Source organism: Zalophus californianus, chromosome 11, assembly GCF_009762305.2.
Source record: "Zalophus californianus isolate mZalCal1 chromosome 11, mZalCal1.pri.v2, whole genome shotgun sequence".
Lineage (NCBI taxonomy): Eukaryota > Metazoa > Chordata > Mammalia > Carnivora > Otariidae > Zalophus > Zalophus californianus.
Window position 1 is genome coordinate 20379422 of NC_045605.1, and position 141360 is coordinate 20520781.

Sequence of the window (141360 nt, forward strand, 5' to 3'; positions counted from 1 at the left end):
CCCTGCTTGTGTTCCCTCTCTCACTGTGTCTTTCTCTGTCAAATAAATAAGTAAAATCTTTAAAAAAAAAAATCAAGCAGAGTAAAATATGCTAACGGTAGAAATATTACAGATGTTCACTGTATAAGCTTTCAACTTTGCTTTATATTTAATGTTTTCATGATAAAAATATTGCTACAATATAATGAGAGGATATAATAAATACTGTATGCAAAATAAATTTGACAATTTGGATGAAAAATGGATAATTTCCTCAAACATTTAACTAGTCACCTGTAGTGTTTTTAAAACGTTCCACATATTTCTTGACACTCCCTTCAAAATGTGGTGCCTAATTCCCCTCCCCTTGAATATGGGCTGGATTTCATGGTTCCCTTCTATTGAACAGGAAAAAAATATAAAGAGCCCTTGCAACATCAGAGGTGAGGTCCTGAAAAGCATTACAGTTTCCTGTTTGATCTATCTGTTGGAGCATCTGCTCTGGGAAAACCAGCTGCCATGTTGCCCCCATGGAGAGGCCCCCATGATAAGAAATGGAGGCCTCCTGCCAACACCCAATGAGACTCCAGCCAATAATCACTGGGTGCACCTGGATTTGGATCCTCCAGTCCCACCAAAGCCTTTGGTTGTCTGCAAACCCATTCAACATCTTGACTATAACTTCGTGAGAGATCTTGAGTCAGAACCACCCAGCCAAGCTGCTCTTAAATTTCTGATCTACAGACTCTTTAAGATGAACTTTATGCACCATGGCCATTCTAGAGAACAATATACTGCTTAAGATAAAGTGACTATATGCTGCCCTATGACCTAAAACTTCTAGATCCTCAGTATATATCCCAATTGAATTCTCTTGAAGGACCACAAGGGGAAAAACACATTTTCGGTGGCACAAGGAGTATAAGCAAAATGAGTGTTCATCAACAGGCAACTGAGGAGGTTAAGTAAATATATGCCTGTTCTAAGCCCTCAGTTTTAGTACAGTTTTTATGCAGCAATAGAAAACTAGTGCATTTAAGCTAATAGAAGAGAGACCAGAAAATCTGAATAGTCAAATATTTATTAAGGAAACTGAATCCATTAACTAAAACTTCCCCACAAAGAAAACCCCATGCCTAGATGGCTTCACTTATGAATTCTTGCAAATATTTAGTGAAGAGAATTGACACCGATCTTGCACAAACTTTCCCAGAGAACAAATTAAAAAGAAGTATTTTCTAATTCTTTTCATAAGGCCAGCATTACGTGCCAGAGTGCTTCCAAGAAAGGAAAACAGGATCAAGCTTGTTCTTTTTTGTAAATATAAATGTAAAATCTTTAACCAGGGCGCCTGGGTGGCTCAGATGGTTAAGCGTCTGCCTTCAGCTCAGGTCATGATCCCAGGGTCCTGGGATCGAGTCCCACATCGGGCTCCCTGCTCCTTGGGAGCCTGCTTCTCCCTCTGCTTCTCTCTCTCTCTCTGTCTCTCATGAATAAATAAATAAAATCTTTAAAAAAAAAAAAATCTTTAACCAAATTTTAACAAACTGAAACCACCGAAAAAAACAAGAATAAATGCAGAGCAAAAGAAGCCAGACACAAAAGAGGATATCCATATGATGCCGTTTCTAGAAAAGTATAAAGAAGACAACACTAACGTATGTTATTAGAAGTTAGCATAATGATTATCTTTTGGGAAACTATACTTAGGAAGGAGGACAAAGGTGGCTTCTGGGGTGTTAGCAAGGTTCTATTTCTTGATCAAAAAAAGTTTATTGAACTTTACGCTTATGATATGTGCATATCAATGTAAATTATACTCCAACAAAATGTAAAATGATTTAGGCAAAAAGAAAATACACACATACAAGCCAATAATGAACATTTGGCAAAAACACACACAGTGAAAAGATACAGAAATGAGAGTGTGGAGAGACTAACGCGGAATAGAACAGATCCTGTTCCCATGCCTGGATCATTCCACTTTGCACACAGGGCAGCTCTGAATCAGAGTTGGCCTCTAGCCTGGGGACGAAAGAGAGGCAGGCCCAGCCTGGACATTTGTGAGCTCAGGAAAAACAGTTCAAATAGAGGCCCACAGACCATATATCTAAACATTTTAAAGTTATAAATCAAGCTGTTAAATATGTTCTATCTGCCTACCTTGTCACACATAGACACACACACACATAATGATAATCATCATTCATGATCAGGAATGCCAGGTTTGAATTTAGAATCCTCAGACTTCCCAGATCCCTTCTTCCCAAACCACCTAAGTCCCACATTGCCAGAGCCTCACAGTTACATGTGTGGGCACTCCACGACTTTTAAATTCTATCCAGATCCCTACAACAAGCAATTTAAGCCCAGGAGTGCACACCAGCAGCATGATCTACCCCTTGGGAGGATGCACCTGAGGAAAAGGCCTGTACCGGCCCTGGAAGCAGGACGGGGCCACCTCAACAGGGAATTACAGTGTCCCAGGTGCTAGGAGAGTGGCCTACAGCCGGAGCATGTGCTCCCAATGGACACTTCCTCCTAGCCCCAGGGACTCTTTGCCTTGTAAGGATACAGCCAAAGGGGCCCAGTGTGAAGGCCAAGGTCAGGTCCTCTCTTGCCAAGTCTAGAGGTGGTGCTAGAGACAAGAGTGCCCTATGCCCAGTGTTTGCTCTTCCACACACCCAACTCCACCAAGTTGAAATAGAGTTGACATTTGCCCTACACTTTAGTTTACAAAGCACCCTCACATACAATACTCTTATTAATCAATCCTCACAATCTTGTAAGATTACAACATAATACCATTTGATAGATGAGAATACTGAACGAAAAGTGACTGCCTAAAGTCACGTAATAAAAAAAAAAAAAATTGAGTACTGCTGGGTCTACAGTGGGAGACTTTTTCCTCCAAATTTTAAAGGCCATGTTCTTTCCACTATTCAATACTGCCACCCATCCCCCAGCTTTCTAGAGAACTGACAGAGGCTAAAAAAAAAATTGTAAATAGATGGAAATTGTATATATGTGGCTGAAACACTGTGGGAGAAGACCAGAGGCAGGGAAGGAAATTTAACAGCAAATACAGAGTAGTTTCTGGGAAAGAACCTGGGCCCAAGGCGAAAACGATCACGGAGACAAAGAATACAATGTAGGAGCAACAATCCTAGCTAGGTCTTGGGGGCCCCACTCCCACCCTAACCACAAAATGAGGGCCTTCAACAGATTTAAGCAATGTCCACCCAAATTCCACACCAATTACATGGGGGGCCCTGGCTCCACAGCCCTCCTTCTCGCCACCACCCCACCAAAAATACTTTATTAATGAGAGGGCAGCATAAAGCCACGGGGCTCCATCTGCTCAGGGACAATCCAGAGAGAGCAGCCTGGCACCAGCCCCGGCTGACGCCCGACCCTCCTCCAGTGAGGACCCACTAAGCTATGCCTCCCTCTAATTACCAGATGCCTGGCTCAGGGCCTGGCCGGTTATTTAGAGAACCAGTGCCTGCTTCTAGCACAGATCCCTGCGAGGCTGGGGCTGCAGGCACTGTCCGCTCAAAGCCAGCTGCCTGAAGCGGCCATCTCCCCACACCACTGTCCTGGGACCCTTCCTGCCACCACCGCACCCCGAAGGTCCCTGGCACCATGTCGCTCGCGCACGCAGCTGCAGAATACATGCTGTCAGATGCTCTGCTGCCCGACCGCAGAGGCCCCCGCCTCAAAGGACTGCGCCTGGAACTTCCCCTGGACCGCATGGTCAAGTTCATAGCTGTGGGCTTCCCCTTGTTGCTGATGTCCCTGGCATTTGCCCAGGAGTTCTCCTCCGGTAAGTGGCCTCCAAGACCCAGTGTACGAGAGACCCCGCTTTGTTTCCTTCTGTGCCTGGGCTCTGAAGTGAGACAGCTCCCACATTGTCCAGCTTTTGTGACTCTGGCCTGGGCATTACCCAAAAGGCAGGCGATGTAGGGGTTAAGGGCACCAAGAGAGCAGAGGCACCGAAAATTTTGAAAGTCATTTCCCAACTTTTGTAATAAAGTTATTTAGCTTAAAGCTCGGTATTTCATATATTTTATGCATTGCAATAAAATAAACTTTTATTTTGATTTTCATATGGATGAGAGAGATTGGAGTTCCATGTTTTCAGGACACAGGACCGCTAACGGTCCTAGTCAGCCATGCTTTAGACGAGTCTCTTACCATCTCAGCCTTCTCCTTCTCTCCCCCTCCAAGGCTTCCGACTTGAGGACATATGTTAAGAGCCTGACATATCATACGTGCTAAATAAATCCATTCCTTCTTCTCCACAGACTGTGGCCACACACACAGACATGAACAAACACGTACATCTGCTGTTCTAGGCACTAGATTAACTCAGCAAATTTCCTCTGTTAAAGAAAAGGTAGACTTCCTGAGAATTGGGATTTCTGACTTTCTTTCCTGGCTATGCGATTAGCTTCCTATGTTTCCCAACGAGTTATATCAACCTTGCACTGCCTCTTCATTCACCCACAAGATGGAGAGAACCATTGGTTCCCATTTCTTTCTCGCTCTAGAGAATGACGGAAAAACAAAACTCTCCCCCGACCGAGCCCACTATCCTTTCAGCACAACCTGCTCACCCTTTCTCTTGATGTGGGCGCAGAAGCCCAGGCAATTAACCCTCTAAAGTTTAGAACCTAGAAGATGTCAGTCCTCTCAGGAAGGTCTCACCCCCAAACCCAGGAGTGTGGGGCACCCCCACTGCCTGCGTGTCTGGGAGTCCAGGGGGAGCTCCGAGAGGAAAGAACCCATGTCAAAGGCCAGTCACATGGGCAGGCCTGAGCCAAACAGACCTGTGGTGACTTGGCCATGCGGCCCCCAGAAACTGGGGCCTAGGATGGAGAAAGTGCCTGCCAGAGACAGAAATTGGCAGAGCTGTGGAGGCAACCCCTGGAAGGCTCTCAGCTGGGTGATCCCTGGGTCCCCATTCCTCCGCTCCAGCTCTGGGCTGCTTCCAAGCTGTGTTCCTATTCCAGGGCCTCCCATCCGCTGCTTCTGTCCCAGTAACTTCAGCATCCGGCAGGCCGCCTATGTGGACAGTTCCTGCTGGGACTCGCTTGTTCACCACGAACTGGATGAGCTGGGCCAGCACAAGATGAAGTCCCTGTGGCCTCACAAGGTAAGGTGGGCTGGGCTCCATCCGGCCACTGCGGGGCGGGGCGGGGCGGGGCAGGCCAGAGCCACATCATTGTCTTCTCTCTGGTCTCTTCACCACCCCGCCCCCTGCTTTTTTATTTTCATCATTGACTCTCATGTTTCTTCAAGTGTCCGGTGATCTTTGGTCGCCCACTTTTATCTGATTGGAAGCTTCGTGCCTATGGGTAAGGCTGGCTGACCAGCCTTCTGATTACAGTGAAGGCTTTGGGCCATTTCATTGGGGAAACCTCAAGTATCAGTGTGTGTAATCCTTTCTCTTAGGCCGGTCCCCAAGAAGAATCACTGGACCCTTAATCTGTGCAAAGGGGTCAGGGGGCAGTGGGTACTAAGCTCGGCTGCCAACCCTCTAGGAACTCAGCTGTGGGTCTCAGCACCTAGTGAATACTAGGTGAACTAATGCAGTTCTCAGTGCTGTTCCCCTGTCCTCAATGGAGCCAAGTGCAAAAGCTCTTTGGTTTAAGGTTTCCAAAGAGTGAACCACAAGCCTCTGCCAGGGGATGGAAAGGGCAGTCGCTTGATCAGTGCGTCATGTTACAGGGAGGATCGGTGGGTCTGTTTTTTCAATACTCCTGTTAGCAGCCCCACCTATACCCCCATTTTCAGAGGTACCTCATATCTGCAGTTCCTGGGTCTTTCCAGCTCTGTGTTGCAAAAACAGCTGGCTTGGCCTGCCTCAACTCCCATCCTGCCCACGGGCCACTGTTTCCTAGCATGCTACTGCTTTCCAGCTTGCAACATTTTATGGCTCTTGTCTCCTGTTTTCCTTGTCCTGATAGAATTAGGTCTTTTTTTATCCCCTTATTGTCATTCTTGTGGGGCTTCAAGAGGGAGAAGTCATCATGGGTGTCCAATTCACGATGTTGAATCGGAACTCACTCATGACATTTTCCAGTTATGACAGTTTACAAGGCCTCCAAAGGCCGCACAGGTCTGGGACTCAGACAAAACCAGAGACTTAATGGAAAGAGTTCATGGGGGTCTCTGTCACTGGAAGTGTTCAAGTGGGACCCAGACGGCAACAAGGTCAAGATATTGCAGATGGGATTCAAATGGCAGAAAAGAGTTAAACGGTCTGTCAGGATCGCCTGAGTGCTCTTTATACCCAGATTCCCTGGCTCCACTTCAAACCCACTGAAACAGAATCTCTGGGGGTGAAGTTTATTTTCAAGAAATGCCATTTCTTGAACAGGAATGAAAAGGTCCTGATTTTCTCGAGTGGACTGGTATAGTTGTCCTAACCTGTCTCTGGTGTTTAGTTCAGAAACACACACACACCTTTTTCTTCTCTATCTAGCTGCCACCAAATATGCATCCTCCCTCTTTTTCTTCAAACTCTCCTCTAATATAAAAAGCATCCCTGCTTCAAGAAAAGCCATAGTCAAGTAGCCTTTAAGGGAATAAGCCCCAAAATCAGACTGCCTAGTTCCCGATCCTGCTCCCCCACCCACGAGATGCGTAACCCTGGCCAGGTCACATAACCTTCTCGTGCTTCAGTCTCCTTGTCTGTAAGATAGAGATATTAATAGTGCCTGCCCGGCAGCATCCTCCTGATGATCAAAAGAAATATGCATGTGAAGTACCTAGCACAAATGTAGCTTCAAAAAGCTTATAACAAGTAGAGTTTTTACTGTGGCCAAAATAGTGGCTTATCTCAAGTAGCATATCGTCTAGTTGAGAACACAAGACTCCCACACACGTCAATGTCAGCTTGCGTACATGCATAACAGAAGTAGCCCCCAACGAATCCCAAGGCAGTCCCTGAGGGTGTCGTTTGGCATGACCACGACTGCAGAGATGAAAGGACCACTGCACAGGAGAGGAGTCAGGGAAGGCATGGAAGATGTGGGATTTGACCTCCTCCCCTCAGCAACGCTGGGGTCCCTGGCTGGGCTTTGAAAGCTAACAGACTCTGGATGCCTAGCAATAAGAACTTGGAGCAGTCAGAGAAAGAGAGGTTGATGGAGAATGAAGATTGAGGATGAAGGTCGCTCTCCCCCTAAGATGCGACGCCGTGACCACAGTTGGCCGTGATCTCTGGTTAGCGACCCAGGCTAACACTCATAGGGAATGGGGGGTGTGTTCTCATGTTCTCTCTCTGCCCCCTTCTCCCCCGCTCTCTCCTTCCTTCCCTCCCTCTGTCCTTCTCCCTCCCTTTGCCCTCCCCGGGGTCCTCCACACCTACACAGACTCCAGATCCGAGGAGTGGAGCTGGGGAGCAGAGAGATCCACCATCCCTTCTCCTCTGGGCTTCACTATATTCAGCCAAGTCGCAGAGAGCCTTAAGTCCTGGGCCTGTGGTGGCTCATTCCCCACACTGCCTCCCCTTTCTGAGGCAGGAAGCAGGGAATGAGAGCCCCTCACTCAGAGCTCTCTCTACAAGGCCCCTGCACCCTGGTCTCCCTCCTCAGCTCACTCTCGCCCCACAGGCCCTCCCCTACTCCCTGCTGGCCCTGGCTGTGGTCATGTACCTGCCCGTTCTGCTGTGGCAGTACGCGGCGGCGCCGGCCCTCAGCTCAGATCTGCTCTTCATCATCAGCGAACTGGACAAATCCTATAATCGCTCCATCCGCCTGGTGCAGCACATGTTGAAGATCCGGCAAAAGAGCTCAGACCCTCACGTTTTCTGGGATGAGCTGGAGAAGTGAGTGGCCTCTTCCACCCCTTTCTGAAGGACTCAGCTGCACGTTAACATGATATCATTGCAGGGTCATCTTTAAACTCTCCTCTGTACCACCCTTCTCAAGAATCCAAAGTGTTTAACACACCATCTCACTCACTTTCTATCATTTCTCTACAGCGAGGACAGAAAGGACTCTTCCTTAGTTGACAGATGAACACCCCAAGTCACAAAGGGACTAATGTCTCTAATGTACCACTTCCATATACCATTCCCCCCGCTCAAACCCTCTCCCCCTCCGTGCCTCCAGAAAAAGACCCAAATTCTCCCAACTATTTTTCCAAGGCCTTCTACACACTGTCACCAACTACTTTTTCACGCCTCCGACCACCAAGTGACAGAGACCTCCCACTCCACCCAGGCAGTCTCCTCCTCTGCTCCTGAATAACCCTTCATTCACTGAAGCATTCATGAATCCTTTACTGCATCCCAGGTGCTGTTCTGGGTGCTTCGGACCCATCAGTGTGTGCTGTGTGTTGGGGGCAGGGGTGGGGAGGAGACAAAGCTACCCCTACCCATAGGGGGCTCACATTCTACCTAGGGGAAACAGACAACAAATAAACAGACACGAAAGCAAATTACATGGCAGAAGATAAGTGGTATGAAGGGGAAAAAATGTAAAGCTGGGCGAGGGGGTCAGCAAAGCTGGAGGGTGGTGGAGTAGTGCAGTTTTAAGTCGGGCGGCCAGGGGACGCCCCACCAAGAGAAGCGTTGAGCTGAGGCTTGAACCGTATTCTGTCTCGTGTTTGTACACATGCTTTTTCCTCTGGAAAAAGCTCCTCTCCCATCTGTCTTTCTGAACTCCATCTACCTCTTGAAGGCCATCTCTAAGACAGTATTCTCTGTAAAGGTTTCCGAACAGTTTGGTCCATGCCATTACCTCTCTCCTAACTTTAACAACACCATGGTTTGTAGCCATCATTTTAGCCACAAATCAAGCATGATTTTTATTTCCTATTTGCACATCTTATCTGCCTCTTCCCCACAAGCCAGACCGTAAGCGTACGGACCGTAAGACCGTAACATGTGCCTGAACACGACAGGTCTCAACAAATACCTGTTAGCATGTTTATTTTTATAAAATAGGTGAATTGGCCTAAAAATCATCCACACAGTATACAGACCAAGAACCAGAATGTGGCTATCTAGACTCCCAGTCCAGTGCTAATTCAATAAGCCTATTGCTTCCTAAGGATCCCATTCTAGCTTGAAGCTTTAGTCTGCTTTGTTGGGCAGAAATCAAGTGTGACCATCGGTTATTCACTGATCAGTCACTGGGTTGACCACATTGCACCCATTAGTTGGAGAATGAAGATCTATTCACACACCTCTTTGGGGAGAGGAGTGGTTATGCTCAGGGAAGGCAGATTTCCATGTGAGCCAAGAACGCTACCTCGGATGCACAGATTCCATTACGTCCCCACATGGCTCTCTCAGGATATGGTTCTAGATGGTCTCTCCTAACCCTGCCTCCCTTCTTCCCCTGCCCAGGGCACGGAAAGAACGGTACTTCGAATTCCCCTTGCTAGAGCGGTACCTGGCATGCAAGCAGCGCTCACATTCCCTAGTGGCTACCTACCTGCTGAGGAACTCCCTCTTGCTCCTCTCCACCTCAGCCATCTACATGTACCTTGGCCACTTCCACCTGGATGTCTTCTTCCAAGAGGAATTCAGCTGTTCCATCAAGACAGGGCTGCTAAGTGGTGAGACCCACATGCCCCATCTGATCACGTGCAGGCTGACCTCTCTGTCAGTTTTGCAAATTGTCAGTCTCTCCAGTATAACAATATACACCCTGTTGGTTCCAGTGATAATATACAACCTCACACGACTATGTCAGTGGGACAAACGACTACTATCCATCTATGAGATGCTCCCAGCTTTTGATCTCCTCAGCAGAAAGATGCTGGGATGCCCCATCAATGACCTCAATGTGATCCTTCTTTTCCTCCGAGCCAACATCTCTGAGCTCATCTCTTTTAGCTGGTTGAGTGTCTTATGTGTTTTGAAGGACACAACCACCCAGAAGCACAACATTGACACAGTGGTCGATTTCATGACATTATTGGCTGGCTTAGAACCCTCAAAACCTAAACATCTCACCCACCGAATAGGTGATGAAAACCCTTAGTTAAGAAACCATGGAGCAAGAAATTTTGTGGAAAGTAAAACTCTCCCTCCTTCTTCACAAGCCTCACACACTAATGTACAAAAATACCCACTTTAGAAATGCTAAGTGTGGATTCAGCTGAATCATACATCCTGTATTATGTTTTCCTAAAGGTGAGAAGATAAAATCAACGCATGAAAACAAATCTGTAAGTTAGAGCTGAAGAGTCAAAGAACTAAAAAAATTAGGTCTAGACATCCTACGAGGATAGGGGAAAAAAACACTAAAACTAAACTAAAAGTCTAGACATTCTACAAAGAGAGAAAGTTCTAAAGGCTATTTATGGAGGCAGGTTGTTCTCTGTATATTTACTCCATGGCCCTTCTAGGATGCACACTCAGCTTAACCCAAAGAGCATGTGGGGCAATCTGCCAAGTGAATAAAAACGTGAAATCCCTGTAAACCCTGTGGTGTGGCCTGAAATCCTAGGAACTTGCCAGCTTGCTTCGTGGAAGTCACTGACCCTGCCCAGACCCTGTGGCGGCCCGCAGAGTGGGCCAGAAGATAATGATGCAGGAACTTGGGCGCCTGGGTGGCTCAGTTGGTTAAGCGACTGCCTTCAGCTCAGGTCATGATCCTGGAGCCCCAGGATCGAGTCCCGCATCGAGCTCCCTGCTCAGGAGGGAGTCTGCTTCTCCCTCTGACCCTCCCCCCTCTCATGTTCTCTCTCTCTCATTCTCTCTCTCAAATAAGTAAATAAAATCTTAAAAAAAAAAAAATGATGCAGGAACTTACCTGCTCTTGGGGTTTAGGACAGCATAGAGCAAGGCCAGGGCCATGCGTCAGCTGTGGGTGGAGCTGTGATGGTTTTCATCATAGACCAGAAATTCACTTCACCAAGGGCTGGGGGTATGGGCTGTGGACTCCTTCACGACTCCTAATGGGCCCAGGTGTGCTTCTAATCCTCCAGGGGATGCTATGCCTCCTCCACCTAGAGCCAATCACTGAATAGCAACCACTTAGAACTAAATGGGAATGACAGCAAAGTGCTGTTGAGCCCCTTCTCTCTCTTCTGACTCATTATCCCATTTTAGCTTCTAACTTCCATTTCTGTGTCTGGACCTAACAGAACCTTGGTCCGACTTCAGAGGCCCCACTCAGCCCACAATACCATGTTGTCTTTCATTGGATATTTCTTTTTAGAGCTGCATATTTCTTCAGAGAATTTTTGTATAGGCCATTTAGACCCTTCCTCATACAGGTGAGCAGAAAAATTATATTGCTCCCATGCGTCTGATGATGCTGAGCCTTTAAATGTGCTGTCCCCCCTGCCCAAGCTGCCCTCCTCCGTTCTTCACCGGCCAGCCACTAGCTCTCCTTCAGAGTCTGCCCAGCCATATTTTCTTCAACATGGCTTCCCTATCTCCTCCCCTGTTCCCTAACTATGCGCTGCCACATCATTCAATACCTACCCCTGAGATAAAAGTTATTACCCTGTATTAATACTGCCCAGGCACCCACACAGGTGCCTGTTTTTTCCTCTTAAATAAGTTTCCTACAAGTTGTGTCATAGTGGGCACTAAATAAATACTCTTCTGAATAAAATAAGTGATTGAACGTTGCTTGACAATGTTATATTGTTTGGTGCACACAGACCCAGCCCCTAAATAATCTTGTATAAAAAAAAGCTTTGTGCACAAAGATGCACTTCACAGCAACTGAAGACCAAAAACCAAACAACATGGAAGTAATCATGTAAAATTATTATGCCATAACTAGAATATTAAGGATCCGTTTGAAATTATGCTTATAAAGCAGTCATAATAACACCACAAAATGACTATAATAATGGTAAGTGGAAAAAAAGGAAACATTGTGTTATCTATCATACATAAAAATGCATGAAAGTATTAAACACACATGTTAAAAACAGCTCACCCTGTGTGGCAACATTATGGATTTTTAAAAATCTTCTTTGTACTATATTTTCTAAATATCTAAAACTTGCACACAGTGTTTTGTAAGTTGTACGGAAATGTTTCTAATGATGAAAAAATATTTTAATGCAAATTCCACTGAAATCCATTGGCCAGAGCAGCTTGGAAACTAAAGCAATGATCACACTTTCCCTCCCACTAGGTATGATACCAGCATATGAAGAGGAATAGTGAAAATAAAGTCAGATCACAAAGCCTGCAAGGACAAAATACAGCTGGACAGCAAATAAATCATGCAGTTGGCAAACAGATTTAAAAAAAGAAAAAGACAATCTCTTCCTATCACTCAATTATCTTTTCTCAGGTTCCAAGAAGCAATCTATACCAGCAAAGGTATGATTGTGGATATTTTGTAGGCTGAAAATATTCCTGGCAGTTTCCAAAAATGATTCTATTATGGCTGCCTTGAGTTATGGTTGTGAAAGCACACTGGCTCCCTGAGGAGTTGCTCTATTAAAACCCAGCCTAGTCCAACAAGGGCAGCCTTCAATATGGAGGGACATAAATGAACTTTCCTAAGACTCCTCTTTGTTAAAACCATTTTGTCAGACCCTGTCACTATTTTTTACAGTTTCCGGAAATGACATACCTGGGTCATCAATTCTAAACCTCTCTTTTTGAACTCTGATTATAAGTTACTTATACCCATTAGCGTTACATTTTTCTCCAGTAATTCACTTGTTTTAACTATGTACATAGTTTCCTTAATTTCCATATACAACTCTAGAAGTCTACTTTTTGAATATGTAACTGTAATTATATTTTAGGTCAGTAAGAGTACCTTACAACTTAGAACCCTCATTAGCCCCCGTTATTCTAAACAGTATATTCAGTTTTAAACAGGAAAAACCTATGAGGCAGAGGCTCACTCAGCTAGTTAGTGGCATTGCTGCAATAAGCAGGAATACATGCCTTTCATCTTCCAAACCTGAGCCTTTACCTATACTGCTCCGTAAACCACTGTCTTACCCTTATTTGATGATTTTAGATAAGACCTCGGTTACAAAGTTAGCACTATATAAACATACTTTTAGTTTCGTCAGGGAAACGTTTACTGAGTGCCTACTTAGTGCTAGCATGTTATTAAAATTGCGTGTTAGATCTTGTCTTCCCTATTAGATTCTAACCTGTGGAGGCAGAGGCCTTTTTTTCTACTCACTAGTGTCGTCCCGGATCCTAGTAAAACCACGGCCCAATAGGCTCTCAAGAAACCTTTCTGCGAGCTGTATACAAGAAAGCCGCAGTCCCAGCACTTGGGTTCGAGTGCGTCCCGCAATCCGGGAAGACGGGTGTTAAGAAGTGTGGAAAACTGGCGCTGAAACCCAGTGGGCTGGCGGGAGCAAGTGTGAGATTCGCGCGGGGAATACTGGGGGTGGGCGGTTAGGCGTCAGCTCCACGGACTCCAGCTAGGCACACAGCGCGGAGTCACAGAAAACCGTCTCCGGCCACCTTCAACCGGCCCCCTTCCCCGCTCGGGTCCGCCGACCCGCACAGCCGCGACCACCGTAGCCTCACCGCCCCGGAAGTTACCCGCGGCCGGCGCCGTTACGTAACTTCCGGGCAGGACTTACTTCCGAGGCAGACGCGGAAGTGAGGGGAGGCCCGGGGCTGAGGCCGGTTGCCGGACTTCTGGCCCAGCCGCCCGCCTTGGGAACGTTCCGGAAGGCTAGATTCCTAAGAGGCCGGATCCCGGCAGCCCAGACGAGACGAAGCCGGCGCTCCTCGGCCTAGGAGCCGATGCCGGCCGCGCCCTGGAGGCCCCGTAGCGGGGCCGGACCATGAGCCTGCTGGGCGGCCCGGCCTCGTCGCCGCGGGCCCCGCTGCAGTCCGGCAAGGCCAGGATGAAAAAGCTCCCGAAGAAGAGCCAGAACGAGAAGTACCGGCTTAAGTACCTGCGGCTGCGCAAAGCGGCCAAAGCCACCGTGTTTGTGAGTCTGACCGTCGCTCGGCCCTTCTCCGCCTCGACATTCATAATTCGCGACATCTTTCCCCACACCGTTCCCCTCCCAGAGTGGCAGGAACAGTAGTGTTAGCTTTTGCAGTACACGTTACTTCTCGTTAGCCTTGTGTCCTGGACAAATTAGGTAGTTTCTGTACTCTCTCTTCTCTTTCCCGACCCGTGAGAGCCAACTACCTTTCGGAGTTGTGAAGATTAAGTGAGGAAAGTGAAGTAAGTGCTTGGCACCTAAAAGAGGTGCCAGTGAGTTTCAGTCATTGTCGTTCTTACCGCAGAACTCTTGGAAAGGCGTTTGATTCTCAAGAGAATCCTAGAGTGAGGCATTGTTTTTTAAAAATGGCTACACTGAAACCCAAAGAGATGATTTGCTCAAGGGCACTGTGTCAGAGCTCTGATTCCAACTTAGACACCCTGGTCCTGGTTTACTACTTCCGCTACACAGCCTATGCCCCAGCACCCCGAATACACGCAACTGACCTCTTTCCTCAACGGGCACGTGAAGCTTTCAGTAATTTACCTCCCTTCTAATCCCTTGAGTCTCTCAAGTATTTCTGCTGTTCTTTTATTGTAGAGGCACTGAGTTTATTAAGTGAACTGGCGTGCCAGCCACAACGTGTGTTGCGGTATTCTGGCTTGCTCCAGCTTGCCTCAGTGCTGGGAAACAGGGACTGGAGTCCTCGAATGTGCTTCCATGGCTGAATCACCACCCTTGCCTCTTCTTTCTACCAAAAGCTTTGAACATCTCTCAACATTTTTGGAAGGATAAGGGAAGGTTTGAAAATTAGAACGTTCTTTCCAAAAGCCCCTCTTTAGCACTTGCTCTGTGCTCTGGAGACAAATGAAGAAAGTAGAATTAAGAGGACTTAAGGATACTTCGTTGGCCAGTCCCTTTCTTTTATCCTCTACATGTCAGAGGTACCTAAAGTCTGAACATTTAAGAGTTTGAGGTCCACTTGTGGAACGTCCAGATGAGAGTATTTCCTTTACAACTGATGCTTGGGAAACAGATTGAGTCAGAAAGATGATACTTGAGGACACATAAGTAGATTATGAAGTTTAAGAATTTTGCATACTAGAGTTGATTTTATTCTGTCCGGTTTTTCTCTTTAAGGTTCTTATTCCATGGGATGCTTCGGGTTAGGTTGGTTTTATAAGCTCCTCAAGAGTCAAGGCACTTAGGAACGGATATTTCTCATATTTGTAAGGATTAAATCTAAGCATATATGGATTTAAGCAGTATGCCCTTTTCTCTGCCAATACCCTAATTAGGGTGATCATACATCTTGGTTTGCCTAGGAGACCCTTGTCTACCATACTGTACTGGCATAATAGTTAATAACACCCCCTTTTCACTCAAATATGCCCCAGTTTCAATAAGTTATTAATTACCCTGCCCATAGTGGAACTTGACTCTACCTTTACTGTAGGTTTTTTTAATAGTTTGTCTGCAAGGTAGAGTAGCTCGTCCTTCTCACCCAGCAACACTTCTTTGGCTTGAAATACAGCTCCTCTTGGAGCGCCTGGGTGGCTCAGTCTGTTAAGCCCCTGACTCTTGATTTCAGCTCAAGTCATGATCTCAGGGTCATGAGATCGAGTCCTGTCTTGGGCTCCTCGCTGGGCATGGAGCCTGCTTAGGATTCTCTCTCTTTCCCACTCCCTCAGCCCTTTCCCCCCACCTTCCCCTCCATCTCGTTCCTGCGTGTGAGCTCTCTCTCAAAAAAAAAAAAGAAAATACAGCTCCTCTTCCCAGCGTAATACTTTGATCTTTTACTCTTTATGTGATTATATCCAAAAATTTTTCTTAAAGGAAAATGCTGCTATTTGTGATGAAATTGCTCGTCTGGAGGAAAAATTTCTTAAAGCAAAAGAAGAAAGACGGTGAGCTGCCTTCATTTTGTGTTCAGAATCACATTTTCAGTGATTGATATGGTGTTACTGTTCTGGGAATTTTTCTCCAGTGGAATTTTTGTGCATTACAACCCATTGGCTACTGATCAAGTATAGAGAAACTCACAACCTCTATCTAGTACTGGTTCCCATTTACCCAAGTTGTGTTGGACCCTGGGGATGAGACAGCTCCTCTATTCATCTTGCAAACACAGCCCTCTTGCCACATCTAATGAGCTATCTTCTTTTAACTCACCAAGGGAGAGAACGAGAAGGGATAAAAGAAACTGCCTCTCATTCCACAAATACTCAGTACGTACTACTCTATGCAAAGCACAGTGGATATATATAAACTATATACATAAACAGGTCCTGGTATGTGCCCTTTGGAAGCATAACACCTTTCATCATCAACATCTATAGATGCAAGAGAGAGAAGCTACAGTCCTTATCTTTGGCTCCTTGACGTATTGTCCCCTGGAGCTTCATTATTCCCTGGCCCCAAGAACATTATTTTTATGAGTGTAATAATCTTAGTATATAATTCTGGCTTTTCCAGTACTTGAATAAAACACCAGATTGAGATAAACCAGAAGTTCATACCTCTGCTCCCTTTCCTTCCCAACCTCAGGTATTTGCTAAAGAAGCTCCTCCAGCTTCAGGCCCTAACAGAAGGGGAGGTACAGACTGCAGCCCCCGCCCACAGCTCCAGTTTGCCCCTGACTTACGGTGTGGCCAGCTCTGTGGGAGCTATACAGGGAGCTGGGTCCATTTCTGGGCCCAGCACTGGGGCTGAGGAACCATTTGGGAAGAAATCCAAGAAGGAGAAAAAAGAAAAAGGCAAAGAGAACAACAAACTGGAAGGTACCTTGGGGAGAGGATATCACTTGCCCCTGTGGCCCAATGACTAATGGCAAAGACCTGGAACTAACTGATAGACACACACGACCACAGATATCCTTAAACCCTCCTCTGATCCTTAAATAGCCCTAATAGCCCTCGGGAAGCAAGTTTATTAGAGCCACTTTGGGTGGAGGACTTCTAGACAGACCTGGTTAAATGTGAAGGGAGCAGGCTTAGGCCTCCTCCACACACACACACACCCCCAGTTCTCCAGGTTGCCTTCAGCTCAGTCTTTCCTACAGGCAGGGAAATGGGCGAGGTAGCCTTTTGAGCACACAGGTGGCTTGGGAAATTTCTGAGCTGATAAATGAAGTAAGAGGTCTTAAAAAGTGGAAGCCTTTTAGGTCCTCGGCACTAATATTAAAATTAGCCACTGCCAGGTGGGTGGGTTAGAAAGATACTCTGGGCTTTGGGGGAAAGTCCCATGTGCCCATTCAGTGAGTATATAGAAGCAGGATGGGCTTACTGCTCTTAGCATTCATGTGTAAATTTTTCCCTTCCCCTCAGTGTTGGGAGGGGCCTAAAGTGGGTGACCCCAGATTTGCGTTTCAGTTCTGAAGAAAACATCCAAGAAAAAGAAAATGGAGGGAGGTGCTCGCAAGCTGGTTCAGCCCATTGCCCTGGATCCCTCAGGACGGCCTGTGTTCCCCATCGGACTGGGGGGTCTAACAGTATATAGCCTGGGGGAGGTGAGTGAGACCAGCGATACATAGAGAGGAGAATCAGAAATATGGGAACGGGGTTGAGCCTTCCCTCCCTGTTCCTATTAGCCGCAGCCCCTTGCTGATCCAGACCAACCCCAGAAAACCTCCAGTCCCTAGGAAACCAGGTCAGTTTTGTCTGCTGCCCAGCCTACACACTTTCTCTCTGTGATTCAAGTCACTCTTTGCAGCCCCAAAGTGGTCTTAAAGGCTACCACAGTACACTGGACTCCTGAATTCTCCAGCGACCTCAGTCGCAGATTGGGGGACTCTTTCTTATAGATCATCACCGACCGACCTGGCTTCCATGATGAGCGCGCCATCTACCCCGTGGGCTACTGCAGTACTCGGATATATGCCAGTGTCAAGTGCCCGGACCAGAAGTGTCTGTATACCTGCCAGATCAAGGATGGTGGCATGCAGCCTCAGGTACCCACTCTACGAATAACCACTCTTTTCCTTTTTTTTTTTTTTTTTTTTTTTTGAGAACCTCTGTGACAGCCACTTAATAGGTATTACCTGTTCTGACCCTTAGAGTACATACCTATAATAACCATTTGGGTAACTACAAGATGCAGAAAAGCGACTGGCCCTAAGTCAGACCTTTGTTATTAAGTGCTCAGGCTGGGATTTGAATCTGTCTGTCTGACTCTCCTGACGCCCTTTGCTTTGAACCCTGCTGCTTGTACTGTTGCTATGGTGACTGTGAGGCTGAGCAAGCCTGCTGATGTGTGACATGCAGGCCTGTATACCAGAACGATGATTTTGATACTCTGCCATTTCAAGAAGGACCCAAATGGAGGAAGCAAAGAAACTACATATTGGTTTCTGATTGCACACACTCTGAAGGACCTGGGAGACATGAACCTTAGTCTTAAGAAATACCTTTGTTCATCCTTCCCACTGCTGTGATTCGAGGCAGTTCATTTTCCCCAACCATCACCTCTGATCATTGGGAAAAAATAGACCATTTTCAAAGTTCCAGGCTTCACTGTCTGGTGATGTTACAGATCACTGGAAAGTTGGGTGGAAGGAGGTAGAGGCAAGGAAAGGAACCTTTGAGCAGAAGCTGAGAGCCTGCCTGATGCACGTGGATAATACTGCCCTGCCCCAATCCTGGTTAGAGCACTGTTAGGTACATGTGAGTGTTCAGATGACCTGACCATTGGAGGAGTTCTGTTTAGAAAGTACTCTAACAGGCTGCCCCGGCTCCTCCCTCCTCTCGAGCTTCTCCCCGGGGCAGCCACGCAGGAGGGAGGCCAAGATGGCAGATGAGATCGCCAAAGCACAGGCCGCGCGGCCTGGTGGCGACACGATCTTCGGGAAGATCATTAGCAAGGAAATCCCAGCCAAAATCATTTTTGAGGATGACCAGTGTCTTGCTTTCCATGACATTTCCCCTCAAGCACCAACTCATTTTCTGGTGGTACCCAAGAAACCTGTATCTCAGATTTCTGTAGCAGAAGATGATGATGAACGTCTTGGACCTTTAATGATTGTTGGCAAGAAATGTGCTGCTGATCTGGGCCTGAAGAAGGGTTATCAAATGGTGGTGAATGAAGGTTCAGATGGGGGACAGTCTGTCTATCATGTTCACCTCCATGTTCTTGGAGGTCGGCAGATGAATTGGCCTCCTGGTTAAGCATGTTTGAGGGATAATTTTCCCTTCTCTGGGCAATGGTCAATATTTCCCAGTTCCAGTATGTTAAACAGTATACTTACTTTTGCCTGTGTATGGAGAGATTGAGGAAATAATTTTTAAAACCCATAAATAATAAAAGACAATGTTGTATGGTTTACAGTCAAAAAAAAAAAGTACTCTAACAGAAAGACTCATTGTAGCAATATACCATATTTATAACAAATTTATAAATTCAGTGCAAATGTAATCAAAATTTAATAGGATTGTAATGGATATCGACAAGCTGATTCCTAATTTCTTTAAAGACAAACTGCTGAAATATTTCTGAAGAGTTTGTGGGGTTTTTAGTTTCCTTTTTTTTTAAAGCTTGTTAACCCCTCTGGACATTATTTCCAGGTACATTGTGAGGTTTAATTCCTTTTTTTTCCAACTAACATGAAGTGGTATCTCTAGTGTGCATATAATGCATATTATACTTGAGTATGCTTCCAGATGGTTCTTTTTCATCTCTTTGTTTATAAATGCTAATAGGACTTTTAATTACTTTAGCTTTATAGAATGTTTTATACTATATGTTAACAGAAAATATAAAGAATATTTTTATAATCTTTCAGGTGAAAGCTTTTCTTGAGCAAGGCATGAAATGTAGAAGCCATAAAGGAAAATAGTGAGATTTGACCATTAAAAATTTAATAAATGACAAAAGACCCAGTAATCCAAGTTAAAACTCAAGCAAAAAACAGGAAGAAAATATGTAACAGTGGATTAATATCCAGATAAAGTGCTCCTGTGGTCAGATATAAAAAGGAGTCAGATATACAACAGGTATTTCATAGAAACAGTGCAGATGGTTGGTAAGGACGGACCACATTAGCAATTACGGAAATGCAAATAAAAAGGTCTTACTTTGCTCATAGGCAAACAGCAGAGAGATTGATAATATTTAGTGTTGGTCAGGGTATAGGAAAACAAGTATGCATTTAGTATGAGTGAAGATTTCCAGTCTTTTGGAAGGCAACTTAGCAATATCAGCAAGTTTAATATGTGTGTCCTTTGACCCAGAATACTGCTAGGTATTTGAGTATTTCCTAGAAAAATGTGCAAATGTGAATAAAAGAGTTACATATAACAATATACATTATGGCATTGTATGCAATGGCAAGAAATTAGAAATAGCTGAAATACGCATCAGTAGGAGAATGGTTAAAAATTAAGATTTATCCACCTTGTGTAATATTATGTAGCAGTTAAAAGAATGAAGTAGAGTTATACATACAAACAAGGAAAGCTCTCCAAGACCAAAATATGAGATTTTGGCCTTTTATTTGCTCTTTGTGCAAAACAGAATAGTGTGCGTAGAATATAAAAGATTGGAATTGATATGACCCAGTACCAAATAAGAGAGCCATCCTGGAATATTTGAAGATAATTACTTGCGTTTTTTTTCATGCATGGCTAAGAAATAAATATAAACCATCAGTATCTTCAATTTGCAACATATGTCAGTGGTTGAAGTAACAAAACCACTGACTAAAACTCACAATTATTGACAAAATTGAAAGAGCTCTAAAATATGACACAGTATAATTGAAATAAAAACTGCAGAAGAGGGGGCACCTGGGTGGCTTAGTCATTAAGCATCTGCCTTCGGCTCAGGTCATGATCCCAGGGTCCTGGGATCGAGCCCCACGTCGGGCTCCCTGCTCGGCGGGAAGCCTGCTTCTCCCTCTCCCACTCCCCCTGCTTGTGTTCCCTCTCTTGCTGTCTCTCTCTCTCTCAAATAAATTAAAAAAAAAAACTGCAGAAGAAAACTTAACAGCTGAGAAACTATACTCAGTAAAGTAGATTTTGGATTCTAAAAAATGATTAATAATGCACGTGACTGTTTGAAAATATACAGAAAATAAATTAATCCTGTTTGGAATAATTTGATTAAAGTAATCATTAAAAAGCTGAATACTGGTTTTTTTGTTTTGGTTTTTGTTAAGTTTTTATTTAAATTCCAGTTAGTTAACATACAGTGTAATATTAGCTTCAGGAGAATTTGGTGATTCATCACTTACATACAGCATCCAGTGCTTATCACAAGTGCCCTCCTAATTCCCATCACCCATTAACACCCCCCCACCTACCTCCCCCCTCCAGTAAACCTGTTTATTCTCTCTAGTTAAGAGTCTGTTTTATGGTTTGCCTCTCCTTTTTTTCCGCCCCATGTTCTTCTGTTTTGTTTCTTAAATTCCACATATGAGTGAAATCATAGGATATTGTCTTTTTCTGACTGACTTATTTCACTTAGTATAATACATTCTAGCTCCATGTCATTGCAGGTGGTAAGATTTCATTCTTTTTGATGGCTGAGTAACATTCTAGTGTATGTATGTGTGTGTTTGTGTGTCTGTATGTGTGTGTATATGCCACCTCTTCTTTATCCAATCGTCAGTCAATGGACATTTGGGCTCTTTCTATAATTTGGCTATCCATGTTGATAATGCTGCTGTAAGCATCAGGGTGCATGTTTCCCTTCAGATCACTATGTTGGTATCCTCTGGGTAAATACCCAGTAGTGCAATTGCTGGATCATAGGGTAGTTCTATTTTTAACTTTTTGAGGAAACTCCATACTGTTTTCCAGAGTGGCTACACCAATTTGCATTCCCACCAACAGTGCACGAGGGTTCCCCTTTCTCTACGTCCTCACCAACACTTATTTCCTGTGTTAATTTTAGCCATTGTGACCAGTGTGAGGTGATACCTCATTGTTTATTTTTATTTGTATCTCCCTGATGATGAGTGATGCTGAGCATCTTTTCATGTGTCTGTTAGCCATCTGTGCATTGTCTTTGGAAAAATGGATACTGTTTAACTGAACTTTATAGAACACTAGTCAAGGAATTTCATTGGCTAAATAGAACTTCTTACGGAAATATTTTCTTTGCAAAAATTCACTGAACTTATAGAAAACTGGTCAAGGAATTAAGTTGGCTAGATAGTATTTGTTACAAAAATACTTTCTTGGCAAAAATTCCTCAGTATACTTTTGATTTAAGGGGTTTTTTTAATAGCTATTTTGCTTCAATATTATGGATATTATAGACATAGATAAATAGATATTATAGATATTTGCTTCAAGATATTTTGCAATTCAAAAAATAAATGAGGCTTGCAGTAAAAATGGCCTTCCTCCTAGATACTACAAAGTAAACATAAGATTATGTTATACATGATCTTATTTGATCTCATGTATTTCTAAAATACCATTTGTGGGGTGCCAGGTGGTTCAGATGGTTGAGCATCCAACTCTTGATTTTGGCTCAGGTCATGAGATCGAGCCCCGAGTCAGGCTCCCCCTCAGCAGGGAGTCTGCTTTTTCCCTCTCTCTCTCTCTCTCTCTCTCTCTCTGCCCCTCCCCCCACTGGTGCTCGTTCTAAAATAAATCGTTAAAAAATAAAAGAAAAATACCATTTGTATTTGTACTGAATAGATGTAAGTAAGTAGATAGGAAAGGTATGTAACAAATTAAGTGTTGAGCACTGGAGAGCCGTCAGGCAGGGTGTATAGAACTGAAACAGGACTTTCTGTGTTTTCTTGGACTCATTTGAATTTTTAACAGCACTCTAGGAAATTGTGCCCACCTTCTAGTGTCATACGTCGGCTTCAAGAGGTAGAGTGAAGAAGTAGTCACAGTAGGATGACTTTCTACTACTTCCTCCTTCGAGGTTGATCTCATTGCCCTTTGACCTTTCTCAGTTTGAAATTGTTCCTGAAGATGACCCCCAGAACGCCATTGTCACCTCTTCTGCAGATGCCTGTCACGCAGAACTGCTCAAGACCATAAGTGCTGCTCTGTAAGTTGAAGCTTGAAGACAGACAAGTCTAAAGAGATCCCCTTGTGGTACAGTGAGACGTTCTTGTGTTTAATGTCTGGAGAGCCCCCATCTATAGAAAGCTATCCTGCATCCTTTATATTTCTTACCAGAAATCCTTTGGATTTCTCCAGAGTATCCAAGTCAAGAAAGTGTGTTCTCTGCATTCATACCCACAGTCCATTCCTAAACCCATTCTCCTCTCCCTCTCAACTTGTAAACTACAAATCCTTCCTCGCCTATTTAGGGGGAAACTAATGCCCAACCTGCTTCCGTCTGGAGCTGACTTTTTTGGGTTTTCTCATCCAACTATTCACAACCTGATCCAGAGTTGTCCAGGAGCTCGAAAATGCGTCAGGTAAGTGTGATCAAATCCATTCCCTTGAGAGAGCACTGTGACCGGCAGTTACTGCTTCGCTCATTCTTACGCTTACTGAGCTGCCTCTGTGTGCAGAGCGTGCTTGCTCCGTAGCCAGTGTGCCTCAGTGTTAGTCCTCAGCCTCAACTGAGCAGGAGCCAGCCCCCCACTGTACTAGAATTACCAGTGTCTGTGAGTACCATGACAGCAAAAGGGTTGCGAAGTCCTGCAGACACCGATCTTCTCTTACTTTGTTAATATCATTTTTAGATATATATGGGAGAGACCTAGAGGAGAAAATACCTGCTCTCTCTGAAAGTAAAAATGGCTTATTACGGCTAACAGACACCCCTTACAATAATGCCCCTTGATCCTGCAGTTACCAGTGGGTGAAATTTGATGTGTGGAAACCCGGAGACGGGCAGCCACCCCAAGGACTGCCAGAGAATGATGCAAGTGTAAGCTTCGAAGCCTTTCAGAGACAGGCCTTTGGTGAAGATCATAGCGATCCCATTCTGCCAGGTATCTCAACTTTACCTTCTGGTTTGAAAATGGACTGTTTTTAGGCTGCCCTCTGCTCTTCATTCAGAGTTGACTACTACAAATAGCTGGGCAGCAAGGGATAGAAACTGCTGCGCCGACCAGAGAGAGCCCCGGGCGCGAGGACGGGCTGGCTGGCCTGCCGGGCTCCCCAGCAGTGCTGGTGGCAGTCACGGGGAGTGGCTGCCGTCGGGGTGAGGCGGGGCCCACGGAAAAATTAGGCTTTCTCTTTTTCTAACCTAAGTAAGACCCAGGCGGGGCTCCAGGGGAGAGTCTACCATACGGGACTAACATTTCAAATGAAGCGAAGGGGATCAGGTCATGACCTTGGTCCCGCCTGTGTTTGGTGGATTCCCCACCACGAATGGGTGGCACAATCAGGGATCTGGCCTTGGGTGATACAGGGAGAACTCTGGACTGGAAATAATAGAATTAAAATTCTCACTCTCTCCCTCTAATATACTGTATAACCCTAGGCAAATCACGTAATCTATTTTGGCCACGGTTTTCTTTGTTGTAAAAGTTAAGTTTCTGTCCTGTGTTACCAAACAAGGGCAAGATTCGGCTGACAGACATTAAGGGTGTTAGGAATTGAAAGGACACCCGTGTGTCTTGATCAGTCCCCTGAGATTCCCAGGCAGCAGTGGAACTGAAGGAATTTTCTTCTCCAGGATCCTTGGACCTTCCAGAGCTTCAGCCCACACCCTTCGTGTCTTCTTACGAGCCCGTGTTCCTGACGCACGAACCCCTGGTGGACACTCACCTACAGCACCTGAAGTCTCTGTCACAGTGTAGCCCGACTCCGTCTTCAGATTGAGCAGGAGGGGGTCGCATACCACGTCATTTAACTTAAAGTAAAACTCCAAATATGGAAGAAGACAGCAGTTCAGGAGCGAAGGACATACCAACACATTTTGTCATGGAGACTCCTGTGGTGACAGTGTTCCCTGGGAAAAACTTTAGCTGCTTTATTTTTAGCAATAAATTTCTCTTTACAAATCTGCTTATTTTCATCTTGTTGTAATCAGGATTTTTTTTGCTTAGCCCTGCCTGAGGTAAACTTAGTGTTCTGTAAGCCCGAGTGAGAAAAGGCTGCCGACTCGGGAGGGAGAGGGAGGAGTCCGAAAGCCCTGCCCCTGGATTCTGCTCCTAGCTCCAGGAATGAAGTCCTGGTCCCGGCTACCCAAGAAGCTGCTCTGTTTTCATGTCGCTAGGATCACAGCCCGGTGCTACTTGTCCCCAAGCTGGAGAGGCCAGGCTGAGGCACGCCGTTCGTCTTTTCCTTCACACTTCACATTCTTCAAGGGAATCAAAAAGTCCTCTGTAGTCCTGTCTGCCCCCTTTGCTGTTCCTTATCCAAGAATGTGCTTGTTGCTGAATACACTGAGTGCACACGATAACAGAGATACAGCGTGACCGGGGGCGGCCCCCACCCCGCGCAGCAGGCTCACCCCTCACTTCACTAGCCGGCTAATAACATGACTGTAACCTATGCAACTGAATGTGTTGGCCCTGCTTATGGCGCCGAGGGGGGAGCTTTCCTGCCTCGCCTGATCCGGACCGTAGAGCCGTGTGGGCTGCCCTCGCTGGCCGCCCAGCCAGGTACCCGGGCCGGCCGGAAGGAAGCCACGGAAGGACCCCAGAAGGGGAAAACCAGGGAAGGAGGGGTGACAGGCGTCGCTGTGCTGCAGTTCCTAGCTGCTGACTGGGGACAGCAAGACGGGGGATCTTGTTTCCCGGGAGTAGATGCGCTGGCGGAGGGAGGGTCGGACAGCCACGCTGCGAGCACAGCGCAGTGGCCACGGAAGTATCCGAAACTAAAGTCACCGCTGTTAACTTTATGACTCTTAACTGTAGTCTTTTCATAAGTCTCTGTAGCTTTTACAGTACAAAAAAATAAAATCGGGATAACAGCAAGCCAGGGGCTTAAAGGGGATGACTCAGAGCTGTTAATGCTCTCTCATGTTTTCCTTTTCTCGCCGCCTAAGTTGGCTGGACACGCGCACTTGCACAGACGTGCCAGCCGCTTTCACACAGAGCCAGTGTCTTCCCCTTGTAGCACGGTCCGAGTGGAACACACCAAAATGAGCTTCATTTTAAGAAAGACGTTTTTTAAATAAGTTATCGTGCAGTTTGCTTTAATAAGAGTATTTACTTTGTAGCCTTCCTGGAGGACTGGTTTTCAAACTACAGATCTCTACCCATGGGTTGTTCCTAAACTTAGGGAGACAAGACCTCTATTTTTTAAATTAAACAATTACAACTGAAATTTGGGTTTCAACTATAGTGTGTATATATGTATTTATGTAAAAATTACATGCATACACATGAAAGGGGTATGTGGAATAAATATAAAATGTTTTTACTGCAGATCATTTTTAAAAAACTTGAACCACCCCCTGCCAGTATACTTAAGACATCTTTTCATCTATTGGATTGTTAAAGATTTAAATTTGACAATATCCAGTGTCGGTGGGAGTGAGGCTAAATGCTGTATCTTGGTGGGCACTTTACCTTGGTGGGACTGTAGACCGTTGGGCCCTTCAGGAGAGTTAATCTGTAGGTATCAAAATTTTAAACATACTTTCCTTAAAACTGTTATTCCACATTAAGGATCCTAAGGAGGTAAGTGCGCTATGATGTCTGCATGTAACATTCATCACAGTATTCGTTATAACGGAAAAATCAGAACAAACCTCTATGTCCACTAATGGAAAATTGGTTAAATAAAGTAGAGGGGTCCCACAAACTAAAACACTTACGCCATATTCAATTTACACAGGAAAATTATTTTACTAGAGTAAGTCAAAAACAGATTTAAAATAATATGACGTGTAGTGTGTAAAATACAGCCCAAGCAAATCAAGCACATGTTTACCAAAATAGTAAATGTGTTTTGCCAAATGATGAATTCTGGGGTGATTCTTACTTGTTTATTCTTTTTGTTAAGTGTCCAAATCTACAATAATTACAAATGTCATTTTTCAAATACTAAAAAGTTATTTTCATTTGGAAAATAAACTGAATTCCTGCAGAATGTTTTAAATTATTCAGCCATTAAAAATGAAGTTTCACAGGATTTCTCATTAATTTATCTACTACCTGAAGCTATTTCTCCCCCCATGCTGCACTTGGTTACTGGGGGAGGAAGGAGCCTGGGCATAGGGTTCCTGCCCATGTCCAGCCGCCTGCAAATTAGAACAGCCCCTGTGTGCACGTATGTTGGCAGAGGGGAGGGTAGATTTACTTTTTCTCAGGAGTCTGTTCCTAGGTTCGTGGTTCCCCTTAGGTCAGGTGCATATGAGGTCAAAGTATGGGTGTTGGGAGTTAATTGTACACTAGGAAGTCCTCAGAGGAGCCAAAGCTCCTTGCAGACTGCATAGCTGTGTTGGTTTTCTACGAAGTAAATCCTGGCACTGACCGTTCCGGATGCTCAGAGCTATACCGGGGCCCACTGGGGTCAGGTGCTTCTTGTTTTAGTTCTTTTTCCCATTAAGGGAGTGGAAGCTACTCATGCTTCAAAGGACAATTTACAAACCTGTTCCTAATGCAGTTTTGATGGGCTCTAAATGTATACATGCCACTAATGATTATACTTTTATTTCCAAATTCCAATAGCTGACACAATTATCAAGTGCTGTTAGCTGTTTTTAATCAACCAATAAACAGCATTGTGATTCTTAACAGTCCACCCAGAGCGCACTTTCACAATTGTCCCATCTGGATTCTTTTTCTAAATGCTTATCGTGGAGCTTTTTTTCAGCCTCTTTTTTCTTCCAGCTGGGTTATCCTTTTTATAAGTAAACCTCTTACCTTAAAAAGCCTGAGATTTATATTGAACCTGTTTGCTTCTCAGTGACCTCTGTTGCCATGTTGTCCGGAGCCTGACTCCCCCACCCGTCCCTGGCTGCCCTCGCACCTTCCTGGGCCGCTCCAGACGCCCCCATCTCCTCCTCCCTCAGGCAGCCCCTTCGCGCCTCCCCACATGCCCGCAAACGGGGCTGGTTGGTTTCGAACACTGACATTATTATTTCGACCGAAGGGACAGAACCGTCTTGGGCTTGCGAGAGAACACAAAGAGGGCGAGAAAGAGTTAAGTTCCACATAAGGAAAAACTGTTGGGAAGTTTAGAAACTTTATGCAGAGATTCAGTTAACCACCCGCCAGATTCTGTAAAGAACACACAAATATGGGCCTTGAAATCTCTTCCAGCCATGAGTTTCCAAACGCTGGACGTAAGGTGACAAAAGTGTGACACTTCACACTCTCCACAAGGGAAGTGAATGACACTGAGGCTTCATTTGTTTGTGGCAGGAATTAGTCCAGTAAGACACTAGGCTGACGAGGGGACAAAAGGCAAGCATCTCGTTCGCCTCTCAGCACTGGCTCATCTCCTGTTCAGAATTTAGAAACAGCCATGTGTTGGCTGGGAGCCGGCCAGGGCGGCTTTTCTACCAGTCGCCTTTAAAAGCAATAGTTGTCGTCATCACTTCAACACTGAAATGCCCACATCTAAAGGACCCACACTGACCCACCTGGTCCAGGAGAAGGACCGTAAGGCCACTACGTCATTCAGCAAGCCTGCGGTGAGCCCCCGGCCTCAGGTCTGTCAGGAAAGCCACGAAGGGAGGAGCCGGGAGGGCGCTGCCAGGGTGGTACAGGGGGCACTGCTTATATTCACAAGGCCACGTGGCCCAGGCGTAGCGCAGGGCGGCCGGGGTGCCACGGCAAGAACGGACGTTCAGGGCCAGGCTCTGGGCCGAGACCGTGTCCAGGGGAGCTGGCAGCCACTTGCACTGATGGTCACTGCAACATGAGATCTAATAAGAGAATCATAACATCAGAACGGTGAGGCCAGTCAGGCCAGGCCAAGCCAAGAGACTGGGAGCTGCTCATTAGACGAGGGAGAGGAGGAGCCACGCTTAGCCCAGGATCCACTGCCTACGATAACCAGAACAAACCTGAGTCCACGCTGGGTTTGGTCAACACAGCCAAAGTGTGACGAGAAATGTCCAGGTGATAAAATCAATCATCAATTGGTAAACGAACCGCTCGATGACTGAGGGAGACAAGGAGGCAAAATCACATAGAGCCTTTAGAGAAGGCTCCCCTGAATGTCCTTGCTGTGATCCTTCCGACCAGATGGCAAAGCACGCGGGACCTGAGCCAGTGGGGCGGTCGGGCTGCTGTGAGCACTCTGTGGAGCGGTCCGGCTGCTGTGAGCACTCTGTGGAGCGGTCCGGCTGCTGTGAGCACTCTGGCCTCCCCGCGGAGCCACGGAACAAGGAAGGGGCACAAAGGGACCTTGGATAATAAGCCTTTCTCCAACCAGAAAGCAATCCAAGGAAGGGGACATAAATTATCCAGCGCCCACAGGTGAAATTCTGTCCTGCTCCCAACTATGGTTCCGGGTCCAGATGACAGGCAGACTGCCAGCAACTGACTACAGGGGAGAACCGAACTCAGCATGGAGACTTCTGGGGAGCTAGAATTACCTCAGACCCACTGTCCAAAGAAGCTCAGGGGCGTAAGTGCTGCCCAAGCCCCTGAGGCCAGTGGATGTGATAGTCGGGGCTCCAGAGGAGGGGCAGCCCTAGGTATAAACTCGGGTGTAATTCAGGTGTGTCTTTCATGTTCTTTCGTTCCCTCCAGTGCCCTCTTCTCATACCCCACCCACCCCATCCAGCCTCATGGCCTCCTGGTTCCCAGAGACACTCATCGGCATGTTGCAAGAGGAATGCCTCCCCCCGCACCCCCAATTGTGGAAGACCCCTACATAAGCTCTTTCATTATTAGCCCTAGTTCCACAGTGGAATGATCGTCACTAGGTACTAGAAGAAAGTAGTTTCATTACATTAATTCACACTGAGTTACAAATCCCCAAGCTAAGCCCCTCAAAGGAGACACTAAACTCAAAAGAATATCAGAATTTGGGATAGTGTGACATAAAAAGACATCCAATGATGAGGGAAATACTCGGGAGTAAGGAATCTTTCAATAGGGAACCTATACATTAATTGCGGGCCCTCGCCAGAGCAAAGATGGTTGCTCTGGGAGTGAAAATACAAAAGAAGTATTTTAATTGTGAATTCCTTTCCTTGACTGTCCTATCAAAATTGCCACTAAGTGAAAGAATTAATAGCTACTCAGCCACCCTTCTGAGATAAACTCTGCCCTACTAAAAACCAAGCTCTGGGGGCGCCTGGGTGGCTCAGTCGTTAAGCGTCTGCCTTCGGCTCAGGTCATGATCCCAGGGTCCTGGGATCGAGCACCACGTCGGCCTCCCTGCTCCATGGGAAGCCTGCTTCTCCCTCTCGCACTCCCCCTGCTTGGTTCCCTCTCTCGCTGTGTCTCTCTTTCTGTCAAATAAATAAAAATCTTTAAAACATAAAAAAATAAAATAAAATAAAAACCAAGTTCTGCCTCACAGAAATGTTACAATTAAAGAGATGGGCCTCAGTGTGGAGAAAATCCTGACTCCCCACACAGGATGAATGCCTACTGTTTCAACTATTCTTCTCACCTCAAATATATTGTGCTGCCTCTGCACCTGGATTTCCAGCGAATATGTGAGGTTGAGCAGCCCCTTGTCAGCCAAGAGTTCCATGTTCTCAGGCAGTGGTCCCTGAAAGATCAACTTCTCACCATAAGCCACAGCCCGGGCCCCCAAGTGCAGCCTGTAGGCCACCGTCTGTTTGTCTCGAGGGTGGATGCTACAGGACAAAGAACAAGTAGAGAACTTTGGGTTTGAGCTCATCAGTAACCACACTTTAAAAAAAAGGGGGGGGTTATACAAAGCACCTTTTAGGAAGGTAAGAATAAAATTGACTGAATCTAATAGCCAGTGATCAGTGGCTCATCAGTTTAGGAGACATGGTGAATGGTGACCATAAATGGGGCTCTGGGCCTTCCATGGGTTAGAAACCTTGAAAAAGCAGATGACTCCGAAGGAAGGAATAAAGGTCCCTGCAGGAGGGAGGAAAGGCACTGGAGGAGAGCTAAACTCAAAATTACTTGAGCCACTGAAAGCACTCTGTTTCATCTGAATCCATTGTTCATTACTGGGTCCCCTCCAGGTTTTATTCATTCAATCAATCAATCTTCATTTGTTCAAAAATAAGTATCTGTTCAAGTTCCTACTATAAACCAGACACTACGTGTCGGGCCCCATTTCATTGCCAATCCCACTCGCATCCCACAGCTAGTGTGCGGTGGTCACTGGGGCGATTCAGAGAGCCCATTCCTCCCTGAGCTCAGGGAAGGGTCCCATTTCCTGCTCACACTGAAGCCCCGCAGAGCCCTATGACCTGTTGTGGCCAATGCAATGTGAGCAGAAGTTACTTCCATCACCAGGGGGAGACGTGAAGGTGAGGGAAGCACGGATCAACGTGGACTCTCCGTCACTCCAGATCTGTGAATGACTCTAATGAGCAAAGCCTCTCCGATGAACTCTGTGGACCTTCTTTGGACATGTGGGGTGAACAAGAAATAATATGTTGCTGCATCAAGCACTGAGACGTTGAGGGTTTTAGTTACTGCAGGACATGCCAGTGTAAATGATTAAGAGACACTGCCCCGAAGGTCCAGTCCTTAGAGCACCCACTCTCTGCCCCTCACAAGTGAACATCAGAGTGAAGGCTACGGACAAAGAACAGATAGTATTGTTCAAGCAAAGCCCAAGAAGCACCCATACCTGCCAAAAGGTGACTTCCTATCACAGAGATCCATTGCTACCGCCATGAAAGTGCTGGGCATCCTTGCGTTGGGGACATAGCCAAAGTCTGCTGTTTGATGCCAACGGATCTGGGGAAATGTGTCATCTGAGGTTGCAGACAGATATGAAGACAACTGGAAAGTAGAGAATGTTGCATCAGAATCCTATCCTGGAGTCTTCTTCAGAAGCAGATTCTGCTTCCGCTTCTTTCATTCATTCAAATGCCCATTTGACAAGTACTCAGTGAGCTTCTTACTGTTGTGGCTGAACACCCCTCACCCCACATGCCAGTGTGTCTGTGCCACCCCTCTCGTCAAGAGGTGGAGTCTATTTCTCCTCCCACTGAATCTGGGCTAAGCCTGTGATGTTCTCTGACCAGCAAAATGCAGTAGAAGTGATGTGTGGCTTCTGAGCCATTGCCCCAAGTGCCCCTGCCTTCGGATTTCATTCTCTTGGAACCTGGAGATGGCCAGGTAAAAACAGTCCAGCTACCCTGCTGGAGAACTTACCTGGAGACGGGGGCCTTGGACATTGAAAGATCCTTAGGAGAGAGAGGGGCTAATGTCCCCGTGGGCTCAGCCGAGGGGCCAGTCACATGAACACTCAAGCCTTTAGTTCAAATTGCAGCCACGTGAGCAAGCCAGGCTGATGTCACACGGAGCAGAGCTGAGCCATCCCAGTTGAGCCCTGCCTGGCTGACCCATGGCATCATGAACAAATACAACGGCTGACATTTTAAAGCCACTAAGTTTTGGGGTTGTTTGTTACAAAGCAACAGGTAACTGATACATCTATCTATAACATGTTTAAGTACTATAGGGAAGTTGAGAGAAATCTGCCCATGAGCATGTGGCAAACTGCATCAAAGACCCCAATTCTTCACCCCTTCCTTCATCCACACTTTCCTGCCGTCTGGCTTTGTGGTTTCTCCCAGGAGGAGAAAGAGTGTATTTCCCCACCACTTTCTAAGGTGGTTTGTTTTGGTCAAAAACCTGAAACAGAAGTTACGGCACATCAGTTCCTAGCCTCGGCCTCCAAAGACCTGTGTGGTTCCACTTGCTCTTTCACATTTCTGCTGTCAGGAGAATGGCATGCCAGGGCTAGCCCACAGCTCTCTGCAGAAGGATGGGCGCTGTGGGACGGAGCTTCCTCATCTAACCTACTCCAGCCAAGCCCAAGTGAGAGCCCCCACCTGCCTCTGACCCACAGAGATATGAAAGAGTTCAGTGAGCTCAGCCAAGATCAACCAGCCCCCAGCTACCCACACATGTGAGCTATGATAAATGTTATGTTAAGCCACGGAGTTTTGAGGCAATCTGTTACATAGCGGCAGCGAACTGGTACAAGTACTTCACGGCTTTGTTGAGGGGACAGACCTGTACACAAGAAATGTTAAGAAACAGTAATATAAAATAGCATGGATTAAGTGCTACGTCAGAGGCACAGACAGCAAGTACTCTGCATTAGAACAACGTTTATTATTATAAGACAACAGGGCCTCAGAATATGTAAAAAATAAATAAATAAATAAATAAATAAATAAATAAATAAATAAATAAATAAATGGGATGGGCCCAGAAAATACAAGCAGTCACTACAAACAGGATATGTTAGACTCTTGTAATATGCAAAGGTAAGAAAGAGAAAGGCAATTGTGAAAGCGAGAGAGAGAGCAGTCGAGCTGAACTGGAGGGTTTATGTAGGAAAGACAATGTTGTTAAGACAGTGAGGCAATGTTCAGAGTTCATACTTTACCCGCAAGCAACAGGGAATCACTAGAGAGGATGGCTGCAGGACACTGTGACGGACTAATGCCACCGAACCGAATGCTTTAAAATGGTTAATTTTATGTGAATTTAAGCTCAATTTAGAAATTAGAGAGCCACCGAAATTGACATGATCGAAGGATTAATCTAGTGATCATGCAAATGATTCTGTGAAGAGCCCGACAGCAGAAAGGCTGATCGGTTCAACAGCTATGAGAACATTCTAGACCAATAAGAGAAAAGCCTGACACAGGAGAGCAGCAGGAATGTGATGGGCAGGAATAAGATCACCTAAAAGACAAAAGGACAGAAGCAGGTCGGCACCTGGATAGGGGATGGAAGTCAGGGAAGAATTATAAGAGGGTAGAGACGTCAGAGGCTCTCTCCTGCTGGCCTTCAGGAAGTCAGCTGCCCTGAGTTCTAGAGTTTCAAGGAAACGAATTCCACCAACAGCCACCTGGGCTTGGAAGATAACCCCAAGCCTCAGCTGAGACCCCAGCTCTGTCCAACACCTTCACTGCAGCCCCGAGTGGAAGACTCAGCTAAGCCGGGCATGCCAGACTCGTCACCCACACAAACCATGAGATAAGAAATGTGTGTAGCATTGTTTTAAGCTGCTCAATATGCAGTAATTTTTTATGCAGCAACAGAAAACTAATACACCAGGGAAAGAACTTTCCAGGCAGAAGGAAAGGAAAATGGCCGGCCGTAGGGCAGAGTATGCCCGGTGTGTAAGTAAGACCGTAAGGCAGCCAGCAGAGCTGACGTGGAGCGAGCGAGGCAGAGTTAGGACAGGAGGTCAGATGGGCCCTGGCGGCAGGGGCAGACCACGTGTCACTTTGCTGACCTCGCTCATGTGGAGGAACCCCTGGAGCCTTCTGATGTGGCTTGCACTTCAAAGGATCACTTTAACTGCAATGCTGAGACTATCCTAAAGGGGAGAAAAGGTAGAAGCAGGAAGACCAGTAAGGAGGCAACACTTCAAGGGAAAGAAGATGGTGCCTCAGAGCAGTGCAGGAGCGGCAAAGATGGTAGGAGGCTGTCTGACTCTGCAACATCCTCAGTAAACACTTCCATCTAGACTTAAAATCGACAGACTCCTACTCCTGCAGAGGAGAGGCTCCCAGGAAAACTCTTTAATGTTACTCTGACGCATGTGGCCCCACTCTTTCCTCCTTCCTTCTCTGGTATTTATATCACCCCGTTCTCTGATTTAGACTACACATCATTCTTAGCCCCAGTCCAGCCAATGAGAGGCATCAACCCATTATCCCTCTTTCACAGCCATGATCTAACAGTAAGCCAGGCCACAAGCTGGGAAACAGTCCGGACGAGCAACCACACTGTCTTTGGACGCCATTTGAAAATTTCTGTCCCCATGAGAGGAGCTACATCGTGAAGAGGCTGCTCCCCGCAGCCTTCTCACCGCCCCCGAGCCAGTAAATACCTGGGATCATCCCGACAAATGTGGCCAAATGAAGCTTTGAGCACAGGAAGTTTTCTGCTTCTTGACCTGTTCCAGAAAGACTAGAAAATCCTCAGGAAAAACTGGAGAGGTTGCAGTGGTAGTAAAAAGGACGTGATCTGGAACTAAGGGGACTTTTCCAGTTCTCTTATTAAAACCTCTTAGGCAAATCTGCTGGAACATATGAAATGATAAAAGGTGCTGAAGCTTCACAAAGGAACTTCGTGAAAGGACCCAGTGAGTGACCCTACTTCTTCCCACACAACACCCGGAAGACTGAGAGCGGAACACTGGTCACCAGCCAGTGTCATGATGAGGATCACAGCAACGAAGCTACCAGACAGAGTCTAGGGTAAGTACTAGCCTGAAGCACAAGCGGGAGAAATGCTAAATACAGTCACTCCAGCCAAGGAAGTTGTTCCAAAATGGCAGAGTGGGGAGAAGTCCTGCAGCAATTGGCCGGTTTCATTGCTTGCACTACTCCAGAGCGGCCACACGGAGGCGCCAGCATACCCCATACCCAAATGAAATTCTTGTTTTCCCTGATCTGAGATCTGCTAGGGTGCTGTTCAGCCTCCCACAGTGATTAGTAGAAATACTGCTCCTAATGAAGGTATATGATTGCCACAGAATATAAAAATGGCCACACTCAGAGGACTTTACAATAGCATACTGCACTTCGCAGTCCGCTCCACTGTTCCTCCAGACCCTTTGTACAAAATGCATACTCCTAGGGACTCCCTAGCCTCTTCTTCTTCCTTCCCTCCCACGCTCCAGGTCACCTCCCTACTAATAACCCTCGGATACTTGTGTCTAACTCCGCTGAGCTCAGTCCTACATGTCTAGCTGTGTGCTCTAGCGATTGCAACCATCATTTCAAACTCAACACCACCTCTATAAATTCATCTTTCCTTGCAGACCAAATGTGCCTCCAGATTTTCTGACTTCTCACATTGACAGTAATTAATACTAACATTACCTGGCATGTGCCAGGCTTTATATGGATCAACTCACGTAATACTTAAAATAACAAAGGTATAAAAATAATACTTCAAATAATAATCCCCCTATTCAATATCTGGTTCAAAATCACATAGCTAGGGGCGCCTGGGTGGCTCAGCCAGTTAAACATCTGCCTTCGGCTCAAGTCATGATCCCGGGGTCCTGGGACTGAGTCCCGCATCACGCTCCTTGCTCAGCAGGGAGCCTGCTTCTCCCTCACCCGCTCCCCCTGCTTCTGCTCTGTCTCTGTCAAATAAATAAATAAAATATTTTTTTCAAAAATCACATAGCTAGAGAAGAGTCAGAGCTGGATTTGAATCCAGGCAGATTAGCTCCAGATCCATGTGCTGAACCGTTATTTTGTCATATTTGATATTTCCCTTTGAAGGTATATGTTTGCATTCCCAGTTTTCCACAAGCAACCAACAGCTTTTTGTCGATGATGACCAGCTAAAGCCGTGAGACTAAGGGACTTAGTCTCACTAAATGGAAAGGCGTAAGTGCAAAGACCAGGTCTCTCTGATTCATGCTCTATTTCTAGCACCTCACACAATTCATGGCATATAAGCATACAGCACATGGTTGGAATTGGCTGAAGTCACATTCAAATCACCATCTACACAGCAAAGACAAAAAAAGAACCTCAAAAGTCCAAATGGGGTTTCCACCAACAGAAACACAGAACTGATGACAGGGCTTGCTATTTTGATAATAGTAGAATCATCTTGTTTCCAAGTCAAAACAAATGTGAGAAAGGAGAAAGAACATGGTTGTAAAGTAATTGTAAGTGGAGAAAAGGTCTATAAAAATCTTTATCCAAAACAAGGTATGGTGAACTAAGACAGGGTGGGGGAGATGTGAGGACAGTGAGCGGGAGGCACCTGTGGACCATGCAGAGCCAGACAGCTGGACGCATGTGGTCCCATTCAAGTATTAAAGCCGATTCCGTTATTATGCTGGGAGTCGGGCCCCGGTTTTCTAACACCTTACTTGTTTTATTTCCTATATTCCAGGCAAGTCAGAACGACCACCCTTCTAGGATGTCTAGGTCTTGGAGGGGCCATAGGAACAGGTAAGGCAACACCATTATGAATTTGGTTAAATGCATTTATTCCTTTTCAGCAAGGAGGAGAGCAGAATCTTCCCGACTAGTTGCCGCTAATTAAAAGTATGATTTCTCTTGATATTTTTTTTCATTCATGTGTTAGGCCATATTTAACGACTGCCACGCAGTTAGGTACTGGGATGTAAATGTGATCCAGAAAAATGTGGTCATGTGCGCAACCGACACGCAAGTAACATGGGGAAGGAGAGGGTGCTAAGAAATCATCTGTCTGGGGAAAGGAGGTACCTACCCCAGATGTTGAATACTCACAGAAGGCTTCCTAACCTGATAGCCAGGCTGAGGTCTAAAGGGTGAAGTTGGCTAGGAAAGTGTGGGAGAGTAAGGTTGCTCCAGGCAAAGAACGCATGCAGTGGGGCAGGCACTAAGAGAACAAAGCTTCGCTGTAGAGGGGCAGAAGGGGCAGCACTGAGTTAGGGAAGGTGTGGGGAAGTGGACATTCTCACACATAGCTGCTGAGTATACAATTAATCCAAATTAATACATTTCTACAGAGAAACTTGAGGACATGTTCAACACCTTAAAAAGCGTTCCATTTGACCTAGCAATTTCATTTCTGGGAATTTATCTTAGGGAAAGAATCAAGCACGTATGCAATGACTTAGCCACAAGGAAAATAAACATGCTGCTACTTATAAAAGCAAGATGTTTAAAGCAACCTAAGGGCCCATTTACTGAGAACTAGTTAAATAAATTAGAATACAACCAGATTTCAAAGTGCCCTGCAATCGTTATGAGTTGTGCTCAAGATTAATATTTATTGGCATGAAAAACTGTTCACAATATGACATTAAGAGCAGAAACAAGCTATGGTACAGTATTATGGTATGGATCTCATTGCAGAAACACATAAGCAGAAGAGGTCAGCTTATGTGAGGATTGGGGAATTAGAAATGTTTCAGCTTCTTTTGCTTATCTTTTAAATATCTTTACTGAACATGTATTCTTTTTTTAATAAGAAGTATTAGTCACTTATTAACCTTTTTTTGCAGATGTACTTGTCCCATCAGTGAACTGAGATGAATTAAGTCTGACACTCAGTTCTCGACCAGCAGACTATGAGGGCACAAAAAGGAATATGGATTCCACGAAAAAGACCTCCACAGCACACCCCCACACCAATGCCCCAAACCTTCTTCCTCCCAACACATACCTGGACAAATCCAAACGGGAAGAAACGCTCTGTCTGCCCCTGGGAGCCACGGTGGAAGGTCTGGCGCCAGTCTTCAATGAGCGCAGGGAACGTGCAATTATACAGGTCCCTGTTAAAATTCACGTTGGACTCCCCTAAAAACAGTCCAGATTGTGAGAGGGGCTTGGGGTCGATGCAAACATGGCCGCACATTGCTCCCCAACCGCCATCCATGCCCTTAGGGAGTGGGCCTTCCTGCAGTCTCTCTAGACTGGCCTTGTGACCTGCTCTGGCCAAAGGGGCCTCAGCAAACGGTATGCAAGCAGAGGCTTCAAAAGTGCTTCAGCTTTGGGCTTCACTCAGACACTGATGAGTGAATGCTATGAGACTGAGACTAACACTGCTATGTCAATGACAAAGAAGTCTGAACTAATTTGCTCAAGGCTGAGAGGCCACTTGAGACCATGGTGCCCCAGCAGTCAACAGACAGGAGGGAGAGGCCATCCTAGGTCATCCAGCCACCAGACACCTGCCAAGTGGCCAAAGACACATCAGAGATCCCAAGAGAAATTAACCAAAGCAGTCTATACAGGAAAACTACCTAATAACCCACCGAATGGTGAGCCAAATAAAATTATTATTGTTTTAAGTCACTCGGTTCTGGGGTGGTTTGTTATGTAGCAAAAGCTAACTGATACAAAAGAGAAATAGCAAAATGAGCACTCACCCTGGTACCAGATCACCCCTTTCAGAGTCATGTTATGCAGTGGATGGATCATGGCATTCCAGAGAACAGAGTACTTACTGGGACCAGTCACAAAATCAGACTGAATCAACCTGCAATTGATAAGATTCACAAGTGTCACGAGAGAGCTAGTGACCAATCACAGGATGATCCCGAAACTGGGTGTCTATCCAGCTTTCACTTGGGGTAAACTTCTGATGAAAGCAACACAGAATCAAACTGAACCACTCTGTTTCACATGAAAACATTTGAACAGCCTACAACTTTCATATCTGTCCAGGTTCTTCCTGGGATAAGGGTATCAGTCAGCTTTCTATGAGTCCAGAGGGGGCCATCCCAGTTTCCAGATAAGGTCACTAAAACCAGAGGGAAGGAGTGTTTTATTATGAGTATCTCATGCAGACAATTTATTTAACTAGTACTCAGTGGATGGATACTTGGATTTTTTTTTAAGCTTTCTGCTTATCTTCCTTATACCTAAAATCACTGCATATATGCTTAATTATGTCCTTAAGATAAATTCCCAGAAATGAAACTGCTGGGTCAAAGGGCATATTTTTTCAAGGCTTTGAACACATTCCTAAAGTTCTCTGTAAAATGCATATATGAGTTTATACTCATGACAGCTCTATATGAGAATGCCCACTTCCCCACACACTCGGTGGCGTCCCTTCCTGTCCCCAGAGATCTGGGAAGTCTGGCTTTACATCCCTCCCACTCTACCCAGGCCATTCTCTTAGTTCCAAAGCTGAACATCTCCCCTTCCCTACAGGCATGTCTTTACCTGAGCTATACCAAGAGCTCAAGTCCATCCTCTCCCCAGGGGCCTTCCCAGATTGAATGAAACAATGTCTGTGAAAGCAGTTCACATACTGTTAATCTCTGTGTTAATATTAGTGTCACGATTTTATTAACTACTCCTTTCTCCCCCACTCCACATATTCTTCCAGATCCAGCTTTTCCTGATTGTGCCTTCATAATCAGAATTTCATAATCAAATAAATTTCTTTGATTACATGTATATTTGTTCTTCCTGTTAGACTGTTTATTCTTATGGGCAATACAGCACAGTGGTTGAGAGCACAGACATTGAAGCCAGACTTTGCCCCTTACCAGTTTACCCATGAGCGAGTTACTAAACCACTCTGAGACTTAGCAGCTTTATCCACATATTATTTGTGTTAATAGTATCTACACTTCTAGAGGTTGTTGGGAGTACTAAGTGAATTAATAAATATAAAGTGATTACAACAGTATCCAACATAGAGAAAGCTTTCAGTAAGTATTAGCTATTACTATTATTAAGGAAAAGGATCATAATTGCTTCTTGACATATTCTCAGATGAGCATGGTGCTGATGACAGTGAAAATAACACGTTACATGTTCGTGCAATAATACGTACGTTCAATACCTATTTGGACATTCAACAAATATTTGACTCCCCAGAGAAAACCACGATCCTTCTCTCTTACAAAATTTCCTGGATCCTTCTCCCAGACTTCAGGATACTTTCTCACCCTCGCGTCATAACACCACAGGCTCTCAGCGACCTTCCAGATGACCAGGCTTCAATGGGTGTCCCAGCCCACGAGGAGGAGATCAGCCCGATGGGGTACTGCAGAGTGTCATACAGGTAACGCCCAAAGAGCCAGCACACTGCTGACATGTACGTGAAAATTCCATGGCCTAAGTTCTCTGTTGAGGAAAAGTTAAACAAAAGAAGTCAGAAACACGGTAGTTCTACTGCATGTAAGTCACTGGCTCGGCACTTTGACCCAAACTCAATACATTTCCAGCACTCAAAAAGTTGACAGTGTAATACTGGGAATTCCAATCAATTTCGAATGAGATAAAACTGACTAGCACCTTCTAGGTGCCAGGCCCTTCTAGATAGTTGGGATACAGTAAACAAAGAGATATGGAGGCTGTCCTCATAGCTCTTATATTCTGCAGAATAAGCCAAACATTCAGCTGAATAAAATATACAGCAAAATATGGTTAAGTGCCTCAAGAGGTACAAACAAGTGCTAAGGGGTTTCAACAGCAAGAGAAAGAAGAGCAAATGAAAGGCACATCACAAAAAGCCTAATAAGACCTACCCCTCTCCCCTGTGCTTCCATAATACTCTATGCATAGTGTTTCCCTTACCCTTGGAGTATTAGCTTCTCCAAGGCAGGAACCTTATCTTCTTCCCTTCTGGATCCCCAATGTCTAGTACCTAACAGAGAGTCAGTAAATGTTCATTGGCTGGTGTCTGGTGGCTGTGGGTAGCTGGTATAAAGGCAGATCCACCGATGGGCAGGGAGAAGGAAAAGGTAAATGAGGGGGAGGGGGAGAGAGGTGGGGGATGAAGAGCTGGTATTCTGGGCAGAAGAAACAATATGTAAAAAGGCACACAGAGTAGGAAAACTGTTGAAAGGATTTGATTAGAGCCTAGACCATAAAAGGAGAATAGTGGAAGATAAGACAGGAGAGGAATCACATCTTGGAAGAAAGAAAGCAGAAAGCCACAAAGCCACTTGAAAATGCTTGGGGACGAGAATGTGTGGAAGGCAGAACAACCCTCCAAAGATGCCCACACTCCAAGGCCTGCAGTCTGCGGCTGTGTTACCTTATGTGGTTATGGCGCTTTGTAGGTGTGACTGGGGTTGAGGACCTTGAGACAGGGAGACTGCCCTGAATTATCCGGGTGGCTCCCATCTAATCATGAGTCCTTAGTATCAGAGAACCTTCCCAGCTGCAGTCAGAGAGATGTGACAACAGTAGGAGAGGTGGCAGAAATTTGGAATGTAAGAGCAGCCTGACCTACTGTGCTCTTCCCCAGTACCTGCACTGCCTCTCCTTTCTCTGTTGGGACCTCCATGGCTGCTCTCCACTAGAAACCACAACCCCATCCCAGCCCCAACAGTCCTACTGCACCCCCTTCCCTGATGTATTTCATTTATGTGTCTTTGTCTCATTAGTTTGCTCACCATCTACCCTATCCCTTCATACCCAAAAATGTATTTGGTCTCCAAGTTTAGAGTGAAAAGTCTGCTGATAGCAAGGTAAAATATATTATCCAAATCTAACTGATTCCTGAGTTTTGGATAACACATAGGGAAAGTTCATAGACCAAAAGATTTATCCAAAAATTTACCCAAATCGATTCAGTTCCTGAGTTCTCATAGGGAGAATTCAGATAGTGTGATACTGAGTAGTATCAGACACTGTATATAATGTACTGATTTTATTATTCATTTGCTATAATCCCCCACGCTAGCATGCAAGCTCCATGAGATCAGGTGTTCTTGCCTGTCTTATCCACTGCCATCCCCGAAGCACTGAGAACAGTGCTTAGCACACAGCAGGTTCTCAAATATTTGTTGAATGAATTAACACTTGAAAATGTGGGAGCACACAGGAAATGACAGATGTTGACAAGGATGCAGAGAAAGGGGAACCCTCCTACACTGTTGGTGGGAATGCAAACTGATGTAGCGACTCTGGAAAACAGTATGGAGGTTCCTCAAAAAGTTGAAAATAGAGCTACCCTATGACCCAGCAATTGCACTACTAGGGATTTACCCCAAAGATACAGATGTAGTGATCTGAAGGGGCACCTGCACCCTAATGTTTATAGCAGCAATGTCCACAATAGCCAAATAATGGAAAGAGCCCAGATGTCCAATGACTGATGAATGGATAAAGAAGTGTGGTGTATACACACACACACACACACACACACACACACACACACACACACACACACACACAATGGACTGTTACTCAGCCATCAAAAAAAAATGAAATCTTGCCATCTGCAACAATGCAGACAGAACTAGAGGGTATTATTCTAAGTGAAGTAAGTCAATTAGAGAAAGACAATTACCATATGATCTCACTCATATGTGGAATTAAAGAAACAAAACAGAGGCGCATAGGGGAAGGGAGTGAAAAATAAAACAAGAGGAAACCAGAGAGGGAAACAAACCATAAGAGACTCTTAATCACAGGAAACAAACTGAGGGTGGTTGGAAGGGAGGGGGGAGGGGGGATGGGGTGGCTGAGGGATGGACACTAAGGAGGGCACGGGATGTCATGAGCACTGCGTGTTGTGCGCAATTGATGAATCTCTGAACTCTACCTCTGCAACTAATGATACACTATATGTTAATTAATTGAATTTAAAAAAAAAAGAAAATGTGGGAGCAGAGGTTAGCAAAGTAAAGCAGGTATGACAAAAAAAGAAAAGGGACGAGAAAAAGCATGAGGGACCACATTTGGAGGGAGAGAGAGAAGAAAGCAAAGGGAAAGACGGAGAAGCCAGAGGAGGAAAACTAGGGAGACGGGATACCATGCAAGTGAAGAGGAGTGTGCAGTTTCTTTTTTTTTTTTTTTAAGATTTATTTATTTTAGAGAAAGAAAAAGAGAGCAAGAGAGTAGGAGGAGGGGCAAAGGGAGAGGGAGAGTCCCAAGCAGACTCCCCACTAAGCACAGAGCTCAACAAGGGGCTCAATTCCAGGACCCTGAGATCATGACCTGAGCCAAAATCAGGAGTCGGATGTTCAACTGACTGAGCCACCCAGGCGCCCCTGGAACATGCAGTTCCTAAAAGCTGCAGTCAGCAGTGTCAAATGCTAGAGTGTCTGGAATGCGTAACTGGAAGAACAGCAGTAGCCTTGAGGTGAGCGAGTTGTTGAGGCGGAAGCGGAAGCCAAATTACAAAGAATGAACACATGGAAAGGCAGTGAAAAGAATGAGAAAAAAAGATGTCCTAGAAAAGCTTAAGAAAGCAAAGGAGAGAGGTGAGGCATCATGAGAAGGGTGTTTATTATGTACGGTTTTCCTTTGTTTTGTCAGAATAAAAGGAAGGCGAAATCTGAGAGCAGGGCCTGTGTCTGCACTGCTCACTGCTGTATCTTTGGGGCCCAGCACAAAGCCTAACAGAGAATAGGCAGGAAATAAGGATTCTGTGCTGAATGGACAAGGGCATGAAAGACCAGAGCTCAAGGGGTAAAAGAAGACCATGGAGGGGGTGAGCACCCGCATCAGAGGCAGCCCTGAAAGGACCCCAGTCCGTTGTGTTCAGACACAGAAACAAAGGAAGGGAGAGAAAAGGAGAAGAGCATTGAGGCAGTGGGGAGAGATGCCAGCAGAGCTCATGCTGAAGGGCCTCAGTGTGTTCAGCGAAGCTCAAGGAAGCATCATCTGCTCAGAGCAACAGAGCGGGGAGAGTCACTGGGGGAATCTTGGGAGGAAACATGAAATGGCTACCATCAGAAATCAGGTGGAAAGTCAACAAGAAATGAGTAAAGGGATGGTTAAATCATAATAAATAGATCAGAAGCAAACCCAGGATTACAGATTCCACCTAGGGCTCTGACCCATAATGTAGGTCCTGGCACGTGTTCCAGCGATCCCTTACCTGAGGTGGGCTTAGCCCACTGCAAGTCAACCTGAGCAAGGTCCTCCAGCTCCTGCTCTGCCTGAATGAGTGACACGGAGAAGATGCGGACAGACTGATAGGCCGCGGTGTTAGCCAGCTCTTTTGTGGCATTGAATACCTAGGAAAGAAACAGGAATGTCATTTCTTACACCCACCTAGTGGGTGGTCAACCATCCTACTACCTCTTAGTAAACACTGCCACTCTTCCAAGCTCCTTCTGAGCCTTCATATACCAAGACTGATCAAATAAATAACCAAAACCAGTGATGGGCTGGTCTGAGTCACCTTGATGCATCTTGATGAACTGAAACCATGAGGAATCATGTCCCCAAAGAAAGGAGAACACAGTGAAATTTGAGATCTCAAAGAGTAAGTCTGAATTAGATGAGGTTTAGGCTCAAGAAGATCAACTATCAGTTAGACCACTGTAATACCTTAAAACTAAAATACTTTTATTCAGAAAAGGTATCTCATAACATAAAACCATAGCATTAAATTCTTTTCAAAATGGAACCCAAAAGGCCAGGAGGAGGTAGATTTTGTGTAATCCACAGCCCATAAGAGAGGTGTCTTCAAAAGGAACACACCTGAGAAATGACTGTAGAAGTACTGAAACATACTGAAATGTCTCACATGCTTAAATTCTCATCTCATCCTGGCAAATCACCCAAGAAAAGCATGGGAGGCATGGCAGTTTGAAAGGTGGCATTCGGCGTGAGTGCTGAGAGCAGTCCCAAGGAACCAGACAAAGAAAAGTGTCCCCTCCAAAGACATCGTTTTTTCCCCAAATGCCTTTACGAAACCTCATCAGTTGCCAAGAGTATGACAGGAATGGCTTGGAGCTTTTCTGGATGAGAACGAGTTCTACTGAGTAGCTTCGTTGTTAGTCATTCCTCTGTGAGCTTGCACAAAAGTGCTATTTCCTTCCATCCTGATTTTCCAGTTAGGTTTTTTGTTTTTTGTTTTTTACAAAGAACGTATTGTAAATATACTGTTTTGGTTTGTCATGTGTAGTGTGTTTGTTTTTTCTTGTCTTCTCTCTCTCCCCCCTGGACTGGTCTGGTTTTCCCCAAACAAAGGGCCAGCAGGAGCATCAGGAAGCCCAGTGATCACTGGCCTCAGGGAACGCGAGCCCCAGCTGACAGGACCGCCCCAGCGAGAGGCACAGGCGGCTGGAGACTTTCCACTGGCCGCAGGCCACAGAGCGTGCAGCTGGCCCCCTCTCCCTCCCACCCAGCACGGGGAACACAGCTGGTCCTCCAGCCCCCAGTGCGAGAGAAACCGCCGCCGAGCAGCCGACTGCCCCCACGGGGCATTTCGCTGAAACAGGGCTGCCCCTCCAATCGCCTTCCGACTGGCCACGGAGCCTGCTGTGGCCAAGAAGACGGCCAGCCGCAAACGAAATGTGCCTCGGGGTCTCCCGGGGAAGCCACGGCCGGAAGTGCCCCCTGCGTAACAGCCGCTCTAGCCGGTCAGGGCCACCGGTCTCCCCGCTAGCGGGACAGACGTGACAGCCGGTCTCGGGAAAATTCCATAGGAAATCCAGACCTGTTTGTTCAGTCTTGCCTGGCAAGCGTACTGTAAAATAAACAGTAAAGAGTACAAACAGGCTCAAGCGCTCACAGTCTAATCTGGCAGGAAAACTATTTTTCAGCAGCAAGTACCTGTAAAAAGTCACCTCCCTTGAAATCCGCTCTGCTCTCAGCGCCGCGGATCTTACGTTGCTGCCATGGAAACGGGGGTGAAACTGCCTCTCGCCTCTCCACCCACACCGGCTTCCGCACTGACTGCGAACTCAAGTGCCTCCTCGCAGTGAGCTGCCGGCGTGGGGAGGCGGTAGGGGCGAACCAGCTACTTGTGGTGTAGACGGCTGCTAGCCCTGCAGAGCGGCGCACGGCCGCCAGGGTCGGGGGGCCGGCATCCTCCCACACTACAGCAAGTTGGGGAACTGGATCCCCAACCCTGGCTGGGAAAAACTTCCATTCTCAAACTCACATTTGTGTACTATATCAAGCCAAAAACTCGAAAGCCACAGCAAGTGTTAAAAATGGGGCTGGGGGTGGGTGGGGAGGGGGGAATTCTGGCTCTACCTGATGACAATTACTTCTGAAATTGGTACCCTTTCCCAATATCACCAAGCCTTCTTGATGGAAGCATTTCCTCAGGGATATTGGCAGCAAATTTAGGAATAAAGAGATTTCAGGAAGATTTTCATTTAAATGACACTTGGTTTCCCTGCTGATGAAAGGGGAAGGCTTCCTCCATCTGCTAAGATCAAATTTCATCTCATCAAACACCTCAGTGTAATTATTTTTCTACCAAGTATTTAAATGAGGATGTAAATGAATACCAAGGTATTTGAAGTCATTAAGGCTGCGGAGGCTGAGAGGGAGAACCACTGGCTCTCAAGGGACCCGCAGTTCACCATCAAAGCAGCTGCTCCCCAGTGTTCATTTTGTAACCTTTATGCCACATTCTTGAATTAATGAAGAAACGTCAAGAATCTATTTCCTCAGAGAATCTTGGCATGGGGTCTGCATGAGGGAGCAAGGCACGTGTGTGAGAGAGAGAGAGAGAGAGAGAGAGAGAGAGAGAGAGAGAGAGAGAGAGTGTGTGTGTGTGTGTGTGTGTGTGTGTGTGTGTGTGTGTGTGTGCAGGGGAAATGGGGGAATTTTACTTAAAAGAATTTGGACTCTGTAAGTTATAGTCCCTTCTACCACAGTATAATAGAACAGTTTTGAAGTTGAGGGAATAACTATAAATAAGCCGGCCATCATAACTCCCATGAATCTTTTATTGTTATATGGTACCAGCCCTTTTCTTCTGGATTTTGACTTCTCTACGTGTAAAGTAGGAATGTGGGGATTGCCAAGATATTGAAAACTGGGTTTCCTGTCTAACAGTGGCCAACTTCTTCTGAGCCTAACTAGAAATATCCAAGTCTTAAGACCTACCCTGCCTTAGAAGGCGACAGATGAACATTGAGACTTTTCTCCATTTATACACATCTCACTCAGCGTTATAAATAACACTCAATCTTAAAATTCCACTTTACCCTAACAACAAGATGGGCATACAATCTGCCATTCCCTTCATTTGAATGTGAAGAATGGTAGGTTATAGTAGAAATCTTACCTCCTCAGAAAAGTCACGTGGAGGGGGGCAAGGAGAAGAGACAGACACCGTGTGTGTACATGTGTGTACATATGTGTACGTGTGTATGTGTGTGCTGTGTGTCTTGCTGGGAGTCTTTAGAGGAAAAGGAGCAAAAGGGATAAAGGACAAGTCATATAAAGCATCCTTGTGATCAAAAAATAAAGTTCTGCAGAGTGTTAGGAGACTGGAAAACTAGGCTTTGGATACTGTCAGCACCTAAAATGTTGTCTTGCAAACTAAGTGCATGATTTAAAACAAAAAAAGTTTTTTAAATTAACACTTAGCTGTGTCAGAGGGAATCTTTTTTCCATCCTATATCTCAGAGCTTGTAGCCTTAGTCTAATACAGAAGATGCGTAAGAGTAAATTCTAGGCAGAGAGAATGTGTTCACCCTTAACAATATCAAAATCTGATTCAGCTTGACAGAAAACGGGATGAGATCCCCTGGCATAGACAGCTATTGAGAACCTGACTGTATAGATACAAACACATCTGGTCCATGGCTTTCTGTGCAAACAGGGAACTACAATTAAAACATTAAGGAAAGTACTATTTTCCTTAGTGAGTTAGCAGCAATCCCACTTCTATACAAAACCATGCTTTCTCTCAAGATATAAAACTTCAATTTTGCTTCCACTCACTGGTGCTAAAAGGGAGCCCCATTAAAGTTCACCTTAATAAACATTTAAATTCAAAGTTGTCCATATATTTAAGCAGGGCAGGAAGCAAGAGTAAATAAGATATCGGTTATGAAGACATAAATGCAAGAATTTAGATTCTGAATTATAAAACTAATAAAAAAATGAAGTAGATATGTCCAGAGTAGGATCTTCTTAGTAGCATTATCTACTAACTGGTCAACAAACGAAAAAGGAAAAAAAGCAATCAGGGGTAGAAGCAATAGAAGCAAAACAAGAAATCATAAGGTATACGAAAGGACTCAATTTTACAATTTTCTTTTAAGATAAATGAATTGATATCACAATGTCATCATAGAGATTTTTAAATCTCAAATTTAAGTATTTCTCAAAAATGGGTAAGTAAATAATGAGTGAACAGCAGGAAAATAAAAATCAACTTGAGAAGAAATTAAGTTTTAGAGGAAGAGCTGGGAAGACAATAATGTTTTCAAGTTCTTAGCCAATTAAAGGAAATAAAGTATGCAGAACATATCTATGCCAATCCATAATGCAAATTAAAGAATTTATTCCTATGATTCCTGTCTATATAACATGACTATTGTAAACTGTGCCTTTGATAAATATTTAAGAGATTAGTTAAGTCAGTATCAGTTTCCTGTTTTTATAGCTTTTTTTAAAAAATTATAGTTATTGGGAGCCTGGGTGGCTCAGTCATTAAGCGTCTGCCTTCGACTCAGGTCATGATCCCAGGGTCCTGGGATCAAGCCCCGCATCAGGCTCCCTACTCAGCGGGAAGCCTGCTTCTCCCTCTCCCATTCCCCCTGCTTGTGTTCCTGCTCTCGCTGTCTCTGTCTCCGTCAAATAAATAAATAAAATCTTTAAAAACTAAAATAAAATAAAAAATTATAGTTATTTCATGCTCATTATAGAAAAAGTAAGGACGTACAGATAAGCAAAGAAAATCAATCCCAGTTTCACATGTGTCAAAGAACTTAAGTCAGACTAATTTCTCAGAAGTTCTGATACTGCACACAAAATCTTTACTCCTCTTTCAGCAATATTTTAAGTGGATATAGTTTCAATATGTCTATGAACTTGCTAATACACTGTCCAGCCCTGATTTCAATTTAAATGAAACCACAACAGTCTCCCTTACTTTTATTTTTAAATCAGATTGCTTCCAGCAAACAAACGAAGCAAGGACAATTCTGAGGCCCAAAGCACTAACCCCATCACACCCTATCCAGAAATCCAACCTCTTCATTCTAGACAGTTTTGGGGTTTAATTTGGAAAGTAGAGCTGATTTTAAAAAGAAAGCTGAGTGCTGAAGACATATAGCACCAAGGCTTTGTGCTACCGCTGCTACCTTCCTAGAACACCAAAGTAAGAGGCGTGTTTTCCTTGGCAACTTTTTCCAGTGTCCTTTTTATCCAGCTTTACTTAAGAGACCTCACTCATAGTCTATCAGAGGGGCCCTATTCGCTAATAGCAATGAAGACAGGAACGCTTCAAAGTGAATTTCATCACTGACCAACACATTGGCAAGTCAGTATTCCCTTGTTCTGTCCCACTTGATTCTCCACATACTCTATGTGCCCCATCCCTCCTTGGAAGCCTACACAGTGCTCTTCCACCCAACATTCTAGCGGGGTAAATAGCTAGTGAAGCCTCTATATAGTTATAATAAGGGAGGAGAAAAAATGCGAGGTCTCACAATTTAAGAACAGTTAGTCTTCGAAGACCATGACTGAAACAGAGAAAGAAGAACTGATGCCAACAGAAGAAAAAGTTGAGCAAAAAAAGTCATCACTGGCCTATTATTTCCCCTTTCTGTGTAAAGAACAAACATATCTAAACCTATTAATTTGATATATAAATATATATGACGCCTAATTGAAGTACCAAGATGTCTATAGCTTACTTTGAGATAGTTCACACACACACACACACATAAATAGACAAACCAAATATGGCAAAATATTAACAACTGTCAATCTAAGCGATGGGTGTATAGGTGTGTATAAGTCTTTTTTTATTTTATTTATTTATTTGACAGAGAGAGAGAGACAGCGAGAGAGGGAACACAAGCATTGGGAGTGGGAGAGGGAGAAGCAGGCTTCCTGCTGAGCAGGGAGCCCGATGCAGGGCTCGATCCCAGGACCCTGGGATCATGACCTGAGCCGAAGGCAGATCCTTAACGACTGAGCCACCCAGGCGCCCCAAGGGTATAAGTCTCTTAACTTTTGTGTGTGCTTGAAATTTTTTATAATAAAAAGTTAAAAAAAAATAGTGACATCTTATTTTTAGACAGCAGTTTTCAATTTATAAAGACCTTTTAGAAACACAGTAATTCAATCTTTGTAAATTAGGTCAGATATAATCACTATTGTAGTATAGTCATGAAAACTAAGTCTCAGACATTTAACAAAATTCAACATACTTTCATGATTTAAAAAAAAAACTTCCAGAGAGCTAGGAATAGAGGGAAAATTCCTCAATATGATAAAAGGCATTTATGAAAAACCCATAAGTAACATCACACTCAGTCGTGAAAGAGTGAAAGCTTTCCCCCTAAAACCAGGACGAGACAAGGATATCTGTTTTCACCACTACTATTCAATATTGTAACTAGAAGTTCTAGCCAGAGCTATTAGACAAGTAAAAAGAAATAAAAGGTATCCAAATAGGTAAAACTATCTCTATCCACAGAAGATATGCCCCTATATTAGAAAACCTAAAAAAATCCACAAGAAAGCTACCAGAACTAATAAACTAATTCAGCAGTTTCAGGGTACAAGACCAACATGCAAAAATCCCTTGTTTCTATACACCAGCTATGAGCAGTCTTATGAGGAAATTAAGAAAGAAATTTCATTTATAATTGTATCAAAAAGAATTAAATACTTAGGACTAACTCTAGCAAAGGGGGTAAGATGTATATACTGAAAACTGTAAAACAATGATGAAAAAATTTAAAGATTAAATTAATGGGAAAACATCCCTTCATATTAGGAAGGCTTAATACCATTAAACTATCAATATCACCCAAAGCAATCTACAGATTCAACACAGTATCTATCAAAATTCCAACAGCCTTTTTTGCAGAAATGGAAGAATATATCCTCACATTCATATGGAATTGCAAGGGACCCTGAATAGCCAAAATAATCGGGAAAAAGGAGAATAAAGTTGGAAGACTTATACTTCCCAACTTTGAAACCTTCTACAAAGCTATAGTAACTAAAACAGTATGGTACTGGCATAAGCAGAGACATACAGATCAATGGAATAGAAGAAGCAGCCCAGAAACAAACCCTCACATACATGGTCAGTTGGAATTCCAAGAGTTCAACGGGGAAAGCAACAAATGATGCTGGGAGAACCGGATATCCACTTGCAAAAGAATGAAGTTAGACTTTCACCTTATACCATATATAAAAATTGACTCAAAAAAATGGATCAAAGACCTAAAACTATAAATTCTTAGAAGACAACATTGGGGCAAACCTTCGTGACATTGGATTTGGCAACAATTTCATGCACAGATGACAAAAAATTAATAAATAAACTATTATAAACTATAATAATAACTAATTAATAAACTAGACTTCACCAAAATTAAGGACTTTTGTGTCTCAAAGGACACGCTCAAGAAAGTGAAATGACAACCTACAGAATGGGAAAATATTTGCAAATCAAATATCTGAAAAGTGATTAATATCTAGAATATATAAATAATTCCTACAATTCAACAACAAACAACCCAATTGAAAAATGGGAAAAGAACTCAAGCAGACATTTCTCCAAAGAAGATATATAAATGGTCAATAAGTACATGAAATAACACTCAACATCATTAATCATTAAGGAAATGCAAATAAACCACAATGAAATACCAGTTCATAACTACTGAGGCTATAATAAAAAAATTTTTTTTAATTAAAAAAAAACTGGAAAAGGGGTGCCTGGGTGTCTCAGTCAGTTAAGCATCTGCCTTCAGCTCAGGTCATGATCCCAGGGTCCTGGGATTCAGCCCTGCGTCGGACTCCCTGCTCAGCAGGGAGCCTGCTTCTCCCTCTGCCTCTGCCTGCCGCTCCCCCTGCTTGTGCTTTCTCTCTCTCTCTGCCAAATAAATGAATAAAATCTAAAAAAAAAAAAAACTGGAAAGTAACACGTGTTAAAGAAATTGAAACCTTTGCAGACTGCTGGTAGGAACATAAAATAGTACAGGCACTATGGAAAAATGGTTTGGTGGTTCCTCAAAAGTTAAACATAGAACTAACAGATGATCCAGCAATTTCACTCATAGGTATATATCCAAAAGAACTGAAAGCAGGGACTGGAACAGATATCTGTAGAACGATATTCATAGCAGCATCATTCACAAGAGCCAAAAGACAGAAACTCCCCAAGCGTCCATCAACAGAAGAATGGATAAACAAAACGTGGCATAAAAAGAGACAAAATTTCGATATATGCTACAACATGGATAGACTTGAAAACATTATACTTAGTAAAATAAGTCAGACACAGAAGGACAAAGATTGCATGATTCCATTTACCATAGCATCTAAAAAAAAAAAAGAAAGATGATTTCTACACAGATACATAGATACATAGATAGATAGATAGATAGATAGATAGATAGATAAATAGATAGATAAATAAATAAAAGAATTGAATACTTAGGAATAAATCTAACCAGGGAGGTAAGAGACTTGTACACTGAAAAATGAGGTACAAGAATAGGCAAATTCATAGAGAGAAAGCAGAACAGAGGTTACCAGGGGCTAGAAGCGGAAGAAAAGGAGGAGTTCTTGTTTAATGGGCACAGAGTGTATGTTGGGGATGATGAAAAAATTTTGAGTATAGATACTGGTGACAGGTATACACAGGACTGTGAATATATTTAATGCCACTGAGCTGTACACTTAGCAATGGTTAAAATGATAAATATGATGTTATATTCATTTTAACCACGATTGTTTTAAAAAGCATGTTTTGAAAACAAAGTCTCAGAAATACAGTGATTTACTCCAAGTCATACAACTGGTAAAAGGCAAAGCCAACATTCAGTCTCAAAAATCTGTTAAATCTCCATGACAACAAAAGACATGTATTCTATCAGATGCAGAGCTTAAAACAAAATCTAATTGTTTTGATTTCCTAGGCTCTCTCCAGAAGCTCATCTTCTAAAACCTATCATAAAGAAGAGTAATCTACTTTGTCTTCAATTTGATATGAAATCTGCCTGACCATCAGGTACTCCAGCTTCTGCCTTTAGCTCAGGAAGGGGAGGAAAGAGTGCCCCGCACCCTTACAGTGCACTAGGCATGATTAAGAAAGCAGGCTCTGGAGTCACATTACCTGGATCCTCTATTAACTGTGTGACCTTAAGCAGGTAATTTAACCTCCGTGGGCCAGTGTCCTCATCTGTGAGATGAATGGTACTCATCTCATAAAGTTGTTAAGTCAAATTAATTATTACATGCCAAACACTTGGCACAGATCTTGGCCCCTGGTAAAAAAGAAGGTTTCTACCTCCTTCTTGCCCCCTTCTTTCTTCTTCTTTTTCTTCTTCTTCATCATCATCAACATTATTTATTAACACTGAGCCTCTACAAATTACCTGGGAAACCGTCATCTGCATGTTACTTTGCCCACTGCAAAGCCAGACATCTCCAAATAAGACATCATGAACTCTCAGGGTGATGTTCTTTCTCCTGAAAGTCTGCTGTGCCATCACGTTGTAAGGTCCACCAGGCTTCATAGGATCCAGTACCACCATCCAGCTGTGAGAGCGTGCTGAAATCATTAAGAGGCTCCAAGGAATTAATCAATCAATTAAAATGAAATTAAAGCACAATCCTGCCATGCATCATACTCATTTGTGGCTAAACCCAGCCATTGTGATTAACTAAATGCAAAGATACGAAGATTGGCCAAATTTCACACAAGCAAATAGAGATAAAAAAAAGCAGAAGAATTTCTATCCTTAATCTGTACCAGTCCCTCCTTCCTTGTAACTGAAGCATTTACAGGAAAAATAAATCACCCAGTTATCATCCTAAATGAGAACAGACAAAAATATACTGAGATTAAAATTCAGGGAGTTTAATTAAAAAATAAAATAGAAATTCTTATTATACTATCCAACTGTCAATATTAACAGAATGATAATCTAATAGATTTACACAGTGCCCCCAAACTAATCTGTAATTATATAATCAAATGTGAACACAGGTTAGAGAAAATCATTTACAATCTGGAACTTTCCCCTTACTTGATGGTGTCATCCTTGTCATCAATCCCCCACCCACTCCCCATGTCGCTTCCAAAAATTAATGCTACCTTTGGGTCTGGGTTCTCCAGACTCACAGGTGAGCAGAGAAAGTGACATATAAAGAGGCAGCAGGAGCATACAAATTAATCTCTCTGAAGAAGATATTTAGATGTCCCCAATTAATTATTTTCAGAGTTATTTACCAGACTCAAGGTTTTCGGACTCAATTAGGGAGATGAAAAAGCTATCCAAGACCCTATTTCAGAAATTCATAGCATATTCCTTAGGAACCACCCCCCTACCACCTTCCTACCTCTCACCCACTCATACCACCACCAATGCCAACATCATACTCAGAAACTTAGGGAAAATATCTTCAAAATGGCAAAATTATGCCTCAGAGAACCAAACGACATGAATAAAGTTGAAGAAATGAGAGTGAAAAAAAAATAAAGAAAATAGAGAAATGATCATTTTAGAATAAATATTCTTGGCACAATGCCAAAGAATACAAAGTATTTTCTAATTTGTGCCCATCAGATTAATGTTAATTCAATGGGAAAGAATGGTAAGAACTGGAAATGGAGCACCCTGAAGTTATCACAGCAACCGGTAAAAAAATAATAATGATAAAAATACTATCCAAGTGCCTACTATGTGCTAGACACTGTACTAAGTTCTCTCCAATCAGCAAAAGCTAAGCAGGAGCATGAGAGGTCCAGATGCGCGACAGGAGATTAGTAAAAGCTCAAAGCATACAGGGTTGCTCCGTCTTGGGGAAAAATGTCCAAAAGCCTCAAGGCATCAGCAAAAGGGTACATGCTTGCTCCTCTCCTAAGTACAACCGACTGAGATTGCTACTCCCCTCCCTTAGAGGTCAATTAAAGCCAGGTCCAAACGGTCACTAGTGTTTTTATACCACCAATAGCCAGACATCAACATATTAAATGCATAATTCACCTAAAGCGGAAAAATCACTGTTTTGGAAACAGTGGGCAGCTAGTGCAGATTGTGTCGCACAGGTGTGATATGCACCATATGGCTCACGCTTCTGAGCAGACAGACACTCCAATCTGTCCCAACTACAGTCTTGCCAAGGTCTTCCCAGGCTTCTTGCATGGACATATCTTCCTAAAGCTCTGTCCTTCTGCCACCAACATTACTCATCTCTTGATGAGGAGGTCAAAAAACTTAGGCAGAACTTTTTTTTTTAGCTTTCTACTACTATACAATCTATTCCTACTCGCTGTTGTTTATTGGATTTTACACTTAGCCTCAATCATGCAATATGGCTGGTGAAGAAAATGGCCTTCACCAGCACTTCTGAAACGTTTTGCTGCCCGGCAACAAAAAGACAAATAAGTGGAAGGTGAGACATTTGGACAAGAGATGGCAACACCATCCTACTACAGCAGGAGGATAAGCTCCTAGCACCTGAATAGTCTGAAGAGGACTAGGGATCTAGACCTGAGCCTTGGTCCCAAGAACTACTCTCCTGAGGAAAACTCTCAACTCCCTCAAAGACCTTGGAGAACTTCCTCTGCCCTACTCCTCAACTTCTCTTAGTTTCAAGCAGTTTTCCTCTCCCACTTGATAAAAGAAAAATAAACTCTGACACAATAATGAGGGTTAAGTGAAGTTACCTGCCCAGGAATGCAGGGGAAACCAGACCCACTGCAGAGAGCTGACTAGGGCTCAAACTAACTCAGAAACAATTCAGTTAAAACAATGAGGATTCCCTCCCCAGTCAAGCATATACAAAGGAGAGCAACCCCCGTGAAGGCTGCTTCTTAGACTAAAGGCAAGGGTGGGACGGCAAAGGCAAAAGTCACCCTGTTTCCCAAGGAGAACTGATTGGTCCTTGGCTGGCAGTTCAGGACTGGATAAAGTGGAGCTCACCACAGGATGATGAAATCCACTTACAGTTTTTAGAAACTGTGTTGACCCACCAAGTCCATTAGGTTGAATCCAAATAATAAAACTGAGTCATTGACTACCAAGAGTTGGAAGTTCACCATCCAGCTGGCTCTCTGCTGAAAATGACGGGCTTTCTGAGCAACAGCTGCTCTGGTTCCTTCTTCTGGGCCCTCATCACCTGTCATCTTACTGCCTATCTTACCAATCCAGGCCCAGGTTTCTGTAAATTCTCATTTTTGTTGCATTCGTATCTCTGCTTCCTCACATTCTTTCTTCTCCCATTGGGGAAGATTCATGTCCTTCCTTCATTACAGAATGTCTTAGAATGCTTACCATGTGCCAGGCACTCCATCAAGTAAACCGCAGAGAGTAAACCCCAGCCCTGAGTTACACCAACAAGAAAGCCACGCAACCTGATTAGGGACTTATGTTTCCATGTCCAACGGTGAGTGTATCTGGTGGCCTATTTCTTCCTGTCCCTCTTCTCTTCATAGTCCGGCCAAGAGCTTAAGTAAAGAACTCTCTTCAGGGGCGCCTGGGAGGCTCAGTCATTAAGTGTCTGCCTTTGGCTCAGGTCATGATCCCAGGGTCCTGAGATCCAGCCCCATTTCAGGCTCCCTGCTCAGTGGGAAGCCTGCTTCTCCCTCTCCTGCTCCCCCTGCTTGTGTTCCCTCTCTGGCTCTCTCTGTCAAATAAATAAAATCTTTAAAAAAAAAAAAAAAAGAAAGAACTCTCTTCATTTTTTTCTCTCCATCTCCCTGACCAACCCCCACCTCAAAAATCAGAAGAACAAATCATCAAAGGGAAAAAAAATTAAAGGAATTTGTCTAAAAACATGATTAGTCATAAAGTGCTTTCATGCTTTTTTTCCTTTTTGCTATTCACATCAGATGTTAATTATTTTTCAGGTTATTGTGCCAAATCTCACATGCCAAGAGAAAAAGGAAAATTATCCATGACCTTTCCCTTCCCAAAAGGAAAAGCCTAGAGATGAAAGAAGCAGCCCTGTTTGCTTCTTCCCTCACAAAACCCTGGCACTTCACCAGCTGCAAATCAGTTCAATGATTTGTGGAAGTGACTGGGAGGGCTTAGTGCCCAAACTTCCCCTTGACAACCTGCATTTATTCTGTATAAAGTTCATCTCCACCGCTACCAAATATGAATGTAAAAAGAAAAAAGAAATCTTGAATATTTTTCTAGTGATAAAACTGTTTATGCAAGTTGTTTAAATGATAGAATCTATGGCAGATACACCCTAAGGTGACCCCCCCATAAGTCACACCCTTATATAATCCCCTTCCCCTCAAATGCAGGCAGAATCTGTGATTTGCTTCCAACCAACAGAAAATGGCATGGAGATGCCATTTCAGGAGATGTCATTCTTGTGATGATTAGGTTACATTATATGGAAAAGATAAAGGAGTTTTGCAGATGGAATTAAAGTTCCTAATCAGTTGACTCTGAGTTAATAAAAAGGGAGATTTCCTTGGGTAGGCCCGACCCTAATAAGATGAGCCCTTTAAAACAAAGGTCTCAAGGTCGGAGATTTGAAGCAGCAGAGATGCTTCCACAAATGCTATAGGCATAAGGAAATGAATCTGCCTGCAACCTACAGGAGCCTGAGATGGATAATTCCCTAGTCAAGCTTCCAGATGAGAACACAGCCCAGCCAACACTTGATTTCAGTCTTGTGAGACCCTGAGCAGAGAACCCAACTGAGTGATGGCCCGCCCAGGCTTCAGATCTCTAGAAACTGTGTCATGACAAAAATGTGTTCTTGTAAGCACCTAAGTTTGTGGTAATTTATTATGTAGCATAGAAAAGGAGTATGCATGCTAACACTGCAACCAGGAGGTTTTTGCTTCTCTAAGGGGTTTAAGCTTTTTGGAATTTTCTAAGTTAGAGAAAATATCTCTACTTACCTCAGTCATGACGACAAATCCAGAAGCACCCTCATTTTACCACCCTCCATGCGTCCCCCACGTGTATCAGAGTGAGAGGATATACCTTATCCTCCCCTATTTTATTCCTTGTGTCTGAAAGAATCATCATGCATCATTTGACAATATGTTTTGAATAGGCCCAGTACCTGACCCATATTCCCAACCATCCCTCAAGTTCTAATTTTCCCAAAGCTTGAGTGTCAGTCTGCTGGACAAGAACCTTCATGCTGTTAATTCCATTTTGTTATGGGCACCCAGGGGACTGATTATAGGTAATAAGTTAAATATTAACAGAGACAGAGTGACAAATTGAGGTAGTCTAGCTGAAAATCCCAGAGTCCTCATCAAAATTTAGATAGAAATCAACCCTCCAATATACCCTGTAGTATTTCCTTTGAGAAACATTTTCTTTGCTGCCCTATAAAATTTCCTACGTGTCTACCTCCTTTACTCCAAATAATACTTTATCCATTTTGCTTCAGGTGCAGAATGGAGCAAGACGCCTCTATCGGTAGGTTTATAGATCTATATAAAATAAATACCTTTCTTCTCTACCTAGCAAATGTGGAGAGCCTAATAAATAGATCTACCCCCACTGCTACCAATAACAACATCCTTTTTCCTGTGCAATTACCATCAACAGTCCATGAATCACTTGGTTCCCTTAAGTTGCTGCTGGATACTTTAACTTCAAATGACACATCACTTTGCAGTAAAGCAACAGAAGCATTACTTAAACCAAAAGTACCAAATGTGAAAGGACAGCATGAGAGAGTGAGTTCCTGGAGGATGGGCACAATTTGTATTCTTCTTTGTATTTTCTAGGGCTTCAGGGTTTTATACACAATAAGCCCTCAGTTGATGTTTATAGGATTGAACTCAAGACAAGTGAGCAAGTTCACTACCACCACGAAGGAAAAGAAAGGCCCAGCCCCTAATCATTACCGTTACACCTTGTCGTCCCTACCTATCCTCCTGCCTCATCTCTGGCCGTTCCAAATATTGGTCCTACAAAAGCCATGAAGGGAGAAAAAAACTAAAAATAATGCATAAGAACATTTAAAAAAATCTGAAATGCTATATATATGGGCAGTACAGAGCAAGATGCTCCTATAAGTAGGTTTATGGATCTACATAAAATAAATACCTTTCTTTTGTACCAAGCAAATGTGGAGAGCCTAGTAAATAAAGTACATATATGTACACACACATACATATGTACATATGTACATATATGCATAGACACACACATCTTCTGTATCTACCATTACAGTACTAACGATGTAGTCTCTGTCTCCTAAATATGTATTGGTATGTTAATTGTTGGCACCAAGGAAATCCTATTTATTGTATTTAAACCACAGTGGTTCTTTGGACTTCTAAATCGACATTATTTACTGAGATCACCAGTATTTACGCTCTGTGCTGTTAATTTCTGAGATAGACACAACACAAAAAGAAAGCACTGCTCATCTGTTGAATTGAACTCGTTTTCATTTTATCCTACAGGTCACCAGCAGCATTTAAATCTGACAGAGAACAACTTCTCAATCAGCTTAAGCTTCCCTTTTAACTCTTTTAGACTCACCCAATAACATTCTTACCTCAAAAAGTGTTAAAATCCAAGAACTAGAAGCACTCACCTTGCATCTATGGCTGGTACACAGTAGTTAAAAATGTCTGTTGAATGGAAATGAATTACAAAGAGCCTGCACCAGGGTTTGGATCACTCTCAACTGGATATTGACAGAACTGATTAGGCAATCTTTGTTTTCAAGGGCCAAAAGAATTTCCACAAGCTTCCCGGTCACATATATATTCAAGCCACTGCTCAAACCACCAACTCCCACATTCACCCCACCGCCCTCCCAGAGTAGCCTCCTTACCCGTCTGTCTCTCACCTTCAACACTCCGTTGCTATATCGCTACCTCTAACCGAGATCTGATCCAGTCTCCACTTGACCCAGCCCTGCCTGTGGCCTCCTGCGTCTAGTAACTTCCAGCTATGCTCCTCCCATGCTATCTTACATAGCTTTATCTCTTCTAGACAGAGAATCCTTTGTAGGACCTGTCTGCCCAGGGAGGCTTCTGATTCTCACCTTCTTGAACATCCTTGCGGCCACTATCTCGGGTCAGGCCTTCACTGTCTATTGCCTGAATCTCATAATGACAGTTCCCATCACCTCTACTCTTACTGATCTCCAATCCACTTTCCACAGTGCTGCCAGAGTCATCTTTCTAAAATACAAATCTGATTGAGTTATTTTGCTACTTAAAATCCCAAAATCCAAACTAGAATATACACTCCTTAGCAGTGACAGACAAGCATTCCTGCATTTCCAACCTTCGTCTGCCGGCAGGCACATACCCGAGCGCTCAAGCCCACCAACCTGCTTGCCATTTCTCCAAGGACCTGTGCTCACTCATGCCTCCATGCTTCCAACCAGGCTATGCCCACTACCTGGTTTGCCCCACTCATCTTTCAAGATAAACCTTAGGCTAAGTGAATTATCTCTCCTAAGCACTCCCAGAGCACACTGCACTTCTAGACTGTGGCACCTAACGCACTCACCTGTCATTGCTTATTATTTTTCTCTCTCCTCCTCTAATCTGTAAGCTTCCTTAGGAGACAGACCACATCTATCTCGCTAATTACTGTATCCCTTGATAAATATTTGACCGACTAAATACAATAATAATAATAATAGTGGCAGCTAACACTTATGCAGTACTTCCTATGTGCCTGGCACTGTTCTAAGTACTTTACATGTGTTAACTCATGTAATCCTCGCACTAATCCTAAATATCATTATTATCCCCACTTTACAAATAAGGAAATTGTGACTCAGAGACATTAAATAACATGCCCGAGGTTATAGAGTCATAACATGACAGAGTCAGAACCTGAAGCCAGGAATCCAGAGCCTAGGTTCTTCAGCCCTCCTCCATACCACCTCTCCTTCATTTACAGTTCAGTTCAAATGGCACCTTCTGTGGAAACCGTCTCTTACCATCCAGTCTGAGTTAGATGTTTCTCTTCTGCATCCCATGACACCATATATACACCTGCCTCATAGTATTCATCACGCTGCACTTGATGACTTGGTGTCTATCCCCATCATTCCATGAGATCCTGGAGGGCAGGGACTTTGACTTTGTCTTGATTTCCTTTGTATCCCCAGGGCGCAACACATGGTAAATACTCAAGTTTTTATGGATGGATGAATAAATGGATGACTGGGATAACCTGAGCTGGAGCCTAAGCATTCATTTCCAGATTATCCAGCAGGTGGCAGAAGAGGACAAAAGCTGAACAAAGGACCAGCGGCCTTACCTTTCACACTTGTCACTTTCTTCATGATGGCTTCCTGCTGTTGGTACAGAGTCACTGTCACGGTGGCCCCCGATATGCCATAGCCCCAAATCACTGCCCCGGCAGGCTCCTTCTGCAGCACCATGTAATTATTGATGTATGAGGCGAAGCGAAAACCAACATCTAAAAAATTTAACAAACACTTAGAAGAGCATCATTGGGATATTCATCACCAATTGAAGCTGCTTAAACAGCAAGGAACATAAAGTCTTTATACAGGGCAATTTGAGTATAACCAGTCCTTTTCATCTTCTAAAACTAGATCTTATTCCTTCTAATTAGGTGAGCGACCTAACAAGAAGAGTTGCCAAAGATATGCAGCATAGTACAAGGTGACCAATAAAAGGAAAACTCAAAGAGCCTAGGGCAACCAATGTGCCACCAGCCTCCTCCCCCTCAGAGCTCTTGACCTGCTTTTGCCCTTGGGCTTGGCCCTGATGCTTCACTCTCTCCCCCCCAAATTGCTAACATGCTCCTCTTTTACACCCCACAGATGGTATTTATGAGAAAAATAAACCACTTCCTTCCCCTACTTTCCATTACCACGCCCACTCCTTGTTGCTGGGAATAAAGAAACCTGCCTCTCTCTAACACAGCCTTCCCTAATCTTTCCCCCCACTCTTTATCTCCCCTTTTGCATCCTACCAGTGTCGATTTCCCACAAATAATTCCCCTTACTGTGTTTTTTTTTTGACAACCCACTGAAAATTCTAAATAAGCATTTATGAATATCTGCAATGTCTCCTTCCTTCTAAGGTAAATACAGATAAATAAGATGAAATAATAAGGTCAGTGAGAAACAGAAGGTCAAAATGTCAGAACAAAGGTCTTCCGTCTCAATTTTACCCATTTCACAGGCTAAATTATATAAAAAGCACAAGAAGGAGAGCACTTGAAACTGTAGATTCTATTCTAGAGTCACTAACAAGACTGAATAAGAACTCACTTTAACGAGATCATTCCTATTTTTAACATGCAGCCTATATTGAAGTATTTTATTAATAACAAGCATCTATCCAAATTATCTCAGTGAGTTCCTCATCAAAGCTTAAAAGGGGAAAAAAAAAACTTCTTAAGTTATATCCCACTTTGTCTGAACAAAACAGACTGAAATCCCTAGAAGAAAATAATTAACAAAGTTAAGATTTTTTTTTTTTAAGGGCTTTAAACAAAAATGATAGGCAGGAAAGAGAATGAGAACTAACAAGGCTGACATTTTCCTCCCTGGAAGTTACCAATAAAGATGGCCCCTTAGACTACGCTTAACAGGGACCAGAGCTAATGGGGTCTCCTACACAGACCCGGTAGCGTATTTGTCCTGTGCTTTGAATAACAGCCCAGTCGCTAAACATCCTCGGCTCTCCCTCTCTCTCATGAGTTTTAGTCCCATCATAAAACCGACATGACAAGCAAAGATCATCCAGAAGGCTGTATAATGGGCTGGAGATGCACAGCTACCACAAGCAAAATGCTCTAAGAAGAGACTCTAACACCCCACAATTGCATAAGCAGGTTGGCAGCATGCTGGAGGGAAGGGGAGAGGCACATGTGTGGGTGGGCCTAGTCTTGGGTAGGTACTTCATATGGAACAAAAACTGGAAACTAAAGGGCTAAGAGCTAAGGGTAGGGGGGAACGGAGTGAAGGAAATTGGCTGTCCGCTCCCACATGAGCCTGTGCAAATAAAGGGCGCTCTGAGTGCAGCCATTGTCTTCCAGGCTGGGGACACATCTTTCCAAGTCCGCCTGTTTTCGCCGACACACACTTACTGGACCTCCTTGTGCCTGGCTCTATTCTGCGTTAAAGAATTTTAGAGGTAGAGAGAATCTTTCACACCCCAACGTACAATCATGATCAACAGACTAACACCCGGCTAGCTTAGGTAATTGAGGTTAATAGCTTGCATATTAATTAATCCGACAAATATTTATTGATGCCTACTGTGTGCCAGGCACCACTTTAAGCATTGAGGATATAATAGTAAGAAAAAGAAAGAAAAAAAAAACAGACAAAAATCTCTGCTAGCAGCAGACAGCTTACGTTTTACTGGGGAGCTTACTTGGGGCAGGCACAGTGCTAAGCATACCGCATAAGTCAACTCCTTTGAACAACCTGAAATCACATAGGTAATTTATGACAGGACTAGAAACCAAGCCACCTGATTCCAAAGTTAATGCAATTTCCACTCTGCTGCAGTTAAATACTGGTTGTAGATTAAAAAAAAAAAAAAGTCATATTCCCTGCCCTTATAATGCTCACATTCCAAGCCGATAAGAGTAGACAGTGGAACATTACCAAGGAACTGAGCAATGGACAAAATAGGAGAATAGGAAAGGAGGCAGGACTGGTCATTCTTTTTGTCAAACACAAGACACTTAGCATTTGAATTATTTTTTTTTTTTTTTTTTTTTTTTTTTAGGTCTTCAATTTTTCCACCATTTGGGTGGAAAACAGGAATTAGCGTTCTGGGGAAGGTAAATGTAGTCATTAAAAGTAGACTGACAAAATTAGGACACTGGTTAAGTTACCTCTGGTGACGACCTGGTGGATGCACTGGAGAGAAACATCCAGAGAGTCTCAATAAAATGCAATGTTCTAGTTCTTAAGTTGGGTGCAGCACCCTTGGGTATTCATTTTCTTGTTTCATTGCTCATATATTTTTATACATTTCAAATATGACACAGTCAACATGGGCACAGGGGGAACGATTGTTAAGACAGATGCCAAGATATGCAATCAAACAAGAAGGAAAGAAAATTTAAAGCATTAATGAAAAATAGTCATTGTTAATGCCAGTAATGTAACGAGAAGACCCAAAAGTGAAGACAGAACACTGTATTGGCATTAAAGTTAACAGCCTTTAACAGAAAAACTAATAAAAGAATGGCCCTACTCTCCTCTCATATGCTGGACTCAAAAGTCAGAGTGGGGATGAGAGTCAGAAAGTGCTATGCAGAGTGCTGCCGGTCTACACTTCTGTTAAGGCCTGAGACACTACTGAGGGGCCACAGTTGGTCTCAGTCTGGGTACTTCTGGATTCTCAGGTATAGCAACAGTCATTTTTCTGCACCCTGTCCCCATTCTCACTTCAACTTTCATTTCTTAGCAGGGATCTTTGGGGTCCACTATTTGAATGGTTTTAAGGAAACATAGGTCCAGCATTATCATTTTACTTGGCATTAGCGGGCAGATTCCACCTTCCGGTTCTCCATGGTTGTGGCTCAGTGCTCAGCCTGGAGTATTCAAACGACAGCATCGGCCCTGGACAGTAGTCAAAGTTAGTCACCCTCCTCCCCAATGCCACACCTATTATCCCACCACCGATATCTGTAAGCGGCGCCAGAAATCAAAACTAAGCCTTAAATATTCGAAGCGAGTGAGGGGGTTGTATTTCCTAATCCTAATCACCACTTAAACTAGTCAAATATAATTCCCCCAAGGAACCAAGCTTGAAGCAAACCCTCCCCAAGGGTGCTGCTGAGGGGGCAGCAGGGAAATGTTGTGGATGACTCAGTCACCGGTTTCCAAATACTATCTAACTAGCTTCACACACCCCCTTCCCTCTCGACTTCCCCTGCGACTATGCAAAGACCCCAAGGGCCTCGGTCTGGGACATTTGGGCCTCCCCACTCAGATACACCGAAATCTCCCTCTGCGCCACACCCGGCATCTGGGCGACGGTGCAAGGGTGTGGAGGAAGCGGACCGGCCGGAACTCCCGCCCAGCCGACCCCTGCGGCCTAGGCCCGGGTCAGAAGGCCGGCTCCAGGGTAGCGGTTCGCGCGTCCTGCAGAGGAAGCGGGAATTCGGAGCCCGCGCAGGCGGACCGGCAGGGCCTGGGCCGAGCCGGGCCGCCTCACCTGCACTTGTGCCGGCCGGCAGGATTAAAGGTAGCACCAGCCCAAATACAAATCCCGGTACTACCATACTGGCGAAGATCCGACACCCGGGAGCGGGACTCCGGGCGCGGACTCCAGGCGGGACCCGGGTCGTGGGCGGGGCCTGCGCGAGGCGGGGAGGCTTGACTCCACCCACCCCTCCCAAGACGTTCGGTCGCGAAGACCGCCCGCGGCCGCCGGGCGAGGCCGTGCCTCTGCGCTTCCCGGCCGCCGTAGTTGAATTTAAAAAAAAAAAAAAAAAGGTTACCCAGCAACGAGAAATAACAACTGGAACTGTCGGCACCAGCTCTGAGACAACGAAGAGGTGAGGCGGTTTACCCCACTTCCTCTCCAAATCCGAGACCTCGCCTTCTTCCTTGGCCTCTAGCATTCTCTCAGGATCCCAGACACAGTCCGGGATCGCGAGGGCAGATTGGGCGCCAAGGCAGCCCATTCTGCGAGAGTCTGAAATCCCAGATCCTCGACGTCCCGCCGCGCATTAGACCGGTGTTCCCCCTCCAACCGCCCTCCACTGTCCTGATTGGTTCAGGGTGTTACCCGTCCTTCTCACAACCCTAGAATGACTCAATGCCTCATCTCCTGTTCCCTCAAAAAGAGGAAAACATCCTCCACACATTGGGCCTCATTAAACCATCTAGTCCCTCACCTAGACCCCTCCCACGGCTTGTGGACTTGTCAAAATATTGACACCTTCACAAAAAGACCAGGTCCCTGAGTGTCGTTTGCATACTCAGCGGCTCAGCCCGCTCCTTGACAGCTATCCTTAATCCAGCCCTTGTCTTCCAAGACAGAAAGATAAGACCTGGTCAAGACAAAACCAGAAAACACAAGAATCCCCAAATCTTGGACTCTAGGACTGCAAAATCACGAATTTGCCTCCGCCCCCCCTCTAACCCTGCTGCCCCTTTCAGAGTATGTAAGTGCTTCGGGGCATTGTACGTCATGCTTCCGACGTGGAAGCGAAGGGCAAGACTAAGTGTTAAACTTATTCATTCAACAAATTAGAGTAATTTCTAGAACCAAGATTAGTTCTTAATTCAATTTTTTTAAATTTTAGACCCCAAACAGTGTCTTCTCAGCGATTTATGATGAATTTTTAACAATGCTTCTCTCTGAGTTCCTGTGGGATAGCAGAAATTACCCTCACCTTTCAAAGGCAAGAGGGACAGAGAGAGAAAGTACTTCGTGTTATAGTGAAAAATCTGTGATTTTTGTAATTTAAAAAAATGACTTGGCCTAGTAAATGAGTCTGTATTTGTAAGATTCTAATTAATAATGGAGAGTTCAAAACTCGAAGAAATGATGGATTGGGGTTGTGTTCAGGGTAAAGAATTGAAGTCCAGAAAATGTGGGGCTCAGGACTAATTTGTTGTCATCATTGTGATTATATAAATATAATCGGACAAATTTAAAGACAGTACTCTCTAATGAATCTCTAGGTACAATAGGCAGTTCCTTCCAAGGAGATGTCGATTCCATTCTCCAACACCCACTACCGAATTCCACAAGGATTTGGGAATCTTCTTGAAGGGCTGACACGCGAGATTCTGAGGGAGCAACCAGAAAATATACCAGCTTTTGCAGCAGCATATTTTGAAAATCTTCTAGAGAAACGAGAGAGTAAGCTTTTTTTAAATAGGCATATTTTTTTTTTTAAAGTAAGAGACTAAGCATTTGGTTATGGTGAAACTGGCTTAAGACCATCCTCATTCCATAGAAAGTCTTTGTGAGGCAGGAAGCTTCAAGTAACAGTTCCTGCTATTAAAAACATGTGCCTTTATGACGGGTTCTCTTAAATCACGTTATTTCACATTATTGAAGATTACCGGTTGATTACACAGACGTTCTTCATTATATTCTTCATGGACACACTGGGTGGAAGGAAATCTCAAGAGATCATCCAGTCTAACTCTCCATTTTCCAACAGGCTGTTCCAGTGCATGCCAGGCATTTGGCTGTTTAGTCCTCCTGGGAGGAGTTTGTGGTTTTCTTTACATGGTGACTCTTCTTACTTGAAAGTATTATAAGTGTTGTAAAAAATAATTCTATGCTCCTTACATTAAATAGATTAGTATTTGCTGGGGTATATGAAACTAGTCTGCAAAAAGTCACAGAGAAACACTGCTTTTAAAGTGAAATTCCAGGGGTGCCTGGGTGGCTCAGTCAGTTAAGCATCTGACTCTTGATTTTGGCTCAGGTCTTGGTCTTGGGGTCATGAACTCAAGCCCCACATTGGGCTCCACCCAGAGTGTGGAGCCTACTTAAAAAATAAAAAATGAAATTCCAGCTTGAGAAGGTAATTTATATCTTTTCTCTATTCTCCCAAGGTCCCATCCTGCCCAGATTCATACTAACAGTGACTCTTTGGCTGAGAGCCAAAGCAGTTTCTTCACTTCCAGAAATAAAATGTCCAAATTCCCAGCCTTGAAGGTTCATAACTATTAAGACCTGATAGAGCAGTCAAAATGGGAATTATTACAGCTATACATTTCTATTTAAAAACCCCTTCTTGACTAGAACAACCATTTTGTATAAACTGTTTCCATCATTACTTTTGACTGCAGTATTCCAACAAAGTGGTAAAGGTGACTAGAAATAACTACAAGTAAGCAAGCATTTGATTTCAAATCATTTTCCAGAAGAAGGAAACCTACCACAAGGTTTGAATTGAAGCAACTCCGATACACACTGCACAGCTCCACCATCTTGTCTTCTTTGCTCAACCCTGGCAGAGCTCAGAATCTCTGCCAATTTCCTAAATGTTGCTGGTCTTTTCCATATCCAGTCAGTGTGAATATTTGTTGCACAATTTGAAACTTATGTGCCACTAAAAATCTATTAAGAGAAATCTTTTAGGGTAAGAAGTGAATTATAATGAACGTTAATTTAATTTTGTTATTATAACATTAATTTTACAAAGTCATGAGTAAAAGTTCTTTAGTCATTTATTTAATTTTAGATCTCAGAAATGTCCCATTACAAAAACATTTGAGTCATTGTTAGTGGATCATGATTTTTAAAGAAATTGGTGATTCAGATTAATGGTCTCAGAATACTAGTCTCTAACTAATAAAAACTAGACAAAACTATTTGAAAAAATTTGAAGCACCATACCCATTTCCACTCATGCAAACCAAAGGCGAATTATCCAACTGATGCAAGTATCAGAATGTAGTCTCTCCAAAAGGGAAGAGAAAAGTCCGCTAGCCCTGTCTCTCACACAATGCAAGAATTCCCTGGCCAGCATTCTTCATAAGTAATTATTAGTCCTAATTTTGATTTGTCTGACAGAAAACGTGTTAGCATTTGATATAAGTAGTATATGAAATCACTAGGGAAAAGGTAGACTTTTTATTAAATGACGTTGAGATAAAGATGGAAAAAAATAAAATTGGATCTATTCCTTATATCATACACCCGGGTAACTTCCAAATTGACTGAAGATTTAAATTATTTTTTTTCATGAAACCATATAAATACTAGATGGAAACATGGATTAATTTCTCTGTAATATAAAAGAGGAAAAAATTTTGCTAGCTAAGTAGCTATAATTATTTAAAAACTTGAGGGCGCCTGGGTGGCTCAGATGGTTAAGCATCTGCCTTCGGCTCAGGTCATGATCCCAGGGTCCTGGGATTGAGTCCGGCATCAGGCTCCCTCCTCGGAAAGGGGCCTGCTTCTTCCTCTCCTTCTGCTGCTCCCCCTGCTTGTGCTCTTTCCCTCTCTCTGTCAAATAAATACATAAAATCTTTAAATAAATAAATAAATAAAAATTCAAAAGCAATTAGGGAAAAAGACTGATAAGATTGACTGCGTAAAAGTAAGCTTTTACATGACAAAATCACCATAAGAAAAATGAAACCACAAATGACAAACTGAGGAAAAATATTTGTAATTTATATCACAATGGGTTAATAAACATAGTAACTAAAGGCTTGTAAAAATACTGAAGAAAAAACTAATAACCTTATATAAAACAACGGTCAAGAGATACGAGCAAAACACACAAAAAATGCAAATGGCCCTTAACATATGAGAACATACTAAAACTAACCCATAACAACAGAAGCCCAAATCAAAACTACAGTAAGGACCACTACCAACCCCCAACCCCCACCCCCCATCAGACTGGCAAAAAGCCAAAAGTTTGCCAATTTATTCCAACAAGGCTAGAGAGGAAATAACAGTCATATACATTGCTGGAGGAGGCACAAAATGATATAACACCAAGGAAGAGAATTTGACATAGAAATTCAACTTCTACCCTTTTCATTGCTTCATTATTTGAGGAAACAATCCAAATATCCATCATAGGGGATTTGTTAAATAAACTAGAGGACATTCACACAGTGGAATTATATACAACCGTAAAACAAATGAACAAAACCGGAATGAGGAAGATCTCTATATGTTGCTACGGAGTGATCGTCAGGATATATTAGGTGAAAAAAGTAAGGTAGGAAAAAAGTATGTTTAGGGGCGCCTGGGTGGCTCAGTGGGTTAAGCATCTACCTTCAGCTCAGGTCATGACCCCGGAGTCCTGGGATCAAGCTCTGCATCAGGCTCCCTGCTCAGTGGGGAGCCTGTTTCTCCCTCTGCCCTTCACCCCACTCATGCACGTGCTCTCGCGCTGTCTCTGTCTCTGTCTCTGTCTCTCTCTCTCTCTCAAATAAATAAATAAAATCTTTAACAAAAAGAAAAAAGTATACTTAGCATGCTACTAATTATCTAACAAAGGGGTGTGAATACGAATATATAGATATTCGTTTATATTTTTAAATGGAAAAATAAGTCTTTTAAAAATTTACATTTACATCTGAAGGAGAAGTAACAGAGTGGAGGGAACAGGACAGAAGCTAGACTTCTCTGAATATATCTTGAATTCAAAATCATAAATGTTTAACATAGTTTAAAGTGGAAATAAATTTTTTTTTTACAGATTTTATTTATTTGACAGAGAGAGACACAGCGAGAGAGGGAACACAAGCAGGAGGAGTAGGGGAGGGAGAAGCAGGGTTCCCGCCGAGCAGGGAGCCCGATGTGGGGCTCGATCCCAGGACCCTGGGATCATGACCTGAGCCAAAGGCAGACGCTTAAAGACTGAGCCACCCAGGCACCCCTAAAGTGGAAATAAATTTTAAAATTGTTAAGCAAGCTCTAAAGTTTAGAAGCAAAGTGAAACAAACAAACCTAGCTAGTATTGAACGGGTAGATATAACCACACAGGAAAGAATTATTTCAAGTGACTTTATAACACAGTAGTTTGACTGTACATCCCTAGTGGATATAGCCTAAAGACAAAATGAAGTTAAAAAGTCTTGAATTGTTTTCAGTAATCATTGTTCATAACATAATAGTATAATTATAATTATAGTATAATTATAGTTTTTATACACGGTGGGACATAGCAAATAGGTCACTATCTTACTGTTATTAGGAATAAGATTTTTAGGATAAGAAAAATGACAAACATATAAAAATGAAGGAAGTTAATAAAATCCTGTAACCCTAAATTTGAACAGAAAAATATCAGTGTGACCTCAATGATATATTTTCTCTTTAAAAATAAAAAAAAAATGTTTTCTAACTCTATCATATTTTAAAAGGCCACAAAGCAATGACCAACCACCCAGTACCGGTGAGCACCTAGCCTCTAGACTGTGGCCTCTAGCTACCATTTCCCAGGAACCAAGGCTTCTTAGAGAACTACCTAATTCTGTGAATTGGTCAGGAAATATTCAAGTTAAGCCTTAACATCTTACCATACCAGAAAATAAGGAAACCATCAAAGATTACTAGAGCTGTTTCCAAAGGACTAAAGAACATCTGAACACCTGAATGAGCTCCTAATGGCCCATTTTGGACAATTAGATAAGCATTGAGAAGAATAATAAATATAATGGATCCAATTTCTTAAATATTCATTTGTTCATAATGATCAAAACAAACAAACAAACAAAACCTCCTTAAGAGGATCCTAAGGAACCAATTGATTATTCTGTAAACTGGTCAATAAAGGGAAAGAATCAAACCTTTAACCTGCCTTTTCTGTACGAACTGTATGTCAGGGTAACCAATAGTTGGTATGGGTTAAGTTTTTCTTTACTGATTATTCCAGAAATAAAGAAGTACTGATCAAATAAGAACATTGCCATTTTGCAACCCCTTAAATATAAATACAGAAACTCATAAACATGTGTCAGTAAACACAGGAAAACGTATAAATGCTAAATAGCAAGGAAGTTTGGAAAAGTAAAGAATGGGAGAGGTTTTTAAAAAATGAGGCATATTATGTAGTCAGTAGACATAGACAGGAAGAAGTATTTATATTCAAGCAGAAGTTTTCTTCAATTCATCAAACTTAGAAAGTAGAGAGAATAATATAACAAATTCTCATGCGCACATTACTCAGATTCAATAGATGCAGTGATCTAAGCAATCATCATCAATGGGCCCTTAAAGATTATAAAAAGAGAGACAACCAGATATTATGTATATCCTGACAGTTACACAGCACTATCTATAAAGTACGCTTGCCAAATAAATAAATAAATAAATAAATCCTGAATCAGCTACAGGAAATTCAAAAGCAAAGGAACTTGTTAAAAGTCATCACGGGAATGGAATCAGAAATATCTAAACTGTGGAAAACTCCAAAGGAAAAATGATCCAATTTCCTCAACAAAAACATTGCAAGGAAAAAATGTGGGCTGGGAGATAGGTGAAAATCCTTTCAATTAAAAGAGATGGGAAAGGCATAACAAAAGGCTGTGTGTGCCCACTGTTTGGGCTTTGATTTGAACAAATCAACAGTAAAAAAAATAAGCAAAAAATATATTAGACAATAGGGGAAATTTGGATAGCTGATATTAAGGCATTATTGTTAGTATTTTTAGATGTGATAATGGTATTGTGGCTTTATATCTTAGAGATATACACTAAAATGACTATTTGTAGATAAAACAATAGGGTGCCTGGAACTGGCTTGAAAATAATCAGAAGAAAGAGTGGGAAATTGAGTGAAGTTACAGATAAAATAAGATAAATCATGAGTTTATAATTGTTGAATCTGAGTAATGTGCACATGAGAATTTGTTATATTATTCTCTCTACTTTCTAAGTTTGAAATTGTTTATAATGAAAAGTTAAAGAAAAATTCTGCTTGAATATAAATACTTCCTGTCTATGTCTACTGACTACATAATATGCCTCATTTTTTAAAAACCTCTCCCATTCTTTACTTTTCCAAATTTCCTTGCTATTTAGCATTTATACATTTTCCTGTGTTTACTGACGCATGTTTATGAGTTTCTGTATTTATATTTAAGTATTGGCATTTGTTCTCTCTCTCTCTCCCATTTTATTATAAATTCTATGAAGGCAGCAATTATGTTTCTTTACTGCCTTTCTAAATATCCCCAAGAGCTCATCTAATGTTTAATTCATCATCATATATTCTGTGATCACTGGTTATGTTTACGGTGTTAGGCTATGTACATAATAAGATTTTCAGCTGGCAGTAAAGAACCTGTGGTTTGAAAAAGAAAACTTGTTTTGTGTTACTATTCTGGATTTACTTTAATGGACTCAAAATAAGTCTGAAATTATTATATTTTTATTATTTAGAAACCAACTTTGACCCAGCAGAATGGGGGACCAAGGTAGATGACCGCTTCTTTAACAACCATGCATTCAAGGTATGGTCCCATGAAACTCATGGATTTGGTTATTTTCTTCTCCCTGTCTCCAAAACAGAGAATATTGCAATCTCCCGAGAATCATGAACATCATGAAAGCCATCACAAATATCTTATTAAACCTTTTTAATTGTGCTGTTTTTTCTGACAAGAAATTTTTTTCTAAAGTATCTGAATCATGAACAGATGCTTAGCTGAAATTGAAAGGTGATCAACAGGAAGAATGTACTTGAAAGTTACAGAATAATTACTCTCATTCATTCTTCAAAATGTATTGGGTATCACAATGCTTAGCAATAGCAGATCCTCAATAAATATTTGTTGAATTAATGAATGGCATTTCATAAAACACCATTTATCCAGTTGTTTCATCATCATTGACATCTTGCAAAAGCCTGATTAGAATTTAAATTCATAATGGTAGAGTTTTTTCTACAAAGCTAATCTGTTCAGAGACTGAACCTACCTTCTCTTTAGCAGCATTCTTAGAATCAGCCTTTTTCAGCCAAGGTTCCTCAAAATAATTAAGCCCTAAGCCAAAGGTGCTCATTGCATGTAAGGAATCAGTGTCCCTCCTTTGTTCCTAGAATGACTCTAATTATGTACCATCCTTGAGAGAATTGAGAGAATAGTCACTCAAATCATTCTGTGTTCTGTGTCCAGAAGAGGAACACACTGGCTGAGAAAGGCTGTGTGTGACCCTGCATCACTGGCATCAACTAACTGGGAACTTGATGGAAATTCTGTCTCAGGCCCTACTCCAGATCTGCAAGTTGCAAGCTGAACTTTAAAAAGCTCCCCAGAGTAACTTGTAGGTACATTCAAGTCTGAGAAGCACTCTTCTAGACAACTGAGATAATATATTAGCCACAAAGTGCCATCAGATATTAGAATTAAAAGGAATTAGCCAAGTTCAAGTTTTGATGGTGTTCCCCAGTAGATTTGGGGAATTTCCTGGGGAAATACCTGTCACTTATTCCATGAGCTCAAAAGTGAAGTTCCATCCATTTGTGCCTGCCAGATATGGGGGTGTTGAGTTTGTTTCCATCTAGTCTTTTAACAAGATTCTCTGTGTTCATGTTTTATTTCAATCAAAGGAATAATGTCAAAAAGTTTTAAATCTTTGTGTCACATAGCAATTTCAGGGTGGTTTTTTTTTTCATCTCTTTTGAATTCTAAAGGCTTTACTTAATTAGCTTGTATGTCTTCAAATTTCTGTTTTATGGATTAAAGAAACTCTTCCCATAGGGTTGTGAATTAGCAATGCCTCTATTTTGGTGGAAGATTTCAATAGCCATGTCAAAATTGGCAGAGCTGATTTCCCTTTTTTACTTAAATGGTTCCCCACAGCAGAACTCACCTCTTTGACATGGTTTTTAATCTACAGACTTCTTTAAAAAGTCAACTTGACCTCACACTACGGGACACAGTGGCATACATTTTGCTCTTATTTTAAAAACTAACAGCACTTCTTTTTTATACTTTGTTCAAGATTCATCACAGCATCTTAACAACTTTTAGTATAAGACAATAGCTTGTTTTTCATATGAGATAATGTTGCACACATTCCAAAAACAAAAAATCAAACATTTTTCACCGATTCCTTGGTCATATTTGTTTATGCATATTCCCTTGAGAGTTTTCATGTATTTCTCTTTTTTTCCAACCTACTTCCCTTTTTAAAAAAAATCAGTGGGTATTTAATTCCTACTACTTCTCAATAACATACAGCAATATTTAATGACTTTAAGCAGTTTGATCCAAGACGTTACTGTTTTGGAATATTGCCTGTTTGGCCCTGTCACCCCTCTTCCAGGATCATGAATCACCTGAGAATTGTGAGTCCGAAAAAGAAAAGTCTCACACATCTGTGAAAGAGGATGAGACACCAGTCACAGCCTTAGTAAGTTATGTTTTCCATATACTATTAGATTCCTACAAAAATCACATCACTCAATTTAAAATTATACTCCAAATATGAATCCAGTCTGTTATCCATATTGCTAAAATTATGATTTTGCTTTCTAGATAACGAGCATCATGATAAACTAACTGGTGGATCATTTTTAGCTATGCCTATCATAAAGGAAAACTCCTTCTTCCCCTTAAAAATAAAATCTTTTTTTCCAAGAATGTCAATGGGTGGGCAAATCTCCCCAAGGGGAAGAACAGACAGAACTCACCGCCTCGGTCTTCATCCTTCAGATTCACTTTCCACTTTGAGAATTTTTCACGAATTGATGCTCTCACCACCACACAGTGGCCAAAGGTTCAGAGATAACAAAAGGAAACTCACAGAGAATCACATACCACCAAACAGAATGGCTTCACACCATGTGTCATATTCACCTTTCATGCACTGCTGTCTACAAAATGACTTCCTGCCTAGCAGCCTACATCTAAGCAATAAAGACCTGAGTAGGGTCCACCTTCAAAGATACCTACTTGCAGTAGTGTGCTAGATCCAGCTCTCAAGAGACAATTATGGACATCTCTATACAACCCATGATCAATAATGTCTGCTTGGTAGCTTGAAATCAGCCATGGTAGGAGTATGAAGATCATGGCCAATACTGCAAATCAGACTTTTTTTCTAGAGAGTCTATATATAAACATTTATCAGCATATCACTATCTATATTCTTCATAGTCCAGACTCAAGAGGACCAAGCCTAATGAGAAAGAACTCACTCTCGACAGTGCTGAAGGCCAAACTTCTGAGTTCCTTTTCATGTTTTAATGTCCCACCTAGTCACCCATTAATTGACACCCAAAGCAGGTATCCCCTTCAAGGAATACCTTACCTCCTACCCAGTTGAGGGCATAACTTTTCCCTATACTATACCTTTACAAATTATTCCAGAATTATATCAATACAACCTAATCGGCCTAACATTGCCGTACGATGCAATGGGAGGTCAGGGAAGAAAGGGAGTCATTTCCTTACATCATTAGTAGTTGCCGTTACTCAGCTTTTCATGACTTTGAGTTGAGATCTCATTGATTTCCAACTTCATTATAATCCATTTGCCCATACTGGGGCATCATCTCAGAGGGTTTAATACCATTCTGTTTGCATTGAGAAGTTTGAAAGCTAGATTTGCCTCATTGTTTTTTTAATGGGTTGAGGCGTGTAAACAATCCAAAGGTCCATGACAGGAGACTGAGTAGATAAATCAAGTTGCATTAGTACAGTGTAATACAATGGTGTCATAAAAAAAGAAAAAGAATGGGCAGAGTTACATACTGAATAATAATATAGAAAAGAGAACCAAGATACATAGTTACAAGGAAAAAGTAGTTGGGAACGTTATAATTAGTATGATCTCATTTTTAAAATAAAAAGCCATGTATATACCCATATGAATACTTTTTACACAGAGAAATTTTGGAAAGTTATATATACTCAATCCATAATAATTGTTACATCTTAGGAGATTTGGAAAGGAGGAGAAAACTTTCACTATGAGTGACATTTAAGTTTTCATTTTTTTAATTTTTTTTAAGATTTTATTTATTTATTTGACAGAGAGAGAATACAAGCTGGGGGAGTGGCTGGGAGAGGGAGAAGCGGCTCCTGCTGAGCAGAGAGCCTGACATGGGGCTGGATCCCAGGACCCTGGAATCGTAACCTGAGCCGAAGGCAGACGCTTAAGGGACTGAGCCACCCAGGCGCCTTGGCATTTAAGTTTTTAAATGTATATGTATCACTGTTATAATTTAAAATGATATATCAGAAACTATGTATCGGTACACCTGCATGGGGCTCCTTGCTCAGCGGGGAGCCTGCTTCTCCCTCTGCCTGCTGCTCCCCCTTGCTTGTGCTCGCTTGCTCTTTGTCTCTGACAAATAAATAAATGAAATCTTTAAAAAAAAACAAAAAAACTATGTACCAGGACACCTCAGTTAAGCATCTGCCTTCAGCTCGGGTCATGATCCCAGGACCCTGGGATCGAGCCCCTCATCAGGCTCCCTGCTCGGTGGGGAACCTGCTTCTCCCTCTTCCTCTGCCACTCCCCCTGCTTGTGCTCTCTCTCTCTCTGACAAATAAATAAATAAAATCTTAAAAAAAACAAACTAGGGTGCCTGGGTGGCTCAGATGTTTGAGCGTCTGCCTTCGGCTCGGGTCATGATCCCGGGGTTCTGGGATCGAGTCCCACGTCGGGCTCCCTGCTCCTTGGGAGCCTCCTTCTCCCTCTGCCTCTCTCTCTCTCTCTCTCTCTCTCTCTGTGTCTTTCATGAATAAATAAATAAAATCTTTAAAAAAAAACTATCTATTGAGTTAGACACTTAAGATCTGTGTGTTTCACTGTCTGTAATTTAGGTAAACTATACCTAAATTTCATTTCTTTTGAAATATTTTTATTTATCTATTTATTTATTTATTTATTTATTTATTTATTTATTTATTTGAGAGGAGCGCAGGGGGAGGAGCAGAGAGACAAGCAGACTCCTTGGTGAGCATGAAGCCCAACGCAGGGCTTGATCCCAGGACCCTGAGATCATGACCTGAACCGAAATCAAGAGCCACATGCTCAAGGGAGTGAGAAACCCAGGCACCCCCTCCCTAATTAAAAAACAAACAAACAAACTATATACAGAAGTTCAGCCAACCACCCTAAAACTGGCATTTTTGGACTAAAAGGATTTCTCCTTGGCAGTCCACTTTACATGCATGATTCTGATTAATCATTGAAAAATGAAGAAATTAATTTCATGTAATCATGATTATTTTGAAACAGCACATTTACTCTTCTTGACATTTTTACATGCTTCAAGGATTCTTACTTATTTTCCCCCAAAAAAATGTCATTGCTCAGGAAACTGTTAAATAGGAGCTATTTTGAGGGGGAAAGTTGGCACTGATCATTTATTGCACAGACATATTAAAGAATGAGAAAACAAAATGCCTGCTATCTTGGCACTCACCGTTTGGAACATACACAACGTGACAGTATATAAAATTCCCTTAGGAAGCAACAGATCTCGATTGTTACGTCCCTATGTTGATTAAATTTATGCACTTATTTTTATGGCATCAAAATATTGGATATTTAAGAAGTCTCTTACTTTTCCTCCTTTCTATGAAGGAACCTTCTGAAGAAGAAAAAGAAAAAGAGAAGAACGCTGCTCTCAAAATCCAAGCAGTCTTCCGGGGACACTTAGCCAGAGAGGAGGTGAAGAAAATGAAATCGAGTGAAGCTCAAGAAGAGAAAAGAGCAGAAAACGAATGAGAAGACTGGTTTTACTCCCCCGCTCCCCAGAAAAAAACATGAAAAAATCATCCAGATCCATCAACCTCGCTGTGATTGTTGTTTTTTTTCTTAGTAAGGGAGATTTGATGTAGTGAAATAACATTTGTTGCTGTTGTGAAAATCTGTCATGAGCATTTGTTTAATAAACATGCCATTGAACACATATGCCTCTTAAAGATTTCTCTGAGTTCATGAGTCTTATTTATACTTCTCCCAAGTCTCTGTATAAAGACCCCTGGATTTAAAGTTATAGAACTGGCATATCTGAGTTTTCAGGACTCTCAGTGGTTATGTGGTCTAACCATTATCTAATGAATAAATCCTCTATCACCCCCCTGAAAAATGGTCTTTCTGTTCCTGGTTCACTCCTGGTGATAGAGAATTTTAGTGCTTTTCAAGCAAAGTCCATTTAATTTTTGAATAACTCAAATTATCAAAAAGATAAGCTGAATCCAAAATCTGCCTCCCTGTAAGTTTCATCCATATGTTTTCATTTGTCATGCAGGCATGCAGTCATTTATTGAAAAATGTATTGAGCCCAAAACATGTGCTGGGATTTAGTAGGGAATATCTGTTCCTACACCCATGCCGCTGACACTTTTTTATTATCTTGCTCTCCAGAACCACACAGAATAAGACGAATACATATTTGAAAAAAAAAAAAGCCATCATAGCATCATAAATACTCTCCCATCAATCCTAAAACTTCCTCAGTTTTCCCCAATGCATGACTGTAAATACCTGTGTCATAAACTCAGAGGCCTTATGGCTTTTTTTTTTTCAGTGAATCATTCAAGCCCCCTTTTAGAAAGTTCGGTGTCTCCTTTTTGAGACCTTCTCACCCTTGAATATCTAAGAAACTGTGAGGTTCATGTCTTAGACCCAAAGATGCAGTTCCCTTCCCAAAACAAAATAGAGAGGAGGTGGAGTCTTGTTTAACTAACAGTTACCTTCTACTGCAACGATGCGGCATTGTAATGTTCTGGTTGGTTCGGATTCCTGTCTGCACACATTGGGTGTCCGGAGCTTTGCTTCTAGGACTACACCTCTCTCGGTTCACAGTCACACAGCCATTTTTCCCCCAGAGCTCAATAACATGCCTGGCTCTGTCTTGAGGAGTTTCTAAAATCAGCCCCATGTTATGCATAACAAATGTGCACCTGCAAACACTTAGATCCTTGTCTTAAGCTCAGACATTCTCTTTCTGCAAAGCAGTTTTATTTCAGGTGCCCCATTTTCCCCCATCCCCATCCCTGAGCTTTTATCAGGCTCTACACCAGTTCACCCAAATGATCCTCTCCACTCAAATCAGATGACTCATGCCAACAATTTCAAGGTTGTGGCACTCATTCTCCAATCTCCACTCACCTCCGAACAGCCATCCCCCCTTCCAAGGTCTGACTGCCACTAGGGAGCTGCATGCTAGCTAAATGCAAATCTCTAATACCCACTCACCTCTTCCTCCTAGCCTGCATCCCCCTCTCCCAGGCTTAGAGAGAGAGAGAGAGGAAAAAAAGTAATCAACTCTCCTCCAGCATTCCAGCTGCTCATTCCCCTATTCCATTCAAAGCACCAGCCTCCCATCCATTTGCTCCTCAAACAAAGCCATCCTGCTTGCGGGATTATGAAGGAGTCCCAGAATTAATACAAAGACTTAGCTTATCTGGCCTGGAGAGAAGACCAGAAGAGAAAAAGGAGATTTCCCCCGCTAGTGAGTATACAGCAAGAAAAAAAGAAAGAAAGACACCTGTCAACTTTTTAATAATTCTGCTCTATACATAAAGTGATTAACACTGTGCTTGTCACATATCAGTGTGCACACATACACAAATCTAGTGGTAGTGACATTTTTGGTGAAGGAAAAAGAAAGAAAAGAGAAGAAAGTAGGGAGGAAGGGATGTCATATCATAACAACACATACTAATAACACTTTACTATCATTTAACTGGTTTTCCTCTTATGTCCTTTCCTGATCCTTCTCAATCTCCTTTGCTGGTAACTTCAACTCCCCAAGCATGAAACTCTAAAGTGCCCCCAGGCTCAGTAGCTGGCCCCCTTTCCAAGTGATCACACTTACTTGTTGATCTTATCCAGTTTCATGGCTTTAGAAACCTTCTACAGACTAACTTCTCTCAGATGTGCAACTGTATGCACTGGGTCTTTCTCCAACTCCAGACTTGTATATTCAATGGCCAGCTTAACATCCCTATAGATATCGATAGGCAACTCAAACTTAACACATTCAGTACCATGTTATTGCTCCTGACAACCTCTCCTGATATTCAAGTCTTCAAGTCCCTCAGTTTTTCCCATCTCAGAAAATGACCATTCCGGTCTCCTGTTTGCTCAAGCCAAAAGCCTAGAATTCATTCTCAGCTCCTCTCTTTTTTTCACACTCCATTTATAATATATCAGCTAAACCTGTGGGTTCTATCTTCAAATATACCCAGAATCTGACCACTTCTACTGTGACCACCCTGGTCCTAGTTCCCATCCTCTCTCTCGTGAATTATTGCAATTACCTCCTTATTGCTCAGTCATTACCACATTAATGCCGCATAACCCGTTGCAAAGTCAGAGATTTAAAACAATTACTTTTTTCTTATGAGTCTGTGGATCAGTAGCACATTAGCTGAGGTAGGTTGGACCCCAGGCTGGAGATTAGGTTCAGATCTGCTATAAGCTGAAGGTTTGTGGGTTGTCTGGGAAAGATTTGCTTCAGGCTGTGAGCCCAGGGGTCAACTGTAGTACCTCTCTTTCATGTGTCCTATTCAGAGCCCATACTAAAAATGCTACCCAAGGTATGCTCTTCTCGTGGTAGTCACAGAAGCACAAGCAGGAAAAGCCAACATAGAATATTTCAAGCCTTTGCCCATATCACTTCCCCTGACATCCCATTGACCAAAGAAAATCACTTGACCAAGCCTAAAGTCAAGAGGTGAGAAAGTATACTGCTCACCATGCAACCATAACAAAGACCTCATATATGCACTACAGGGTAGTGAAGAATTGTGAAGAACCAATAATTCAACCTACCAGAGTCTGCTCTCTTGGTTATAATTATTTGCATCCTTTTCAAATATATGCAAAATAATTCACTCCTATCCCAAGACCTCTAAAAGATCCATCAAATCCTTGAAATCCTGGATCTATATCAGGTCCAGATATGGCTGTTCTTGAGCCTATGGATTAAAAGAGCAAGTATCTTCTTCTCATACACTCAACATGTAACAAATGATGGGCAAGGACAATGTAACCGCAAAAAAAATACTCTCATTCAAAAAATAAAACAATGGACCCAAAGAGGAGTCACTGGTCCATAACAATTATGAAATCCCACTGAGTGAAGATTGTCAGGTTCCTCTATTTGGGAAAAAGGAATAATGTTCTATGATTAGGCACAGGTTCTGCTCTCTAAGAATGACTTCCCAGTCTATTCACTGCAACTCTTAGTTCGTCAGTCTAGAAAATTATTCTTTTTCCATCATCTTCCTTAGTCACTTGGAAAGGCCATTGGCAAATATGTCTTTCTTGGTGGATAAGTGGATTTCTCAACCTGATTCCTTGCCTGTAGAAAATTGAGGACCCAAATTTCTGTTCACATCTTGCACATCTCTAGTCTCTTTTAGTTGTTGGTAATGTTTTTGCCAATAGACTTTTCTTAAAAACTTTTTGTGAGTTTTCTCTTTGACTCTAGGCAACTTCATGAGCCAAAAGCTGCACCCATAATTTCTTTCAGGATATGCCTCCCCCTCTCTCTCTCTAGATTTAATTATATTAAAAGGAGTGAAGAATTGGAACCAATATTCCAATATACTAAAGCCTCATAACCGTCACAACTAGTCTCCCTACTTCCACCCTTTTCCATTTTCAATACCTTTCCCCCCAGCCAGAACGTCCTATTATAGTTTAAGTCCTACCTGGTCACTCCTCTGCTTAAAATTTCCAATGGCTTCTCATCTCACCCAGAGTAAAATCTAAAGTCTCCATAACGTTCTACAAAGTTCTACGCAGATCTTGCCACCTGTTACCTCTCTAACTCCTTTCCCCTATCAACTTTCCTCCATGTTTCTGAATACCATCTAATGAATATGTCTGTTTACTGCCCACTTCCTCCTACTAAAATGCATGTTCCATGAGGATAGAGATTTGTTATTTTGTTCACTGCTCAGTGCCTCTATTACATGTGGCAGAAAAGAGTGAAATGTTTCTAGTGGCTCATACAGAAGTGGGAGGAGAAGGGAGAAGAGATATTTATCTTTTTCCATCAAATTAGCTCTGATTGGGTTATACATCCATCCCTGAATAAATCACTGAGGGGAAAAGGGTATGCTCATTGGCTCATACCTAGCACCATCAGAACCCACTCCTGGGAGTAGAGGTCAGTTCTGCCCAAAAAACCTGGTTGAAATTCACAGAAGTTTGAAGTCCCTTCTAGGAAATAGAGTAATATTGCCAGGAGGAAGGGAAAGTGGATGCTGGGCCGGCAACCAACAAATAGCCACCACAATACTTTAATCACCACATGGATTCACATTACACCGTGCTGTTTGTTAAATTATATTACGATCTGTAATGAACATATAATGACCCATTTTTGTATGAATTTATGATAGGAATAAACTTCTATCCAATTGGAAGAACTTTTTACAAATAAAGCTATTGGGATTGGCAGTCACTTACATCTGTGAAGCTCTCAGAAGAGAGTGGACATGAAAGATGCGATACTTCAGAATGTAAAAATACTTTTGTGAATAAAATGTCCTTGGGAGTACACAATCTCTGTTGTATAGAGACAAAATGTAAAAATCTGCTGGGGATGGTGATGTTATCGTAACGAAAATCTCAAGAGCCACCACATTCATTACCAAACACCGTGGCACAGGAATGTCAGCCCTCCAAAACAAGGAGGTCACCACAGGAAAGAATATACGATCCCAAGGGGGTCAGAGATCATGGAAAAGGTGCGAAAGGCTGCCACCATTCTATCCCTGAAGACACCTGTCTCAGAGGCTTCTGACCAAAAACTCAGGCATTTTATTCCATTGAAATTATATTATTAAGAAGCAGGGCTCAGTTTGATAAACCAGGCATGAAGCCAATTTTGGAGGCTGCCAGAAAGACTTGTTTTTGAAATCCTTGAGACATTTGAAAACATGCTTGCCTGGAGACGTAAGCAATCAGAAGGGAAATATGATCAGTGACTGCAGTGCTATCCCCATGCTGAGTTTAGAGTCACCTGCTTTTAGATTGTTTGGAGTCCTGTAGTGAAGGCTGTGGTGTGCTGCCCAGACCGGCCCCTCCCCCACCCCAGGTTTTCAGGACCAAAGGCTACTTCCATTTTAGAAAATGCCTTCATCGTTAGGGAGGTGCTTCCCCCTAGGTTGCACCCTCCCTGGAGACAGCTTGCATCTGATGGTTACAGCGGTACACAGCATGGCCCCTTGCCTCAGAGTGAGACAACTGTGCAGGGCCTGCCCAGCTCTCAGCCATACGATTGGCTGAGATTCTGCTGCAACTTTAGCCCCATTCAATTTCTTCCTCCATCCCATCCTGCTTCCCTACCATCCTTACAGCTATTGTTCAATAAACCACTTCTGCTCAAGCTCTCAAAACCATCTGTCTCAGAAACCATTTCCAAGGAACCTGACCTATGATAGTTAACTTCAAAGTCTCTGACATGCTTGTACATATATAAACTCTTTGCTTCCTCTAATGTCATTTGTATAAAAATTCAATGATGGACATATTGGCTGATCAGGGGCTAATCTATAACAGAAAAATATGCATTTCTATTTCTTCTCTAAATGAATTATAATTACCAAAATTCCAAATAATAATACTATGTACTGAACTGTGTTTCCTCCAAAATTCATGTGTTGAGGCCCTAACCCTCAATGTGATTGTATTTGGATATGGGGTCTTTGGGAGATACTTAATTTTAGATAAAGTAATGAGAGCAGAGTCTTCATGGTGAAATAGGTGCCCTAATAAGAAGAGACCTCAGATATCTCTCTCCCCCCCCCCACCTTCTTTCCATTATAATGGAAGAGCTAATGGTGAGGGCTTAGGACTCATTGATTAATTATCAGGTATTATAATGGGAAAACATGGCAATGGTCACTTAACTGCCACTTTGAGCCTTGTATCAGGTTTTGCTGGGGGTGGCCATTTCTTGACTATCAAGTCTCACCTCCACCTTCCCATTAGCACCTAGCTTTTCTCTTTGATTACTACACTTCACCAACACAGACCAAAAGTTGAACCAGCTCTAGAGGTAAGTCCAGATTGGCTTAAGCCAAATAACACCTTCTTTCATTGTTTCAGACCAGGCATGTGATTTAGGCCCATCTAATTAGGTGAGAAGCTCTCAAATGGGGGTGATTTCACTCCCCAGGAGATTTTTGGCAATGTCTGGAGCCATTTTTGCTTGTCCCAATCCAGGATGGAGAGGAATGGTATTGGTATCTAATGGGTAGAAGTCAGAGAATCTTCTTAACATCCTACAATGCCCAAGATAGACACCCCCCCCCCCAACAAAGAATTATCTAGCCCAAATGTCACCGAATTAGGCATAAAAATGTCCTGTAGCTGCAAGGGAGAACAAGCTTTAGAATAAAGCTGACCTGGTAGGAAGTAGATCAAAAAGAGAGAAAGACACTATATCTGGTCAATGATCTACTCCATGACCTCCTGAAGTCCTAAGTGCTTTCCACTTGTATGATCCTATTAATCCCTTGGTTTTTTTTTAACTTTTTAGTAATCCCCTTTATTTCTAATAGTTTTCAGTTGTAACTGATATTCTTCTAAACTCATCACTCCGGTGTATAAGAATAGTAAGGAGAAATGCGGACATAAAGAAAAAGCAAAAAAGAGGGAAGAACACAAGATAGTGACTAAAGGGATCTGCAGCTAGAGCCAGATATGCAGAGGAAGACAACATCCTGCTGCCCACCAGCTAGGGCTTTTCACCCACCAGTTGGGATTTACTGGAATTAACATTGTAGAGGATGAAAGTATATAAATCATGATCCTTGCCTCAAGGGAACATAGAGATTTATCAAAAAGTAAGACATACAAAGAATACAGGAAAGATAGAAAAAGGATTTTTAAAATGTAGCGCAAAAAGCACATACCATAAAAGAAACATCTGATAAATATGATCACATTAAAATTTAAACTTTCATATATCAAAAAACACCATAAGCAAAGTGAAAAACACAGCACAGAATGAGAGGAGATTTGCAATTCAAAATGCATAAAATTAACAAAGGGTTAGTATCCAGAATGTAACTTCTACTCAGTATAAAAACTTTGCATGGGAACGGTACACTAAATTCATGATAGTGATTATTGTGCAGAATGGAAAAGAATAGGATTGAAAAAGGGGGCCAAAAGGATCTCAAGTATATACATGTTTTATTTCTTAAAAAAAAAAAAAACTTAGAGTAAGACAATGAACGAATACAAATAAGAGAATTTAATAAAGCTCAGTGGTAGGAATATGCATGTTTTTTATATTAACCTCTATTCTTACCTATATGTTTCAAATACATTTTACCAAAAAAGTTATGAATTCCTGCAAATCATTAAGAAAAAAATTAAGGAAATGGGCAAATATATGAGCAGAAAAGGAAAGCCAGGTCCAGTATACATATGGAAAAAAGATGTGCCTCCTCCCTATTTAATAAGGGAAATGTAGATTCAACAATGGTAAGATACGATTTCTCATTCGGAGATTGGCAAAACTTAAAAGTAGATGATGTACAACCACTGGAACTCGTACTGCTCCTGGGAATGCATGCACACTGGCACATTAGCAAATAAACTTGTTGACAATAAGCATACTTGCTAGTGTTTATGGAGGTCGGCATATAATAAACCGCGTTTCTCTGTTGCCAGAGGATCTCTTTTAAGCTCTGACAATAAGGGCCATTCAGGAGAGACTTAAAGGCTGGAGGAGGAGGAAGGCACATGCTCCCTTTTTTTTCTTTTTTTAAAGATTTTATTTATTTGAGAAAGAGCTAGAGAGCGCATGTGTGCACATGAGCAGGGGGAGGGGCAGACAGAGAGGAGGAAGCAGACTCCCCATTGAGCAGGGAGCCCAACCTGAGCTCATCCCAGAACCCTGAGATCATGACCTGAGCCAAAGGCAGATGCTTAACAGACCGAGCCACCCAGGCGCCCTAGCACGTACTCCATTCTGTTTAACTTCTCCTTGGCTTCCTATGCCTGTTGATACCATTCAAGGCTGCTTCTTCCTCACCCCAGTGCAAAGGTTCAGAAGGAACCGAATCCAGCTTCCCAGGACTCATAGCTGGCCTTACAATGTGGCCTCAGAGAGGCCAGCTTCAGCCAAGTGTTCTTCCTCAGATGCCTGAGTTTCAGCTCTGTGAGGCCCTTCCACTAAGTTTCTAACTTTTAGTCATTCCGACTTCCTGTCTTTGTTTTGCAGGCCTAGAAGCAGTAGCTGCTTCCAGCAATTTCTATCTCCGTATCAGCTGAGTTTTCTATTCTAGCTTTTTAGGTAACAATTCTTTATACCTGATTAACAATTCTTCATAGTAAATTCTATTAAAATAAGTGTAGTGGTTTTTATCCCCTGATTAGATCATGACTAATTCAGATAGGAAGGAAAATATCAGATTTTTTTTCACTTAGAATGGTGGGTTGGAGACTTCTGGATTAAGACAGAAGACTGATGTATTACCCAGAAACTCCATTAAAGCAACAGCAATGAATTTTTTTAATGAAAACATAATTAGTGCAATAGGAACTGAGACAAAATCAACAAGTTTTGGAAACTGGAAACCAGATTCAGCAGAACCAAAAGGGCCAAATCCCAAACCCAAAATGAGGAAGGCTGAGAATGAAGACAATTTGTATGACAAAAATCATAAACGGCACAGAAACAGGCAGTATCAGTTAAGTTAGCACAGGATCTAGAGGTAAAAGGGAAAAGACTAAAAAAAAACAAGTAAAAGCTGTTTGAGAAGCAGTCAGATCCTTAGGTTCATTTTGCCACTCCATGCCACCAGGAACCTGCCCCCACCCCCATTCTAGCAGAAACCTAGAGGTTTACAGTCCAGAGAGACTAGAACAGCCTTCAGACTGGGAGCTACCAGGCCCATTTGAGGACAGAAACACCATGCCCAAAGAAGGCTGTAAGGTGACCATGTGCGTACTGAATAGTGAATCCAGAAACTTCCAGCCTTCTTCCCCAGTCACCGTCCGCCACCCCAGAAAACAGGTAGAAAGACCCTAACCTTCCACAGGAGATTGGAAGGTCCTTCTTTGAAGAATCTGACCAAAATAATTGACATTAGGGCTTCTCAACAAATAGCCCAACAAATCACTCTGACACCCAAAGCCAACAAGACTACCTACATGATAGAGAGCATGATCCAACCAGTTTTCCAGTTCCTCATTCTTGAATAAAACTATTCTTGATCAGCCAAGGATTATGAGACACAGACTGCAAAGCCTCTAACATAGAAACAGATTTTTTTAATTAATTAAATTAACTTTGTGAGACAGACTATACAGGGAGAAGAAATCTCAAAAAATACATATATCATTGATACTCTCAGGGAGGAAGATATTACATCCCATTTTTAAAATGAAGAGGAATTCAGAAAATTTTAAAAAGATCTCTTAAAAATATCTAACTTGATAGTAAAATTTCAAAACTCAATGGAGTTTGGCATTTCCTCAAAAACTTAAACACAGAATTGCCATATGACCCAGCAATTCCACCTCTAGGTACATACCCAAAAGAATTGAAAACATATGTTTACACCAAAACTTGTACATAAATGTCCATAGCAGCATTATTCATAATAACCCAACAATGGAAACAACCCAAATGTCCACCAACCAACTGATGAGTAAACAAGAATTGTATATCCATACAATGGACTATTATTCTGCCATAAAAAGAAATGAAGTATTGGGGAGCCTGGATGACTCAGTCAGTTAAGTGTCTGAATCTTAATTTCAGCTCAGGTCATGATCTCAGGGGTTGTGGGATCAGCCCTGCTTCGGACTCTATGCTCAGGGGGCAGTCTACCTGAGATTCTCTCCCTCTCCCTCTACCCCTTCTCTGCTCATTCTCTCTCTCTCTCTCTCTCTCAAGTAAATAAATAAATCTTTAAAACAAAAGGGAATGAAGTATTATTACGTACTACAACATGGATGAGCCTGAAAAAAACACTATGCTACGTGAAAGAAGCCAGACACAAAAGGCCACATGTTGTATTATTCCATTCATATGAAATGTCCAGAATAGGTAAATCCACAAAAACAGAAAATAGGTTAATGATTCCCAGGGGATGGGAGTAGGAGGGAATTGGGATTAACTGCTAATAGGTACAGAGATGTTAGAAATGTCCAGATCTTGGGCTGTTAGAAATGTCCTGGAATTTGATAGTGGTGATTGTTATACAACATAGTGAATATACTAAGAATCACTGAAGCATACACTTTAAAGTAGTGAATCGTATGTTTTGTGAGGCATATCTCAATTTTAAATGCTTTTAAAATAAAATTCAATAGAAGGATTAAAGGAAACGTTTGGGGAAATCTCTGAGAAAGAAGGGTAAAAAGACAAAGATGGAGAATAGGAGAAAATTAGAAATTTAGGGGAAAAGGGAGCAGGAAAACAGAATAGGGTAAATTATCAATGAAATAATTCTATTAACATTTCCAGAACTGAAGGTACAGTTTCGAGATTAAAAAGATCCTATGAGTATCTAGAACAATGGATAAAAGTAAATCCACTGCAAAGCACATGGAGAAAATTTGTAAATATTTAAGGACAATAAGAAGACTCTACTAATTTTGAGAGAGAAAAAGAGAGGTTTTTCAAGAACTATACTGCACTGGAAATTTCTTTGAATTTCTGAAAGAAATTATTCTTTACCCCACCAAACTGTCATACACATATAAGGATAAAGTAAAGACATTTTCAGACATGCAAAGTGTGTTGAATATTTTCCATTTGCCTTTCCAGCCCTTCATCCTGCTTTCTGAACTAGGAGAATTTTTTTTTAAGATTTTATTAATTTATCTGAGAGAGAGAGAGCACGCCTGAGTAGGGGGGAGGAGAAGAGGGGGAGAGACAAGCAGACCCTCTGCTGATTGCAGAGCCCAGTGCAGCGCTCTATCCCACAACCCTGAGATCATGACATGAGCAGAAACCAAGAGTCGAACATTTAACTAACTGAGCCACCCAGATGTCCCTGCACTAGGAGGATTTTTTAAATGATCTGCATCAATGGTTTCCTTTGCCTTCGAGGTTTGATAGTAGGAGACATCAGCAGAAGTTCAGAGGTCAGGAGGAGACAAGGGGATGATATCTATTCTCTTTGCCTTCCTCCTTGGTTTCTATGAATTGTCTACATCCCTCTATCAAAAGCCTGCTTTTGTCAAACATCTTGTCCTGTAGCTACTCTCTCCAGGTTCTAGTAGGTTCTTCCTCCCCTTCATCCTTCAAGCCTACTATCAGCATCTCTGAGGTCCTGCCCCACCTCTTAATTGGTTTTAATTTATTCTAGTGTACCAGCTAGCTATTGCTATGCTAATCTGCATATCCACCTCTCCAAAGTCCAATATCCTAAAACAACCATTTGTTCTCATAAATCTGCACGTGAGTTAGAACTTGGCTGATCTAGACTGGGTTCAGTTGGACATCTTTACTTCATGCTCTGGTAGCTAGAGCAGCTATGCTGATTCTCACTGTAGCTCTATAGGAGAGTCGGACCAACTCTGTTCCACATGTCTCTCATCCTCCTTGGGCTAGTATGTATACTTCTGTCATGGTGATGACAGAGGCTCATAAGAACATACAAAAACATGTGGGGGGGGTCCTGGGGGGCTCAGTCAGTTAAGCATCTGCCTTCAGCTCAGGTTATGATCTCGGGGTCCTGGGTTCAAGCCCCACATCAGGCTCCCCACTCAGCAGGGAGTCTGTTTCTCCCTCTCCCTCTGCCCCTCCCCCTGCTCATGTGTGCGCATGTACTCTCTTGCTCTCTCAAATAAATAAATAAAATCTTTTTTTAAAAGCCCAAAAAACATGTGATTCCTCTTAAGGCCTAAGATTGGAGCTGGTATCTCCTCCCACTCCCATGCCATTGGCCAAAAAGTCACATGAGCAAGTCCGAAGACATGAGGCAAAGAAGTACACTCCACCCCTAATGAGGACATGAAAGGGTATGGACAGAGATAGGGATGGAGAATTGAGCTCTACTCAATCTAGCATCCCCACACTAAGCTTTATAAATAGTCATTTTATTAAACCCACCTCAATGACATTATTTGAGTGTGCCACATTTTGCCTTCTAGGCTCTGAACTGACATAAGAATAGATACCGGGAAGGGCCCAGAAAACAGTACCCCAAAACAGGAATCTGATATCCTATTGCTCTCATAGCTGAAAAGCACAGAACTAACCTCCTTACCAGGAGAAAATGGAATACTGGTAATCCATTCCAATAATGACATTCAGTGGCATCACAGTGACTCAACTTATCCTACAAGGTGGCAAGGAATGAAGTGCAGGTGGAGGACAATGGAAATCAAGTTACTGTGGTACTTAGTCTCCATGGTGACAATCGAGATTATAAAGACTGTGGCATTGGCTGGCTGATTCTGATGGCTCCCCAGAGAGTAAACAGTGAAAAAGACATATTGAAAGCCTCTTAATACCCAACTCAGAACCAGGTAGAAGATCAGTGTCTATGATCTTCTTTCAGAAGAAAGTGTCTATGGTAGCTCTAAAGGACTCCATGTCCTATAGTCTCTGAATTGATATGGATGATGACCAAGTCTAGAAAATAGTTTTAACAGCTACAGCATTGCAAACCCAATTAAATACTCAAATCCTTCAGTTTCAATCTCTTAGAATAAACTGAGCATGCTGATGGGAAGGAAGTGGGGTCCCAAGATATGGAATGGACACATTTATGTAGACATGAAGGGACTGAGGACTTGAATGTTCAAAACTTGCTAAACCTCCCTGAATGTCCTGCAATTTTCTTCCCACTGAATAAAAACTTTTCAGTGACTGCACCAAGGAAATTCAATTCCCCTTAGGACTCACCTCCACTACCCTCATTGCTTCCAGATCGTCAAGGAAAGTTAAAGAGCAGCATATTTCAGACTGTAAAGTACCAGCCCTGGGCCTTGAGGAGAGAGACTATATGCCAAAAGAGTTGTGGGACTTTGGGAGTCTGAGGAGGGTGTATTTAAGTGGATTCTAAGTTTGTTAGACCAAGAAGAACATACCTTAAGACTTGATTAGCTAAATTTTTGAAAATGGATGCACAACTGGGAATTAGGATTTAATGTTATGATTTGAGTACTTGGGAAATGGCATTACTAGACAAGTAAGCTGGCCAATCTCAACTATAAGCTACAGCCAGTAAGATCAAAATGTCAGAACTTCTCTGGCATATACAGATGGAGGAAGAAGTCTAAATGCTGCAGAATATGAGAATGTTAAAGGGAATCTGTTACAGGCAACCTGCTCACCACCCCCTGTCCCTATTCCCTCAGGAGGCACCAGAGGATACTCTATTCTTCAGAGCATTAAGAAATTAGTTGAATTAAATTAATCCTAAAACCTGAAATACTCTGTTGGATCACTCACTGGAGTGTGTTTATGAAAGTCAGGTAAAAAATGGAGTTTTTGTCCAAGTCCAGTGGGACCATGGATCAATGTCATGGTTCTCGGTCTTCGAAGGTATATTTTGAATAGATATACTTAGTAACTGGAAGAATCTTCATTTTGGTTCCCTGACCCACAGGGTGACATCTATTATGGCCAGAAGGGAGAACCAAGTAGAAGGCCTTAGAACTGCCCTACCTCAACCCATTCCCCCCTGCCAAACTAGTAATTCAAAAGCAAATCCAGCATCCTGAAAGAATTAGAGTTAGTCCCACCATTAAAACTTGAAAGAGGTAGAGGTGTGATTCCAATCACATCTCCATTTAACTTCCTTCCTGGCTCTTGCAAAAGCCAGATGGTCCTGGAGAATAGCTATAGATTATCACACACTTAATCAGTGATGCCATTTACAGCCAGCTCTTCATGTGGTTACTTCGTTGGAGCAACACAACAGAGCCCTTGGAAGCTGGTATGCAGCCGCTAAATTAACAAATTCTCCCCCACTCTCCATTCCTATCACCAAAAATAATCAGAAGCAATTTGACTTCATGTGGCAGGGACAACAGTATACTTTCACTGTTAATGTTCCTGCTCTTTGTCGTCAGATAGTCTTGGAGACATCTCAATTGTCTTGATATCTTTTAGAACATCATACTAGTCCCTTATGCTCTTACCATGATAGAAAGCACAAGGGTTTAACACATCAGTGAAGTTCCTAAGGATCTAGTGGTCTAGTTCATGTCAAGATATACTATCTAAAGGAATAGACAATTGGCTGTATCTACCCATAAAAAAGAGGCACAATACTTGGCAAGACTCTTTGGATTTTAGCAGCAACATATAGTACATATGAGTGGGTTTCTCCTACTCATTTATCAGGAAACTCCTAATAAGGCTGTCGGTTTTGAGCTAGATCTAAACAAGGAAGGACTTTGCAACAGGTTGCTGAACGAGATATACTTCCACTTTTAATTATATAGGGCAATGCTGACTACGGGTAAGTGAATGGGGCCCATGGGGCACTCTCCACCAGGATTACTTTGCACAGCTATGGTCAAGGAAGGTTTCTTGGGGGAAGAAAATGTATGGGATCATATGTTGGAGAAGAAGCATGAGTCCGTTCCAGCCAGGGAAAACAGCTAAAAGGCTTGTGTGTTTCCACTTAGCTTTGTTTCAAAAACCTGGATCTCAGGAAGAGGTAACATTCCTAAATTGGAGAGGTCACATGAAGCTCAGAGTTTCTTGTCCTCTGGTGACACAACCAGGATTAGGGATCATGGGCTGGCTTCTACCCAAGTAACTCCAAACCCCAACATAATAGTATGAGTGTTTTAAAGTAAGTCTTTGCCACCAACACCATCTCTGTTGATATGCCCATACGGGGAGGTGACCCAAAATGGGGAAAACGAATGTGATATCCCTGGGTAAATCTTCACAGGATAGTGGTTATGGCCATTCTTACCCGATATATGTATTCAAGGATGATTTTTTAAAATTGTTTTCCATTCTATAGGCCACAGTCCCTTGAAGGACACACTCCTTCCTGGGAGCAGACTGTGGCTGTCTTAGTGGTTTCTCTCTGGAACTCTTCCCTAAGGGTCCCCAAATGGGCCCTGAGGCCAGAGGAAAGGGGAAGAGTAGGAAAGGGGGCCCTGTGTGGTTCTGCCCTCCTTCTGGCTCTGGCGAGGTTGGAAATAAGCAGCACGGTGCACCCAGCTCCCTGACCGCTAGGACTCCAGGGGAGTCCAGCGAGCAGCCAGAGAATCATGGGTCTCATTGGTGAGACCAGCAGAAAGGAACCTTGAGACCCCAGCTGCCGTCCATCCCCGGCACCGATGTGCCCTCGCCGCCATCTCTCGGGGACAGAATCTGTGTCAGAAGCCGAGGAGGCAGGCAAGGGCGTAGTAAATATTTGGCAACGTTAGCAGCTTCCCCAGTGGGAAGGGAGAAGCGAAGGATCCAGAGAGCAACATGGAGGCCCAGGCAAGCCCGAGCCCTGTTGTGGCTCCCACTCCCGGGGAAAAAGGAACAGGCTTCCGAATACTCGCCTGCTGCCAGCGCAGCTCACCCCACCCCCGCGCCCCCCGCCAGGCGAGCAGCACCGCGCAGGGGGGCCGCCGCCCGGGAGAAGAGGAGCGCCGAGGCGTGGGGACAGCTGGGGGCGGCGGCGCCCTTTGTGCGGGGAGCCGCTCCGGGGCCGAGATGCTGCCGAGGGAGTTGCAGGCAGCATAATGATTTGTTTCTCCTCCACCACACGGTTGTTAGCGGTGGTGGTTTTATCGTCGCGGTTTAGCGCTGGGTAGCGCCTCGCCTCCCCCCGCAGCGCTTGCAGGCTCTCGGGCTCCCCGGCCGCCCGCCCTCCCGCAGACGCCGGGACCTCGCCCGCCTCCCCGCACCCACGCCCCCAGCCCTCCAGGCTGGGCTCCCGCTGCCTCGTCCTCTCCCTCCCGGTGCCCGTCCCCCGTCCGCGTCTCCGTCCCCGGGCGCGTGCAGCCGGGGAGGGGGCAGGCGCCAGGCTAAGATACTAATTGTATTAACGAAAATGGCAAATACGCATCCTTCCCATCTGGCAGCACAAAAGGAGAGGCTGTGGGAATGCAATCACCCACTACAGGAGAGAGTAAAATATTTGTCAGGTTTAGCAATGAAATTAATATCCCCAATTACTAGAACTTCACTAATGAGATGAATACGAATTGCCTTTCCTAGCTGCAAAAGGAAGAACCTGTCGCATAAAACCCTAAGTGCGTTTTTTTTTTTTTTTTTTTTCCTTGCAGGAATCTCTTGCCGTTGAGACAGGCATTCTCCCAGTCTGAGGAGTCCGGGTTGTGAAGCTGGAGACGATGTTCTGATTGTTGGTGACGCACACCCTGACATTACAAACTGGGGTTTGGGGGGGGATGTCCATCTGGAGCCTGTGCTCCTGGGACTCCAGAGGGCTCTGGACAAGTGTCCAGACCTGCGTGACAAGATGGCCAAGCCCCCCACGCACCCCTGGCGCACCCAGTCACTTTCGCCATGCCACCTGCCTGCCTTCCAGGTCCACTGCAACAAATGGTTGTAGCCAGATATTTCTGCAATTTCCGACATTTTTTTTCTTCATGAAATTTGTATATAGCAAAACCTGGGTTTGCTTTAGGCAGAGCATATGTTTCATATTTATTGGAATAAGTTTTCTGGTTCCTTAGCATTCTGTTCACTGATATAACGTATGTTAAAAATATCTCCGCTTTTTCCCCTGATACTCAGTAGTAGGCAGCCACAGTTTTCGTCTATAGTTTTTCTGGGTAGAAACCAGAATCTGCTCTCCACAGCCCGGGGGAGTATTCTATACCTTAGGAGAGGGATGACCTGATTTCCCACCCATGAAGAGAAATAATGATTTTCTTACTTTCCACCAGTTCCGCTGGTAAGGATATCAGGCAGCCTGATTCCAGGGAGCGAAGACCCGGATTTTAGGAAAAGCTAAGGCCAAACACTTTGCCTGTCACTTAGGGGTTCTGAAATTCTGATTCCTCTTGCAGGTCTGTAGTGTGTTCCGTGTAGGAAGCATAAAGAAGAGGATCCGAACACCTCAATGAGTGGGGGACTCAAGGAGATTGCAAATAAACTCAGCACATGCACTCCTCCCAGGAGGAGTGGGTTATCAGTCCCCTGGGACCTCACATGCTGAGCCGAGGGCTCTACCAGCCTCTGTGATTTCCCGGAGGTCCAATGGGGAGGCCGTCTTCCCTGCTGAGTCCCCAAGAGACACAGGGAACTGCCATTTCAGCAATGGGAAATCGATTTTTATGACAACTTCAGCAATAAGTGAATAAGTGAATAAGCCAGAACTATCCACACTTGAAAAACAGTTTTTGGAGTTAAGATGGTGAAATCAATATCCGAACTCTTAGGCGTGTGTGTATATATACATAATATACACATAATATACAAACACATAATGTGTGTGTGTTTGAGAGAGAGGGAGAGAGAAACAGAGCAAGGAGACAGAGAAAGACAGCCAGAGAGACAGAGACAGAGACAGAGAGAATGAGATGGTTGGGTGGGGCTGGGGGTAGAGGGAAGAACAAACCACTCCTTAGAGCGGACCCCATTTGAATGTGCCCCTCATCTGCTGGGAGAATGGATAGAGGATGGAGTTGCCAAGGCCAAGGCTATTCATCTGCTGGCCCCAATAGCCCCTCAGAGACCTCCAGGGAAGACCCTCCCCCTCAAAACCCACTGGACCTCTGCAGGAATGCCTGCAGCTTGTTGCCTCGTCTGAGCCAGGAAGCTGTCCAGAGCTGTCCGGAGCCATATGTCATGGCTTCATAGGCCCACTAGCAAATTAGGTGCCCAACCTGGGCCCTGACCTGTCTTCTCTGGGCCTGGCCTCAAAGAGATTCTGTAAGCAGACCAACCTCATGAACTCCTTATGTTTCAAATATTCTTTTAGAAGTGGATTATCGTTCATTTAAAATGCCTTTTCTAACATAAACAACAACAAACCAACACGTTTGTTCACTCACCCAACACTTGTTTATTGAGTACCTGGTCTACCAGATGCTGGGAACACCGTGGGGACATAGAGCTACAATCTCAGATCAATGTGTAAAAACCGATTCAATCGATAATAATGGCAAACTAATTTTTGTGTGTGGGAGAACTACATTCTGAGTTCCAGCTTGGGCTACCTGGAAAATAGCATTCCTTGCCTTGGCAATAGCAATTGGAACTCCCACCTGGTCCCTGAGCAACTGCAACCATAAGAAAGAAGTGCAGAAACCAGTATCTGCGCGTACCGACTGTTTGTCTGGCTGTGCTAGCACTTTCCATACATCTATGGGATATTGCTCTGTGAGACAGACACAATTGCTCTCATTTTACAGATAGAGAATCCAACTCTCAGAAGCTAAGTAAAGTCGCTTAAGGTCAGACAGTTAGTGACTAAGCTAGAATTTGAGCCCAGGCTGCTGACACCAACGTCCATGTTGCTGCTTCTGCTCATCAACTGATGGCCTCAGTTTGGGCTTTGGCCCCGACAGGTAGGGCAGCTTGGAAGGTGAGGACTGAAGGTACTTTTCCAGAGCTTCTGACCATGGTTGGCCATGGGGCCACAGGGAAGTAGAGTGTGTAGATGTATAGATGATTCCTCTGTCGAAATCAAGCTCTGACAACACTAGCCACTTCCCCTGACGTGGCTTGTGGCTGTTACGTGCCCTGCTGCCTACCCTGGAATCCTCAAGACTGATAATATATTCAAGTTCCCAAGACTCAACTGGAGCTAAGAACCCTTTCCTTTCACTGTGTTTTCTGAGGGAGATGCTGCTGGAGACAAGCAGGAGGAAGCCAGAGCGTGAGTAATGAAAGAGTTGCTTATGTAATAAGAAACCACGCAGTCTGGACCATAGGGACCTCTCTGGGAGTCAGGGAGCCCGAATTCCAGAGTCCTGTTCCAAAATCTACCGTGCTTGGACCTGTCCCCTTGAGCAAATCGCCCACACCTTCTCCCATTTTCCCCCATGTAACCTTGATTCGGGGGGATACTCTTCCTCCCATTTCCCACTGAGAGGCCCCCAGGAATGCCTGCAGCACGGGGAGCTGTGTGACAATTTGAGAGACATCTTTTTCTTTCTAACCCCCAGCCCAAGCCTCTCACCTCCAGATGCTAACTTTTCCACGGCACTCCACAGGGGTGGTGGCCCCATTTGTCTCTCAAATGTCTTTAGACTTATTTGATGTGCCTAAGATGTCTTCTCCCCCAGGGCCCCCGTAAGGGTTATCATGGCTTCTAATTATCAAGCTGTGTGCAAAGGAACGCCAACGGCTGCTTCGACTTAAAATGGAATGAGCCTCAGCCTGGATACCTGTTTTCTAGTTACTACTTCTGTCACTAACGAGATCTCTGTCTCGTTAAAGTGGAAAGTCACTTACATCTCTGGAACTCAGCTTCTTCATTCGTAACAGAAGGGGATCAAGCCGGCTGTCTCTGAGAATCTTTGCAGTTCCCTGGTTTTGCTCCCCTTACCTAGGAATTGCAATCATCTTCAACAGGGACTCTCCCCTTCCTGGAAGTTCACCTTACACCACTTCGCTTTTATGAAAAGACATACAATAATGGTACCTGTTTTCGCTCACTGAAAGAAATCCAAAGAGGATTTCTGCTTTTATGACAGAGGGTGAAAAGCGAAAATAGTATTCGGGGTGTGTTTGTCCCAAAGAGGCAAGGTGCACACCCACTCCCCCAAAAGGTGAGAACAGCCCCATCAGAGCTTTGAACTGTGTCTGTGAGCAGCTGTGCTTGATCTTGATTTATTTCGTGCATCCATTTGCAAGATGTGCCCTAAGATATCAGAAAGGCTTGAGAGAGGTTATTTTGGGGGTCTGCAACTGTTAAAAATTTTTCCATATCAATTAATGGTAATTGGTTCTTCACTTTATATCATTTTGATTTAGGAATGGTTTCATAGGAAGGCTCTGCTTTTGGGTAGCTGGGGAACCCTTGCTTCCTTTTATTTCATAACCTTAGGAATGACAAGACTCCATGGGTTGATTGGAATGGACACACAGAAACATGCACACAAACCCAGGCCCATCCCCAATCGTGCACCTACTTAGTCCCCTAGTGTCAGGTTGTGAGAAGCACCATTCCAACCACTGCCATCAGATGTCTTAAACTCGAGCTGCTGCCCATCGCCTGCCCTCGCACCTGCTCCCCAGGACCTTTGCCCCCATCCAGTTCCTGGAGAGTTTCTTCTGCACAGCAGGTGGCTGCCCACCAGCCAGCCACTCTCTGAAGTTAGAGGGCAAATCTGGAAGGGGAGACTCACTCCTTGCCCAGCCACCCTCATCCCAGCCTCAGGACAGCTTTGCTCTGCTCCCCACGCCCTGCGTGGGTTGGCTCCTGTTGCTAGGGGAACCTGACCATTTGCATTTCCTGCTGTTTTTATTTTAGATTAGCAGCCGTGCTGCTGCAGGAACACAGGGTATTTTAAGAAAGACAGAAAAGGGAAGGGTGAGGGGAGCACCTAGCATGGGACCTCCTTCCCAAAGGCCTCCCAGGCACTCAGACCAAGGGGGCACCCATCCCAGACCCCGGCCCCACCCAGGCCTCTTGTTTCCTCACCCCTGAACAGCACCATCCCCCAGTCCTGGCATCTTCATGAGCATCTACCTGCAAGCCACACAGGAACAAAACCAAGGTCTTCTTCCAGAAAAAGACTGAGCCTTGTGCCCCATGAGACTGGTGCCACACACAGAGCACCAGTTTCCCCATCTTCAAACAAACAAATAAAAACACTTCTAGATTCCCATAGGGATTTCCAACCTGTCAAAACACCTCATCTCCAAAGATGGCTCGTGTTTCCTCCTTTCCCTTGCCCCTCTCTCTAGGCCTGCCTTAAAGATGGAGGCTTGGCTTGTCCTTCAAGGCCTCCCAGAAGTCAGTGTTACCAATCTCTTTTAGGGTTCCTGACCCCAATTCCAATGGTGGGGGTTGGGGAGAGGTCCCCCACACACTACACCAAGCAATTCTCAGAGAACCTGCTGGTGTCCGAGAATTCAATTCTGACACTAACTACCCAGAGATAACAGGTGATCCTGTGGTTAAGGGTTCAGTCCTACAGGACTGCCCCTCATGCCCCACGTCAGATGCCCGTCACAAGCCCTGGGCTGTCACCTTTGCTTCTGACCAACCGCCTACAGATTGGAGGCCAACCAGCTACAGATTGGAGGCTCCAACGGCCTCCTCCTTAGATTTGATGAATTTGCTAGAGCAGCTCACAGAACTCCTGGAAACACTTACTTACATCTACCAGTGTATTAAAGGATGTGATAAAGGATGTAAATCAGCAGCCAAATGAAGAGTTGCATAGAGTGAGGTCCTGAACAAAGGAACTCCGTCCTCATGGAGCTTGGGGCCCTACCCCGTTGCATATAGAAGCATTCTTGTTTCCCAACCATGGAAGTTCCCCTAAAAAGAACCCAAACACTGTCCTCTTGGGTTTTTATGGAGGCTTCATTACATAGTCATGATTGACTAAGTATCGCCTATTGGCTGAGTCAACCTCCAGCCCCTCTCCACTCTCAGAGGTTGGAGGAGGGAGACTGAAAGTTCCAACCCTTTAATCACAAGGTTGGTCCTCCTGGCAACCAGCCCCCACCCTTGGGTGGCATCCAAAAGTCACCTGCATTAATAATAAGATACCCAGTTCACCTTCATGGCTCTGAAATGTTATCAGAAACTGTGGATAAAGACCAAATATATCTGATAAATACATTTCGGTCATCTGAATGATGAATAGATAGGTATCTTATCTTATCTTATATCTCTATCTTATCCTATAAATCATTATATTGAACCTTCCCAGACCCTTTTGTTCAATTAATCTCTCCCTCCCGGTTCTGAAAATACCTGCATCTTCTCACCATTACTTTTGTTTCAGATCAGGAATCTATTCTTCTGTCTCACCCACTAAACTGTTGAACACCCAGAAGCCAGTATCTTTGCAATTTTTTAAATCTCCTTCTTCCTGCTAGAATATTTGCTCACAATAGACGCTCATTTAACACTTTTAAAATTTGTTCATCCCCATCAAACAGGTATTGAGCCCTACCAAGACTTGCACACCATAAGTAATCATGAAACATTCTCTGTCATTTATGGGGCTCTTGGCCCAGTGGAGGAAGACAAGTAAACAAGTTTAAACAATGTGATGAATGTTGTAATAAAGATAGGTCCAGAATTGCAAGAAGTTTCCTGAGGCAGGGGTGAGGGTGGAGTGGAATATGAGCAAGAGGAATCAGGAATGGTTTCATGGAGGTAACTCTTGAAGAGGGATTAACGTCCACCATGGGATGACCACTTCCATCAGGAAGAGAGTGTACAAAGGTTCAAAGACCTAAAATAAATAAATAAATAAATAAATAAAGGATTGAATTGAATACACAACCCAGGGGCTCAACAAGTGGAATCTCTCACCGGCCCAGTTCACCTCTCTGACACCCACATCCCAGACCCACCCCCACTGGTGTCTTTCCTCAAGAGGTAACGACTTCCTTCTCCTCAGCCCCCTATTCCAGGCTGTGGGGAACAAAGTGTTGCCAGAAAGAAGATAATTATGAGAGACCAAACAAAGCTGTTCCTAGACACATACCACAAAGCCTCCTGTGGAGCCACATTCCTCAGTGGAACAAGAACCCAGTTAGTTAGCTTCCTTTCAAATAGCCATCCTTATCAGAGGCTAACCCTGCCAATCTCATGTGGGAGGACCAGCCTCTGAAGACCCACTGTCAACTGAGGAGTTGTTCAGACTGATGGGGCTGCTGATGATGGGACTCCGTCCAAACAAAGGAGGCCCCTGGGTTTTCGGTCTCTTTCTATAAGCATCTTTGTCTGGGCAGTGGGCATGGAACCCTTTGCCAGATGGCAACATCTCTTCCCCCAAATCCAAGATTCTTGACCTTTAGCAAGACAGAGACTGCAGCAGAAATTTCTAGGTGTCTGCCATTCTCTCCTTTTTCTTATTAACAGAAACACTGATTTTATATGGAGCTGCGACATAGTCAGTTGAAAGACCGTATTTCCCAGCCTCTCTTCCAGGTGGGTGTGGACAGTAGGAGGGAGGTGAATTTCTGGGATAGCTTACTAATGGGGAGACAGAAGACTGGAGCGGATCTTTTCTGCTCCCTTCTGCCCACCCCACCTTTCTCCTGCTCCTTGTCCAGAAGATAGATGCTCGGCTAAGGCTCTCGCAGCTATCTTGGGCTATGAGGTGACCTCAAAGGTGGGTACCACATGCTGAAGATGACACTGTAGAACATCACACCAGCTCTGAAGGAAATTCACTACTGTCCCCAGAAAGCTGTTTATGCGTGCACACATAGTTTGGCAAACAATTTTCAGGGTTTTGTGAGCCCTGTAACCAATGCATGGACCCCAGGTTAGAAGAACCTTGCTTTAGACATCTGGGGAGAGTCAGCTCTACCACAGTTGCTTTGATCACGACTGTTAAAGTGGGGGGAGCGTTGTGACCACGTCCGCTGTAACCTGCAAGCCCTTTACTTCCATCTCCAATTCCAGCACCAATACCTTGGCTGCCTCATTCCTCTTACTGGTTCTAAAGCAGGCCCACCCATCTCTCCTCACCTCCTCTCCTTCCCCCTTCCCCACCTATTCTCCCTGGGCTGCCAATGCCACTCCAAAGTCACTGTATACCAGGAAGGAAATTAGCATTTGTGTTGGGACAAAAAGTGACACTGCTCAGCTCTCCCTGTCATTCTGCTCTTAATTAATATTTAACCTCCGAGACTGTGTAGCAGACGGAAGTGGCTGATGGGAGAACTCAGCCAGAGCTGGCTCTCCTTTTCACCACTGCCTCCCTGACTCTCAGCCTCACTCCCAGCAACTCAGGGCCCAGAGGGCCCAATGGGGAGTGACGGGAAGTGACGAGGAGTGGCAGTGGACACCCCGGGGAATCCCTCGATGGTACGTTATGGATTGGCTCCCTCAGATCTCCCATCCAAACAGCCCTTCTGCAACCAAGTGGGAGCAACTGGAACTCAGAACCGCTTGCCAGTACCCAGAGCTAGACCCAGGCCTGGCCAGCCCGGAAGGATGAAGATACAGGCGAGGGGGAAAGAAAAGCAATGCAAATGTGCCCCTCAACAGATTATATTTAATGCACTATTTTTAGTTGCCTTCAATCCCTCGGGGCTGTCAGGGCGGTTGCAGCCCCACTCCCCCGGGGAGAGGAAATGACAGGCATTATTACTGAGCCCAGAACACTGGTGCAGTGCGCGGTGGGTGGGGGAGGTGCTGCCTTGCCAGCTCCAAAATTTGGGAACTTAACTTCCAGCGGGAAATTGAGGACACCAAGAGAGATCAGGCTATACACAGAAGGGCCCACAGGACCCCCTCCTCCATCTCCAGCCAGCCTGCCAGACCATCCCCAAATACGCGTCCACTGGGCCCGGACCAGGAGTGTGGGAGTCTCCTCAGTCCTCAAGTGTCTCGAAAACTAGGTTATACAACATCCCTCACTGCCAAGTTCTTCCTTGTCTCTAATCTTAGCCCTGCCTTCGGTCTAAGCCCATTTCCCCTTGCTCTGCATGCAGAGGCAAAGGAGGACAGCTGGGCGCCAGCCCCCAGCCGGGGAGCCCTTCTTTGTCTTGAAGAAAATGATTCAGTTTCCTCTCGGCCTTCTCTTCTCCAACCTGAGTCATCTCCAGCTCCTTTAACCTTTCCACACATGTCATGTTTTTTCGCTGATCTCCTAGTCACTCTTCTAACCCTGCTCTGGTTACATCCCCAGCTTCCTCCTTGGAACCTGATCAGACGCTGGACCTTCGCCAGGGAGCACCTGAAGGTCAACCTGAATGGAAGAACTTAGTGCAGACTGTCCCTGAGAGGTCGTCTGATGATCGTTATTGTGCCTCTCCATAAGACCAAACTCTGCTTACAGATCTCATCCTCTCCTTCTGGAACCTCCCTCACCCTCTTCTGCACCCAGCTAAGTGCAAAGCTTTTAAGAAGCGGCACATACATTTTCACTGGGTTTTAGGTTTAAATGAGATGCACGTATAACATTTTTTTGGCCATGTAGTTATCATTTGCTTTGTAAATCATCCAGCGGCATCTAAGTGGTAGCTTTTATCGTTGTTGTGTGTGGAGAATGCTTGTTTTTTTAACGGTAGCAACGCAAACCACAGCACTGTCTTATAGTCAGTCACCCCACAAACACTGATCAAGTGCCTGCTGTATTTCAGGCACCATGCTAGATCCTGAGACGTCAAAACGAAAGGCCAAATTCTGGTTCCACAGGCATCCACAGCCTAGTGAGGAAGATGAGACATGAACAATTACCAAGGAGGGTGGCAGCCACTGATAAAGCCATGACACATCCTCGGGTATAGAGAAGGAGGGACTGACCACAACCCTTTACTCTCTATGATTACACCTTGTTGAGTGTTGGTGTGCTGTGCTTATGACTGCCAGCAACCCGGCCAAGGGTCGGCTGAATCTGTATTGTCCAGGAGTATTGGTCAGCAACATGGGCACATACCCAAGAAGGGCCATGCAGAACCCCTCCACAAAATTTGGTATACGGATACTGAGGAAGAGATGGTCTCTTTTTCTTTTGTAGTTTGGGGCCTGTCTGCAGCCTTCTCACCAATCTGAAGGTAAATCTAACACTGAGAGACTCTGAGGGAAGCATGGTTGAAAAATGGAAAGGAAAACAGAAACCTACAATACGATTCTAAGCCCCTGGGTCCAGCCATGCCAACCCAGTCAAGCAGCCCACTGAATCCTTGTTTTTGTTTCTGCTAGGAACTCCAGAGGAAGCAGAAGCCTGAAAAGAGCCTGCAGATGGCATCTCCTGGAGGGTGGTTGAGGGGTAGAAGATCATTGCCCAGTGTACAGACTTAGGGTAATTTTTCCTAATGGCTCCATGACTCTAACAGAGAAGAAACTCATCTAGGGAGGAGAGGTGGTCAGGTGATGGAGTAGCTCAGGTGATGGAGCAGCTTTGGAGTTAAGCGGATTCCAGTGGAATCGCAGCTCTGCTGCCTACCAGCTATGTGACCTTGTTCAAGTTGCTTAACCTCTCTGTTTCCCCACATGTTCCTTGTCTGTAAAACACAGATACTAGAAATTGCTTCCCTGGACTATTATGAGCATTGCCTGACTTCATGTACTGAACCGGACATACAATTACTCAGTCAACCTGGTCAGGAACAACTCCCTTTCTTTTGAGGAAATGCTCTTCCCGACTCTAACCAAATGGTTCTTGAGGGCACCGCCAATCATAGAATCCACCTGGCCACACAGTTGTGCGACAGGCTGGGTCAATTAGAGTTCATCCTCCTAGCCACAGGGATTGGTGTGGGGCTGGGCATGCGGCCCGAGTCTGGTTTATCAGAGACCTCTCCTAGGAATTTTTAAATTATTATTAATGAAATCGGGATTGAAGAGTGATATTTCCTCTTTAGTTTCAAGACTCTGATGGTTTAAGCTCAGAGCTGCCTGCAGCCATAGTTCCAGTAGAATGAGGATGGCAGCATTATGCAGAGTGAGGCAAAGACAAGAAATTAAAAGGGAAGAGGAGAATCTTATCAATATTTTATACCCCTGGATTTGGTTGTCCCTGAAGTCCACCTGTGTCTTTGCAGGGAACTGATGCCTGATGCCTATCCTAATGTAAACTGGGTTTCTATCCCTTACAAACAAGAGAGTCTTGATCAATACAACATGTGATGCCCTTAGTATAAAGCAGATGCACATAATAAATGCTCAAAAGAAATATTTGGCACAGAAAATGCTCCAGGAAAATGGTTTGAGACCTTCCAGACTTATGACATATTTACTTTAATTTAAGGCAAATTCAGAAGTTCTTGCATACATGCACTGGTTTACAATAATAATAATAAGTGCCCTCCCAGTGTCCCAAAGGTTTCTGCTTATAGGTGCAAAGCATTCCCTTGTCGTGGTTAAAAGTAATACCCATTTTAAAGGAGACGCGCCTTCATTAGCCGAAGAACTGGTAGAGAATCCTGGTCCTAGGGACATCTAACTAACCCTTCAGAATATCAGCTCCACTAGACAGGCCACTCCTTGTGGACTACATGTACTGTCTGCAGGAATGATGAAGGAGAGAAGTGTGCTCTGAAAGAGCTATGAAGGCTGTACAGAGATTCTGGATGAATATCTGCTCTGCCTTGAATCTATCTCTTTCCAGTGCTAACCTTGGAATGTTTTATTTTTACTGAAAGAGGTGGGAGCTTGCTTCACTGTATGGTCTGACATGGTTAATCCCAATTCCCTTGAATAAGGTCATATGTTAATGACTTCTCCCTACCAAACTAAACCAGTGGCCTGTTGGGTGGACAAAGACCAGGCTGTTGCTGTCATTTATGAGGAATCAAGGGTCTACCACCTATAACTTTTTTTTTAAAGATTTTATTTATTTATTTGACAGAGAGAGACACAAGCAGAGGGAATGTGAGAGGGTGAAGCAGGCTACCCGCTGAGCGGGGAGCCCGATGCAGGGCTCGATCCCAGGACCCTGGGATCATGACCTGAGCCGAAGGCAGACGCTTAACGACTGAGCCGCCCAGGCGCCCACACCTAAAACTTTTTAAAAACCAGTACACATCAGCCATCTGACTAGAGATAAAATGCCTAAACCCATCCAGTCCTCATCTATCTCTGGGTTCTTGTCTCTGTCTTAAAGGAATTTTCCTTAATTGTCAGTAATTCTAATTATAGCAAACCCACACACTAGTCATGGGACAACTGAGAGGTTGATGTGGTAGCAGTGCTGAGAGGCCAGGGACAAAGGCTTTGAGCGTGACTACAGGAACTATAAATGGTCACTTGGAATCCTACAATGGTTCCTTTAATTAAGCAGAGCCAATCTAGGGCAACCAATTAGGAAGTCAAGCTGCATGAGATCACATACACTTGCGCCTGAATTACTAGCTATTTTAACTTAGAATTTTCAGGTCTGTCATCAAAGAATCCCTGGAAATAACCTGCGCATGCAGTCTTCATCCTGTCAACGACAGGTGCCCTGATCTGCCCTTGAACCTCTCTTGTATTTTGATGTCATATTAGGGATTCATTTGTGTAAATCTTATAGAACGTTTGAATGATAATGGCTTAAATATAAAGGACGTTTTTTTTCCTCGTGATTTCAGTATTTGACTTGCTGTATGGTCGAAAGATAGCGGATGCCGCTCTAGACTTCAGGTCTGTATTTAAGGCAGAAAGAAGGGGGCTGGTGGTGCCAGCAGCATCTGCCTCCTCCTCTCGGGAAAGCAAAAGCTTTCTCAGAAGATTTCTCAGCAGAAATTTGCTTGTATCTCATTGGCCATATCTGTGTCTTGTGACCAGCCCTAGCTGTCATAAAAGCTGAAGTAGAAACAGGCTTAGACTGCTTATGGCACAATGTCAGGTCCGGACCCATGACTGCTCCCAACAAAACTGCAGTTCTGTTAGCAAGCAAGGGGAAATGCGTAGATACTGGCTAGGAAACCAACAGCGTCTGCCATGATGGTTTTAGTAAGATCTATACACATCCTCACATAGTATCCCAAATGTGGAACTTTCCTACTGTTATGATCTGACATATGTTTAGCAAATCATAACATAGCATAGCTCCATGATGCTGTTTCCAGTAGAAAAAAAGCACTCTCTCTTTTTTAAGGACCAGGCTTTATACTCTTTTGCTTCGGAGGAATATCTACGCCATAGGATTGTGTCTATTGTATAGACTTTGACTCTGTCTTCTATGTATATGTGAACACTGAACACCTGTAGAAAGACTACTTAAAGACCTTAGGGCTTCAGGGTCAAAGGGATAGAATGGTTTTACCTGGCATGCCTTCTAGCTAAGCAGCAGGAACATTTCCACTAACAACCCAGTCCCAAAACAGCTCATGTTCCAGCACTCCCCACTCACCCCACTCCAACACACAATCCCACAGCAGGCAAAGCAAAAATAACAAAAGTATACCAACCCCAAATAACTACCAGTGCTTACCTCATTAAACTTAAATGCTCCGCCCAAATTACAGAATAACAAAGGCTTGTAGTTAATAATCCTTTACTTTCAGCGCTTCCATCTGGCCAAAAAGGAAAAAAAAATTCAAGCAAAACAACATCACTGTCCAAGGTTAGAGGCAGGGTTAAGCTAGGTAGAACTACTCTCATTTTTACACTAGGAAGACATTTGAACCAATGAACAAATTCCTGTGTCATCTAATTTCAGGGGTGTGTGACATGTCTTCCACGTTGGGGGATGCCTTTGAGGAAGCTTTCCCTTACAGATGGCTTGCCAACCAGGCCTTACAATGGCTGAATTCTAATATCTGTTCCCCCATATCTTGGCCCTATCAGATGACAGTCTGCTAGGGAAATTCTGTCAATATCTCCTTCCTTTGGAAGTTTAAGGGTAAGAGACCTCTCCATACCGACACTTACTATTCTCACAGAAGCTTATATGGAAAGTCAGTAGAGATGGTCTTTGGCAACACCATCTCCAGTCATGTGGCTGATCTGTATTGGCTTAAGGAAAGTGAAAGTTGGTAGGCCCTTAATTCCTTATAAATGGGAGTGGCTGGCTGGTCTTCATCTACCCATCAGACCACTGGATTGGCCTGGGAGGCAGAAAACATTAACATATAGACTTATTCAAGAGAATTGGGATCAACTATGGTCCGACCACTCAATGAAAGAAACTTCCCCCTTTAAAAAAAATAATAATAAAACTCTCTAAGTTTATCGATGGGAAGAGAATCTCTCGATGGAACAGGGCAGCAAGACCACAAAGCTGGACTCTCATCTGCCGAGAGACACCTTCCTTGTAAGATGCCCCACGAATGACTGCTGCCACCAAGTTGGCTGTTCTACCTTGGGCTCCCCGACCTGAGAATGCATATATAACTCTTCCTTAAGTGTCCCCTTTCATAGCTCAGACAAAGTTGAAATGCTTAACTAAGATAAAGGAAAGAAATAATAAAACAGAAATAGAAATATTAGACTCAATAAACTGGTTTACAGGCATGGCTCCTTCCCTTCCCTCCTTAGGCCCTTCTCATGCTCCATCTCCCATGCTGCTCCTATAAAAGGGCCACCTCAGCATGGACTTCCAAGGAACACGTGGGTCTATGTCTCAGCTCCTCAGAATGGAAGGCCTAAGACTGAATCTCAGAGAGATAGAGTTGCCTCCCTATTTAAGGCCCACCTACTGAGTGCTTGCTGAAGATATATCTGGCCTCTAACAAATTAGATCATGCCTGATCACAGGTGTACGCACTTTTTTATTTGCTCCTTGTTTCCTCCTTTAAAAAAAAAAAACTTATTTATTCATTTGAGAGAGAGAGAGCATGAGCAGGGGGAGGGGCCGAGGCAGAGGGAGAAGTAGCCTCCCTGCTGAGAAGGGAGCCTGATGCAGGGCTGGATCCCAGGACCCCGGGATCATGACCTAAGCCAAAGGCAGATGTCCAAGCAACTGAGCCACCCAGGCGCCCCCCTCATCTTGTTTCCTTGTGACAGTATTATTCCTTCACCTCCTTATTCATTCAATCATTCAAACAATATTTACTGAGTATCCACTATGTCCCAGACACTGTGCTAAGGCTACAGTGGTAAAGAAAACTGCTCTAATCTCTTTCTTTATGGAGCTTCCAGGCTAATGAACATATATTTTAAAAATATGTATTAAAGAGTCTGTACGTTTCAAGGACACATACTTAAATGTTTATGAATGAAATGGTAATGGGAGAATCATAAGGAATAAGGGTTCTATGAGTTTGGTGATGTGCTGGGAATTACTGAACGTGGGTAATGGGTACAGTGGGGTTCATTATATATTACTTAACTTTTGCAAGAGTTTAAAGTTCCCAAAATAAGACAAAAGGTAAAAAAAAAAAAAAAAAAAAGAGTACATTGCTAGATGCCAAATAAATGAGAGCCATGGCCAGTGGATCCAGATCAAAACCAGCACTCCAAGTTCTCAGATTAGACAGTGTGAACATGAAGAAGTGTAAGGCTGGGATACTGGCCCCATACACATGCTCCAAGAGATGCTCATTCTGAGTGATTGTAAGAGGGTCCCCATCTCCCGGATGAGAGTTATTCTTTCTGCCCTGAGGTAGACAATGGCAAGGAGAATGGCCTGAACCTCACTTAACACATATTGCTGGTAAAATCAAGAATGCCTTTTATCTGAAGTTCTGGCTGAACCACAAAAGAAAGGGTCTGTAAAAGGACTAAAGGATCAAGTAAGAAGGAAAAAAAATAAAAGAATCAGGTAAGAATTGTACCTCATGTAAGTCTTTTTATATTTTTTTTTAAAGATTTTATTTATTTATTTGAGAGAGAGAGAATGAGAGATAGAGAGCACGAGAGGGAAGAGGGTCAGAGGGAGAAGCAGACTCCCCGCTGAGCAGGGAGCCCGATGTGGGACTCGATCCAGGTTCTCCAGGATCATGACCTGAGCCGAAGGCAGTCGCTTAACCAACTGAGCCACCCAGGCGCCCAGCCATGTAAGTCTTTTTATAAAAACTAATTCAAACAGACATTTGTCTGGACCCAAATTGAGGTGGTTATAAGGTTGGTGCTGGAATTTGTCATTAAAATATTATCAAGATGGTTGTCCCCTTGTTATAAAAATGGTTGTGTTGGTCCAATGTTTACAGATGGCCTGTGTAAGCCCAGAAGGTACACACACTGCTTATAGCCATCAGTAGCTGTGACTCATAAGGAAAGGTGGGGAAGTACACTGAGGAAGGGGAAGTGGAGTGAAACAAACAAGTAGACATTTGGGGCAACTGAGGAACAAGGAGTAAACCACATCCAGGACTTTGAACTACACAGGCCCAGAGACCAAGGGGGTGGAGGTGAAGGAAGCAGCCTCCTGCCACATCAGGAGGAGCAAGGGGTCGCTGTGTGTTAAAGCACCAAGGACCAGCATGGCTGGGAGCAGGCATGAGTACACATCTGCTGTGTACCTACAGGTCCTGGAGGGTTTCGAGATGTCGCCATAGGTAAAATCAGGATGCTGAGCTTCAGACATAAAACCTTGTTGGGGGGGAGGGGACTTTGGGAGGATGCCTGGGTGGCTCAGTCAGTTAAGCCTCCAACTCTTGATCTCAGCTCAGGTCTTGATCTCAGAGTCATGAGTTCAAGCCCGCCTTGGGCTCCACATTGGGCGTGGATCCTACTAAAACCAAAACAAAACAACCTTGTGAGGAGCAGGAGGAGATTGGGATTGCTGTCCTCAGGGCCTTTCTGGAATGGGATAGCGTAAGCAAGACACTACATGCAGTGCACGGCTCGCAACATTTGCTCCTGCCTAAGATGTCCTTCTGCCCATCTCTAGCCCCCTCATCCAAGAAACCTTCCTGGATCATCCCAATTCTCAATCATTTCTTCCACACCTCAACTCCCATAATGCTTACTCTGCATCATTCATTTGGCATCTATCATTTATTACATATATATATATATATACACATAGATATATATACACGTCTACATCCATACATATATCTACATATATGTGCACACATATACATACGTACTTTTATCATCAGACTGTTAGATCCAAGAGAGAAGAAACTATGTCTGTTTTGCTAACCACTATAATCCATCCATCCCATGAAGCCCAGTGCAAGTGCTGGGTTGTTGTACAGAGCACCTTAGAGGTGAAAACACAGAATTCAAAGTTAGAACTCCTGCATTTTAGCTCTGGTTCTGTAATTCACCAGAAGGCTAATTCTAGACCTCTAATTCTAACCTCTCTAGGCCTTACTTTGTCCTCAGAAAAAGGAGTTACAAATATTAACACCTCCCCACACAATTCTCATGAGCACCAAATTAAATCATGAATTTGGTAGCACTTTGGAAAACACTATTCCAATGTAGAATAATGTTATTATTCTGCTTTGAGTTTTGATCTAGATTTTTCCCTTGAATGACGATATAGCCTTGGGTAAATTCTTCAACCCTTTTGCTTCTTCATCTGTTAAATAGGAAACTTAAGGCCGAAGTCACAGGATTGTTGTAAGAATGAAATGGAACCACATAGATGTTGTGGTTAGCACAACACATGACACCTAGTAGTCACTCAGGAGTGCTGGTTCCTTCTGCTGTCTTTCCAAGTATATTAAACCTTCTCTATTGCATCCCTGGTCGCATCCTGCACACAACAGAAGTTCAAGAAGTATTTCCTCTTCTGGATAATGCTGCTAATGATAAGGATACTGCTGATGATTGCTACCAACTATGGGTGAAGAGCACTTAATGGTCAGTTAATGCCCAGCAAATCCGATTTGAATGCACCCCTTGAGCGATGCGCTTTCTTCCCCTCTCCTTTAGGACGTGTGGGGTGAAGGTGGGAGGAGGCCTCCAGTCTGGCAGAGGCCCCTTTAAAAATGTACCCGGGCTCCTCCTCTGCCAACCAAGTTGCTAAAAATACTACTACAGCAAAAGCTGAAATATTTGCAGAGAAAACTGAATTTCCTGCTACCCCAACCCCCTCCATTCAAATGGGTGAAATCCTGACCTAAGAAGCTCCCAGATCGACTCCACCAGAGGCATCGGCCTCCTACTTTCCACCCTCATCTTATCATGGAGTCCGTCTGTGGGCTTGAGCTGCGATGTTATGTTCAGAAAGTGCCCACTCCAAGGAAAGGAAGCCACAAGTATTGGCAAATAGCTTGCCATGTGCCTTGGCTTTTCTCTCTGCTTACGAGGACCAACTCTCTCCAAATCCCCCACCATCTGTCCCCAGATGGATCCATATTGGACCCCAAAAGCTTCCGACTAATCCATCTCTTATTTTTTCTTTTGTCTAAAATCTCTTCCTCGGGGCGCCTGGGTGGCTCAGTCGTTAAGCGTCTGCCTTCGGCTCAGGTCATGATCCCGGGGTCCTGGGATCGAGCCCCGCATCGGGCTCCCTGCTCCACAGGAAGCCTGCTTCTCCCTCTCCCACTCCCCCTGCTTGTGTTCCCTCTCTCGCTGTGTCTCTCTCTGTCAAATAAATAAAATCTTTAAAATAAAATAAAAATAAATAAATAAAATAAAATCTCTTCCTCTGCTGGCCCTGGCTTCGACTTTGTGCCCCTCCCCTGCCATGCTCCCTGCTGGATGCAGCCCACCTCCCCCACATGCCCCGGCTCCCTCTCTAACCTGGCCCTCCAGAGTTTATCTCATTTCCAGGCTGCCAGTCCCTCTCCTTCAATAGCTGGGCGGGGGGGGGGGGGGGGGGGGGGGGGGGCTCAGAGTTTATGAAATTCGAAGAGGCACGGAGGACAGCTACGGGGCTCAAGCCCAGCTAGTTAATAAGTGACCCTCAGAAGATGACCTTGGCACCCAGGTCCTCATGGGGAGTGTCATCTGGCACGGCTCTGCCAAGCTCCTGAGCTTTGCAGAGTGAGGCAGCCTGCTCCCGAAAGCCACCAGACCCAGGCATTCCACACAGCTCCTGTCCCTTCTCCTTGCTCATCTGTTTGAGCAGGGGCTCGGAGTTCCACCCAGTCCATCTTGCTCTTGAACCCTGGCCACCTAGTCCAAAAGAGGAAGCCCTCACCAAAGAAGCATGTACCCCTGGATGCATGATGGCGAAAGGGCACACTGCCGTGCATGTGTTTGGATGTCAGTGGGTGGCAACGGGCCCACAGTATGTGTCTCTCTCTGTGGATGTGTTTCTGTGTCTCTGGGTCCGTGTGTGTGTGTCATTTAAATGAGGCTGTGTGTGTCGCTGCTCCTTCCTCTGGATTGTCTGAGTTTGTGTCTGTCTTCTGATTCCCGTCTCTGCCTTCCTCTCTGTCTACCTTTTCCTTACCTCGGAGACTGCCCATCCCCCACGGCAAGCTCAGTGGCCAGTTCTGCGTGGGCGCCTCAAGTGGGCTGTTGCTGAAATGCTTGTTTCGCGGATGGAACTGACAGTTGCCATTTCTGCTCTTCCATGGGCCCGCCAGTGTTTGGAGACACCCTCACCCCACACAAGGGCATCTTTTAGGAAGAGGGAAGGGCTGTGCTGCCTGCGTGGGAGTTTAGGGGGGCATGTTGTAAAGCTACCCCCCCCACTTCAGCTCTGACCAGCAGGAAGAAGGGCCCAGAGGCAGCTCAGCCTGCAGAGGGATGTTGCCTAGCAACTTGGGAGACTTTACCGCAAACTCGCTAAATCCCGAATTCCTCAGCTCTAATTTGGGAAGAGAAAAGCAGAGTCCAGGCCTGATACCCATTCTGTCCCCAATTTCCTCCTTCCCTTTCTCCTCTGGATCCTAGATTTGAAGTCCAACCGGAACTGGCCTAAGCTAAGGCCCCAGATGTGCCCATCATTTAGGCAAGGGGCTGAGTTCCCAGGACATCCTGCCATTTGGTGGAGGTGGGGGGATAGAGGATGTGCCAGAGACAGATTGGGGAACAGATTTTCAGTTACAAGGGTGGGTGGGTCCCAAACATGCTGGGAGAGACACCCCTATACCCCAAGCCCTGGAATCCCGGCCAGCATCCCACTCAGTTTGGGGAGCCAAGCTGCCTAACCCTGGTGCCATCATGAGTGGCCACAAGAATTTCCCTCCCACTCATTTTCCCTTTGGCCGGCAAAGCCTGTAGCCCATTCAGGTAGGAAGGAAGACTGCAGCAGCCCTGCTAGGACTGGCCAGTGGCTGTGGATTCACTGCGGTACTGTTCCAGGATCCCCTGTCCCAAGCAGAGCCGCAGGGCTTTTCCCCCACCTTGCTCTGCTTCAGTCAACCTGCCTGAGCAGCCTCCCCTCCTCTGGGACCTTAGCTGAGAAAGACTTTCTATTTTCTTCGGAGGTGGCCTACTCTATCCACTTAACATGCCACACTGCCCACTCTCCTACCCAGACAGGCTGCTCCGCGATATTCCTCCCATATCTCCCTTCTCCGGCCTCTCACAAAGCCCACATCCTTCCTCCACCATGGACCCAAAAGACAACCATTTTTTAAATTTCACAATACTAGGGTTTCAGGTATTTTTCTTCTTCCCAGGGGCAAGGTGAGAGTGGCCAGTTTTTGTTTTACTCTGAAGCAATGGATCAAGAGGTTAGGGAGGGGCGCCTGGGTGGCTCAGCAGGTTGAGCAAGGGACTCTTGGTTTTGGCTTAGGTCCTGAACTCGGGGTGTGGGATCAGTCCCACGTGGGCCTCCACCCCCGCTTAGCAAGGTGTAGGCTTGTCCCTCTCCCTCTGCTCCTCCCCACCCTTGCTCGCTCTCTCTCTCTCTCTCTCTCTCTCTTGCTCTCTCCCCCTCTCTCTATCTCTAAAATAAATTATTTTTTTTAAAAAGAGGTTAGGGAGATTCTGGACTGCGGAGTGGGAGGGAAGGGTATTTCTCCCAAGCTAGTATCCACGCATAAATACATACATTAGATAGATGATAGATAGGTAATGGGGACCTCGCGGGTAGGGTGATTACCCACCTATGCAGGCCGTGCACCCGTCTGCATTTATCAGCACAGCGTGTGTACAAGGTCTGTGTAGTTATTTTTCCAGGTTGTGTCTGTAGGGTCTGCATGCAGCAGTGCACGTTTTGGCGAGCCGGGGCAGTACCACATATACACAAGTGGGGCTTGTGAGCTTTTGTGTTTATGTGTGCTCACCCTCAGGTTTTGTACTGACAGCTTTCTTGGTTCCTTAGCAGAGTGATGATGGGACTTTTTAAACGCACGTCTTAGGGGGCTTTTCTTTGAGGACTGGCGGGGGTGATGGGAGGAGGAGTTAGAGGGAGCCATATTTGGGACTCTAGCTAAGTTGTGGAAGTGTGGGGAGGTGGGTGAGGGGTGCGTGGTTTTCCACATATGGGTGGGAGGGGTGTTGTGCCAGATGTGAGTGTGTTTGTGCCCGGGATGTCGGGGGCCTCCTTCTGCCCGCGGCGGCATACATCTGCCTGGCAGTCTGCCGCCTCAGCAAACAAGGGGGTTGAATTTGGGAGGATGGGGTGTGTAGGAGGAATGGATGTAAGTGTGTAGGCGGAGGGGTTGGGGCAGGAGGGGGAGCGAGGCGGAGGGAGCAGGGAGAGGGCGTGGTCCTCCCTGCAAAATCCCCGCCCGCCCTGCCCGAGCCTTCTCCTGATTGGCTTCTCGACCGAAGGGCTCAGGTTACATTCGCGAGCAGAGCGGAGCGCGGGAGAGAGGACCCGAGAGCAGAGCGGCTGCTTCGGCGCTGGTCAACGGGCATCCCAAGGCCCCAGAGTCCCCACCCAGCACCACACAGACCCCACCCCCGCCCTGCGCCAGCCTGTGCCCCAGCCAAGGACCCCCAACACCAGCATGGACTGCTGCACCGTAAGTTAGAGGGCCGGGGGGACCGGCACTCAGCTTGATCTGGGGCAAGGGGCTCCCAAGAACCCCCTGGAGGGAGAGTAAGGGATGGAAGTGCATTTGAGGGTGCAGAAGACCCAGGAGCAATAAAGGGTGCCTGCTGAGACGTGGGTGGCGGGTGGTGGAAGGTACCCGCCTGACTTGGAAGCCCTAGGAAAAATGCTCCCCAACTCGCGGGGGCGTCTGGACGCCCATCCGCCAGGCAGTCCAGGTTGGACCGGGGACTCTGCAGGGCTCTGCAGCAGCGAAGCTGCAGGTTAGACGAGAAGAGGAACTTCCCCCGGAGAGACGCTGTAAACTGTAGCGAAGCTGCGGCGATTCCTTTCGGTCTCCTTTCCCCTGGCTTTCGCGCTCACCCCATTCCCCAGCCCGCTGCCACTGCCGTGGGTGGGCAGGCAGGATGATCTCCGTGACCCTCGTGTACAGCGCGGGGGCGGGGGACAGGCAGTTCATATTGGTTAGCTCAGGAATGATGATGGGCAGCAGAGAGCCTAGTCAGTGTGGTTCTGGGGAGGGGTTGGCCCGTCCCTCAACGCCTTCTAGCCCCGGAGGGGGCTGGGTGAAGTGACCGCGAGGGAGCCCTGCTGGCGAGGCAAGGAAATGTCTGCAATTTGTCAGCGCCCACACGGAGACCTGGATGCTGTGAGGGCCTGATGCCCAAGTAGATTGCTGCTAAGGTGACTTGGGTGCGAAAGCGCCTGGCACAGGACCTATACCCTAGAGGGATACAGCGATCATACATATAGCGAATGTGTTTATTTTTTATTTTTAATTATTTATTTTTAGCCCCTACATATGGAGAAAGACTACTCCAAAGTCCTTGCATTCTCTGTCATTCAGTCAACCAGCTAATGATACAAGAGGTTATGACTTTGCCTGCTCCCCACCCTCCACCCTATGGCTTACAAAAGAAAAAAAAAAAGTGAGGTTTGGAAGGAAAGAATAGCCCAGTTTATAAGAGGTGAGACTTCCCTATGTCTGGGTACCAAGAGGCAGAAAGAACTTAGGGGTAAATCACTGCAGTTGTTATTATGATTTTGATTCATTAACATCAATAATATTGGTCAATTTGTGATTGCTTACCATATTAACTTCATATTTAATCATCACAACAACCCTGTGAGGCGCTGTCCCAGATCTGCAGGGCTAAAGGACTAAGCAAGAGACAGCATCCTTGTAAGACTGTTCGGGGGGCTGGGGGGGGGGTAAGAAAATAAAGAAGAGGTGACTGGCAGAGGGCTGGGACAGGGCTGGGGCTGAGCGTCTTCCTACCCCATCCCCATTCTGTGGAGGTGGACTGAGAGCTGGAAGGGAGCTGGGACATGTAGAGAACAGAGTGCATCTGGGGTCTGGAGGCCCTCTTTTTTTTTCTTTTTCTTTTTTTTAAGTAAGCTCTATGCCCAACCCCCTCTACACCAACCCCTCTCACCTGAGCCAGCCAGGCACCCCAAGGCAGGACCCTCTGTATCTTTCATTCTGGGGCTCTCCTTGCTGACCATCTGACCTGGTGTTGGGAAACGGTTAGTCCTGCCTTATTTCCTTCTTGCCCCTTGGTAAGGAAGCTCGAGAAGAAAACAGAGCTTTTTTTTTTTTTTTTAAGAGGCAGAGCTGCTGATTCAAATGTACCAGTTGCTGATTTACATAGTCACATATATATGACTTCCCTCCATTCACTTACTATGAAAAGGCAAAGAGACATTTTTTTGGATTCCACTCATTTCTTTTGCTTAGTCTGATTGACTTGGTCTAGCTGAACTCATAGAAATAATTACCTGCCCTGAGGCTTCCGAATCCCATCACAGTTTGTTAGCTCTGTGGCCTTGGGTAAGTTACAAAATGTCTCTGAGGCTGTTTTTTGACCTCTGAAGTAGGGATTAAGTGAGGTAATGTGTGCAAAGCGCAGGGCCTGGCATATAGTAAGCAATATGCAGGGATAATTTTTTTTTTAAAGATTTACTTATTTATTTATTTGAGAGAGAGCACAAGAATGCGGTGAGGGGCAGATGGAGAAGCAGACTCCCCACTGAGCAGGGAGCCCTATGTGGGGCTCAATCCTGGGACTCCAGGATCATGACCTGAGCCAAAGGCAGAGAGGCTTAAACCAACTGAGCCACCCAGGCGCCCCAGCGGGGATAATTCTTAAGGCTTTTAGGATTGGGGACCTAAAGAATGTATCCATCTAGGCCAAGTTCCAGTCGCGGCCTGAAGAAACTGAGACCTCTGGAGGTGAAGTGATACGCCCGCTTGGGACCAGAAGCCATGGTTCCTGTTTTACCCTCTAGCGCACGTTTCCACTGCTGGTTCATATGGAGCTCTCAGGCTTTAGAAGGCACCAGCCCAGAACCATGACCCTTCCTGGATTCCTTTTATTCTCCAGTTCTGCCTGTGGACAGGCCACCTAGCTGCTCTGCCCTGAGGATTCAGCTGGAGGGAGAGGGAGCTGATTTGGGGGAGGAGTAGTGTGTTGGATGGGTCTGCCAGTTGTTCTGGGTTTCCATTCTGGATCCGGTTGAGGTGGGTAGAGACAGCAGTTTGGTCGTAGCACGGTTGGGGGAAGCTACCCCTTCCTCCATAGCTGCTGGCCAAGGATAGGTGGGTCAGGAATGGGTTAGTTGGTTGGTTGGTTTTAAATCGTTGTCCTCCATTGAGGAGAACCTCTGTTCCCTAAGGATATCCCAAGAGAGGCATGGGCTCTGGGAATCAAGGGACACAAGAGTTGTTTCTGATTACAGGTGGAGAATAAGACGTCAGAGAGGGAGTGCTAGGCCTGCAGAAGACAAAAAGAGTGCCAATCCCCTCCGCAACCACACGGGCTTCTTAATAACTCCCTTTAACAGCATTTAAATCAATTGTGGGCATCTTGAGCACAAATTGCAGAACACTGAGGCCCAGGAAATAAAAACAGCATTGCGAAGATGATGAGGGGAAGCCATTTTTAAAGCAGAAGTCCTTGGGGTGGGGGTGGGGGGGAGGAGAGAATTCCCAGAAGCCAGAGGGCCAGATCAAAAGAGAAATGCCTTTCTAACTTCCTAGTAACCATATGCATCCCAACCCACATTAATGCTGTGCGTAATATTAAGCAACAAAGGGGCTCAGGGACTGAGGCCCTCTCCATTCCAGAGCCTTACTTCTAAAATCAATACCATCTATTCCCTAACCTTTGCCTGTCTCAGCTATAGGGCAGGCTGTGGGAGACAGAAACCTGAGGCCCGGGGGTGGATGTGATTATTACAGGCTGAACCATATGAAATTGGGGTTGTTTTATTTTTTGGCCTATAAAAACAACGATTTCACATCAACTTATTAATTAAAAGAATCATCATACTAGCTACCATTTATTGAGCAACTAGATTGTGCAAGAAACTGGATGTATATCATGCTGTTTATTCTTCCTCGCAACCCATAGAGGTACATACAATGATCCTGATTTCAGATGAAGGAGCTGAGACAAGAAAGCATTAGGTAACAAGAGGTAGAGCTTGGTTCATTTTCTTGACTGCCTTTGCTTATCCATGGAACAGGGGTTGAAAATATACTCTGGACTCTGACATACAAGGGTCTGAATCTTAGGTCCATTAGTAACTATCTGTACAACATCATGTAAGATTTATAAACACATCATCAGTTTTATTAGAGGTAAACTCGGATGACAATAAAAGGTGCGTCATAGCTTTGCCAGGACTAAATAAAATAACGTCTGTAAAACACCATGTTACTGTGCCAGGAACAAGAGAAGTACTTAGTGGGTAGCTATAGTCATCACGCCTTTCTTCTGGAGCACACAAGGCCAAGGGCTTCTTGCTCCTCCTTATCTTTCCTTTGTCTTTTTTGGAGTGAAGCCTTTTCTCTGTAGCTTCTTCCAGACCACCTCCTCTCTGCTGTGTTTGAGTACCTCCTGGGGAGCATTGGAAAAGGAAGAATCAATGGCAAAGCAGTCTCTGGGCCTCTAGCCCTACGTGGGGCGGGGGGGGGGGGGGGTGACTCACCAGGGGTTAGCCCCACCTTCACCCTAATTCCAGCTTTGAGCTCTGATACAATTTTACTTAGGGAAGGGACTGGCCTGATTCTTCTACACCCTGTCCCAGGGAACCCTGGACTCAGAAGGGGCCCTTCTGATCTGGAGGCACCCTCTGAGGACAGGGGGGAGGGGCAGCCACGTCCAGGAGTCCCTGCTGCTGTTTACTTTGCGCCTCCCAGCCCACCCTCCATCAGCTCTGCCGCTCTCCAGCTCGGACCGCTGGTGATGAACCCTTCGCTCAGCTCACTGAGGGCTATCTGGCTGCCTTGTACCCCATCCCACCGTGCACGACTCTTTCCTGAGTTGGAAACACAGCTGTGTCCACCTGACCATGACCCTAACTTTTTGCTTGCCGCTCTCCAGGAGGCGCGCGCGCACACACACACACACACACACACACACACACACACACACACACACACACACACACACACCGGCGCGCGCGGCCCTTGCTCAGTCCTTCCCCACGCCCGTAGCTCCCCTCTCTGCGCTTCCCACTCGCGCGTCGGTCCCCCCCAAGGCTCTACTCCTACCCCACCCTGTCGGGGTCTCATCGCAGTCACCCCACGAGTACCCCCTGCCCCGCCCCCAGGAGAGCGCGTGCTCCAAGCCGGACGACGACATCCTAGACATCCCGCTGGACGATCCTGGCGCCAACGCAGCGGCGGCCAAAATCCAGGCGAGTTTCCGGGGCCACATGGCGCGGAAGAAGATAAAGAGTGGAGAGCGCGGCCGGAAGGGCCCGGGCCACGGGGGAACGGGCGGAGCTGGGGGCGCCCGGGGAGGCGCGGGCGGCGGCCCCAGCGGAGACTAGGCCAGGTGAGGCGGGCGGGGCGCGGCGGGCGGCAGGTTCCCCCTTCCCAAACCCGGGACCTGCCGAGCGGCCCCGCTCCCCCTCCGAAGGAGCCCGGAGACTACGGGCGGGCTGCGGGGTGGAGAGGGAGCTAAGGGTCGGGGGCTCCCAGGTGAGACCTGGGGTGGGTGGCTGGGAGGAGGCTGAGGGTGCTGCGGGTTCCGAGAGCTCACCTGTTCCTCTCTCTCCTCCCCCGCTTCTGCCCCGCCCTGGACCGAAGAACTGAGCATTTTCAAAGGTAATTAATAAGACTCGGAAGCGGGTGGGAGGCCTGAGGGGGAGAAAAGGACCAAATCCCCCACCCTTCCCTCTGCCCGCCGTCACCCCCTCCAGCCTACGGGTTTTCTGATACATCAGGACGCCTGAGGCTGCGTGCGACAGGAACACACCTGGACCAACACAGAAACGCAGCCACCCCCATTTGGCTGCACAAACCCGGCCTGAGGCTATAAACACACTGCGGCGCACACACGCACTGGCCACGGGCTTATTTCAGCTCAGTGACTCGGGTGGGGGTTCTGGGTGACTGGGGTCCCCTGGCGCTCCCCGCCCTGGTGTCCTGGTTCAGGAAGGGAGAAGGAAGGGGGAGAGGAAGTACCCGGGAGGGCAGGTGCTCAGACCTTCTCTGTCCTCAGTTGCCAAGGAGAGATGGATGCCGCGTCCCCTTCGCAGTGACGAGACTTCCCTGCCGTGTTTGTGATCCTCTCCTTCCCACCAGCCTGCCAGCTTCAGGAGCCCTCCCTGCGTCCCCAGAGACTCCCTCTCCCAGGCAGTCTCCGTCGAGGAGTCGCTAAGTCCCTGCCCTTTTAGTTAGTCCTCCAGTCTAATATGGTCCCCATTCGCCCTTCCTTCCCACCCTAGCCCCAAACCCCGCGCTCTCACATCTTCCTTCTTTTGCTTCTCGCCCACCTCTGCCCGCACCCCGCATGCAGCTCTGCCTCCGCAGCCTCCGTGCACTTCCCTGCGCGCACTGCGGAGGGCGCCCTAAGCGTCGCCCAAGTACACTAACTTAAAAAAAAAAAAAGTCCTTTCGTTCTGTGCGCAGATAAAGGGGGCGCTCTGCGTCTCTGTGCTGTTCGCGCCCCAGCCTAGCCCCAGACCTTTGGCTCTGGGGCGAGGAGAGAGGGAAAGAGGGTTTTTATGGTGTTGGATACCTCCTGCTCTGATTGTAAGGGAAGTACCTATTTCGCACCCCAACCCCATGCCTGCCTGTAATCTGCTTCCCTTCGCCCCAGCGCACCCCGAGAGCCACCTCTCCAGCTCTCATCTTGTTTATGCAAACGCCGAGCGCCTGGGAGGCTCGGTAGGAGGAGTCTGCAGCGGCCCCGCCCCCGCCCTGCTAGCCCCGCCCCCCGCCGGGCTCCTGGGGCTGTGGCCCGAAGGATTTTTATCTCCGTGTGTGCATGTGACCGTGCTGGGTTGGAATGTGAACAATAAAGAGGAATGTCCAAGTATTCAGAGGGTGCCGGACGGGAGGGAGTTTGGGTGCACAAGGCCATCGCCTGAAGCTTGAGCAAATTTCACTTGACCAAACCCAAAAGTGGAGGTGAGGATGGGGAAAATGGGAAGAGGACCTTGTTAAAACCTACTCTCTTGGAGCCAACCAAACTTCCCACCTACAGCATCTCCTCTAGGACTCCAAGCCCATTCCTTCGCGTACTGGTAACACTCTGTGCCGCCTAGAGGAATTTGCTATGCCGGCAGAAAGAAGAGGGAGACAATATGGTACCCAAAGGCTTTAATTCTTGATATTCCCCCTCAAGGATAGGTGAAGAAATCAGACAACCATAGGGAGCTTGGACTTGGTGGTCGTCACACTACTGGCAGAGGGGGGCCTCTCCAGGAGCCCTCTGCTAGAATCAGGTCTCACAGAAGTTTGCTCCGAAATCCCAGGCGCAATGGCATCCTCCCTGATATAAGAAAATTTTTAGTGAATGCTGGGGGCATCCCTCAAATGATTCCCCCCATCCTCTAACCTAAAGACTTTAAATTTTTACTGTGCATGAAAATCATCTGTGGAATTTGGGTTGAAATGAAGATTCCAGGTCCCATCACACGCACACGCGCGCGCACACACACACACACACACACACACACACACACACACACACACTGCCTCAGAAGGAATAGGAAGTAGCCGGAATCTGGTATTTTCTGTCCCGGGAATCTGAAGACCACACTTTGAGAAATATTGCTCTGAGCCCTCTTCTGGACCCCACGACTGATAGCTAATGGGTGACAGAGGCAGCTTTGCCTGTCCTTTCCTTACTCCCCCACACAGAAGAACTAAACTCAGTTGAAGGTTCAGGACAAATCCAACTCTTGGCATCCATATCCTATATATATATATATATATATATATATATATATATATATATATATATATATATATAAAGGACTTAAAAACTAAAAATTCTTTTAAGTGTGAGGAGGGTGAGGGAAGCGGTGAACCAAGTCCCCACCCTGCGCATCGCTCACACACAAGCACACTTGCTCTACCTGCCACCCCCACCACCGAATCCCAGAGCTGAGCAGCACTTCTTACCCCCAAACAACCCAAAATATGTCAGAGTTTGAGGGCTGAAGTCACCTACTCATAACCCAAGCCCTTTTCTCCTTTTCTGTAACCCCCGCCCAGCCCTCCTGCTCACCGAATGTCACTACCCCCATATGTCTCCTTGGGCTTCTTCCTCCTCTCTTTCTGGAACCTTATCAGGCAGAATGCAGCAACTGACAGGAACAGCACACCCAGGAGCACCCCAATCAGGGCCCCAGCCACTCGGCCTTTGGATGGGTCTAAAGGGAACACAGGGAACTCGGAGGGGCAGACCTTCCTTGGTCTCTCCCCAGGTGTCTCATGCAGCCTCCCCAGCCCAGGCCTGCCAGCCGGGCCTCTGCCCAGCATCCCCTACCAGTCACAGAGAGGGTCAGCTCACAGGACGCACTGCCCATCTGGTTGGTGGCCACACAGCGGTAGGTGCCAGAATTGGTCAGGGAGAGATTGGTGAGAATGAGCTGGCCAGACACCTCATCTAGAGGGTAAGGAGGAAGTGTTCTATCATTCATTCAGCTCACAGGGAGCACCTACTATGATGAAAACATATTTCATCCTTACCACAATCCTGTCAGGAAGGGACTCACCTCATTTATTAGGGGGGACCCTGGCTCAGAGAAGGAAAATAATTGTCCAAGGTGACCCAGAAAGGAAATGCCAAAGTCACTGCCACTTCTGTGCTCTTTCCACCTTGCACAGCTGGGTTTTCAGGGGAGGGGGAGATGGCACACTCGTAGGATTGGGGTGGGATGCTTACTGGCTGATGTAAGGTTCCTGGTTGAGGTGAAGGGAAGGCTTGATTGCTAGAAACTGTACCTTCTGGGGTAGCTCAAATGTTTTACTAAGCTGCTTACCCTCCCTTTAGAAGGCAGAGCACACACCAGATGATCCAGAGGGCTCTCTGGATTGATAAAGGGGCGTGCTGGGGCTGGGGCAAGGGACGGGGCGCTGGAACCAACATGAGGAGGCTGAGAAGACAAGACCCTTACCCATTTACCTGGTTCCTCCCAAGACACCGACTAAATGATTCAAGCCAGTCCATGCTACTCTGCCTCAGTTTCCTCTCTGGGAAGCTTGGAAATGATTTGTGACCCTCAAGAAATCCCCAAAAGTGGGAATCATCGAAGACCCCCCTGTCTTCCCCCTGTCTTCCACTGTCTTCCAAGACACCAGGAGTACATGTAACTTGAGAAATGCTGCCAGGAGCACAGAGCCACAGACCACAGGAAGCCAGACAGGTGGGAGCAATACAGGACCGCAGGGAAGAAGCAGGGAAAGGTACAGCGGTCTGCCTCGGATCCACAGGCACAGAACCGATAAGTGAGGGGGTGTGGAGTTTAGAGACCAGGTGTGCCCAGGTCCTGAGTCCCCTCTTCCCTGTTGCCCCAGGCCCTTACCTTGCGCCATGGTGCCAGGAGAAGGTGTAGAGAAAGATCCAAGGTGTACCCAGTTGTACACTGGCCTGGGGGCTCCCCGGGAAGAGCTGCACTTCAGTGCAGCAGAGCCCCCCACGGAGGTCTGACCACTCTTACTGCACAAGGGACTACTGGGGGGCACTGCAAGAATCACAGAAAGTACTTTAGCCATCTTTTAGCCCCACCCCCCCATCATGTGCTAGATTTCCTGCTCCAGTACTCCCACCAAATAGTAGTCCACTTCTGTTCACATTCCACTGCATCCCCAGGAAATGATTGCCACTATTGGAAATTCTGATAGAAAATTCTTCCTCGTGTTGAGCCAAAATCTGTGTTAATATAATATCCACCCGTTTGGTCCCAATTTCTGCCCACAAAGAGAAATGAAAAATCTCTCCTCCACAGGACAAGCCTTCAGATACTTGAATGCAATTGTTACACACCTCCTAAATCTTCACTTTTCCACCTAGACATCCCCAGCCTCTCTCATAGTTTCTGTTTGCTCATCTCTGAGCAGGTTCTGGGTTGGAGTGAGATGGAAATTCTGAACACAAGGTTGGTGCCTAGTGACAGGGGCCCTTGTTCCTTTAATGGCCACTCCCCTTTTCTGCCACTAACCTACGGAGAGACAGAATCTGAGCTACAAATGGGACGTTCCCCCAAAGAAAGAGTTGTCCGGGGCATGACTCAGATCCCTATATATGGGAAGAGCTTTCTCTCTCTTGAACTCTTTGTGACTGGAGACTGAGGGAAGAGGCATTCTTTGGGGAGGGTGGAGGACTTTGGGAAGGAGGTATTTTCCCTTGGGGTGGAAATCAGGGATCTGGGGGAGGGAACTTAGCAGGGCCAGTGCAATCTTTCTCAGTACATGGGTGGCTGGTGGGTCCCCAGCCTGCCTTACCAAGCACAGTAAGGTTGATGAGCCCCAACCCATTGGTGTAGAAATCTGGCGGGTTATTAACTTGGCAGAGGTAGGTTCCAGTGTCCGAGGGGTTGACATCAGGCAGCTTCAGGGTGGCCACCCCTCCTGTGGGGGGGTTCTGAAGCAGGCTGGCTCTCTTTGCCTTAGAACCAGTTGGATACAGATGGCCATTGGTGAAGTACAGGATCTGGGGAGAAGCAGAAGACACACATATGTGCCTTTTTCTTCCTGGCATCAACTCTACAGTCCTTTCTCCAAAGCAGGTGTAAGAAAGTATTAGAGGCCCTCCTTTTATACCAGACAGGGAAGCTGATGCTCTGGAGCCAGAACCAGCAAGGTCTATCTGTCCCCAAATACCAACCCTTCCCAAGGGCTAAATAAACTAGTTTTATTGCTTTCAGCTAGGCACGCTCTTAATCTGAGGGGGGAGATTAATGCAAATATTCCTGGAAGGGGCATCATTTGATCCTACTAACAATCACCAGAGCTTAGCATTAATGGGTTTATTAACTGAAACTGGGACTGCACTAGGATAGGGGAGTTGCTTGTAGGAGCTAGGGGAGAGAGGTTGGATATACAGAGCCATATATGGCATAGGGAGTCATGCAGACTGTGGTCCTAAGAAGATCTAGAAAGAGTCCACTCTTTTTTTCATCCAAGTATGCCGATCCCCAAACCCACCCTCTGTGACCCGCACCCTCATCCTGGGTGGGCCTTCCTGTTCCCGCTTCTCCCAGCCAACCCCACCAAGAGGCGGGAGGGCCGCCCCACTCCAGCGCAACGCTCTCAGCTCACGGGGTGGGACTCAGAGATGGGCTTCCCAGGCGGCACAAAGCTCCACTCCAGGGCGAAGTTGTCTCCCACCGACGTGCTGTAGCTGCAGGTCAGCTCTGCGGTCTTGCCCACGGGGGTGCTCAGGGGCTCAGCGGGTACCTTCACCTCCACGGCTAGCCCAGGGGCTGGGGGGACACAGAGAGAGGGGAGGCCGGCGGGAGAAGCGCTCGGAGGGCGCCAGGCCCGGGGCTGGGGTGGAGTGGAGGTTCGGGCCCCGAATCCCGGTGGCTGTCTTGGGGTCCGGCCCAACCCGCGGCTCTCAAGGCCTCCCTCCCTCCTCCAGAGCTCAGCTCCCTCCCCTCAATCCCTCCCTTCTCGAAACCTGAGGTTGCCGGGAGGGAGGAGCACACATCTCGGCCGGGGTTTTGTGGGTAAAAGGCCCGAGACTGGGCCAGGTATGAGGGTGTGTTTGTCAGGGAAAGGAAAACAATAGTCCGGTGGTGGTTAAACCCTCCCGGGGAGGCCCAACTTGCCCGCTGGCTTGCGTGACTGTGTCCTTCGCCCGCCCGGCCTTCGACGCCCTCTCCCTAGGCCCGCCCCGCGGACCCCCGGCCCCTGCGGCCCGGGCCACCCCCAGCCCGCTCCGCGGGACTGAGCCGGCCCCAGAAGCCCGGAGGCCAGGCGTCTCGCCCCCCAGCTCTGACTGTGGTCCCGCCCGCCGCCTCCTCACCGCCCAGGCAGACGAAGCCCAGCAGGGCCCCGCAGAGGAAGGGCCCCGGAAGCCGGGCCATGGCCAAGTCCAGCCGTCTGCGGGTCGGTCTGAGCGTCTGGGTCTGGGGGAGGGAAGGCAGAGCCCACAGGGCGGCCTCCTCATGCAGGGCAGGAGCGAGACTGGTTATCTCAGAGCAAACAAGGGGAGAGGCCGGTGCCCTCAGGTAAGGAAATGCTCCTCCCTCCTCCAGCCCCAATACTGGAATCCTTCTAGCCCTACTCCCTTCTTCCGACCGCTTCCCCCCAATTTCTGAAGTTGTCAGGCCCCGGGAAAAGGGCTGGGCTTGGGTGGCCACCCCAGGGGAAAGGGATCAGATCTGGAGCGCTCTGTAGACAAACAAAGAGTGGCCCCTGAAGAAAAGGGAGGCATTCTAATAACCTGAGTCGGCAAATGGACATCACCACTTTGGGGTCCCGCCCCGGAGCATGAGCCCCAGGCAGAAGATCCTTTCTGACCCTTTCCGAGATTCTTATTCCTTCCTAGTCCTTCTTTTCTCTGAGAGTCCTTCTTTGGCACCTTTATCACCGCTTGCTGAGGTAGGAGTCTCCATGGAAACTAAAGCCAGCTCCCCGCTCCCAGAGCCACTCCATTTCTCGGCAGAGAAACTGAGTCTTGGAGGAGACCCCACCTTTGATAGGAAAGGGTGTGGCAGAATTGGGGCACACGCCTGCACCCCCCATCCTATGTCCAGCTTTCCCTCACCACACTGGAAGGCAAGAAGATGTGTTTGTTAAGGACTCAGTGGTCTAGGAGAGGGAAGACCAAGTCAGGTTTCTCCCTCCTGCCCTTAAGAGGAAGCAGGAGATGAAGAGCACCCACACCCCAAGTCTGTGAGTACTCAAGCCCTAGCAGAAAGGGCACCGGGTTTCATCCCCTTGCTGCTCAAAGTGGGTTAGGGTCTTCCTGGCCTCAGACTTTTGGGGCCTTCCCCATGCCACCTGATAGCAAATGACCCTTTTATTTTTTTTTTTTTTAAGACTTATCTATTTATTTGAGAGAGAGAGAGAGAGAACAAGCAGGATGGGCAGAGGGAGAGGAAGAGAGAATCAATCCCAAGCAGACTCTGCGGGACTCCATCTCAGGATCCTGAAATCACAATCCAAGCCAAAACCAAGAGTCAGATGTCCATCCGACTGCGCCACCCAGGTGCCGCCACCAAAAGACCCTTTTAAAGACTCTAGAAGAGCTGTTTCAGGAAGCTGTTTGGAGAAGCCCTCCGGGGTTTGAAAAGGCAATTTGACTCCTACTTTCCATACAAACACAATGCATCTTTATTGAAATTTGCAAAATAAAAACAAAAACACACATTTCAAGTTAGTTTAAAAAATACCTTCCCTATCCCCTGCCCCAACAAAACCCAACCAAGCCAGCAGGACAGGTTATATGAATGCAGGGAGCTGGAGTGGGAGCGAAGGATGCTGTTAGATGGGGTGGAATACAGATCAAGGGGGCCTGGAGGACTCATTCACTGGCAGTCCCTACCAGGGCCCTATCTCAGCAGTATTCCCTGCAGTCCTAAGGAGGACTGGGGGAGGGGGCGGGTGCTCTTCCTAATCTGAGGTCCACTTCCTCTTCTTCTACTTCCTGAATGTTTGGATCTTAACAGAGACTCAGTTTTCCCATAGTAAAGAAAGGTGTGGGCAGAGGACTGGAGGTCTGGAAGGTGGTCCCCCAAGACTCAGGCCTCTGAGGTAGGGGTGACCCCTATAGGAAGGAGAGAAACCAGATGGCTTAGCTAATGAGTGGCTGGACCATCACACCAGAGACCCAGCCTGACTCTGGGCGGGCACCATTACGGGGACAGCACCCATGCGGCTCAGAGCAGAGGAAGAGACCCCACCAGGGCTGGGGGATATTGGCTGAGGTTGGGCCCCATCTGTCCTGGGCAACCTGGGTGAGGGCAGGACCTGACTGGAGAGGCTGAGTGTGGGGGTCAGTGCACCAGGTCTGGGAGGACCTTGGGGGTGCCGGAGGGCTCGTGCTGAGGTGACAGAGGAAAGCGTCCCATTCTTGGAGATTGTGTCTGAGCCCTTGGGCCAAGGCAGGGTCCGGGGAGCAGTGGCATCCTCCCTAGTGATCAAAGAAGTAATAAGAGGTCAGAAGCTGGAGGGGAGAAGAGGGGAGAATTTCTACATGCTTTGTCTTACTCCCCGCTCAGACACCGCTTCCTCTCCCCTCCCTTAAAATCCACCCAATGGAATGCTGTTTCAGACAGCTGCCCAAACTCCCAGCCAAGGGAATCTAGGGAACCCTGTTCGGGCAGAGACCAGACACACTTACTTGATATCATTGGCCGGCTCCTCTAGGGCCTTGCTCCGGCGTTGGTACAAGAGGACCAGCCCAGCCAGCAGCCCCAGGCCAACCAGGGTGCCCACAACAGCTCCCGCAACCACTGCAGGCCCTGGCCCTGGAAAAGCCTTGGTGTCAGAGGGAGACCCCCAGCTGGTCCCCACCCCCTCCAATCCCTCTACCCCACTGCCACCATAAACAGTTTTTTCTTCTTCCATTTTCTGTCAAGCAGAAAATGGTCAGTCAGTGACCAGACATTTGTACAAACATCTGACCAGGACAAGCTCCTTGTCCTGTTAACAATGACAGGCCTCAAGCAGGCAGGCCTCCTCTCCTCTTGCGACCCCACCCCCACCAGCGTCCAATCTTCTCCTTAACCACACTTACCCCTCACTGACCTGTGCTCACTTCCAAGGTCACATTGCACTGGGCACTGCCCACCTCATTGTGGGCCTTGCAGATATAGACTCCAGACATGGGACTGGAAAGGTTTGTGAGGCTTAAGGATCCACGGATGGCATCTATGGACACAATTGGGCCATCAGTCCAGGGACCGTCTTTCCCACTGAAAAAATTCTGTCCCTTCTGGAATGTCCTCTTTGACTCTCTGGGAGACTCATCTGTCTGTTCCCTCACGGTGGGAAAAGTTGTGATAGCCAGCATGTTGGGTTCTGCCCCTGAGTACAGAACTGCTAACTCGATGGCACGCCCCATTTCCACCGCTCAGTGTCCCTGACTGATATCTAAAAAGATTCAGAGAGGAACTGATGCCCAGAAAAACCCAACACCATGTTTACTTTTAGTTCGGATTGGCGGTGTGGTGAGATAGAACACATTAGGCTAGGAATCAGAACACCTGACCTCCAGAACAAGCCATGTGACTTTAAACAAGTTGCTTGCTATCCCTGGGTCCCAGTTTTTTGATCTGTAAAATGGGGTAATATGACCTCCTTGATGGTGTTGAAAGAATTATATGAAATAATCATTATTAACAGTTAAAGTTTATTGGCCGCTTACTCTGTGCCAGAGACTAAGTCCCTTACACGTACCAACTTACGAAAATTTCACAACAAACCTATGAGCTGAGCACTATTTAAAAAATACAAATAATTTTATTATAAAAATGGTCACATGAAAAGTAGAAAGAGGGATGAAATGAAAATCCATATACCCACTACTTTGATTCAATGATTGCTAACATTTTGCTATACTTACTTCATTTCTCTCTCTTCTTGTGAGACACTTAAAAATAAATGCTCAGCATGAGTCTCCAAAAAATAAGGACATAGACCACATAACTACAATACCACTGCCGCATCTGATAAGTTAATAATCCTCTAAAGGAATTATCTAATACCTAATACTAATTATCTAATCATCCATATTGAAAATGTCCCAGTTGTCCCAAAACATCTTTTATAACTAATGGGTTCAAATCAGGGCTCTGACATCCCCGTTTTACAAATGGAAGCACAGTCACGCGGCTAGTAAATGGCAGAGCTAGAATTTGAATGCAGATTATCTAGCTCCAGAGCCTCTTCAGTAACGTAAGTTTACAGCACGTGTAAGCCTCCAACACAGTGGCTGCACCTGCTGGGCCCTCTTCCCCCCCCCCTTCTCTCCACAGCCTCCTCCGCCCCAGGACTTTGCAGCATTGCCTCCCCTTTTCACCCCAGTCCCTCTGGTGCCTCTCATCTTTCCCTCCCCCAGCCACAGCCTCAAGCTCCCTCACCTAAAACTGGTGCAAAGAAAACCTGGGCGGATGGGGGTGCCCGCTCCCACTGGTACTGGGCAGCTGGCTTACTCCTTGGGGACTGGCAGCTCAGGGTCACGTTGGTCCCCACACGGGGCACACCCAGGAGACGGCAGGATGGAGAAGCTGGAGGAACTGGAGCAGGGAGACAGGTTAAAAACTCAACCCCAAGGGACCAACAGATCCCTCCCACCCACCCCCAAACACCCCCCCCCTTCTGTCACTCTGTCTGCCCTCCTCTAACCCTTACAGTCAGCCATTTGGGAGAGAGAGCTGCCTGGCCTCCACTGGGGCTGGGGAAGGTGTTGCCAAGTGTGCGCTTCTCACTTACCCAGCACCCTGAGCTCTAGAGTTTTGCTGCTGTGGCTCCTTTTGATGCCTTGGTGGTCTTGCACATTCACAGAGCAGCGGTAGGACCCAGAGTCTTTTTCCTGGAGGCCCTGCAGCCGCAGGGACACATTCTGGGAGGGCATGGAGTAGACCAGGGAGACCCCCGGTTTGCTTGACGTGACCCCACTGATGTACGCCAACACCTGGTGTGGGACAAGATGCCTCCCCATTATTACGTGTGTGCCCTGTGCCCACAGGCTCGGCTAATCCCCCCCCACCACCACACACAAGACTGACAGTCTTCAAGCCTTCCTCCCCTGTACTCACCCCTCTAACCTGTCCCAGCTCCCCGTTCACCCTCTGTCTCCCTAGGCTCCCTCTCACTGCCCCTGGGTCCTCCTCCCCACAGCAGTTCTTGATCCCCTATGCTCTGTCTCTTCATCTTCCACTTGGGGTGTTTAGAAGGGTGGTATAATGGTGAGGGATAATGTAAACAGGGGGTATTTATGAAAGAAACTTAGATTGCAGGGGTAGATCAAAGAATTTTTTTAAAAAATCTTTTAATAATCTTCTTTTTCTTGAAGATGTCCCTCCTTCCCCATGTATAAACTCAGGTCCTGTGAAACCTGGATCTACCTCTGCAATCCAAATTTCTCTCATACGTACCCCCTATTTATCAAATGACCTCTAGAAAATACTTTCCAGAACTTGGGAGGAGCCCGAGCAAATAAGGGGCTCTGAAAATGAAGTTTTCATTGGCTTCTGGGTAGATCTGCCTCTGAGAAGTCTGGTATCAGGAAGGAGGGTAGGTGTACGGTTGGGAAAGCAGACTGCCCCTTGTCTCTCAAAGGAGTGTGTAAAGGGGCAGTGGGACAGATTCGGGAAGAGAAGTGGCCTGTGACAGTATCCAAGGCATTAAGAAGGTGAAAATAGGAAGATGCTCAACTTTTTCAAGTTGTGTGAAACTTGCCCTAACACTTTCCTGGTCCTCAAACCCCGATCCTCACTGCCCCTCCCCCAAAGCAAAGCAAAATGCCTTTCCACTTTCCTGTGTTTTTTGTGTACTGGATTTCTAGGGCAAGTTGGGGAAAAGAAAATTTTGCGGGGCAGCCTCCAAGGTCAGAACAAAAATTGAGCCGCTGAGGAGGACCTTACTTTTTCCTGAAATTCCCTCCGGGTCCCCCCTTCCCTGGCCAGTCCTCCCACTCTCACCAGCCCTTCCCCGCGCTCAGCCACAGGGTGTAGCTAGCCTCTGGCTGAGAGGCTTCCCTCCCTCACCTGGTTCAGATCCTTCCCTTCTTGCTCCAAGAACCACATCACAGCGAGCAAGTCCCACGGCTGAGACGAAGATACCTGCCCTTGCAGGGTGTACCACGCCGGGAGCACTACTTCTGCTCCTTCTACTGCCTTCAACCGGGTGAGACCAGCGGGCACGTGGAGTTGCAGCTGGGCCTGCGAGGGGGACGCTGAGGACAAAGCAAGGAGGCGTGAGCGCGGAGGAACTGGCTCCCCGCTCGCCAGTGGACCTCGCCCAGCGCGGCGGGAAGAAACGACGTCCCTCGCAGGGTCCCACCTCTGTGGGCCTCAAACACTGCCCAGGGACTGCTGACCTCGCGTCCTGCTTTCATCGGAGCTTATTCTCCGTAACCTCAGCCCGTCGGTTCCTAACAGGGGATAGGGACACGTTTCTGCGTTTATTTGTATCCAGAGGAGCAGATTTCAGAGCACCAAGAAGAGGGGGCAGATTTCCAAGGCAGGGGCGGGAGGGGGAAGACCTCTAAGAGGAAGGGCAGGTTGAATACTTTTAACCTGCACTCTACACAGCCCACTTGCTCCCCCAATTTCCCCGGGCGAGAGTCAAGAGGGGGTAGCGACGCTGGTCAGGATACCGCCAGCGCTCCCCGCTCCTGCTTCTCAACCCGACGGGCGGAGGGGGTTGGGAGGCCGCCGGATTAGCGATTAACCCGCGGCTCGTTCTGAACTAACAGCTCCGAGCGAGAGACCTGAGCCGCCCCGCGCTCCAGCTGACCGCCGGACGACAGTGCTCCCCCGCCTCCCTCTCAGTCCCGACCCAGGGCCTCCCCTGGGGAAAGCCGAGAGTTGAGGCCCAGAAAGGAGCCCTTTTGGGGTCCAGGCTATCTGGGCGAGTCCTGTGAGGTCGCAGGAAATCACGGCAGAGCTGGAACACCAATGAAGGCCCCCCCTACCCCGACAGTCAAGTACAAGTCATCTGTCTGTGTGTGCTTGGCGTTCAGGAGGTGTACTGGGGTGTCGCTTTCAAGGAGAGGACGATGGAACCAATGCTTGCGCGATGGCGTCCAGAAACATTCACTTTTTGCCCTTCAGAGAGGCAATGGAGCAGCCGAATCCTAAGCCCTTGGGAGGAATAACCCTGGGCTTGGAGCGGCCAGGCCCGAGGAGGCTGGCCACCGTAGTCCTTGGCCTCCGCGCTCTGGAGTCCAAGACGCCATCTCCGCGTGGTGACCAGGCCGGGCTGCAGGCCCGTAAGGGCCCCGGCGCGGAGCCGGCCAGGATGCGAGCCACCCCCACGGCTTTCCGGCTGCGAGTCTTTACAGAACCCCCACCCCTATTCCTTGGCCTTCGCAGCCCGCCCCCCATCCATTTCCTGGCGGGGGTCCCAGCGGGCCGGGCGGGAAACTGGTGCCCGGTGATAAGCCAGAAGACAATGACCGGGGCGCCGCTGGACCGGAGGCGCTACAGGCGAAAACAACGTCTGCCTCAAGGAGCCCGACGCCCCCTTGGGGACCGGGGCGGACCCGGCCGGCTCGCAGGTCTCTGGAGGCCGGGACGACAGGAGGCCTGCGGGCGGTGCCGGATCTTTCCCGGCCTTTCTCCCGCGCACACCCGAGAGGCCACAAACGGTTCCCGTCGGGAAACCTGCCTGGGGGCGCGGGAGACGCGCGAGCTTCTTTCGCCGCGGGCACCCCCAGCGACCTCCCCCAGGTCCTGCATTGACCCTTTTCGCTGCGAAAGGTGGGGGTGGCGGTGGTGAAAGATAATGATGGACTCCCTGGGGTCTGGACAAATGCTCCCCGTCCTACGCCCCAGTCGGAAACTAGGAGCTGAAGGGGGCCCGAAACTTCCCCGCCCTCGGGCCTGGGTGTCCGCTGCAGCAGAAGCCCCTTGTAGCTCGCGGGGTCCGTGGTGCCATAGGGCGAGGACAGCGGAGTGGTTGGGTCCGAGTGAAGGACACAGGAGCAGCCCAAGGAAGGGACCCTTCTGGCCCACTCCGAGACCAGAGTGAGGGAGCCGGCAAGGGCCGAAGGAGCACAAAAAATGGGCCCGCTCCCCGGGGCTACTATTTTTAGTCTCCCTTTCTCTGGGAAACTCCCCCCGCGGGCTTCTCACGCCCCAGGGGCAGCAGCGCAGAGCCACCGAGGAGCGCGGAGCGAACGGGCCTCCCCGAGAGCCCAGTCCAGCCGAGCCCAGCGGAGCCGGGGCCTGCCCCCAGGGCCCTGGCCCCGAGTGCCGGTTAACTCCCGAGTGGCGGGTGGGCGGTCAGCAACCCCCGGGGGGGCGGCCAGGTCGGGACGCTGAGCCTGGGCTGTCGTTGAGGAAACTGAGGACCAGAGTTAGGATAGAAAAAGAAGTTGCAGGAGAGGTGCAGGAGAGGCCCAAGCAACGAACTTGTACTTTTCTCCCTTGCTTCCTAAATGCCCCAGCAGAGAGATGGGGAAGTTGGGATAGAATGCAGAAAGGAAAGGGGTGCCGAGTTCACGTTGGGAGAAGGCGGCTGAGAGATTAAGGGATCCTGGAGCAGGCCCACCAAGCCTAGAAGGACAGAAATCTGTCCCGGCTTTGGTGTGGCAGGTGGGCTCCTCTGGAGCCCTCTTCGTCTGGGGACCCTAATTACCTCATGCCCCCAAACCCTTGCAGCATGAATCAGGCTAAAGGGGGCATGGGTGAGAGTTAGGTGGTCCCCATCACTGTGGCTGAATTTCACTCTATGTCTCTCTGTATCTGGTGACTTCCAACCTGAGTGAAATGAGTTAAATTTGACCTTGACAGACTCACCCTTCACCCTTTTGGGGATCCTTGAAAAGAGATGGCAAGACAGAGCCAGAGGAAGTGAAACACGCTTGTAATGGGCTTAGTTCTTGCTGGGGCTTTACTCTCCAGATGTCCCAGCGGGCCATCCCCAGGTCCTGGGAGCTACTGGAAGCCTTCAACACTCCTTAAGCACTTGCTCTAAGGAAGCGCCCTTCCTCTCTGACTCTTTGAGGAAACTCCTCTCTACTTCCTTTGTCCCTTTGGCTCTGGGAACCAATGGGGGTGGTGGACTTCATGAGGGGGGTCACAATTCTGCTCCTTTAGGCATTCAAACCCCTCCCCCATTTCCTGTGTCCCAAGTGACCTCACGGTCAAGCTTTCGGGGCACTTCCCTTTATTCCCAGGGCAGGAAGCAGGAGGGGGCTAGAGGGTGGATCTGGGCTGGGGAATTGATGTGAAGTGCGTTTGTCAAGCCTGGGATCTAGGGAATTCCTGGGGGTTCTTGCATATCAGGTTGTGTGGGGGGTGTGGGCTGGAGTTAAGTCCTTAAGCTCTTTAGCCAGTGTCTCATCTAGCAGCTCAGCTCATCTGGCTCTGCGGGGTGGAGGTGGGGAGTGCTGGTGAGGAATGGTTCCCACAACTCACATAGAGGTCTACCCAGACCCTCTCCCCTACCACACACAGTCCACGCCCAAAGTGGTAGCTGTCGGGACAGAGCGGAGACAGAAGTCAACACCAGCCAGTGATGCCCTGGGTGGGTAGATGGGGGAAGGAGTGTGGGGGGAGGAGGGCAAGAGTCAGAGGCGGGAGGCAGCACCCATCCAGGTCCTTCATCAGTGCCCAAGACCACCTCCCTCAGGGTCGGATTCATCCCATGACCCATCTCAAGTCCGTTCCCCGTCCAGGTTTCACTCACCGAGGGTAGTCAGCCCCAGGAACAAAAACCGCAGCAAGCTGGTCGCAGGGGGCCTGGGCAGGGAAACCATGGCACTCCCTGGCCCCGACGGAGTCAGGGGCGCCGGCTCCGGGACACACCGACCGACAGGTGCTGAGGCGTCTCGGCAGCTGGGGCGGACGCGGGAGCCCGGCCACTGACACCGAGGGCGGCTCTAGCCAGAATCTGTGCGCGTGTGTCCCGCCGGCGGGGTGGGGACCGACGGGGACAGGGGGGCGGGGCGTTCGAGGGGGCGGAGAGGTCGCGGTCTTCCCGGGCGGGGCGTGCGGGTGACCCGCCACCGGGGGGGGGGGGGCGGGCGACTCCCGTGCTCCGACGGCCGGATCTCGCGGCCTCCACCCGAGCAGGACGCAGGGTGGGGTCGGGTAAGTCGCGGCGCCCCCACAGCCGGCCGGGGGCCAGGGGAAAAGGGAAGGGTCCTGAACTGCCACACTGGGGCCATACCCTTCCCCCTCCGCCGCCGGCGGGTGGGAAGGAAGACGGGGAACGGAGGGAGCTTTGGGGAACTCTCCGACGTCCAGGAGCCGCCCGCACGCTTGACACCTAAGCCGGCCGGGGCTCTGGCCGGACCACCGCTCCGAGCTTCGGGGTACCGTGTCCTCCGCCTAAGCGGGGCGGCCTTCCTGAAGGAGGAAGAGGGGAGCCGCGTTGTCCCGGAGCCACTGGGCTTCCTCAGGGTGTGGGGCGGAGCGGCGGGAGGGGGACCGGTTCTCCGGAGCCGGTCGGGAGGTGCGGACGGGGAAGAGATGCGGCCGAGTCCGCCTCCGCCCAGCCCCGCAGGGACCCCTGCGGATGCTCCGGGAAAGGCCCAGAGCCGCGCCAGCCGGGGCGCGCGGGGACCGTCTGCACCTGCGAGCGGCGGAGAGAAGGGAATCCCTGAAACCCAGGCCCCAGGTCACCGGGTCTTGTGCTTCACACCCCGAGTAGGGGAAGGACTGGCGTCAGGAAGCCCCAGGAGCTGAGCAGGAAACTGAGGAAACAGGAGCCCGGCTCCCAGCTCCTCGCCTCTGAAAAGAATGGCTTATGGGCCTTATGCTGACTGGGGAAGAGGCGGGCGGCTGTGAGAAGGTAGACCGGACAAAGCCCCCCGTTTCCTTATCCCCGTATCTTCGCTGCCCCCCATCCGCCATCAGCCCCGCTCTGATCCTTTAATTCCCGGGACCAGATCTCGTTCGCTGTGAATTTAATTTAACCGTCCCCCCCGCCCCCACGGCCCACCCCACTACCTCCCGTCGGTCCAAAGGCACCTCTGCGCCCTCTGGCGGCCGCAGCTCCCTCACAGAAGGGCACGCACCTGTTCTTGCTTCTCAGTCCAACAGCCCAAATACAGGTAACTTCAAACATTCGGGCACCAGCTTAACCACCGAGCAAAGGTCACTGGGGGCAGAAAGCATAACAACGAATTCTTGGCGCTGCCTGCTCCGGGTGGCAGTTGACTGGGAAGAAAAGCAGCCAGGCCTGCGATCCCATTTATTCCACACAGTTCTGCTGTTTTAACACCAAGTGTGGTCCTGGTGCCTGCATGCCCCACAGACTCTCTGGGATGCCTCTGCCTGGTGTGACTTGTGTGGCTGCTCTTCAAATACCTGCCAGGCAGTGGCTTTGAGAAATGCCTGTGCAAACACTAGACCGCTCATGCAACCCCTGGAATCTAATACTTGGCAGCTGAGCCGGAGCAAAGGCAACAGAAACAGACAACTGCCAGGTCTCATACCCTTATGCAAGGATCTACAAACTTGGATCGTCAAGGAGAGAGAGAGAGAGAGAGAGAGAGAGAGAGAGAGAGAGAGAGAGGGAGAGAGAGAGTGTGCCTAGGGATTGTTGGTTTGGTTTTCCTCTTCTATCACACTCAAATTTTTCCTTAGTTTACACTGCAAACCACCTCCTGTAAACATCCCTCCTTCATTTCCAGACTAGGGTTAAGTTACCCCAAATAGGTAACTCCTTCCAAGAAAGGTAGTGCAAAGTCTCTTGGTTGTATCCCAGGAATGCTAAAGCCTCTGATGACACGGGCCGTGCTCATCCCTATCAAGTGCTATATATTCACTCTGTGTGTGTATGTATATACATGCACACCCTCTGTAGCTAACTTTTTCGGAAAGTAGATCCCAAATAATTTGCAACATCGGAAGTAAAGCTGCAACCAAAGATGTGTAGGTGGTGAATCTTTCCATGTAACACAGGGGCCGTCCGGTTAGGACTCTTTCACTGCCTTCACCCCAACCAAAAGATCTCCCATTCTAACTCCTATTCCAACCACTTCTTTCTGCTGACCCCGAGTCAGTCAAAGTGACAGAAGTTAGCAGAGCAGCTCCACTCCTTTCTCAAAGTTTTTGCCAGGATGCCTTTTAGGATGACACTGCTCTCTACCCTTGTGTAAAATGAGAATGTGGGCAGACAACCCGGGAGTGGCCTGGAGACTGCTTCCATAAACATGTTGCATGCGAGAGCTGAGTTCATAGTTTCATATGTTAAGAGACATGCAGGTCACTAGCGTTTCTTCCAATCATACTTCATCTCATCTCTCAAAGCTCCTTCTCATGCTAATTCTTACATTTGAACATAGTGTCTCCATCCCCCCGACTCAGTTCTAAGGCTTCATTAAGGTCCACGTTTTGTCTTTAGTAGTGCTCATAGAGTTATAGGATACCCTGCTATCCTCTCTTCTAGATTGTTCTGGCCAAAGAAACTGGATATTCAGTTATCAGCAAGCTCCTTTCTTTCCAAGCTTCCAGTTCCCAGTGCTGTTTCTTCCTCTTGCCCTTACTGCTCACTCATCCCGGGTCAGATGGTGAAAACATACTGGTTCCAGGATCCAGTCTCGGCCCCCTTCTCCATGCTGCTCATGTTGCTCTAGAAATGCCCCATTCTCAGTAGTGTTAGGTAGATCTGAAACACCCTCACCAAATGTTCCCGAAAGTAACTCAACAGCAACAGAAAGTGGGATGGGAAAAAAAATGCATGAAGCATGTTGGCTTTGGGGTTGGTCGGTGGCAAAGTTTGGGGGGTGCCATGTGGTACTGGTAATGCTTTTTCCTGCAGCACTTAGCACTGAATATTAAGAAATTACTGCTAAAAGATGGTCAATGGAGCCTCAGCCTTCAGGTCTGTAATTCCAAGTTCCAAAGAAAAGCAAAGTCAGGAGAATTTCCTAAGGCCCATACGTATCGACTGCGCCCAGAGAGCTACACTCGAATTCCAAGAATATTTATACTCTCCCCGAACTAGCATCCACTTATTTTTTTGTTTGTTTGTTTTATTAAGTAAGCTGTACACCCAATGTGGGGGCATGAACTCACAACCCCGAGATCGAGAGTCACATGCTCTACCAACTGAGCCAGCCAGGGGCCCCAACTAGCATCCATTTTTAGCAGCTCATATCAGAAAACAGCCAACTCCTTAAACATAGACTAAAATGACATTAATAAAAGTCATCCCATTGATTATACGCTCTCCAACCATCGAAAAATAAGCATCAACCAACCTAGAGGTATCAGGATGAGAAAAATCACTGCTTTGAGGCCATTCGGGTTGTAGAAAGGAGAATTTTTTTTTTTAATCAATATGCAATTTTATCTTCAATAGTATAAAAAAAGTGGGGAAAATTATAGCTCTTACCTGGATTTGCAGTCCATCTAAAGGAGAGCACCTGAGAGATGTTGAGGGAATCACTGAAGATAAACCTTCAATCTAACAAGTCCCAGCCATGAGACCAAAGTGACCCTTGACTGCCCTTGCAGTAAACTAGTTGTTAGCCAAGAGCACTAACCTTTAAGTGGAGTGCTAGTTGATGCAAAGAAATCCCTGAAAGGTCTAAATGGGATAGCTACTTTGCTAATGGACTGATCCCTTACTACTTCCTTTACTGCGGATCACTTAAAAAGTTTTTGGATGTTTCTATTACATCTTCTCTTTTTTAATGAACAGCGTGAGGACAATAAGTCCCCACTTACACTCTGAGGGAGTGGCCCCTGCCGACCGAGTGTAAAGATGAAGAATGAACATCTCTTACACATTCACGTACGTAGGGTCAGAAGGAATATCCCAGCCACTTTTCAAAAAGAAATACAAAATGCAATGTCCAGTGACTTTGGTGCTCTGCCAAGAAGTAGTGACCTTGGTCAGCGGGGTGCGGAGAGTGAAGAAATCCCGTTCCCTTTGTTCTGTACGTTCTGAGCAGTGAGGTCAGAATATAGACCACACTACCGGTGTGTCCACACCCGGCTACAAAAAAGCTCAACTAGTACTCCAAGAGGCCAAGATTACTTTAATATTTTTTTTTTTTAAAAAGTTTAAATGGCAACACAACTGTAAAGTTGGTACATCACAGAAACAAAGGTCTTTGCAGGCAACACTGATTGGGAATAGCAAAACACTTGGTTGGTGAAAAAAATGAAACTCTAAATTATATACAATAGTAGCTAAGGGTGATATTGAAAAACAGTCTTATTTTTACTGTGACTCAAGATTTAACTTGCCATTATCTATTGCTTATTTATTCAGGGTTGTAAATAATACTTATATAGAGACATAGAGATGTGTAAAAATGAAACATTGTGAAAAAAATACAATTTTTCAATTTCATATGAAACTCAAAGTATAAGTTTTGTCCAATATGGAATGTACCTACATTTGTTTATATTAGGGCTCTAAAATCCATTTAAAAATCGTCTTTTTGTTTTTAAAAAAGGAACAGCTGACCCACCATGCAAGTTCGCTGTATATCTTGCTTGCTCAAAATGAGCATTTTCAGGTGAGGTCTGTTTTTTCTGCCCAAAGTCTAGCGTGATTCCGTTGAAGTTGTACTGGCCCGATTGTGGAAAGAATTTCCGTGAAGAGTCTGATGGCAGCATCTGGATGAGGG

General features: G+C 45.7%; 10 protein-coding genes across 21 annotated transcripts in view; 6 read left to right on the top strand and 4 right to left on the bottom strand.

Moving 5' to 3' along the window:
- Positions 1–3539: 3539 nt before the first annotated feature.
- On the top strand, positions 3540–10527 carry PANX3 (pannexin 3). The gene is made up of 4 exons (XM_027577789.1): positions 3540–3805; positions 4995–5137; positions 7602–7816; positions 9344–10527. Exons 1-4 carry the CDS (start codon positions 3625–3627, stop codon positions 9981–9983), a joined length of 1179 nt encoding a protein of 392 aa, XP_027433590.1. The 5' UTR covers positions 3540–3624; the 3' UTR covers positions 9984–10527.
- A 3004-nt stretch (positions 10528–13531) lies between these two features.
- On the top strand, positions 13532–24808 carry TBRG1 (transforming growth factor beta regulator 1). The gene is made up of 9 exons (XM_027578344.2): positions 13532–13887; positions 15724–15794; positions 16435–16667; positions 17259–17395; positions 17690–17836; positions 22796–22893; positions 23159–23269; positions 23649–23791; positions 24481–24808. The coding sequence occupies exons 1-9, from the start codon at positions 13738–13740 to the stop codon at positions 24624–24626; spliced, it is 1236 nt and encodes a 411-aa protein (XP_027434145.1). The 5' UTR covers positions 13532–13737; the 3' UTR covers positions 24627–24808.
- On the top strand, positions 17851–20711 carry LOC113913898 (histidine triad nucleotide-binding protein 1-like). Its single transcript, XM_035722686.1, has one exon. It carries the CDS (start codon positions 18672–18674, stop codon positions 19047–19049), a length of 378 nt encoding a protein of 125 aa, XP_035578579.1. The 5' UTR covers positions 17851–18671; the 3' UTR covers positions 19050–20711.
- Positions 24809–25371: 563 nt separating the features above from the next.
- Positions 25372–65695, bottom strand: SIAE (sialic acid acetylesterase). Of its 6 annotated transcripts, none has more exons than XM_027578340.2 (11): positions 65357–65560; positions 61461–61622; positions 53613–53788; positions 44165–44303; positions 40275–40452; positions 38739–38848; positions 38033–38166; positions 31503–31657; positions 30333–30522; positions 28345–28629; positions 25372–28203 (listed from the first exon to the last, which is right to left on the bottom strand). In XM_027578340.2, the coding sequence occupies exons 1-10, from the start codon at positions 65421–65423 to the stop codon at positions 28378–28380; spliced, it is 1563 nt and encodes a 520-aa protein (XP_027434141.1). In that variant the 5' UTR covers positions 65424–65560; the 3' UTR covers positions 25372–28203; positions 28345–28377. The 6 variants fall into 6 exon arrangements, 5 of the variants coding, with proteins under 5 accessions (XP_027434141.1, XP_027434144.1, XP_027434140.1 ...); XR_003517297.2 differs by lacking the exon at positions 25372–28203 and adding an exon at positions 28771–28868 and having other exon boundaries at positions 28490–28629; positions 65357–65561; XM_027578343.1 differs by having other exon boundaries at positions 25372–28629; positions 65421–65695.
- On the top strand, positions 65564–78524 carry SPA17 (sperm autoantigenic protein 17). Its single transcript, XM_027578346.1, has 5 exons — positions 65564–65699; positions 66835–67015; positions 73022–73092; positions 74909–74995; positions 78182–78524. Exons 2-5 carry the CDS (start codon positions 66862–66864, stop codon positions 78323–78325), a joined length of 456 nt encoding a protein of 151 aa, XP_027434147.1. The 5' UTR covers positions 65564–65699; positions 66835–66861; the 3' UTR covers positions 78326–78524.
- A 37095-nt stretch (positions 78525–115619) lies between these two features.
- Positions 115620–122371, top strand: NRGN (neurogranin). The gene is made up of 4 exons (XM_027580222.2): positions 115620–115814; positions 120461–120687; positions 120942–120959; positions 121357–122371. The coding sequence occupies exons 1-2, from the start codon at positions 115800–115802 to the stop codon at positions 120680–120682; spliced, it is 237 nt and encodes a 78-aa protein (XP_027436023.1). The 5' UTR covers positions 115620–115799; the 3' UTR covers positions 120683–120687; positions 120942–120959; positions 121357–122371.
- A 97-nt stretch (positions 122372–122468) lies between these two features.
- On the bottom strand, positions 122469–127447 carry VSIG2 (V-set and immunoglobulin domain containing 2). The gene is made up of 7 exons (XM_027580220.2): positions 127117–127447; positions 126408–126571; positions 125592–125799; positions 124673–124831; positions 123634–123753; positions 123373–123517; positions 122469–122631 (listed from the first exon to the last, which is right to left on the bottom strand). The coding sequence occupies exons 1-7, from the start codon at positions 127175–127177 to the stop codon at positions 122499–122501; spliced, it is 990 nt and encodes a 329-aa protein (XP_027436021.1). The 5' UTR covers positions 127178–127447; the 3' UTR covers positions 122469–122498.
- A 958-nt stretch (positions 127448–128405) lies between these two features.
- On the bottom strand, positions 128406–136680 carry ESAM (endothelial cell adhesion molecule). Of its 2 annotated transcripts, XM_027580218.2 has the most exons (7): positions 136458–136680; positions 132809–132996; positions 131532–131733; positions 131180–131335; positions 129846–129968; positions 129439–129565; positions 128406–129228 (listed from the first exon to the last, which is right to left on the bottom strand). In XM_027580218.2, exons 1-7 carry the CDS (start codon positions 136525–136527, stop codon positions 128913–128915), a joined length of 1182 nt encoding a protein of 393 aa, XP_027436019.1. In that variant the 5' UTR covers positions 136528–136680; the 3' UTR covers positions 128406–128912. The 2 variants fall into 2 exon arrangements, with proteins under 2 accessions (XP_027436019.1, XP_027436020.1); XM_027580219.2 differs by lacking the exon at positions 129846–129968.
- A 101-nt stretch (positions 136681–136781) lies between these two features.
- LOC113914047 (endothelial cell-selective adhesion molecule-like) overlaps positions 136782–141360 on the top strand; it is a 29669-nt gene continuing 25090 nt past the window's right edge. For 2 of the 6 annotated variants that reach the window (XR_004819407.1, XR_003517353.2), the window contains exons 1-2: positions 136782–136861; positions 141276–141360. The exon at positions 141276–141360 is cut by the window's right edge. The gene's annotated coding sequence lies outside the window, so the exon portion shown is untranslated. Of the gene's footprint in view, positions 136862–141275 lie in introns of those variants that run through there. The other 4 variants (XM_027578790.2, XM_027578787.2, XM_027578791.1 and 1 more) reach the window with 3 other exon arrangements.
- The window catches only part of MSANTD2 (Myb/SANT DNA binding domain containing 2), a 32653-nt gene continuing 32034 nt past the window's right edge, over positions 140742–141360 (bottom strand). The window contains exon 4 of the mRNA XM_027578784.2: positions 140742–141360. This exon is cut by the window's right edge and continues 919 nt beyond it. The gene's annotated coding sequence lies outside the window, so the exon portion shown is untranslated.

Coding starts and splice junctions, on each gene's coding strand:
- ESAM (XM_027580218.2), bottom strand. CDS start 136,527: ATGGTTTCCCTGCCCAGGCCCCCTGCGACCAGCTTGCTGCGGTTTTTG. Junction 131,734..132,808: donor AAGGGAAGGATCTGAACCAG/GTGAGGGAGGGA, acceptor GTCCCACACCAG/GTGTTGGCGTACATCAGTGG. Junction 129,566..129,845: donor GACCTTGGAAGTGAGCACAG/GTCAGTGAGGGG, acceptor AGGCTTTTCCAG/GGCCAGGGCCTGCAGTGGTT.
- TBRG1 (XM_027578344.2), top strand. CDS start 13,738: ATGAGCCTGCTGGGCGGCCCGGCCTCGTCGCCGCGGGCCCCGCTGCAG. Junction 16,668..17,258: donor AGAGAACAACAAACTGGAAG/GTACCTTGGGGA, acceptor TTTGCGTTTCAG/TTCTGAAGAAAACATCCAAG. Junction 17,396..17,689: donor CAGTATATAGCCTGGGGGAG/GTGAGTGAGACC, acceptor TCTTTCTTATAG/ATCATCACCGACCGACCTGG.
- VSIG2 (XM_027580220.2), bottom strand. CDS start 127,177: ATGGCCCGGCTTCCGGGGCCCTTCCTCTGCGGGGCCCTGCTGGGCTTC. Junction 124,832..125,591: donor CATCAACCTTACTGTGCTTG/GTAAGGCAGGCT, acceptor TGATTCTTGCAG/TGCCCCCCAGTAGTCCCTTG. Junction 122,632..123,372: donor TATGGGGGTAGTGACATTCG/GTGAGCAGGAGG, acceptor TTCTTATATCAG/GGAGGATGCCATTGCGCCTG.
- SPA17 (XM_027578346.1), top strand. CDS start 66,862: ATGTCGATTCCATTCTCCAACACCCACTACCGAATTCCACAAGGATTT. Junction 67,016..73,021: donor TCTTCTAGAGAAACGAGAGA/GTAAGCTTTTTT, acceptor TTTATTATTTAG/AAACCAACTTTGACCCAGCA. Junction 74,996..78,181: donor AGACACCAGTCACAGCCTTA/GTAAGTTATGTT, acceptor CTTTCTATGAAG/GAACCTTCTGAAGAAGAAAA.
- LOC113913898 (XM_035722686.1), top strand. CDS start 18,672: ATGGCAGATGAGATCGCCAAAGCACAGGCCGCGCGGCCTGGTGGCGAC.
- SIAE (XM_027578340.2), bottom strand. CDS start 65,423: ATGGTAGTACCGGGATTTGTATTTGGGCTGGTGCTACCTTTAATCCTG. Junction 38,167..38,738: donor AGGGGTGATCTGGTACCAGG/GTGAGTGCTCAT, acceptor GACTGTTTTTAG/GGGAGTCCAACGTGAATTTT. Junction 31,658..38,032: donor TCCCGTTTGGATTTGTCCAG/GTATGTGTTGGG, acceptor TCTACTTTCCAG/TTGTCTTCATATCTGTCTGC.
- PANX3 (XM_027577789.1), top strand. CDS start 3,625: ATGTCGCTCGCGCACGCAGCTGCAGAATACATGCTGTCAGATGCTCTG. Junction 5,138..7,601: donor AGTCCCTGTGGCCTCACAAG/GTAAGGTGGGCT, acceptor CTCGCCCCACAG/GCCCTCCCCTACTCCCTGCT. Junction 7,817..9,343: donor TTCTGGGATGAGCTGGAGAA/GTGAGTGGCCTC, acceptor TCCCCTGCCCAG/GGCACGGAAAGAACGGTACT.